General features: G+C 35.7%; 11 protein-coding genes, 2 long non-coding RNA genes, 1 other non-coding gene and 1 pseudogene across 19 annotated transcripts; 7 read left to right on the top strand and 8 right to left on the bottom strand.

The window, feature by feature from the left end:
• Positions 1–711: 711 nt before the first annotated feature.
• LOC121259659 (sugar transport protein 5) lies at positions 712–4,266 on the bottom strand. The gene is given in 6 exon segments (XM_041161324.1): positions 712–1,378; positions 1,467–1,903; positions 1,906–2,095; positions 2,264–2,583; positions 3,694–3,925; positions 4,120–4,266. Coding segments are annotated over 5 exon segments (1,509 nt in total). The 5' UTR covers positions 3,833–3,925; positions 4,120–4,266; the 3' UTR covers positions 712–955.
• A 9,484-nt stretch (positions 4,267–13,750) lies between these two features.
• LOC121260678 (serine/arginine-rich splicing factor SC35-like) lies at positions 13,751–31,346 on the top strand. Of its 3 annotated transcripts, XR_005939769.1 has the most exons (10): positions 13,756–13,927; positions 14,022–14,100; positions 14,214–14,293; positions 14,393–14,459; positions 14,835–14,906; positions 15,626–15,832; positions 29,903–30,055; positions 30,201–30,422; positions 30,645–30,789; positions 30,886–31,346. XR_005939769.1 is itself a non-coding variant. In XM_041162628.1 (8 exons), exons 1-8 carry the CDS (start codon positions 13,852–13,854, stop codon positions 30,217–30,219), a joined length of 774 nt encoding a protein of 257 aa, XP_041018562.1. In that variant the 5' UTR covers positions 13,751–13,851; the 3' UTR covers positions 30,220–30,513. The 3 variants fall into 3 exon arrangements, 2 of the variants coding, with proteins under 2 accessions (XP_041018562.1, XP_041018563.1); XM_041162628.1 differs by lacking the exons at positions 30,645–30,789; positions 30,886–31,346 and having other exon boundaries at positions 13,751–13,927; positions 29,882–30,055; positions 30,201–30,513; XM_041162629.1 differs by lacking the exons at positions 30,645–30,789; positions 30,886–31,346 and having other exon boundaries at positions 30,201–30,513.
• A 2,716-nt stretch (positions 31,347–34,062) lies between these two features.
• LOC121259746 lies at positions 34,063–37,728 on the top strand (annotated as a pseudogene).
• A 235-nt stretch (positions 37,729–37,963) lies between these two features.
• On the bottom strand, positions 37,964–43,581 carry LOC121259748 (putative pumilio homolog 7, chloroplastic). 2 transcript variants are annotated; one of them, XM_041161471.1, is made up of 6 exons: positions 41,695–43,581; positions 41,427–41,589; positions 39,898–40,061; positions 38,536–38,791; positions 38,291–38,411; positions 37,964–38,173 (listed from the first exon to the last, which is right to left on the bottom strand). In XM_041161471.1, the coding sequence occupies exons 1-5, from the start codon at positions 42,366–42,368 to the stop codon at positions 38,307–38,309; spliced, it is 1,362 nt and encodes a 453-aa protein (XP_041017405.1). In that variant the 5' UTR covers positions 42,369–43,581; the 3' UTR covers positions 37,964–38,173; positions 38,291–38,306. The 2 variants fall into 2 exon arrangements, with proteins under 2 accessions (XP_041017405.1, XP_041017404.1); XM_041161470.1 differs by having other exon boundaries at positions 37,964–38,411.
• A 1,267-nt stretch (positions 43,582–44,848) lies between these two features.
• On the bottom strand, positions 44,849–49,188 carry LOC121259749. Its single transcript, XM_041161472.1, has 5 exons — positions 48,832–49,188; positions 48,615–48,688; positions 46,341–46,470; positions 45,951–46,259; positions 44,849–45,453 (listed from the first exon to the last, which is right to left on the bottom strand). Exons 1-5 carry the CDS (start codon positions 48,946–48,948, stop codon positions 45,181–45,183), a joined length of 903 nt encoding a protein of 300 aa, XP_041017406.1. The 5' UTR covers positions 48,949–49,188; the 3' UTR covers positions 44,849–45,180.
• Positions 49,189–55,115: 5,927 nt separating this feature from the next.
• On the bottom strand, positions 55,116–55,188 carry TRNAK-CUU. The gene has a single exon. It is a non-coding gene; the product is annotated as a tRNA-Lys (tRNA).
• Positions 55,189–57,067: 1,879 nt separating this feature from the next.
• Positions 57,068–57,994, top strand: LOC121261718. The gene is made up of 3 exons (XR_005939948.1): positions 57,068–57,320; positions 57,526–57,775; positions 57,913–57,994. It is a non-coding gene; the product is annotated as an uncharacterized LOC121261718 (long non-coding RNA).
• A 1,235-nt stretch (positions 57,995–59,229) lies between these two features.
• LOC121261719 lies at positions 59,230–62,131 on the top strand. Its single transcript, XR_005939949.1, has 3 exons — positions 59,230–59,514; positions 60,393–60,635; positions 61,713–62,131. It is a non-coding gene; the product is annotated as an uncharacterized LOC121261719 (long non-coding RNA).
• A 2,820-nt stretch (positions 62,132–64,951) lies between these two features.
• Positions 64,952–69,034, top strand: LOC121261345 (uncharacterized methyltransferase At1g78140, chloroplastic). 2 transcript variants are annotated; one of them, XM_041163668.1, is made up of 8 exons: positions 64,952–65,174; positions 65,460–65,563; positions 65,682–65,822; positions 66,031–66,115; positions 66,673–66,866; positions 66,969–67,080; positions 68,230–68,337; positions 68,695–69,034. In XM_041163668.1, the coding sequence occupies exons 1-8, from the start codon at positions 64,995–64,997 to the stop codon at positions 68,833–68,835; spliced, it is 1,065 nt and encodes a 354-aa protein (XP_041019602.1). In that variant the 5' UTR covers positions 64,952–64,994; the 3' UTR covers positions 68,836–69,034. The 2 variants fall into 2 exon arrangements, with proteins under 2 accessions (XP_041019602.1, XP_041019603.1); XM_041163669.1 differs by lacking the exon at positions 68,230–68,337.
• A 789-nt stretch (positions 69,035–69,823) lies between these two features.
• LOC121260719 lies at positions 69,824–73,220 on the bottom strand. Its single transcript, XM_041162709.1, is given in 4 exon segments — positions 69,824–70,751; positions 71,361–71,574; positions 71,577–72,108; positions 72,853–73,220. Coding segments are annotated over 4 exon segments (1,560 nt in total). The 5' UTR covers positions 73,141–73,220; the 3' UTR covers positions 69,824–70,225.
• An 8,228-nt stretch (positions 73,221–81,448) lies between these two features.
• LOC121260904 lies at positions 81,449–83,784 on the bottom strand. The gene is made up of 2 exons (XM_041162980.1): positions 83,317–83,784; positions 81,449–83,185 (listed from the first exon to the last, which is right to left on the bottom strand). The coding sequence occupies exon 2, from the start codon at positions 83,069–83,071 to the stop codon at positions 81,848–81,850; it is 1,224 nt and encodes a 407-aa protein (XP_041018914.1). The 5' UTR covers positions 83,072–83,185; positions 83,317–83,784; the 3' UTR covers positions 81,449–81,847.
• An 8,284-nt stretch (positions 83,785–92,068) lies between these two features.
• LOC121259107 (inactive TPR repeat-containing thioredoxin TTL3-like) lies at positions 92,069–96,105 on the top strand. Its single transcript, XM_041160602.1, has 7 exons — positions 92,069–93,405; positions 93,515–93,710; positions 93,823–93,995; positions 94,722–95,055; positions 95,176–95,380; positions 95,497–95,597; positions 95,698–96,105. Exons 1-7 carry the CDS (start codon positions 92,405–92,407, stop codon positions 95,848–95,850), a joined length of 2,163 nt encoding a protein of 720 aa, XP_041016536.1. The 5' UTR covers positions 92,069–92,404; the 3' UTR covers positions 95,851–96,105.
• A 1,463-nt stretch (positions 96,106–97,568) lies between these two features.
• Positions 97,569–99,167, bottom strand: LOC121261656. The gene has a single exon (XM_041164121.1). The coding sequence runs from the start codon at positions 98,926–98,928 to the stop codon at positions 97,906–97,908; it is 1,023 nt and encodes a 340-aa protein (XP_041020055.1). The 5' UTR covers positions 98,929–99,167; the 3' UTR covers positions 97,569–97,905.
• A 4,254-nt stretch (positions 99,168–103,421) lies between these two features.
• Positions 103,422–105,330, top strand: LOC121259535. 2 transcript variants are annotated; one of them, XM_041161155.1, is made up of 2 exons: positions 103,422–104,709; positions 105,099–105,330. In XM_041161155.1, exon 1 carries the CDS (start codon positions 103,506–103,508, stop codon positions 104,673–104,675), a length of 1,170 nt encoding a protein of 389 aa, XP_041017089.1. In that variant the 5' UTR covers positions 103,422–103,505; the 3' UTR covers positions 104,676–104,709; positions 105,099–105,330. The 2 variants fall into 2 exon arrangements, with proteins under 2 accessions (XP_041017089.1, XP_041017088.1); XM_041161154.1 differs by lacking the exon at positions 105,099–105,330 and adding an exon at positions 104,913–105,046.
• Positions 105,331–116,092: 10,762 nt separating this feature from the next.
• On the bottom strand, positions 116,093–116,732 carry LOC121259539. The gene is made up of 2 exons (XM_041161166.1): positions 116,379–116,732; positions 116,093–116,284 (listed from the first exon to the last, which is right to left on the bottom strand). Exons 1-2 carry the CDS (start codon positions 116,523–116,525, stop codon positions 116,102–116,104), a joined length of 330 nt encoding a protein of 109 aa, XP_041017100.1. The 5' UTR covers positions 116,526–116,732; the 3' UTR covers positions 116,093–116,101.
• Between the last annotated feature and the right edge of the window lie 3,556 nt (positions 116,733–120,288).

Consider the following 120,288-nt stretch of genomic DNA (forward strand, 5'->3'; position numbering starts at 1 on the left):
TAAGCATCCCAGTTTAGTTTATAGGTGTTCAAAGGTGGTGGTTCCTAACTAACTGTTGTACTACTCCTTGGGCCTGTGGTATTGGCTTTATGGTCTTGCACTTATTGTACGTCCTGCAGGGTTTGTTGTGAAGACCTCACCACGTTGTTGGTATGTTTAAATTCTGCATTGAAAATGAACTCATTCATTCTCAGCCAAAATATTCTCCTAGCAACCACTGCCACTTCCTGCATCACTTCAAGATCCAATGTAATCTACATTGCCTCTATCAGCTCAAAAAATTATTGAGAGAAATGACTCTTTTGGATCCTCTTAGAACACTGTCCCCACACATCTTTTGCTGATTCACAGTTCCAAATTGCATGTACTAATGTTTCTTTTGCATTGGAGCATATAGGACACCTGGGATGCTCCACTATAAAATCTTTAATTTGAGCTATTGGAGTGCGAGAAATCAATATATACCATGCCTTGGGATTTATGCAAAAGCTTGATCAACAAAGGGAAGATTAATTACTCAGAATAGGGAGCCTAAAACCAAGAACCTAAAATTCATTCTAAACAAACAAATTAATCCAAAAAAAAAAGGGCAATCCAACTATTTATTATTTTTTTATGGAACTATTTATTCTTAATTTTACCATTTTTAATCATACAAACTAATATGACATATTTTAAATAATTCTTTTAAGTCAATCACTTAAATAAAAATCACCTAAAACACGACACATTAGCTGATTAGAAACGATAACATTAAAATGAACATTTATCTAAAAAAAGTACAAATAATCCACCATACATATTTTCTGAGGTTTTTTTTTTTTTTTTTTTTTGAAACACAGAATTGTATGTTGCCAAGCAACATTGGTGTATTCGTAAATGCCAAGCCAGGATTTCTGCACCCAGCAAAGAAGCAGCAGAGAGCCAAATTTTTAAATAGCATTTGCGGCGTGACTTAGGGCTGCCTCCGCACAAAGCGGCGCCAATACCAGTGCCGCTCCCACACTTCATACATGGAATCTAAATGTATTCCTTTTGTCTCCGGCAAGAAAAGTGCAACAAAAATAGTCATAGCCGCGATCCAGCCGGCATAAAACAGGAAAGTGCCATATTTGAAGTGGCATAGCATGGATAAAAATGTTTGAGATAGCACAAACGTGGTTCCGAAGTTCACAGCAACGCTAATGCTTTGGCCTGTGAGCCGGATTTTCATTGGAAATATTTCGCTCGGAATGAGCCAGCTCAGAGGGCCCCATGACCAACCAAAACCGGCAGCGTAGATGCACATTAGAACCAGTACCAATATAGCGTAGCCCTTTGAGATATGCTTCGTGCCAGAAACACCTGTTGTAGCTGCTAGCACAGCAGCCACGGCGACCTTTCACAAAATATGGACCACTTCAACGATACTATCTAGAAAGAAAAGGATAATCAGGTGAGACAAGTAAGGCGAATTTGACTCATACCTGGCACAAAAACATTTGAATCCCACCCACCGTGAACAGAAATCTTCGGCCATACCGATCAACGACGAACGTGGACACAAGGATTGAGCACAAGTTGACCACCCCGAGTATAATGGCTGCTATTAAGGCAGAGTCGTTACCAAAACCCACCGATTGGAAAAGAACTGGTGCATAGAACGCAATGATATTGATCCCAGTCACCTGCTGAAAAAATGGTATCGCAATCGACATTACAAGGTGTGGTCGGTATTGCCTGTCGAATATAGTTACAAATGGCTCCCTTTTAGCCGCTTTAGAAACTTCACTCGACTTGATGAGATCAGCCAGTTCAGCTTCCACGTCTGCATCAGTACCTCGAACTTTGACAAGGGATTGCTTAGCTTGCGTGAGCTTGCCTCGTTCCACGAGGCTGCTGGGCGTGTCTGTGATAATAAGTGCCCTACCGTCATAATAGCAGCAGGTACAATGGCAAGGCCGAGGGAGAGACGCCACCCCCAGCTGTGCTTGGCAGTGCCGTAGTTTATACAATTGGCTGCAACCACCCCAACACCGATAAAGAATTGGAAACCTGAGTTGAATGCACCTCGCCATTTGGGTGGTGCCACCTCCGAGAGGTACACCGGAGTTGCCTTTGTGGTGGCAACAGAAGAAATGACAAATTTGTGAAGACCATAGAAAAATGTAACAGAGAAGAAATGGCACCCCTCGCTAGCCCTCACATCGCTTACAATTGGGTTACAATTCTACAAGGTGCAAAACAACACAGAAAATTAGAAATAACTACATGCATTACTTACCTGGTTTGTGAAACCAACACCGAAACCGAGCAAGATACGGCCCAAGATAAGCATGGCAATATTAGCCGCCCCGCCATTGATGGCAGCACCTGTAAGGAAGGTGCAGCCACCAAGCACCATGGTATTTTTGCGGCCAATTGCTGCTGTGAGTCGGCTGGCTACAAGGGAGGATGCCAGCCCTGCTATGTAGAGTGAAGATGTGAATGATGTTAAAACCTGGCTATCAAACACGCAATATATGTTTGTCTTGGCTTCTGCTGCCTTTCTCAGTACTGATGGGAAGAATTTTCTCAAAAATGGTACCATTGTTGTTACGCCTCCTGAAAGTCAATTAATGCAAGTGGCAGGAAAATCGTTAGTTGTAGTTAAAACAAGAATCTAAGAGTGGGATCTATTATAAGCCTAATATCATGCAAGCACATTTTCACAATTTAGGCCAATCAAGTAACTAACAAAAGTATCCTTATATGCTTGCTGGTGTTCATAGATTTATATTGTCTGAGTTTTGAGATATCCATGGGATATGTTGTGTTTTAGGTATGTGTTCAAATTCATCCTGCAGAATTAGGCTCTTACATCAAGTACAAACTTTGATCCTTTCGATGTTTACGCAGACTGGTAAGATGGGTTATCGTTTTGTAGTGAAATTTCTCAAAAAAAGAAAAAAGAGAAAAGAAAGAGGACAAAAATAAAGAATAATGAAATATTTTAGTCTCGTTTGGTTATATAGTACATATGAGATGAGATGTTTTGTTGAAAGTTGAATAAAATATTGTTAAAATAGTATTTTTTAATAATATTTTTATTTTAAAATTTGAAAAATTTAAATTATTTATTATATTGTACGTGAGTTTGAAAAAATTATAATTATGAGATGAGATAAGATGATTTTGTACATTCAAATCAGATCGTCATCAACAGGACAAAAAATTGTGTCAAGTTAATAAAATCTGTTTCTAGAAACGTATTTAGGGCCATTTTGTAATGTATAATATCGTATACAATTAGCTGCTCGTATAATTTATTAATGTTATCTTTCAAAAAAGGGAAAGGAATGGAAGAGATGAATCGATACGAGAAAAAAAAAAACTTCTTTTGTCCGTACCAAGGTTGATCATTCCCCGGTAAGGAACATTAAATACTGTGGCTATGTCGGATTTTATTGGGAATTTCGTCATTTGCTGGATAAGAGAAGTAATTCCCCTGTTTTGGAAGCTGTCTAATATGCTTTCATAAATTCAGCTACGAATAGTAGCACTTCCCACTTCTTCTTTCTCTCTGTGTCGTGGTGATTTTAGGAGAAACCAGAGAGCTAAAAAGTCACATCTAAGCATATCCATTTTGGAACAGCCCTCGCACGCAACAGAAACAGAGCACCCACCACCATGCATAAAGCTTGAAACTAAACAGAAATCGTGATTCAAACGTACCTGAAATTCCGATGTCATATCCGAATATGAGGCCACCGGAAGCAGCAACGATGCATGTGATTACCACTGAAGCTGTTATCTTGCCTTGGAAGCCGGTACCCGTGCCGGGTCCGTCCACGGCGAAACCTCCCACGGCCATTTTGTCTCTTCTTTTCCTTCCTCCTCCTCTTGAAACCCAAATATATAGAACTTGAATCAAAAGAGAGAAGGAAGTGGAGGGTTGAGTCCGAGAAGTTTGGTTACCAAACTCACCTCAACTCATTTCAACTCATTATTATAATTTTTTTAAATTTCAATATAAAATATAATAAACAATTCAACTTTTTCAAATTTTATAATAATAATAATATTAAAAAATAATATTCTAATAATATTTTATTATCACAATTCAACTTAACTCAACTCACTTCAACATCCACACACACCCTCAAGTTCCCTTGTTGAAAGCAACAATTTATAGCCAATAAACTACTAGGGTTGCGTCCCCTTGCAATAGGTAAACATACAAAAAGCCTGTTTTCTTTCAGTTCCACTTCCACCCAAACGGGCATTTCGCCAAAACTTGGATAAAAAAATGCTAATATTTGTGGGCTACTTAGGCTGGTGACTTTGTTTGCTTATAAAATCAATCTCAACTCATCTCAATTTATTTTATTTTATTATTATAATTTTTTTAAATTCATACACAAAATATTATAAATAACTCAATTTTTTAAAATCTCAAAATAACTTTTCTAAATTTTTATATAAAATATAATAAATAATTTAACTTTTATTCTATTATTCACAAATCATCTCAATCCACCTCAACTTATTTCAAAATTCAAACCACTCGACAATAGAGGTAGAATCATATTTATTTTATTTTGAGTATTAAAAGTCTTTTGTATTATTTGTAATAAAAGTTGCACTATCCCTTCCCTGTCTGCAATTATTGATGAATAAATTATTCTCAAAAGATAGAAGTATTCTACCCCCATGACTAAACTAAGTAGAATCTCCAAGACATTGACCCAAGAACGCCGGATATGATGCACATTTGATGGAAGATAGGCAGCTAGCAGACTGTTAGTTGGTCACGAGGACAAAAGGTGTAACCCTTCCTCACCCTACCGGTTTTCAGGTGGTGAGATAAGGCTATTATCTACCAAATGCATGTTAGGAAGGAAGTTAAATGTCTCGGCATGATAGATGATAGTTGACAATCCTCTTTGATCGAATAGAAATATTATTATTTTTTATTTAAATAAATTAAAAATTTTAAAATCGGTCCAAAGGATTGTCTAATAGGCTATGGCCTGCATTGGGCAGGTGTAGTACAGGAGGTTAAGGGTGTAAATTGATCTGGTGTGGTTCGAGAGTGATGGATAAAAAATTTTGATCTATTATTTTTCCGGACTTGACTGGATTGGACCAAACATCCCTAAAGACCGAATCGGATTAGGAGCTATCGGTCCAGTCCGGTTCATTCGGTCTAATTATTTATTTATTTTTTTAAATAAATTGATAACAAAATTATTTAAAATACTAAATTAAAATTAAATAAATTATTAACGTGGATTATGTAATTAACTCAATAAAAAATTATCTTATATGATCAATGATAATAAATTAGATGAAAATTACATTCTTAACTTATATAATTACCATATAATTAGTTAATTGATATTATACATTAGTTAATTGATATAATATTAATTTGTTAATAACATATTCAAAATTTTATATTTTTAATGGTGATAGGTTATATGAAAATTACATAATTAATTATACAATTATTATATAAATAATATATATAAAATATATATTTTTAAAATTCGGTCAGTCCGGTCCGGTTCGGGGTGGGAAACCCCTGGATTGGGACATGACCGAAAATTCCTGATCCTCTATTTTAGGGATCGAGACCTATTGGTCTTGGTCCCAGGTAGGTCCGGTCCAGTCGGTTTCTCCGGTTCGGACCAACCAACTTTCACCCCTGCTGGAGGCCTCGATTTGAAATCTAAGTTAGTGGTTTGGATACTGAGTTGAAATCAGATGAGTTGAGATGAAAATTAAAGTTGAATAAAATATTATTATAATATTAATTTTTTAATATTATTATTTTAAAATTTGAAAACGTTGAATTATTTATTAAATTTTGTGTGTAAATTTAAGAAAGTTATAATAATAAAATGAGATTAAATGAAACAGCTCTTGTATCCAAACGGGACCTAAATTTATACTAATTTTCTTTTCTCTCTGACTTAAGAGAGGTTTAGATAATGAGTTGAGATGAAATGAAAATTGAAAGTTAAATCGAATATTGTTAGAATATTATTTTTTTTTAGATATAAAAAATGTTAAATTGTTTATTGTATTTTGTATAGAAGTTTTAACAAATTGTAATTATTAGAAGAAATAAAATAAGTTGAGAAGTTCTCTCAATCCAAACAATCCCCAAGGTGCAAGCTTGTCATCACGATGTTTTGAGCATACGAATCTCTGAATCTCATTCAACTAGAAGAATAAGGTAAGAACAATCATATTCACATCGCTCAAGCCACGAGCTAAGCAAAATGATAGAATCGTGGGGCGTTTTTATACATGATTTTCAGAAGCTAGCACACTCATATGAACAGTGTCTGTAAACAGTAAAATATATGGACCGCTCCTGATTGGCTGATTATATGGGCTCTGACGGCCAAATTGGCATGAACAGAGTGTCACTATTCATGCCCCCGTTTTTCTGACCAACACCAGTGACCTGATGAAGAATTGTATAGCCTTGGGATAAAAATTGCAGAAGAAGGCTAGCCAACTTTTTGGAAAGGGTGATGCTACCCCACGGGTCCACGAGGATTGTCACCATCCTGATCGAGAATTCTCATCATGTATATATGAGAAGAGTTCTTCTACGGATCAGCCCCTGTACACGGCTGATCCGTAGCACACCTTAGCTATCTTTTTTGTTTTTTTTTTTTTAAAGCAAAACGCATTGCATTGCATCACATTGTGGGTTTTATATTTATGTTCTGAAGCCGTTCGAATTTTGTTTCACATCCCACGCCCACCCTCCTCCCTCGCTAGGACCAGCGTCGGCTTCCTCTTCCCAGCGCCGCCCCGCGACGGCTTCTTTCTGTTCAGCGCCACCTCGATACGCTCCTCCGTCTACCACTCCTCGCGAGCTGATTGAACGGAGCAAACTAGGTTGCATCCCGCGAAGACGCCCCTCCTCCCTCACTAAGCAACCCGCGATGCCCTCCCTCTACCCAGCGACGTCGTCGATCTGTTCAGCCCCACCCGTCGAAGCTCATCCGATGCCCAGCGCCGCACCTCCCCGCGAGCTCATTTAACGGACCAAACCACCGATATTGCTCCGGTGGAGCTCTGTTTCGCTGCTGCCCATGCTCAGCTTCGTAGGTAAATGTTGTAACATTTTTCCTTTCATGCCATTATGTTCTTCTTGTGTACCGAGAGAGATGATTTTTGGGTGTTGTTAGATGGGTATTTCCGCTACAAGGAGAAAAAACATTGTTCTTTGAACCAGAATTCAGAGGCATGGAGAAAAAATAATGTTCTTCGATTTCTACTATTTTTGTCTTATCATGCTTCTACTTTCATCTTTGTGTGCTTCTACTTTAACTGCTTGAGCGAAAGCAAATGGTCTTGGTGAAAGTCATGTGTTTCACCATTGTTACAGTCTATAATTAAAAATGTGTTCATGAAGTGGAGGTAAATGCTGATAGGAAAATTATTTCTTATATAGGAATTGGTACAAGGATTTGATCAGGAGACTGCTGTTGTGGTAATGGCAAGATTGACTTCCCTGAAAATGATTATAGACTTATTATTATCATGTTTGTCACTTAGACATGATGGGCACCCTCCATTGAGTTAAGAATATATGAAGGATAAATATTATGGTGTACTAACTGAATTTCTCTTCATGGTAGCCCATATGGTTGTTGCTAGCATGTTTCTTTCTTTATTATTTTTTCTTAACTGCATCCATGTTAGTTTTGTCATGCTAAATTTACACAATTACAATCAGGTGGGAGCCACTCTAGATTCTATAGAGCAACTTGTTGAAGAACAGAGTCTGGACCCATTGTTTTTTAATAAGTAGGTATCTTTAATTTGTGATTAATGTGCATTCAAATATATGGTTGGTTGGAACTTAGAAAATATATATATATATGGTTGGTTGGCTGGTCATATTGCCAAGAACAGCTAGATTGATATTAGCATCCACCAATCAAGAGGCAAAACAGTCTTGGTTTTCCTCAACTTCTCCTCTAAAATCCAAATATATACACAAATACCCAAATCTAAGACAGTCATTGACATAATGAGAATGGAGAGGAGGAATGAGTTAACAACATTTTAGAGAAATAAGGACGTGGAAGCTTTTTCTTGTACCCTTCTAGCTCTTCCCAAATTTTGTTCACCTAGGAGGATCAAATCAGTGATAAGTAATAAATCGATGTAAATAAATAGCATCTTAACTGTTTGCACATTCTAGTTTCATATTAATAGCTTACTATATATTAAGTAGCAAAACTTGTTCCAAAGTGAATTGCAAACGATAACATATCAGAGTGCAGAGGAAATAAAGCACCCCCTTAAGTGCCCCTAACGTGCTGTTAAGTTTTCAAGAGTGAAATTGATGCTAGAGAAATATAGTGTGGTATGCAAATGGTGCTTAGCAATTTGCTGAGGATTTTTGTTCTTTGGTTTCTGAGCTTTGAACTCCAAGTCATCCTAAATGTGGTGTGGTGTGATGTGCAATGTTGCTGTTATTTAGTGTGTGAGTATAAGGCTTCAGAGTGACGTGTTAATCTTTTGCTACTACATTTGCCAGGATATGTTGTTGTGATTGCCACTCGCAGGAGAGTACGACCACCAAAGAAATGTTCTGCTGCTTAGAGGCCAGGCTCCCGCACACTAGCATCTGTTAAAAAATGCTATGTTAGAGGACATTGTGCATCCTGCTGAGATTGTTGGGAAACGCATCAGATACCAAATTGATGGTTCCAAAGTAATCAAGGTAAATGCAAATTTTGTTGAACATTGGATGATGACAACTAAAATCTGATGCATTTGCTGGTTTAACTTCATACCATTTTCGTAGTCATTGATGTCTGTTGGACTACACCTTTTGCATTTATTAACAATTTCTTAATTACTTATAAAAGAATATTCTCATTGTTTATTTCATGATTTCTTGTTTGAAGAAGTTGAATTCAATTCTTCGTCCAGTTTTCCTCTTCACATATCCATCTCCTTTCTCAATATGTTTTTTCTACTAACTTTTCACCATTCAAAGTCTACTACTTCAGTCTCATACTTATTCTTTCCAGGTTGCCAATTGATGTTTATAGCAAGAAGAAGGAACCAGAGACGGAGATCCTTTCCAATGATTCAAGGAACCAGATGGCCATTTTCTGATCTCATTATTTTCTAGGCACCTGCTCATCTCCTTTTGATTGCAACATAAAAGGCGAAACTAACTTCATAGAGTTGTCTAGTTTAGCAGTTTTTGTTAATACACTTTTCCATGCCATGTAAAAGGAAAAACAAAAGAGAAGAGATTGCTGTGATTCCTAGGTGGGTGTGATACAAGATGGTCTCTTGTAGGAGGTTTGGCTGATGAGAATGCAAAAATTGTAGATTGTTTTTACTTGTTTTTATCACAATTCTAATACACATTGCAAAATAAGCACTCTGTTTTGGTTTGTCAAAAGGGGTCTAGCTTTTTTATGCCCTTCCAAAATTTATACATTTTTTGTACAATTTTTATTTTTATATGGAAGCAAGTTTCTGTGCAATATTTATTCCAAGTTGAGTTGAGTTCTAAAATTTCATCATCGGTTCTAAAAGACACAAAAAGCCTGAAATAGTATCTGAAATGTTAGTTAAAGAAAGAAGATCATTTTCCTGTTTAAAGAAAAATTCCAATAGCAGTTGATCAGTGTCGATCAATTCCAATTTTTATTTCCTTCATTTATCTGTGTGTTCCCCGAACCAAGCGTTTGTTGCTTAGAAAGAAAAGCACAAATAGATGACATGGACTTCTCTGTGATGAGTACCTCGAGAAGCAAGTAGGCAGGTTATGGCACTTCTCTATTCCCAATCACAGAGATGACATGGACAGAGATAACAAATGGTAGTTTGCAATTTTCAAACCATTCATACAGCAGCAGTTAGAAAATTAAACAAAGAAATCACTATAATGCTTGATTAACTACATCATCACAAACAAATAAAGCATTGAAAGTTATCAACATGGGGACCTTTTCTCCGACCTATCAACATGGAGAAATTGCTTCTTCACCATGTAAAATCAAATACAGTAATCACACACATCTGGTCCATGATTAAACAAAGCAAAGAAATTAATCAATAAATGATTAATCTCACACATATCCATGATGAAAATAAATGATTCTACATGATGACGATCATGGGCAACTAATTTTCTCAGTAAAAGTAATTTTCGTGCCCTTTTTCCAAACAGAGTAAAGTATTAGTCCACTTGATTCTCAAATATTGCAATACCTTGTTCTGCATCAACAATCATTGGGAATTAAGAAAGGCACAAAAAAAGGAAGCCTTATGTCTGCACCCAGAAAAACTTAACAAAATAAAATAAAAAAGGGACTCCAAACTTGTTTTGTCTGCACTATAAATTTGTTTTTTCAAAAGCTTAGACCTAAACTATACCTCTTACAGCATTCGATGTGGAAGTATGGATCAAGTGCACTCTAAATACTAAGGTATCTTATGAGCAAGGTGTTTGTAAACTATGTGCTAATCTTTTTAATTTACTTTTGTAAACTTGGTCGTCTCATCTAAAACCAAATAAATTGAAAATTACAAACTAATATAACAAGTACTTCGAATGTGCTTTGAATAAAATACAACCATTTCAACCAACAAAAAAATGTAGGTGACTCGTGAGTTTTCAGGGCTTAAATGTTGGTCCCTGCATTTAAATGAGCACATTATGAGATTTCTAAAGAAATTAACAAATATATTTTTTTTATAAGTAAAAATTAACAAATATCTATCTCTGAAACCATAATTCCCTTAAATCTACACATTGCAGTATATCTCAAACCATCATCAAGAATTTTAAAGAGAGAGGGAAAATGATTGAATTAAATGGTGTGAGCAATCGTATTATTCCTTCAATCATATTATTCATCGTGTAGAACCGGTACATTGAAGGAATAAATGGTGGTACAAACCCTAGATTTTGAGATCGACTACAACATTCAATCCAGAAATCGACTACTTTTAGTAAATTAGGGGCAAAATTACAAATTTCTATTTATGAACAATAGATCTCATCATGAAGAAGATTATTCATGAAAATATATGAAAATACTTTTTCCTGTTTCCGCAGATCTCTGGACTTTGGTATGGTCTGGAGTGCCACTGTCCCGGGATTGGAACAAAAGGTTGCGGGACTGAAACAAAGGCTCACGGGACTAGAATGTGAGCAATCGCATCGGGGGGGGGGGGGGGGGGGGGGGGGGGGGGGGGGACTGAGGTGCTCACCAGTTAAGAAGATGAAGGGAGGGGGAAATCACAGAGAAATTAATGAAAACAAAGAAGGCGCCACCGTCACGGGACTGGAAGCTTCGCTGCTTGGGGACTTCGTCTTCCGTCGGGCTGAGGTCGAAGGTTCTTGGGGTTGGGGGTGCGGACTGGAAGCTTCGCATGCTTGGGAACTAATCTCGGGCTTCCGTCGGGATTGAGGTTGAAGACGAACTATGCTTTGCATCGAGGGGGTCGGGAACAGAGAGGGGTGGGGGAGAGGATGAGGGGGCTCAAAGAAAATCTCAAACGAGAGAGAAAGGAATGAGCCACAGGGAGGACCGGAGGAGGGAAAAAAAATTTCGGTGACACGTGTGTTTTTGGCTGATGCTGCACAGTGGGCTGATGCCAAGAGTTTTTTATATGAGAAACTCTACTTAAACCAGGCTGAGGAACCCTAGCGTAACCGAGCGCTCCTTTTGATAAATTTTTTTTATTTTTTTCGACCTTTCTCCTATTCGTTTCGTTCCCTCTCTCTCTATTAATTTTTTTCTACCATCTTCTTTCTCTCATTCTCCCTTTTGATTTCACTCATTCTCTCCTTCCCCCCAAGCACAGAGGTACCCTCTTTGTCTTCCCCAAGATTCTTACTCTCCCTCCCTTAGTTTGATCTCCCACCGAAGACGAAGACGACCCTCCCTCCCTTCCTCTGCTTCGAACCAGAGTCTGCCCCCTCCATCCCTTCCTCAGTTCTATGCATTCAAGTCGAAGTTATTTTTGAGGATTTTTCTGTAGCCAAACGATCCCAAATTTCTTTATCTGAAATATTTTGTTCGTGCAAAAAAATAATTGAAACCCTTGAAATGTTTAGATTGTTTTCTGAGTATGAACGAACCTAGAAGGAGAAGGAATAAAGAAATGAAAATGATCAAACTGTGATTCTGAGTTGGAAGACCCACTCGGTTTGCTCCAAAACAAGTTGGAAGTTGGAAGAAATGAAAAGTAACATTTAGCTCTATACACCATTTGCAGCAAGTTGTAAGACCCACTCGGTTTGCTCCAAAACAATTGCTACCAGGAGTAAATTTGTGAGCTTTAGTGGTAAAGAAATAATGGGTGCCACAGTGACAAGCACAGATCAATCTTTTGAAACCTTTAACGATTTGTGATTTTCAGTTGATTTGTAGCCTGTCTTCACAGTTTCCTTAGCTTCAGTCTGGTTGTATTTTTTTTTTTTTAAATATCGACTCACGCCACGTCAGCCGATGCCGTGAGGGTTTCCTACCGGCGGTTGTTTATAGAAGAACTGTATATATATATATATATATATTTTAGGAGAAACACTACTGTATCCACTCTTTTTATACTTTTATTTGACCGTTGGTTAAATTTTTATTTTTATTTTTAACTTAGTGATTAAGAAAATAATTTTAAATGTATTGGTATATTTTTTTAAAATGTATTTAAATATGTTAAAAAAATGTGAAAAAAAAAAAGAAAAAAAGAACTTTTTTGTCAAGATGGGGCGGCATAATAGCCGCACCCTTTTTTTAATGCTTTTTTCAAATATTTTTTAAACGTCTTATTTTTTTAAAAATATTATAAAATCATTAAAAAATAATTCTTTAACTATTAAATAAAAAAAATAATCAGTATGGATATTCTCGGCCGGACTATGATTTTCCTTTTAGGTCCCGTTTGGATTAAATAGTGATTTCAATTCATCTCATTTTATTATTATAACTTTTCTAAATTTTTATACAAAATATAATAAATAATTCAATTTTTTTAAATTTTAAAATAATAATAATAATATTATTAAAAAATAATATTCTAATAATAATTTATTCAATTTATTTAAAATTATTTTAATTCATCTTATTTCAACTATCAGGGGCGAAATTGATGTCTCCAAAGTCCAAACCATCACTGTGTAAGTATATCTATGAGCCATATTCTTGAGAGTTTCATTAATGGAAATGGGGCCCTCCAAAAGTAAGGTAATTGAGATCTTTCTCCAGGGGGTTCTTCTCCGAACATGCCTAAACAAGGGGAGGTTTGATAATGAGATGAATGGAAAGTTAAACAAAATATTATTAGAATATATTTTTTAATATTATTATTATTTTAAAATTTAAAAAAATTAAATTATTTATTATATTTTATGTAAAAATTTAAAAAAATTATAATAATTAAATAAGATAAGTTAATATGAATCGAAATGACTTTTGTATCTAAATCAGGCCTAAATATCATTTTCAATTTGTAAAACCTATTTTGCATAATTGTATTTTATGGGAAAATTGGGACTATTTTGCATTTAAAAACTTTAGCACCAATTTATATCATTATATAAAAGGGTGGGCACCGATGATGTGTCTAAGAAGTGTATTTCTTTTCATATTTTTTTAATACTCTTAAATATATATATTTTTTAAAAAATTATAATATTATTTAAAATATTTACTTAATTTAAAAAAATTAAAAAGAAAAAAGAAAGAACAGTCCTGATACATTGTGTGGGGAACGATAGCACCTTTTCCTATATAAAATTTTTCTGGGTATCAAATTCGAAACCCAAACGTAATCTTCGACTCTCGCATTTGGATTTGCAGTTGGCAGTTGCAGAGCTGCGAGATGTCGCACTTTGGGAGAGCAGGCCCTCCTGACATCAGAGATACCTTCTCCCTACTCGTCCTCAACATCACTTTCCGTATTTTACCCGTCTTCCTCCCCGATTTTCCTATCTTTCCCCTTCTCCTACCTCTCTCTCAATCCCTAATTCTCCTATTTTTCTCTTTTGCTAGGAACCACCGCTGATGATCTTTTTCCTCTCTTCGATAAGTACGGCAAGGTCGTCGACGTATTTATCCCCCGAGACCGAAGGTTCCTCTCTCTCTCTCTCTCTCTCTCTCTCTCTCTCTCTCTCTCTCTCTCAGAGCTTCTGCTTTCAATTTGGTAGTTCCTGCTTCCAATTTGGTGTTTCTGATTGGTTATAGGACCGGAGAATCGCGTGGTTTCGCATTTGTTCGGTACAAGTATGCGGACGAGGCACAGAAAGCGGTGGAGAAGCTCGATGGTTAGTTATTACTTCCGCAAACTCGACATCTAAAACTAAAAGCTTACCGTCAGCTAGTCTTATTCATTTTGTCATCTTTTTTTTTTTTTTTTTTTGCAGGAAAAATTGTCGATGGCAGAGAGATTATGGTCCAGTTTGCCAAGTACGGCCCAAATGCCGAGCGAATGTAAGTCGCTAACTGTGGGGTTCTGGTTTTTTCTTTTTAAAATCATTGTTCTGATGTTAATTGCTGCACTTTCAAGCTCAAACTATGGCGTACGCGTTCCTCTGGCACCTCCAAAACTTGTTTGATAGAAAAGGGTGTTTTGACTTGTGAGGTAGCAACGTTGATGGTTTTGGTCTTTTTGTATGATGAATCTTGAATATTTGGTTATGGAACCAAACGTTTACTGATTGGATGGTCTTTACAGTTACAGCTACCAGACAAGTAACATTCTGATTCAAAACAATATGTTTAGTGTTTGTTTTAGTTACATCGTATCATGTTTGTTTGTTTTTTTGCCGTCTAATCAATTTATTTACGTTGGATTTATATTTTCAGCCACAAGGGAAGGATAATAGAGACAACTTCAAAGACAAAAGGGAGGTCAAGAAGTCGTAGCCCTCGTCCTAGGTGCGGATCTTTCTCTGCAGAAGTGCTACTAAATTGGGTGCAAAACTGGATGTATTGTCCAGCATTTTAATTTCTGTGGAATTCATAGGATAATTTGTTTGCAAATGAATTCTCAGAGAGATGATGTTATCCTGATTTAATGTAGCTAGTCCGAGTTAGTGCACATTACCAGTTTTGAAAATCTGATGTGACTACTAACGCAAGACATGTTATATAAACTACTGATGCAAGGATCGTCTCTGTGTGTATGTGCTGTTGTTCTGCTATTTTCATTAATGAACGTACACTTCTTTCAATCTTCATCAAATGTAATATCAGGAGTTTGTGCTGGTTTGACACTTGTGCAGCTAATGATGCTCTTGGTAACTCATGCATGTGAAAATTGCAGAAGATTTTGTTGGGGGAGCGTGCCACCTCCGTTCCGCCTCTGGTTTTCATCGTTTTTCTTGTTTCAATGAGATGAACAGTGATATGCTCAGATTTACAAACTGAGCAACGCACTAAAAATGAAAAAACTCTTAACAATCACTCTGATACCACTGTATTCGTCTCATTGAGACAAGAAAAGCGGTGAAAACCAGAAGTGGCACGCTCCCCCAACAAGTGGTATCAGAGCTTCATGTTCCCTCTGCAGTTTTGGGAATGGATTCTCCAGGCTCCATTCTTGCAATTCAGTGCTTCATGTTCCCTCTGCAGTGACTGATTGAAAACCTTTTCAGGTATCGGGATGAAAACAGGGATAGGGATTATAGAAGGAGAAGTCTCAGCAGAAGTAGGGAGCGATATGATCGTGACAGGAACCGCGGGAGGGAAAGGGATCATCGTCGCCATAGCAGGAGCCGTAGTGCAAGTCCTGATCATCACAAAGATCTTGGGAAAGGCAGATATGAAGATGACCGGCGTAGTCGAAGCCGTTCCGATCATAGGTATTCAATCACTCATGTATTAGTGCTTTATATATATATATATATATATATATATATATAACAGCAGAAGATCAGAGAATTGCACAATAATTAAATTATGCAAGCACAAAATAAGTAGGCGGTTAGACCGTCCATATGCATGAATGTATATGCAAAGATAATTGTAATAAACATATAAGCTTTATTAAATTAACAAGCTTAAAGTAATTACAAGGCAGCAGTGGGTAGTGCAGATTTGCACTTACAAGTATTGGGGTAGATAGGGAGAGTCAAGAACAAGTTTGAGAGGATTAAGGGTTTCTCTCGAGTGAGTTCTAAAATGAGCTCTGCCCTTTCTCAGCAAATGAGGTTCTCCTTTTATAGCATAAGGAGTTCCTGTCACAATCATTAAAGTAAAACCCGTGGGTACACAGTGGGAACTGTTTAAGCACGGGGCACAGGGGTGTCATCATTCTGTCCTCCAGCTGTCTTTGTGGGCGGCTGCTTTGGGCATAAGACGACAAATTAGAATTCGGTCCACTCTGTGACGTCCAGCTGTCTCTAGGGGCGGCTGATTTTGGCGCAGAGTGTCAATTATCTTCAAAGAGGACTGTATTTGTCTTCTTTGAACTCAAGTAGTAGTCAATCATCTTCTAGCTTTGGGATGCCTTCCGAATCATGACCAAAAATATTACTGTATGAAGCCTCTGATGATGCTTCTGAGTTTTCTTCAGAATTATCACTTGTAGACTTCGACAGTTGTTGTTCCAGCAATTTCAATAAATCTTTTTTCCCGAGTCTGCTGAGGATATTATCTTTGACAGACTTAGAAGATTTCTTAGAGGATGAACTGGTAGCTTTTCCTCTTGATGAAACTGTTGGTGAATCAGGGGCCTGAATTACCAGGGGGTATTCAGGTATTACTATACCAGACGTAATTGCAGGGAATTCCTTTTTGTCCGCTAGATCAGGAGCGGCTTGGGGAAGTCCTTAATCATCTGGTCAATTACTTTTTCAGTATAACCATACCTATCCCACCATTTTGTGAAATAAGCACGATCCAGCAAATTGGCATTTCTCTCATAAGTCCATTTGAAGATCCACGGTAGTTTGTAGGTCTTACAAAATTGGAGCTCAGGAGGGAACATCTGATTATGCCGGTTTAGTTTTGTACCAGCAAATTTCTTATAGAATTCAAAAGCTCTGGCGAGCTGCTCAGGGAGATTCTCGGGAATTAGTCCGAATAGGTCCCACCATTGGAGAAACCAGTAGGGGAAAGTTCCTTTGAATCTTTTGTCAAAATTAAAGAACCATGAATGGCTCATATCAGGTACCTGAAAAAACATGAAGCGTCTCCAGGCAGTTATGTAATCAAAATAATTATAACTCAGTGCAGAGTCATGGAGTTTTTTGAGGGTAGATGGGTTTGTGGCCCATTCATCTTCTGTAATAACTCGCAGGATATAAGCACTGTGATAAATCAATTTGGTGGAGTCATTCTTATCATAAATGGGTTTAATGATAAGAGAGTTGGTGAGAATCAGGATACTGGAATAAAATTGAAGATTTTTGGAGGAATCCTCAGGTATCCAGTGGAAATTGGTTGGAAAATAGGAAGAGGCTATTTTGAATGGATCTGTGATATTAGAACGACAAGGTTCTATATGGAACAGATGGGTCAAAATTGGCTTCTTCATATACAAAGAATTTCCTTTTGGGAGGAAAAACTGTGGAGTAATTAAAGCAGGTCCTTTTGATGCAATTGCTTTCGCATATGGATCAAAAGGGGTAGAAACCGTAGACGCGAAGGTCGACGGTTGCACAATTGTACCAAGAGGTGTAAACCTATTGGTAATATCCAATGCCGTTGAAGGGGCACTGGGCACAGGAACAGTAGATGTCCTAGACTCATTCTTGATGAGTTTTATACTAGGTATTGGAGGTGGGGGGTTCACTCTCTGTTTTTCTTTTCCTTTCTTTTTGCTGACGCTCATGGTTGGGTGTCTGCAAGAATTCTCTGGTAAGAAAATCAGGGATAGAATTATCAGTGCCTTTGATGTATTCAATATCAAAATCAAAAACACTTAAAATACTTTGCCATCGTGCAAAAATATGTTTTGATGCAATGTTTTGAACATCTTGTTCTAAAACAAATTTAGCACTCATGCAATCAATACGAAGTAAAAACTTCTTATTTAATAAATCAGATTGAAATTTAGAAATACATAGTACTATGGATAATATTTCCTGTTTAATAGTACTATATTTTTCTTGTGCAGGGTTCCAGGTTCCAGAATGGAATCGAACAATTTGTTCAGATGAACCTGGTGAAACACATTGTTTCAGAATGCCACCATAACCAATGTTTGAGGCATCTGTTTCAACGATTTTGAATGAATCAGAAGTGGGGATACCAAGGCACGGTAAAGTTTTGACATGTGCTTTGATTTTCCTCACTATTTTAGTATGTATTTCTGTCCAAGGAGGAGGATTGGAAAGAAGTCTTTTGAACAAAGGACGACATTGTTTCCTCATATCCTTGTAGAAATCAGCAATGTAGTTAAGAGATCCTAAGAATCTCTGTAACTGGTTTTTGTCAAGAATGACATCAGGGAATTTATCAGCAAAATCAATGGCTCTTTGGATGGGCCTGATTTTACCTTCAGCAATATCATAACCAAGGAATCTGATCTTGGTTTGGAACAATTTGATCTTTTTCGCAGAAACGACAAGACCATTGAATCTAATGATGTCAAGAAACGAATTTAAATGTTTCCAATGTTCATCGATAGATTTTGAAAAAACAAGAACATCATCTATGTAGACGATGGTGAAAGTAGTGAACGAATTGAAGATATCGTTCATGATATGTTGGAACTCACTGGGGCATTTTTGAGACCGAATGGCATCACATTCCATTCGTAATGACCAAAGGGAGTAACAAAGGCTGTTTTGTACCTATCTGACTCAGCTACCTGGATTTGCCAAAAACCAGACTTGAGGTCAAATTTGGAAAACACTACAGCATCAGTCAACCTATGAATTAAGTCATTTTTGTTGGGAATAGGGTACCTAATCCACTGTAAGACTTTGTTCAAAGGTTTGTAATTAATGACTAGACGAGGGACACCTCTCTCTAGTTCGGCCTTTTTTCTGACATAAAAAGCTGGGCAAGACCATGGGGACTTACTCTCTCTAATTATGCCTTTTTTCATCAGATCACTAATCTCCAGTTTGCAAAACTCTAAAGTCTGACTATTCATTTGAATTGGTCTGGCTTTAGTGGGGATTGTGCGTTCATCAAAATTTTTGATATAGGGAAGAGAAACGATGTGTTTCTTCCTATGCCAAAAAACATTTGGTAAATCAGAACAAACATCGAAAACAAGACGCTTGTTAAAATCATCAATTTTTGAAATTAAAATTGGAGAAGATAAATGATCAGAAATCTTTTTGTATCTTATTTCCTGTTTGAGGAAATTCAGATGTTTTTGTTTTGCAAAAAGCAAAGATTTCAAACCTTTATCTTGATCAATCTCTTGACGAGATGCAAATTTAAATTTGACTTTTTGACCAAAAGGGTCGGTAGTGATACCGTATTTCTCAGTCAAAAAGGGGTATAAAGCCGAAATAAAAGGAATGCCTAAAATCACTTTGTCAGACATGTTTCTGACCAAAACAGAAGGGATTTTAAAACAAACATTATTTTGGCAAACATGAGCATTGTTAAGTTCAAAAGTAATTTTCATCTGAGATCCATTAGCAGAAAAAAGTCTCTCAGAAGATTTTTCAAAATATTTGCTGGGAATGAGTCCTTCCTGAATACAATTCAGGTCTGATCCGGAATCAATCATAGCAACAACAGAGAATTGAAAATCATGGGCAACAACAATAGTAACCCTTGAAAACCATTTTGGAGGAATGGTATGATGGATTAAACAAATCTGGTTATCAGCAGCTAACTCATGTTGGCTAGAACCAGAGTCGTTTGTTTGCTCATTATCAGAAGGGATGTCCTGATCAAGTTGTTTATCAATTTTGAACACTAAAAATTCTTGTTTTAAAATCTCATTTTCAGTCTTAAGGTTGTTAACCTCAGATCTGAGTTCAACGATTTCTTTTTTAACAAGATTTATTTCGTGTTGCAAATCATTTGTTGAAATATCCTTGGGTTTTTTCTTTTGAAATCTCTCCAAGGTTTCTTGAAAACTAATCCTGTGTTTTGAAGGTTCTGGTTCTTGACGACCCAGAAGCTTCTTTAGCTTAAGAAGATATTCTTCCTTGAGCTCAGGATTTGTAATTTGAGAAATTAAGGTTAGCAATAGATTTTCTTGTTCTTCAGATTTGGATAAGACATGGATTGTCTTCCCTTTCATCTGACAGCAAGTATCTTTACAATTGCAACCTATCTTAGGACCAGAAACTTCAAGAGTTTCAGGTTCTGAATGATATTCTGAATCACTAGAACTGAACTCGAGGGTATCAGATGATGAAGATGAGACTATTTCTAGGAGTCGAAATAGTTCTTCCTTATCATTGTTACCAATGTTTAACTGGTTAAGTTTCTTTTTCAGTTTTTTATCTGTTTTAGCCTTCTGGGGACATTTACTAGCAAAATGCCCTTTCTTGCCACAGATATAACATTTTCCTTCAGAAGATTCTTTCGAATTCTTTTTCTTAGAAAATGGCTTAGAAAATGGTTTTTTATAAGTTTTCTTATAAAATTCATCACGGGGTTTTCTCCTGGTGTCCCTGTGAGGTTTAGAAAACTTGTGTCTCCTTTTAGAGGGAGCTATAGCAGGAAGTCCAAATTGTTCACAAAATGTTCCCATTTCGTATTTGGCTTTCTTGCTATTTCTCATCTGCTCTCGGAGCATTCTTTGATCATTACACATACTAATACCAAGTTTCTTTATTACTGCGCATATATCACCATAGGTGTATGCATCGTAATTTAGAGACCCAGCAACAGTAAGTTCATCCTTCACTTTGTAAGCAAATAAGCGAGGTAAACCATCAATATATTTCTCCTTCCAGTAAGGCTTTTGACTGTCGTTACGAAGCATTACTTTTGAAATAAAAACATCTTGGTACCATCTATAATCAGACATCTGATGACATCTCAGATTATTTAACTGGTCGCTGATACGACTGGTTATATCAGATGGTGTGCCAATAAAATGCTTTAAAATTGTATAAATCAAAGTATTAACTCCATCAGCCTGAGCAGAACCAATGGATTCATCAAAAATAGGAAATCCTTCATCATTACACTTGACAGCGTTCTGAATGGATTCCTTAGCATCTCTGGTTAGGTGTTTATCCCACCAGTTTCTTAAAACGCCGGAAAAACCTTGTGTTAAAATCTTAACAATATCAGGTTGTCTGATATTATTATTAACATAAGCATTTGAAATCAGTGACATTTTACTCATGGTATTCATGATCTCTTGTTCAGAGAAACCATCAATATTCCACTCGTAAACTTTGTCAGCAGAGTAAGAAGATTGGCTTTGAAAAACTTTTTCTTCAAACTGTAAATCAGGGAGAGTAGGCCTGGAATACCAGTTCTTCGTCAGACTCATTGGTTGAGGTCCTTTTGAAGAAAATCTGGCGATTTCAGGTTTTAAATTAACATCTTGAAAATTGTTTTCAAGTGAATCAAGATCCTTTTCATCAGAGGAGTGTTCGTCAGAAGACTCGTCTGTGGATTCTATTAAAACTTCTTCTTCTATTTCTTTGTTAGACAAAGCACTAGTAGAAGGAAGTTCTTTCTTCAGATCTTTGAGCATTTGATCAATCTTATCTAAAGTCTGTGCCTGAGGTATTTTAAAATCAATTTTGGCTCGACTTTCAGGTAAGATAATCAAAGGTTTTTCAATTATTTTCTTTGGTTGATCTGTATTTGAAACCAAAGGAATAGGATCAGGTTTTTCAACCTTTTCTTCAATCCGATCCAACTGTTGTCCGATCGTATGAAGAGCAAGATTCACAAAGTTATTTTGAGAAATAACTTTTTTGGTTTCTTTGAGAATCTTGTCCTTCTCAGGATCTCTGGAAACAGTTTCCGAGATTTTGAAAGGTGAAGCAGATATCTCAACTCCCTTGTGGGTGATGAGAACAGTCTCCAAAGGTGGATGGCTTGACTGATGAGAACAATCTGGTATCTAATTGTTGTGAATTGCTTCTTCTTTGTTGAACTTATTTTGTTTTTTGACAACCCTGAGACGAAGTTTCTACTTCGGTTGGTTCAGGATCATCTTTCGACAAGTAGGTGAGGTACCCAGGTAAGTCCCGTGTTAAGCCTAGGTTGGCGTTGAGGGCAGTTAGTGGTGCAAACCCGAGGGCCGAGAGTGGTAAGTTCGCAGACCCCTGAGATGCGACGGTCGGTGTTGTCCTAGGACAAAATGAGTTGGATAAATAGATCCAATTCAACAATTAGTTCCAGGTCGGCTATGCCGCCTGACATAGTGAATGAGGAAGACTGTGCTTTCGAAGCAGTTGAGTCTTCTAAATTTGGGTCTTGGAAGATCCCAAGCCTTAATGTTGATAAACTGTATCGGACCAATTGGTTCGAGAAAACCTTGCACACACAACACTGCGTGCGTACTGTTGAACAAACCTATGCTATATCTAAATCCCAAGAAAAATGCTGTCTGTTCCCAAAAGAACAAATGGCTAAATTCTTTCAGGAAGGATTTAGGTATATCCATATTGGATCTGTCCAAATCGCCGCCAAACCTTTAACTAGGAGAGGTATCGATGCATCCGTTCTTTTCTGTCTAAGGGATGCCAGATTCAATCAATTTGAAACAAGTATTCTCGGAATGATCCAATCGTCATTGACGAACGGACCAGTCCATTTTAATTGTTTCCCTGATTTAACTCTTGCTATTGATGATGGTCATATTTCAAAATGTTTAACTTTAAATATTTTGACTTCTGGTTATGACATGCTGGAGGGTAGTAAACCCCTCACTTTGATTTACAGGATTTATTATCGTCTTTTAAAAACGAATTTAAATCCTCGTGCTATTGCAAAACCTATCCATGGGAAAACTCTCCTGATCCAGAGTTCGACCCCGGATGCGGAAGTTTCTGTTCCAAAAATGATTTTCTGGAAAGACATTGTTCTTCCCAAAGAATGGATTTTAGAGGATGAAGTTCCTCCTACTGCTATTCCACGAAATCCTGTTGATAGTTATCCAAGTAACATTCAACAGTATTTAGATGGAACTGTTAAAATTTGTTTTGATCAGAACAGATCTCCAGGGCTGAGAAGAAATTCTTATGCTGGATCTAGTTCTTCTTTTGAAGGGTCGGAAATTCCAGTAAGAAGAGACCAAAATCTCAAACAATTTCTGGAAGATTCTGTTAAAACTGCCCAACCTGTTAAACCTGTTTTAAAATTGAAAGGACTTTCTACGTCCTCTCAAGTTACTTCTGCTTTTTATTCGGCAAAGGATGTTGGTTCTTCTAAAGACCAGCCTATTCACAATGAAGCTGATAAAGAGGAGGAATCCTCTGAATCACCCACGGCTTCAGAAATGGTAGCTCCTGTTGCCCCCCAGGTTCATCACAGTCTAACTGTGTTGAATAAACCATTTGCGTTTGATCTTGTTTATCTTTTCGAAGAATACAAACTTTCAAAAAACAGTGCTAGGCGTAAAGCCTATCATGCAAAGTATTCAGAAAAAGAAAAACAACGTGTTAAACGGAAATGGAAAGAAGAAATGAATAAGCAACAACAGCATATTCTTTTCTTCGATTTTGTTGAAAATATTTATGTTTCAAACAACACTTTAAACGTTGTTAAAACTGATTTTGTCCAGGAAGAAGGCAAGATGGTAGTTCAGTCAAGCCATCCACCTTTGGAGACTGTTCTCATCACCCACAAGGGAGTTGAGATATCTGCTTCACCTTTCAAAATCTCGGAAACTGTTTCCAGAGATCCTGAGAAGGACAAGATTCTCAAAGAAACCAAAAAAGTTATTTCTCAAAATAACTTTGTGAATCTTGCTCTTCATACGATCGGACAACAGTTGGATCGGATTGAAGAAAAGGTTGAAAAACCTGATCCTATTCCTTTGGTTTCAAATACAGATCAACCAAAGAAAATAATTGAAAAACCTTTGATTATCTTACCTGAAAGTCGAGCCAAAATTGATTTTAAAATACCTCAGGCACAGACTTTAGATAAGATTGATCAAATGCTCAAAGATCTGAAGAAAGAACTTCCTTCTACTAGTGCTTTGTCTAACAAAGAAATAGAAGAAGAAGTTTTAATAGAATCCACAGACGAGTCTTCTGACGAACACTCCTCTGATGAAAAGGATCTTGATTCACTTGAAAACAATTTTCAAGATGTTAATTTAAAACCTGAAATCGCCAGATTTTCTTCAAAAGGACCTCAACCAATGAGTCTGACGAAGAACTGGTATTCCAGGCCTACTCCCCCTGATTTACAGTTTGAAGAAAAAGTTTTTCAAAGCCAATCTTCTTACTCTGCTGACAAAGTTTACGAGTGGAATATTGATGGTTTCTCTGAACAAGAGATCATGAATACCATGAGTAAAATGTCACTGATTTCAAATGCTTATGTTAATAATAATATCAGACAACCTGATATTGTTAAGATTTTAACACAAGGTTTTTCCGGCGTTTTAAGAAACTGGTGGGATAAACACCTAACCAGAAATGCTAAGGAATCCATTCAGAACGCTGTCAAGTGTAATGATGAAGGATTTCCTATTTTTGATGAATCCATTGGTTCTGCTCAGGCTGATGGAGTTAATACTTTGATTTATACAATTTTAAAGCATTTTATTGGCACACCATCTGATATAACCAGTCGTATCAGCGACCAGTTAAATAATCTGAGATGTCATCAGATGTCTGATTATAGATGGTACCAAGATGTTTTTATTTCAAAAGTAATGCTTCGTGACGACAGTCAAAAGCCTTACTGGAAGGAGAAATATATTGATGGTTTACCTCGCTTATTTGCTTACAAAGTGAAGGATGAACTTACTGTTGCTGGGTCTCTAAATTACGATGCATACACCTATGGTGATATATGCGCAGTAATAAAGAAACTTGGTATTAGTATGTGTAATGATCAAAGAATGCTCCGAGAGCAGATGAGAAATAGCAAGAAAGCCAAATACGAAATGGGAACATTTTGTGAACAATTTGGACTTCCTGCTATAGCTCCCTCTAAAAGGAGACACAAGTTTTCTAAACCTCACAGGGACACCAGGAGAAAACCCCGTGATGAATTTTATAAGAAAACTTATAAAAAACCATTTTCTAAGCCATTTTCTAAGAAAAAGAATTCGAAAGAATCTTCTGAAGGAAAATGTTATATCTGTGGCAAGAAAGGGCATTTTGCTAGTAAATGTCCCCAGAAGGCTAAAACAGATAAAAAACTGAAAAAGAAACTTAACCAGTTAAACATTGGTAACAATGATAAGGAAGAACTATTTCGACTCCTAGAAATAGTCTCATCTTCATCATCTGATACCCTCGAGTTCAGTTCTAGTGATTCAGAATATCATTCAGAACCTGAAACTCTTGAAGTTTCTGGTCCTAAGATAGGTTGCAATTGTAAAGATACTTGCTGTCAGATGAAAGGGAAGACAATCCATGTCTTATCCAAATCTGAAGAACAAGAAAATCTATTGCTAACCTTAATTTCTCAAATTACAAATCCTGAGCTCAAGGAAGAATATCTTCTTAAGCTAAAGAAGCTTCTGGGTCGTCAAGAACCAGAACCTTCAAAACACAGGATTAGTTTTCAAGAAACCTTGGAGAGATTTCAAAAGAAAAAACCCAAGGATATTTCAACAAATGATTTGCAACACGAAATAAATCTTGTTAAAAAAGAAATCGTTGAACTCAGATCTGAGGTTAACAACCTTAAGACTGAAAATGAGATTTTAAAACAAGAATTTTTAGTGTTCAAAATTGATAAACAACTTGATCAGGACATCCCTTCTGATAATGAGCAAACAAACGACTCTGGTTCTAGCCAACATGAGTTAGCTGCTGATAACCAGATTTGTTTAATCCATCATACCATTCCTCCAAAATGGTTTTCAAGGGTTACTATTGTTGTTGCCCATGATTTTCAATTCTCTGTTGTTGCTATGATTGATTCCGGATCAGACCTGAATTGTATTCAGGAAGGACTCATTCCCAGCAAATATTTTGAAAAATCTTCTGAGAGACTTTTTTCTGCTAATGGATCTCAGATGAAAATTACTTTTGAACTTAACAATGCTCATGTTTGCCAAAATAATGTTTGTTTTAAAATCCCTTCTGTTTTGGTCAGAAACATGTCTGACAAAGTGATTTTAGGCATTCCTTTTATTTCGGCTTTATACCCCTTTTTGACTGAGAAAGACGGTATCACTACCGACCCTTTTGGTCAAAAAGTCAAATTTAAATTTGCATCTCGTCAAGAGATTGATCAAGATAAAGGTTTGAAATCTTTGCTTTTTGCAAAACAAAAACATCTGAATTTCCTCAAACAGGAAATAAGATACAAAAAGATTTCTGATCATTTATCTTCTCCAATTTTAATTTCAAAAATTGATGATTTTAACAAGCGTCTTGTTTTCGATGTTTGTTCTGATTTACCAAATGCTTTTTGGCATAGGAAGAAACACATCGTTTCTCTTCCCTATATCAAAAATTTTGATGAACGCACAATCCCCACTAAAGCCAGACCAATTCAAATGAATAGTCAGACTTTAGAGTTTTGCAAACTGGAGATTAGTGATCTGATGAAAAAAGGCATAATTAGAGAGAGTAAGTCCCCATGGTCTTGCCCAGCTTTTTATGTCAGAAAAAAGGCCGAACTAGAGAGAGGTGTCCCTCGTCTAGTCATTAATTACAAACCTTTGAACAAAGTCTTACAGTGGATTAGGTACCCTATTCCCAACAAAAATGACTTAATTCATAGGTTGACTGATGCTGTAGTGTTTTCCAAATTTGACCTCAAGTCTGGTTTTTGGCAAATCCAGGTAGCTGAGTCAGATAGGTACAAAACAGCCTTTGTTACTCCCTTTGGTCATTACGAATGGAATGTGATGCCATTCGGTCTCAAAAATGCCCCCAGTGAGTTCCAACATATCATGAACGATATCTTCAATTCGTTCACTACTTTCACCATCGTCTACATAGATGATGTTCTTGTTTTTTCAAAATCTATCGATGAACATTGGAAACATTTAAATTCGTTTCTTGACATCATTAGATTCAATGGTCTTGTCGTTTCTGCGAAAAAGATCAAATTGTTCCAAACCAAGATCAGATTCCTTGGTTATGATATTGCTGAAGGTAAAATCAGGCCCATCCAAAGAGCCATTGATTTTGCTGATAAATTCCCTGATGTCATTCTTGACAAAAACCAGTTACAGAGATTCTTAGGATCTCTTAACTACATTGCTGATTTCTACAAGGATATGAGGAAACAATGTCGTCCTTTGTTCAAAAGACTTCTTTCCAATCCTCCTCCTTGGACAGAAATACATACTAAAATAGTGAGGAAAATCAAAGCACATGTCAAAACTTTACCGTGCCTTGGTATCCCCACTTCTGATTCATTCAAAATCGTTGAAACAGATGCCTCAAACATTGGTTATGGTGGCATTCTGAAACAATGTGTTTCACCAGGTTCATCTGAACAAATTGTTCGATTCCATTCTGGAACCTGGAACCCTGCACAAGAAAAATATAGTACTATTAAACAGGAAATATTATCCATAGTACTATGTATTTCTAAATTTCAATCTGATTTATTAAATAAGAAGTTTTTACTTCGTATTGATTGCATGAGTGCTAAATTTGTTTTAGAACAAGATGTTCAAAACATTGCATCAAAACATATTTTTGCACGATGGCAAAGTATTTTAAGTGTTTTTGATTTTGATATTGAATACATCAAAGGCACTGATAATTCTATCCCTGATTTTCTTACCAGAGAATTCTTGCAGACACCCAATCATGAGCGTCAGCAAAAAGAAAGGAAAAGAAAAACAGAGAGTGAACCCCCCACCTCCAATACCTAGTATAAAACTCATCAAGAATGAGTCTAGGACATCTACTGTTCCTGTGCCCAGTGCCCCTTCAACGGCATTGGATATTACCAATAGGTTTACACCTCTTGGTACAATTGTGCAACCGTCGACCTTCGCGTCTACGGTTTCTACCCCTTTTGATCCATATGCGAAAGCAATTGCATCAAAAGGACCTGCTTTAATTACTCCACAGTTTTTCCTCCCAAAAGGAAATTCTTTGTATATGAAGAAGCCAATTTTGACCCATCTGTTCCATATAGAACCTTGTCGTTCTAATATCACAGATCCATTCAAAATAGCCTCTTCCTATTTTCCAACCAATTTCCACTGGATACCTGAGGATTCCTCCAAAAATCTTCAATTTTATTCCAGTATCCTGATTCTCACCAACTCTCTTATCATTAAACCCATTTATGATAAGAATGACTCCACCAAATTGATTTATCACAGTGCTTATATCCTGCGAGTTATTACAGAAGATGAATGGGCCACAAACCCATCTACCCTCAAAAAATTCCATGACTCTGCACTGAGTTATAATTATTTTGATTACATAACTGCCTGGAGACGCTTCATGTTTTTTCAGGTACCTGATATGAGCCATTCATGGTTCTTTAATTTTGACAAAAGATTCAAAGGAACTTTCCCCTACTGGTTTCTCCAATGGTGGGACCTATTCGGACTAATTCCCGAGAATCTCCCTGAGCAGCTCGCCAGAGCTTTTGAATTCTATAAGAAATTTGCTGGTACAAAACTAAACCGGCATAATCAGATGTTCCCTCCTGAGCTCCAATTTTGTAAGACCTACAAACTACCGTGGATCTTCAAATGGACTTATGAGAGAAATGCCAATTTGCTGGATCGTGCTTATTTCACAAAATGGTGGGATAGGTATGGTTATACTGAAAAAGTAATTGACCAGATGATTAAGGACTTCCCCCAAGCCGCTCCTGATCTAGCGGACAAAAAGGAATTCCCTGCAATTACGTCTGGTATAGTAATACCTGAATACCCCCTGGTAATTCAGGCCCCTGATTCACCAACAGTTTCATCAAGAGGAAAAGCTACCAGTTCATCCTCTAAGAAATCTTCTAAGTCTGTCAAAGATAATATCCTCAGCAGACTCGGGAAAAAAGATTTATTGAAATTGCTGGAACAACAACTGTCGAAGTCTACAAGTGATAATTCTGAAGAAAACTCAGAAGCATCATCAGAGGCTTCATACAGTAATATTTTTGGTCATGATTCGGAAGGCATCCCAAAGCTAGAAGATGATTGACTACTACTTGAGTTCAAAGAAGACAAATACAGTCCTCTTTGAAGATAATTGACACTCTGCGCCAAAATCAGCCGCCCCTAGAGACAGCTGGACGTCACAGAGTGGACCGAATTCTAATTTGTCGTCTTATGCCCAAAGCAGCCGCCCACAAAGACAGCTGGAGGACAGAATGATGACACCCCTGTGCCCCGTGCTTAAACAGTTCCCACTGTGTACCCACGGGTTTTACTTTAATGATTGTAACAGGAACTCCTTATGCTATAAAAGGAGAACCTCATTTGCTGAGAGAGGGCAGAGCTCATTTTAGAACTCACTCGAGAGAAACCCTTAATCCTCTCAAACTTGTTCTTGACTCTCCCTATCTACCCCAATACTTGTAAGTGCAAATCTGCACTACCCACTGCTGCCTTGTAATTACTTTAAGCTTGTTAATTTAATAAAGCTTATATGTTTATTACAATTATCTTTGCATATACATTCATGCATATGGACGGTCTAACCGCCTACTTATTTTGTGCTTGCATAATTTAATTATTGTGCAATTCTCTGATCTTCTGCTGTTCTTCCTCCCCTTCCTTCTCTTCTTCTTCGGTCAGGCTCCGCCCTTTCCTTCTTCTCGCTGTCTTGGTAATATATATATATATATATATATATAAAAGAGTGTATTCTTGGCTTATTATCCGATGGTAAATGAGAATTTTGTTGAAGTGCTTCCCCGGCTCGGCGCAGTCCTCATCCTTGGGGGAGTCTATCTCCACGTAGGACACCTGGTGTTGACAGTCCTGATGCCCAGACCAGTAATGGAGCTCCTGTGCCAAAAACTGTTTCGCCACATACCCATGTTGATTCTCGAAGCCGAACTCCACAAGATCTGATGCTGATGTGAGTCTCTGCAATGCATTTCTGGGCTTATTTTTTGCACTGATCAAAAAATAAATCTGGGTTTTTTTCCCCTTTTAAGCTATAGGATTTTTTATTGGACTAACTTATTTGTGGCTTAACTGTTTGTGGTAATTATATTTTGTAGGAATGAAGGAGCAACATAAGATTTGGAGATATCTTTGGCTTGAAGCGTTATCTCTGCTTTGATCTTGGAAAGGACATGTTATGTTAAGCATGCTCGGATCAACACCCTGATTGCTAGGTTTTATTGCCATGGACCTTTTGGGAGGTTGAACATTAGCTTGTTGGATCCAATTCCTTCCTTGACTCATGTTTGATGGTAGTTAATGTATTCTGATACCTATAGGTTTGTACTGTTTCAAGTGTTCCAGAATACTTTTTGTTACTTTGTTTAAGAGTTTCTGCCAATGGGTCATTCCATATTTTTGGTTTCCTTAGATGTTGTTTTACTTCTTCTTCATTTTTCATCTGTTGCTTTCTTTCCTTCTCTGTGATCATTTTTTAATTTTTACATGAATCTACAATTCTGATCCTTTCTCATTGTGAATCACATATTGTCCTTATATAGTTGTGTACGGGAAGGGTGAATTTTGCTGTTTGCTGAGATGTGCTAGCTGTGGTGCTGATTTTGGTTCACAGATGGTGGATATCATGTTCATGCTGTTTGCAATCCACTGTCTCCTACCATTTTCTTTTTGATAATGTCATGAGTGGTAAGAGTTAAAACTCATTCTCTCTTTAATGTCCTACAGCCATGGGTTTGTGATTTGTAACCTGACCATACTTCTCAACTTTGCTGATATCCAAAGTTTTGGCCTACCAAGGAGTTTGAGTAGCTGTGGTTGCCTAAAGATGGATCCAATTCGTATGCATTTACATGTAGCTGGCTCAGGTTCATATGAATGCTCCTTGATTACACTTCTTGGTCTAAGTTTCAGGTAGCTCTTTGTGGCAATGCCTGCATTGATAGGAATGGGTCCGTGTTGGTGAATGGGAGCCTGTGGTGCAGTATTATTATAGTTAGATATTGTCATTAGGACATGTTCATAAATGTGAATGATTCTCTTTTCCCAATGCTTTGTATTTTTTTCCTAAATGGTTCTACTTCCTACAATAGCTCATAGGTGTTATGTTGATTGTAGTGTTATTATTAGCCAACCTCAAGTTGGTTTTTTTATTAAATTTGTTGTGTCTATCTTCCAATAACTTTATATTCTTGGTATACATTCATCGAAAGATGTGATATTATTGGATCACCATTTCATCGTCATCTATTAGTGAATGATCTATTTACATCAAATATGCACTAAAATTGGCGAAAATATTGTTGAGTGAACGGATCAAGGTACTGCAAATTTCTTTTCCTGTTTTTTGGTGTGCGCTTCCCCTCCCATGTACTTGCAATTTTTTGTGACCTGTTCTTTCAATGTAACGTGGACTTGAAACGCTGCTTTCATTGTGTTTTATTTCCATAAACGGTGATGGATGGCAATAGGGGTGGGTAGCGGGTGCGGGCCCTGTTGCCCCTTCTCCCGACCGCTCTGCCCCCGTGAGGCAGGGCGGATGAAGTGGAACCTCACCCCGTATATACCCCGCTCCGCTCCGTTTGTTATATATATATTAATTTTATATAATACGTATTATATAAATGAAATACTCACGTCATTTTGTGCTTGGGTTTTTTTTTTAATACCCCTGCCCATAATCAAAACGATGGCATTTTGATTACGGGTTAATACCCAGTCGAAGAGCCCCCCCTAGTTCTCTTCTTCTTTGGGATTCATCTTTTCCTGTCTCTCTCTCTGCGATTCTCGCCTCTCTATTCTCTCTAATTTGCCGTTTACTTCATCAATCACCATTGTCATCTCGAGTTGCTGTCGCAGTTGTAAATTTCCATCGTTGTCTCAACCTCAGCGCTTAGCGGATGTAAGTAAGGCTTAATAGCTCACTCCTGAATCTCTTCTTGAGTCGCCTCATATTTTTTTATTATTTGTGGATGGAGATTGGAGGATGGGATTAAAGGAGAATGTGATTGTGAATTGTAGAAGATTTGATTGTGCATGTGGTTTTGTAAATTGCTTGATTGTACTCGATGTGCTGTGAAATTGTGAATCATTGAAGGGGGCGGAACTCAGGAGAAAAATCCCAACCCCCGCCCATGCGGGGGCGGGGGGCAGGATAGGGGTGGCCCCGCCCCTACGAGGCGGGTAGCACCCCTAGATGGCAAGACTACTAAAAATTTGCGAACACATGAAATGGCAATTTTTTCCTTATTTTTGTTGGGACTGTTCAAATTCCTGTCCTAAATTGAGCCGAAAAGTAATTTTGACTGGTTTGCTCTGTTTGTTGAAGATGAAGAAGTTCTATCCTGACCGAGAGATATGGTTGGGGCCGAAGGATCCCAACCCATGTTAAGGTCGTTGCATTTCGGCCCTTTTAATTCCCAATCCTCTTCCGGCTCGACAGTCAGGATTCTGTTCGGTGTTGTTGATCCCACGGGTCGATTTCGATGTAGCTTTCCCTTCCAACTGCTATTGGATCAGAAGGTGCAATGCGTGATTTCCTATCGAATCGTCCCTAAATTTTGTTCAAACCTCGCGATTCTCGGACTAAAACCCTTGTTTTATGAAGCCACATAATCTACTATCTCATTTTATTATTCTTAAATGTAAATTAATTTATGAAGTCGCATCATCCGTCCAATTATGTTATTGTTAAATGAAAAGTAAATAATATATGTAATTAAGTTGAATTTATTATATGAGCAATAATACATCTAATATATCAATAGTTTTTATTTAAAATAAAATTACTGAAGAAAAAATAATATATCTAGTCAAGTTGCTTACTGTTTTAAAGGTAAGATAAATCTAAGAAAAAATGTAGAGCATAATTAATTTTATTGTGTGATGAAATTACAGAATAAAAATGGGTATGTAAAGATGTATCCCCAACTTTTTTCTTTATTTTCTACGGTAAATAGTATAAAATAAATCTAAAAGATTTTATACATCTTCAAAACATTTAAATGCTTTAAAGGTTTAAAAAATAATTATAAGAATAATAAAATGTTTTGTGATAGGATCCTTTTTCACTGCGGAATGTAGGTACCTATGGCAACGAAAGTTTGGTCACTATTGTGTTTTGGACTCTTTGCAACGAGTTTTGTGGTCTCTCCAATGGGTTTTAGTAATTGGGTATGCTATTGTTGTTGCATTTTTTAAAAAGAAAAGAAAACCATATTTCCAGAAAACCGCTACGAAGATTGAAAAAGTGTTCATCTAGTTTCTCCGTTCTCGTAATACACCATCTTAAATTCCATGCATGAATGATCTCATGTGTAATTTTATCGAGATAAATGAAAAAAATATTATTTTAAAAATAGGGATAAATGAAGAAAATATTATTTTAAAAATGATATTATTATAATTTAAAATTTTTTAAAATAGAATTATATATACTTGCATGAACAGTTTCTAAATAGGTACCGTATGTATGTGACTGATTTTCTCCCAATCGGACTCAGAAAGGAGAAGATTAGGACACAAGAAATGTCATTTTCAGATAATAAATCCCCGTAAGACTTTATGCAGATGGGTAGATGGAAAGATATGGATATGTGAAATTGAAAAATATTGTGAATTTCACGTATAAATATATTTTAAGTTGAAAAATATTGCAGATTCTACGTGTAAGAAAGTTTTTAGTTGAGATGAACTTAGTAATTTGAGAGTTGAGTGTTTGAATGTTAAACTCAACTTAAAATTAGATTAAATTCAATTAAACTTAACTGATTTTAGAAACCAAATGCAGCCTAACAGTCCAATAATAGTACCAACCTCTGAATTCGAGCAGGCCGGCCAAAGAAGCGAGTTGACCATTCGGTTCATGGTTTTTATAGTCGAAATACTCTTTCAAATTATTGTCACTCTGTCTCTGCTTATAATTAAAACTTACGGCATCAGAGTGAAGAAGAAGATCGCAATGGCAAAAGAGTAAAAAGATACTTGTCTACCCCAGTATTCTGTTTGACAAAAGGTGCGGAAAAAGCACTCAAAAAAAGAGTGCATTTTCTTTTCCTTGACTCCTCGTGATAACGATCGAACAAGACCATGAAAAATCAAAAGATGAGACTTTTCAAGCTTCATTGCTGCGAAGTTGTCATGGAAAATGTGCATATGTACGTAGGTGGTTATAAATAAGACCTCAACTGCCTGATACTCTACAAACAATCACCATGGGAGCATCGACCTTTGAGAAAGTATGCACCCTAGTCTCCTTTGTCTTGTTTGTTCAGTTGGTTTCGTCAACAAATGCTGCTTTTGCTTCTGCTTCTACTGAAGAAGCTGCTGCACTTCTAAAGTGGAAAAACAGTCTTCAAAATGACACCCACAATAACCTAACCACTTGGACTTCCATTCCCAATAGTCCACCCAATTCTTCTACCAATCCAAACCACAGTGCGAGCCCATGCACTTGGGTTGGTATTGCTTGCAACTCTGTTGGAAGTGTCATCAGAATAAACCTCACCAATTCTGGTTTGCAAGGTACGCTTCATGGGTTTTCTTTTTCTTCTTTGCCAAATGTTGCATATGTTGATCTCAGTATGAATAATCTCCTTGGCACGATTCCATCTCAAATTAGCTCCCTGTCCAAGCTCATTTATCTTGATTTGTCCATCAATCAGTTGTCAGGAAAAATCCCACCAGAAATTGGCCTCCTAACCAATCTACAAGTCCTTCACCTTTCTGAAAATCAGTTAAATGGCTCAATTCCCAGGGAAATAGGTCGCCTAGAGTCTCTAGCTGAGCTCCATCTTGGCGCAAACAGTTTAGACGGTTTCATTCCTAATTCTTTAAGTAACTTGAGCAACCTTGCTTCCATGCGTCTCTATGAAAATGAACTTTCCGGTTTCATTCCTCAAGAAATTGGAAATCTCTCTAATCTGGTTGAACTATTCGTTGATACAAACCACCTGAGGGGTCCAATTCCTTCAACTCTTGGAAACTTGAAAAAGCTAACCTACTTGTATATGTACAACAATTCCTTTTCTGGTCCTATCCCTTCAGAAGTTGGAGATTTAGAGTCCCTTGAGGTACTTGGCCTTTCTGGAAACCATCTTCACGGTTCAATTCCGGCATCATTAGGTGATCTGGGCAATCTTTCCCTTCTTCATCTCTACAGTAATAACCTTTCTGGCACCATTCCTAAAGAGATGGGAAATTTGAAGAATATCAATGATATGCAATTGAGCGAAAACCAACTCCATGGTTCTATTCCAACTTCATTTGCTAATTTGAGCAAATTGGAAATTTTATTTCTTCGTGACAACCAACTTTCTGGTCAAATTCCTAAAGGATTTGGAGATACCATGAGCTTACGTAATTTGCAGCTGGACACAAACCAATTTACTGGTTCTTTGCCCGAAAACATTTGTCGTGGTGGATCACTTCAAAACATTAGTGCAAGCAAGAACTATTTCACTGGCCGAGTCCCCAATAGCTTGAAAAATTGCACTAGCTTAATCAGAGTACGTTTGGAAAAAACCAACTCGTTGGAGATATATCCGACGATTTTGGTGTCTATCCAAACTTGGATTTCATAGATCTAAGCTACAATAGATTTTCTGGCAGAATCTCAAGTAATTGGGGACAATGTCAACAATTACAAGCCCTACGAATCAGTGGAAACAACATTAGTAATACTTTACCACCGGCGATTGGAAATGCGACACAGCTACATGAACTTGATCTTTCTTTGAATCATTTAGTTGGGGTGATTCCAAAAGAGCTTGGAAGGTTGAGTTCTCTAGAGAAATTGATGTTGAATGGGAATCAACTCTTTGGTACCATACCTTCAGAATTTGGATCATTGACTCGTCTTGAATATATTGACATGTCCGCTAACAAGCTGAGCAAGTCAATTCCAAATAATTATGGGAACTTCTTGAACTTGCACTACTTCAATTTAAGCCACAACAATTTTAGCGGGGCGCTTCCAATCCAACTTTTGAGCTTAGTTCAGATCTCCACATTAGATTTGAGTTTCAACTCTCTAGATGGAGAGATACCATCAGAAATTAGCAAAATGCAAAGCTTGGTGACTTTGAATCTCTCCCACAATGATCTTTCTGGTTTCATTCCAACCGCCTTCGAAAATATGCATGGCTTGTTACAAGTTGACATATCTCACAATGAGTTGCAGGGTCCCATTCCTGATTGCAAAGCGTTCCAAATTGCTCCTATAGAAGCATTGCAAGGGAACAAGGAGTTGTGCGGTAACATTACAGGATTGCAACCTTGCAATACTTCCATGATACACAAACATAGCTCCAAGAAAAACCAAAAACTCATTTTTTTGGTCACTTTCCCTATTCTTGGAGCACTTTTGGTTCTCCTTGTTTGCTTTCGAATTTTTTTCATTGTGCGAAGAAGAAACAAAGGTCCACAATCAGAAGAGGTCAACATGCATAAAGGACTTGTTTCAGTATCAACTTTCGATGGAGGAGCAATGTACCAAGATATCATAAAAGCAACCAACGATTTTGATGGGATATATTGCATTGGGAAGGGAGGATATGGAAGCGTCTATAAAGTAAAGTTGCCTTCTGGTGAGATCGTAGCTGTGAAAAAACTCCACACACCAAGGGATAGTGAGAACGGATTCCAAAAGGAGTTCTTGAATGAGATAAGAGCATTAACAGAAATACGACATCGAAATATCATTAAACTTCATGGTTTCTGTTCAAGTGCACGATATTCTTTTTTGGTTTATCAATACCTCGAAAGAGGTAGCTTGGCTGCAATCTTGGAGAAGGAAGATTCTGCCAAAGTACTGGACTGGAGCAAGAGATTAATCATTATTAAAGGAGTGGCTTATGCTTTGTCTTACTTGCACCATGATTGCTCACCACCAATTATTCATCGAGACATCTCGAGTGGCAACATTTTGTTGGATTCTCAATATGAAGCTCGTGTTTCGGACTTTGGCTCTGCTAAACTTTTGAAGCTAGACTCATCTAATTGGACTTCCCCTGCTGGCACATACGGATATGTAGCACCGGGTAATGTTATATTGTTGTTATCTTAAATTAAGATTATTAGAGAATAAGCAACCACCTGTGCTGATTTTTTTTCTTATATTTTCATGGCAGAGCTTGCTTATACAATGAAGGCAACAGAGAAATGTGATGTATATAGCTTCGGGGTGTTGGCATTAGAAGTCATACAGGGAAAGCATCCAGGTGATTTCATATCCGTACTACAATCTCCTTCAGATAAAGAAAACATACAGCTGATGGATGTGTTGGACCAGCGCCTTCCATCTCCAACACTTCAGGTGGAGGATGAACTAATTGTAGTTGTAAAGCTTGCAACCAACTGCTTAAATGTCCGTCCTCAATCTAGGCCAACCATGCATATGATTTCTAAAGTCTTATCAGCCCATACAGGGCATGCATTTCTAGGGCGGCCATCTATATAGGCAGTAACACAAGGAAAGTCATGGGTCGGAAGCATTTCGAGTATCGAGACTAATAAGGCTAAAATTGTGTTGATCTAGGATAATTAATGACTATGTTTTCTTTCTTTTCATCCTAAATATCTATCTGTAATATCATGATATGTGTCTTTGAAGTAAGGTTTCTAAACCCATTAAGGTTCCTCAATATGATCTGAATTAAAGAAACTTAGATATATGATATTTGTTATAAAGGGGTTTGGAGTTGCTATCACAAAAGGCTCCACATGATAAGATTTCTAATATATTTGTCTAATGTTCGCATTAAGCTTATTTATGTATATATATAAATTAGCAGTCATGCCATAAGACTTGCAGTCCCAAAGCCAGGAGATTTGATCAAATAAGCTTCTCAAAATCACAAAGAAATATAGCAATAAGAAATCCAGGCATGAGACCTAATTAGACAGCTGACCATTCCTCCGATCATATGAAATATCATACATCATAAATTACTAAATTTAGGTCAACAACAAGACAACAGAACAACATAGACACATCCTCGTGACGAGCCGGTACAAGCAAAACTTGATTTTTACACTTTTTAGACTCGTGGAGATTCCACACAAAGCCTACATTCTGGAGATCAGCAAAAAACAAAGGAAGGATAAGTAATATACTAGTGCCCTAGATAGATAAGAGAAGTCATTGTTATTTGAAATCTTGGTATTCATTAGAGAATGACAATAATCTTACCAAAGGCTAATACACATCACTTCTTCAAGAGTTTCCGTGAGAAAATCCTCTTGCAATATGGGCTGGTACTTAAAATTTTGTGAGCCTCCACTTCTTCGACCAGTGAAGCATGAAGAGGGCCCTTGAGTGAACCAAATTAAAGCGTATGAGGGAGGGAGGGAGAGAGAGAATTCCCCAGCACTAAAAAATCAATAATATGATGGATGTATAAAAGCAATTTTGAGTGGGAATCCTATTTCTCTTACCTTGGTAACTGATAAAGCACATTGAATGACATAGTTGGCAAAGCGGTCCTGCAATAACTGGTCAAAGTGAGACTCTGAGAGCAGCTCACGGATGATTCTTGGCCTATGTTCTTCAAAATGCGCAAGGCATTTTTCAACCACATGGCTACTGAACTTCTGCTTGGAGAGCTGTACGAAGTTCCCTTTGAACTGAGAAAACAATTTGGCACTTGGAGATGGGATCTTTAGCTCTATAATATACTGAACAACATAATTTCTGCATCTCGGAAAGAACAAATAATTTAGCCTTATTAGTTGAGAGAGAGAGAGAGAGAGAGAGAGGCTAAAGATAACAACAGGTAAACTGGAAAGGTAGAGAAAACAGATAGACAGCCAAAGCATATTACAAGTGTAAGGTTCTTATCAAAAGGATCTTGTGATACGAGCAAGGGCAGAATGAGCTAGTATCTAGTTCATAAAATACTTTTTAGAAAAGGGTGTTTTCAGCAATATAATTGTGATATCTCAACTAAATGTAGCCTCAAGTAAACCAACCCAGTTGCGCATACTCTTACCAAATGTCACATACCTTATGACGATGCTCAAGAGAAAATGTGGAAAGATAAGATCCCATAATATTGGGTGCAAAAGGAGAAGAACAAAGGGCAATAGAGAGCATGAATAGAGAGCATGAGCAACAAAAGGTTCGTGTTCCAAAAATATAACATTAGAACTTAATGCTCATATCCTAAAAGCTTACAAAAAAGGAACCCAGTTAGTTGGCATTATGGTTTAATTGAATTGAATAGTAGTAGATAAAAAATATGCAAATAATATGTATTTAGCTTGAATATAGTAAGAAGAATGCTATGCGATATATCATTTTTGCTCGAGTGTTGAATACATCTCCATATTAGCATACGGAGACACCATTTCAAGCTCCAAGGGTGTAGCACATAGGTCATAGTTTAGCCATTTCAGGGATATGCACCCTGTCAGTGCAGCACCCAACTTACGTAGCATTGAAGGATCATATGCTGATCAAACGTTCTGTGATTGTGAACAGGTATTAGAAATTTTAAATCATGTCACATCGGTGAAACGCTCCATCAATATGGTCTATAATGCAATAATTTTGTCACCTAATTTTTACAAGAGAAACATGTGAACAGCTCCATAATTACAGATCCAAGTTTAGACTTGCATCTCAAGGTGGAATGAAGAAAATTTTGGTGAGAAAATTTTTTTAATTCATCAAAACTGGCAATAAGAATCCACATGACAAATTTGTTTGTATGGATAATCATGTCAAGCTGCGGTTTACGGTCGGCAAACAAAGGAAAAAAAAAATTGATATGCTTCTGAATGTTTCCAAAGGATTACCCGTAGGGGTCTTGAGCAAGGAGAATCCCATTTCTAGAAACTTCACCAACCAACTTATCTCGATGTTCTGCAACTGAACGTGCAATGCAGCGTTGCAATACACAACATCCATGCCTATGAGTTGCCATGTCTACACAAAACTTCGTAGCAGCAACAAAGATAAACTGCAAAGGAAACAAGAACATGACAAGTTTACAATCTATTTTGAGAAACAAAACTGGCAGTCGGATATCAAAAATCACTTACCAAGATCTTAGGACAGCATATAATCTAACTAGGTAAATTTCTTTAATGATCATGAAATAGTATAGAACCACATTATAAGTTGAACTCCATTGTTCAAGTCATCATTTCTAGAGGAGGAATCGCAACAGAGGGAAAAGTGATTAAGATGAATCATGCCATGTTCTTTGTTGTGATAATTATCCTTTTCTACTTGTCAATTGTAGCTGCACTAAAGGGGAAACCAAACAGGCCCTCCTTTCCGTATAGATCTCCCATTGAAGGTGCAAAGCTTAAGAATTTAAGAACATGCATATGATAATATGTTGCCTGCATGAAACAGATCAGGGATAGGGATAATATATCATGTATGAGTTGATTACATAAGTAATTTCACCCCTTATAATGCCACCCTTTTTTATGATTTCAATAAAAACTAGAGTCTCAAAGACCTTGAAATTTTGATAATTTGCTTAACTTTCTTGTTCTTGAAGAAGTATCACCTTAGCCCCTACTATTGACACTCCTGTAGTAGACCAAGTATATAACAGCGCTTACTGGCATCTCTTCCCCTCCCAACCCGCCCACCCCAGCACAGAAAAAAAAAAAAAAAAAAAAAAAATTACAAGAAGAGAAGGATGGACATTATTATTACTAAAGCCTTCCAATTCATCATGTTATCAATGCAACAAAATCTGATTTCTTTAGTAAATCAAAACACTGAATTGGCATGCCCACTACACCCAAGAGCATCATCCCTAAGAGTCTGAGAGCACAAACTAAATACTTTTGTAAACCACTAACTGAAAACGATTTAGTAGGACTCGAAGGTGAAATTCTAATCTTCCATGAAAGAATAAAAAGAAAACGTTACGGAGTATGTGGCCTTCCTCTTATATGCACAACGTAGCATATATCAGAATGGTGAGGAAGGACACATGTAGCTTGAGCCAAGAAACGGGTATAAAGTTCTGTAGAGTTGAGTTGGCATCATTCCATTGAAATCCACAAGATTAAAAGAAGAAGAGAAAAGAAAAAGATTATATATCAGAACATGTCATTTTTAAGACTACGTTGCACGAAACTGCAGTCTACAGGAGAACGACCGATATGAAGTGCTATTGATTTAAAAAAAGAAAACAATTTTTCAGGACAGTTAGATTTGTACATAGCAATAAAAAAAATCTCATGAAGAACATCGAAGGTATAACACGAATCAAAAGAGCGTTAGGGAAAACATACATTCAATCTAAAGAGCCAAATCCCGACAGTCAAAATTAAAAGAAAAGTGACAAAAAAATCTATACCTTATTATCATCATTGCTAAAGCATTGCAAGCAACGTTGTATCACATGGTTGCCATTCGGATCCTTAACAAGAGTAAGAAAACCTGGTTCAAGTGCAGAGTTAACCAGCGAAATCTGCTTCTTAGCTCCGACCGTCTCTATCAACTTCTGTACCACACGTGTGCTGATACCACAGTACCAATTTCATTAAAAAACAACAGAAATTGTATAGAAAAATCGAAATTATACTGGGAAAACAGCAATAATAAATCATCGATGAAGTATTTACCCATGTGGATCTAGAGATATTCTGATGAGTTGTCCTGGTTGGTTGGTCACCATGAGCACGGTCTGCATTCTCTGTTCTTCGTTGCACACGTCCAGCAACTTCTGTACAAGATAATTCCCAAATGGGTCCGTAGTAAGCTCAACAAGGTGACCGATGATTTCCTTAAATATGATTTGCACGTCTTGACACGTTCCCTTATCAAACAGCCTTTGTAAGAAGCGACAACCATGTTGATCCTTTGCTAAGAAATATATATAACCCTGGATCTCAGCCAAAGAACTAAAGGGTCGTTGCAAGAATAATGGACAATCACTACTAGGACGCGGAGCATTTTCACAAATTTTCCCAAAATTATAGTAACTACCCCATTCAGAGTTTTTCCCTCGTTGGTTTGTTCCTGCCATCTCGTTGTAGCAATTATTCTCAAGACTCCTTGAAGCGTTGGGTTTACTGTTGATGGCATAATTCATACTGTTCCCTTTTATGATGAAACCATCCTCACAAGTAAAAGCATCGACGTCCCTTGCACCTCTCAGAGATATAGATTGAGGAACCACGTTATTTGGGATTGCTCGAGTCCTTTCATTGATCATGGGACGACTGCTTAAGGAATCATCCACATTCAAAGCCAGCTTGGGGTGGTGTATCGACCGAGGGGAACTCAGTGGTTCCATAAAACCCCCACTCCATTAGAATCCGTCTCACACCATGGAGTGCTAATAGAAGCATCATTAAGGTAAGGCCAAACTGTAGTTGGGTTCTGTCTTTGAACGCCTTCATAGTAACAGCCACTTCCAGTTCCACGTTCATTTCTTTTCTCCGGTAAAAAATTCATATGGTTTGTGTTAGAATTGGGGCCAGAACACAAAGCATTAAACGGATGATGAGCGAGATAAGACCCGATTGAATCACTCTCTCTATATCCACCCCGCAAACCAAGCAAATTCAACCTCCTATTATCGTTAAAACTCGCCGGAACTCCAAGACGAGAGGATTGAAAACCCTCCAAATCAAAAGCAACATTGCTAAAACCTTCACCATATTTTTCCGCATTCCATGGGATAGTTGCACCTAAATAAGGATGATCAAACCCAAACCCATCGGAATCCACCTCAAATCCCCTCATATTAGTACCATCCCTCTGTTCATCACTGATATGCATTCTCTGAAAAGTCTCAGACAACCCCATGTCATTCCCCGGCTTCCCATTAATGCTCGAGTAACGGGTACTGGATGTTTGATGCTTAGCCTCCTCAAATGAAATAGGATATGGCGAACCGTCTTCAGAGGAGCAAAACCCATTAGAGAAAGAACTCGAAGAAGACGACCCTGACCGCAGAGAAACTCTGCTAATAGGTGAACCATTCCCAAGCTGATGAAGGTGGTGACGATTATAATGATTAAGGTACCGAGCATTTGGATTGGGGATCTCACTCATCAACATTTCGAGCTCTCCATTCCTCTTCATGTTCTCCGTGACGTTCTTATCTTTCTCGGCCATTGTTTTGGACGTACTAATAAAGGACGGACGAACAAAAGAAACGAGGAAAGTTTATGTAAATCCCAGGAAATAAAGAGAACCAAAGGACTCAAAATCCCAAAAGCCGCATCAGGGACGGGTTCGTGAGAGACGCTAGAAGTTGATCCTATAAAAGGCAGTAAATTGCAATCGACTGCGAATGCGACGACTCGTTCGCGATATGATCGTTTTATTTATTTGAATCTCACATTCGATTCGATTCGGTACTGTGAAGGAATGAGACACGGAGGGGTTTTTGATTTTCTGTTTCTGATAGTTTGTTTGGGTGCGGAGTGTACGGTTCTGTCACTCTTAACGCTCACGCCATTAAAATGAACACTGAAGTGTGGAGAGGGCGTCGCACTCACTACAATGAAAAAGCAGAGAGGGAGAGTCAGACTCGGTAAATTTCTATTTTTTTTTTAATTAGTTTATTATATTTAAGCTTCATTTTGATTGGTTGGTTCTGTTATATGATTATCTTTCAGATCCTCGTAACTTCCATGGCTTTACTTCAGGGATTCTCAAATCTTCATATATATATATATATATATATATATATATATATATATAAATATATTTTCATATTTTAAATATTCTGTTACAAATCAAATAACTAAAAAATATATATATATATATTATTCCATTTACTAATTGGAGGATAATTCAATACTAATCTTAATTCAGATTTCGTTATATATTTTCTTGCTAATAATCTCTATTAATATTTAAATATTCGTTTTGTTGAGGATTAACTTAGTGGTCATGATAACTACGGCCTTAAACACAATCTAATTAGTTATCTCATGATAACACTTCAAACAAATTAAATAGTTGGCACACACATTCAAATTGAGACTTCAAACATATTCACAAACAATTTTCTGATTTTGTTTAGCACATAATTTCGCTACCAAGGGATTTGCTAAACAATGTGTAAATCATTTCATGAATTAGGACAAGATCCAGAGGATTAATGCCACGTGTCTCATGACCGGAGATATAAAACACACGACAGAAATCCAATGGGTCCAGCCAAGCCGAGTTTCATCAACCATGGGTTTAAAAAAAAATCAGTCATATTTTAACACAATTCTAAATAATAAACGAGTTTACTTCTTGATAGTGGTTTAGCAATAATAGGGGCTTTCGTAGGATAATGGGAATACCCAATTTTGGGTCCAAAAAGCATACTCTATTGGTTTTTAATGTATCCATTTGGGAGAGGAGATACTAAATGCTAATACCAAATGCTGATATTAAAGAAAAAAGAAAACCTGTTCTCTCGCTCTGCCACCTCAAAAGGGTTTTTGTCATTATCATTAATTTCTTTTTCTTTCTTTTTTTCCTGTTATGTTTTTGATTGGGATAAATAGAGAGTACAACTCACCACACTCTCCCACTCCCAGCCGACGGCTTCGACAGTTTCAACAGCTCGGCCTTTATGAGCGCACCTACTACAAGCGCCAGTCCGACACCTGTACTTTCACCGTTGCGCAATGACCCAAGGTTTTCTCCTTCTCCCCCTGCAAATGCTGCACAAATCTCTCTCTCTCTCCCCCCCCTTTCTCTGGGAAACAAACTGGACTGGGTGTACGGACCAAAACGCAAAGTTTAAACAAACGAGGAATAAAATAAAATAAATAATCCCGGAGAGCCGGCGTTCAAGCATCACATTCAAAGAAAAAGAACATATAAATAACTGAAATTTTTAACCCGGTAACAAACAGCCCAAGCACTTTCACTTAAGACAATAAGCAAAACGCACGAGAGATTATGAACATACAAACCCCCAATTAATTAGAGTACATAGTCCATAGTTCTGGTCGACTTGCTAAAAAAACCTATGACAACTCCCGAGACCCCAGAATGAAATGTCAAATAATATATAATAACACATCCCCCACTAGGACTAGGACAAAACCAAACACCCAAGTAATAAAACAAGCAATGTTAGACCTAACAAGTTAAACCAACGCAATGCTGCTCTCGCCACCTGGGGGCTTGCGTACACCACCTAGATAGTCTCTAGATTCTACCTTCCCGTCAGCAAAGATGTCGTTCCCACTTATCTCTCGCAATTTTGCTGTACTCAGTGGTTTCTCGGCGGATGATGGAGGTACATCGCCTTTGAATATGTCATTTCCCGAAAGCTCAGCAAATTTCTGGTTATATATTTTCTTGGCTGTCTTGACCAGAGGCTCCTCATTGGACATAATAGTGCTCTGACCTCCAGGAGGCTATGATTAAACCCGAATTAGGAACAGTTAGATACTTGGATTATGTAGACAATAAAGAACAGAACAAAAGACAAGCATACACAAAGAGCCTCAGCTTGAGGGTGAGAAAGAACGAGGGAAAAGAAAATTGTATATGGCAAGCTTCCTGTGTGATGTCCAATATCTATTTGGGCAACGCATATATTACAAAGTTATGATCCTATGAACTCATGATATGCTGTCTTAACCATCAGAAAAATACCACACTACCACAGACAATTTTGAAAAACCTATTTATTAACTTCCTAATGCATCAAACTTAACACCTGCTAAACTGCCAACTCCAGAGAAAAGGCTTTATTTAAAACTTATTCCAATCTTAATTGTTTCTATAAGCCAATATATGTGTATATCCATGAAATATACCTACATATTAGGAAATATACATACATGCGCACGCACACAAAGAGTAAGAGAGAGAGATCAGAAAACTTGTGCATCCAACAAATTTCACTCACATTAGAAACTTTGACCGATGTGCTGACATTATGAGAAGCAGGTTCCCCTATTTCTATGCTTCCTTTCAAGTCCAATATGCGAGCAGTTACTGGTCGAGGTAAAATTTCAGGAGGGGGTGCAAAGATGTCATGTCCAGAAAGCTCCTTGCACTTCGCATCAGAAAGCTGCTTCTTCAACTTTGCGTCCTCACTATCTAGGGTCCCACTCAGCTCGCGCTGCTTTGCAACCTCAGGCAAAGTTGTAGGCTTTTTTGGAGAAACACTCTCTTCATCACCAAATGAGATATGGCTAATTCCCGCGACCGCTTGCTGGCAAGTCCAACCAATAGTTAATATGGATACAGAGATCCTTATTTCCACAGATTTTTTCAAAAAGAAATTAAACTATACCTGGTACATGCGTATTCCTGTTCTGTTAGTTGGAGTAGGGTTGGCGCTCTCAGATTCTTCCTTATCCTTTTCTCCAATAAATATGCCACTACCGGTCATCTCCTTCATTTTATACCCTGAACAAGGCTTCCTGAAAATTGCAAGGTAAACTGTTTCAGAAAACCTTGGATAAATAGCGTAGACACCAAGAAGGTGCAGAATGATCATATTGGAAACTAGAGGTTTCCTTTTAGTGCATCATTTGATAGAAGACTTCATTACAGATCATCTTCCATTTGCATCAAACGTTGCAGCATCAGTAAAAAAACATTGGTACAGCACAACACGGCATAAAGCAGTGGCAAAAACTGAACTGGCACCAAAAATATGTTACGAGTATTCTGCCTCATTCTTTTGACGTTCCTTAAAATCTTACTTCTCTTTTACAAACATTGCAGTAATACTATGTTTAAGATGATGGCTATTCACCAAAAAAACCTATTTTAAAGGGAATGATGCCATTTAATTTGGCTCATCAGCTGTTTCATTAGCATGTTTCCATGGCAAGAGATGATGACTACAGTTTATTCTGATGGCGCAAACACTATAAGATGCCTTCAAATGTTAATACTATTCAAATTAATGGAACATTAAAGCATGTCATAAAAGTCATTTGTGTTTTGACAATAGTATTGCCATAATTAAGCAAAATCGCATTGTAACGCCCCAATAGAAGGCCCAAACCACATGACCTATACTCTAAAAGGACTAGTCAATAATACAATTAGAGCTCCATTGAAACCTTATAAAGAGCAAGAATTTTTCCTTCCTAAGCAATGTGAGATCTCATACATCACCTACCCTTATCATTATCATATGGGGTATCACAATTTACCCCCCTTAAATTCCCGACGTCCTTGTCGGGCCTGTCCGTCGTAGGTGGCATGACTCAAGTCCCATATTTCTAGTTGAGATTGGCTCTAATACAATTTGTAATGGATGGCTCAAACCACATAGCCTATATTCCAAAAGGACTAGTCAATGATACAATTAGATCCTCATTGGAACCTTATAAAGAGCAAGAACATCTCATTCTCAAGCAATGTAGGATCCCACACACCACCTACCCTTATCTTTATCATATGGGGTATCACACGCATGGTAGGGAACAGTGGCATGTATCAAGTGCTAAAGTTGTACAGGGCAAGATGCATCAAAATTTCTCGCGACAAGTTTGATGCACCCCCCCCCCCCCTTCTTCCCCAAAGAAAATAAAAGGAAGAAAAAATCTTTGGACTATCACATGTTTTGTTTCTTTTTTTTTTTTTTTTGATAATCAACGACTACACATGTTTTGCAAAGCATTGAGAATTCATTTCTTTTTTCATATATAAGTAAAGCATTTAAAACTAAAAGATGCAGTACATGAATTAACTCATAAATCCAGATATGGACTTTGCTTGGTAACATATTATTTATATATATATATGTATATAACACATCATTTAGCCATGTATTAGGATTTTGACAAAGAATTTAAAATTGCCGCCTGTACAGAACCTAAGCATCCGTCTCAAACTAACAAGAATAAGCAGCAACACCGAAGATTAGACCAAGATCACTCTTGATGGGAACAAAATGCGACCCAATTAATAGATGGACTGTACAGAGTAATCGGGCCCAACCATATTTATGTAAGGAATTCAGAATAATGTGGTCACGATTAAGATGTAAATCCAACCTTAGATCCGAACATTTGGGGTCCGAAAGATTATGTGTTTTAACTCGATACATTTAGAAAAATGTTGGGATACTTCAGAGATTTGAAATCATACGCAGCAATCTTCGGAGAGAGAAAAAATGATTTGAATTAGTTCGTTCAAATTCACCCAGTGAATACGTAGATCAATCACAGATCATCGAATTGATCGGCCTCCACGAATTAACTGAAGCTACGAAAAGAAGAAAATGTTTGTCTAAGAAAACCAAAACAAAAGCACCTGTAGCGGAAAACACAGAGTCAACCGTGAGTAAAAAATCTGAAACTGAGAACTCTGTGTAAAAGAGATGGAGAAAGGCGCGCAAACATAGTGAAAACCGTAAAAAATGCCGACGAAAAGCAGAGCAGAAACTAAAATCTATACGTTTTTTTTTTTAATCTGCTCTCTTATAATTTCACTCCATTGTGGCCCAAAGAAATGTATTCCAAAAAAGGGGAAACGAAACCTGAACCTAAAGCAGAAATGCAAGCACGACTTGCAAATTAGGAGAAGAATAAACAGAAGCAGATCTCACCGTTTGTTTAAGCTCTCGACCTCCTCATCCGTCACCTGACCTCCAAACACCACCTTACTGATCCCATCCGAAGGCTAAGACCATTTTCCAAATAAACAAATAAACTCAGCTTCTAAAATCAGTAACATAAGATATTACATATAAAAAAAAAAAAAAAAAATCAGTAACATAAGATTCCCGGAGCAGGAGAAAAGAAAGGAAACATGAGAATCGTTACCTGGTGAGAGCGCACGGCGGAGCCAACAGCCGGTGAATCGGTGTGAGGGTTCTCGGACCAAGTGAGCAGATCTGCGGTGGATGTGTGTGGCTTCCTCACCGGAGTGCTCCTCTCCATTCTTAGCTTCTTATCCCCTTCGTTCTTCTGCTTTCACCAACAGCAACAACCACTTGCCCGAATTAGAAAGTAATGCAAACCGAACAGTCACGGAGAGAGAGAGAGAGAGAGAGAGTTGGAAATAGGAGGAGGGAAGGTGGGGGGATTTGTCTTTCACTCTTTCTCCTCGTCCCCAAGACCCTCTAAAAAAAGCACTGTGCGCTCTCTCGCTCTTAGTTCAGGCAGAGAGATGGGGTCGCTGTGAAATGACGAAGTACCCCCCGATCTGGAACTTTCTCTGCTTTATTTTCTTTTTTCTTTTTTTTTTTTCTCTCCTTTTGCTTTGCTTTTACACCCTCTTTGCTTGCTTGCTTCCGTTACTACAGTATCTTTTCTAATGTAGTGGATTAGAAGGCAGTTTTTTTAATTTATAGGACTATGAGTAGTACCTACTCTTTCTTCTTCTTCCCCATAAATTAAATAAAATTGCAAATAAAAAAAAAGGTGCGGAGGGGTAGTATGTTATAACCGTCGTTTCTCTCTTTGAATTTGAATTTCGAACCGCGTCTCTAATGTTTTGTAGCCAGCAGCATGTGCACCGAATGTGCCGCCACGTGCCGGTCCTTTAGAGAGGATCTACTGCCTATTTTCCTTATAACTATGATGTCCCCCATTCACATGAGAATAGTATTGAAATTCAAATTTTAGTTGAAGCGAAATGACGCTCAAGCCCTCGAGAAATAAAGAGGAAAGTCGTCCTCGTGTACGCCACTCATCTATGTTAATAAGATGTGATGATGGTTTATCTTCTTGTTCTGGTAAGAATAATGATGGAATCTTTTTTTTTTCATTTTTTAAAAAATAAAATAAAATTTGAATCTCAATTTATCCAACATGGAAGTGTCAAAAACCAAGTTGCATAATTGCGTTGCATCCCGTCGTGACTATTACACATTCCCTCTTATATTTTCAAGCTGAAAGTCCAACGAATTGCTGCTCTCTTTGCCACGGCTTCTGCATCAAAGCAAATCGTCTTCAGCGGCACAGCACGTGAGCTCTGAGAAGACATATGTTTTATTTGTTTTAAGAGATGAGATGAGGTGATATTAAAATTATAATTAAATAAAATATTATTATAATATAAATTTTAGTATTATTTTTATTTTAAAATTTAAAAAAAAAAATTAAATTGTTTATTTTATTTTATATAAAAATTTTAAAAAATTATAATAATTATATGAAATGAAATTAGTTAAATTGAAAAAAAAATTGTAAAAACAAACAATACTGACATATACTTAATTCGTGGGGCATGTCAACCAAACAAATAAAAATAAAAATAAAAATAAAAGCTTCACGTGTTGCTTATGGGTATCGATCATTCATTACATTCTGCTCCTTTTATGCTTTGTTCACGTTTTATTTACGCTTATGCTTCAACTCATCTTTCTCAGCTTCCAGAAATATTCTTGCCCGGAAAAAGTTGGACATACTACAAAATCAGCACATCACAAATTATATACCATGATGCATCTAATATGACAACTTCTCTATCAATTCTCAATCTTGTCTATTCATATTTTAATATAATATAATTGTTAACACTTAAAAACAGCACAACAAGTCATAAGGAGATAGAGTCATTTCCAATCCGCTATAACATTTCAGGCCTCGATCGGTGTAGTGTGGAGCTCTCGACGATCGTCCAGTGCGATGTTCGTGCATACATCTATGACAGTTAATAGTAAATAAATATAGAGAAAATAAATAGACAATGACATACAGATTTACGTAATTTGACGTAAAGTCTACGTCTACGGGAGTTTGGGAAGATGATGATTCACTATAATATGCTTATTTAAAATCTATCATGGTCTCTCTTCCCCATTGTTTAATGGAGATATCGTCGTTGAAATCCTAGCTGAGAGTTTGAAAAAACCCAAGACATTTCAATCGAAGAAGAAGAAATCCCCTGGGAAGTGGTCTGATCTCTTTGCTTTATCATCTGCTCCTGCTTACTTTACATCTCATCTTCTCTTATTTACGTCACATCCTCACTTTTCTTCTTGACACATTTTTCTTTTCTCAGCGTTTGTCCCTACCCTCTCTCTTATTCTTTCCTTCTTTTTTCTTCTAGTGGAAGCTTTTAGATGGGCTGAGCTTGGTTATGTAGGTTTGAGATATTTTATCCCCTCTAATTATGAAATTTTTTTAAGCCAAACTTGAATTTGAATAGTTATATATACATATTGTTAACGTCTTCTTTCACACATCTTTGAGCTGGATTCTAGCAACTTGGGTATTCGGACTTTCACTTTCACACTTAAACAAACACGAAAAGTGGGAGGGGCCTTGGTGGTGGCCATGGAGTCTCCAATTCCAAAGTCGGTATATTTTCTTAGTGGTTTGTGCATAAGTTTAGAAGGATCAAATAGAGTTCTTTGTACCTGAGGATCGAATATTAGGTTTCGAGTGAGAACAACACGTCTCTGACTTTGAGGAACTTATTCCTTTTCCATTGTTTGTTTATCAAAATCTTTTAATGTAGCGTGACTTCTGGAGTAGCGTCATTAATGCCGCGTGGAGTTCGGGTAGTAGTGTCATTAATGCGGTATGACATCCTGACTCACTTTATCCTGCTAGCATTCTCTGTTAAGCCTCTTCATGCCTATTGTCAGGAGATTGAGGATTCTCCATATTTCCTGTCTACCTGTCTATGCAAGTTCTAGAAGGCATGGTGTCATCAGGATGCTGTCAGGGTGACGAGTCTCATTTGCCCCTACCATCCGCTTTCTTTGGGCGAGGGTTACTTCGGAGTGGTGTCAGGGCGGTGAGTCTCATCTGTCCTTACCGTCCGCTTTCTTTCTACTTGTGGCCCCTTATGGGCTTACTTTAATAGACCGATAAGGGGAAAACCACCTTACAGTTAAACAAATACGAATAGTGGGGGCCTTGGTGGTGGTCGGGCAGTCTTCATTGCCAAAGTCAGTATATCTTCTTATTAGTTTGTATGTAAGCTTAGAGGGATTAGAAATAGCTCTTAGTACATAGGGATCAACTTTTACATTAGGTTTCAGGTGAGAACAGTTTGTCCTGACTTCGAGGAACTTATGTTTATATTTGTCATAATCCTTTAACACAGCGTGACTTATAGGTGGTGTCATTAATATAGCGTGGAGTCCGGATAATAGTGTCATTAATGCTGCGTGGCTTCCTGACTCACTTTACTCTGAGGGCTTTCGCTACGAAGCATTTCCATGCTTTCTGTCAAGAAATCGAGGATTCTCTATATTTATTTCCCACCTTATCGGTGCAAGTTCCAGTGGGCAGGGTGTCATCGGGATGTGTCAGGATGGTAAGTCTCATCTACTCTACCGTTCACTTTCTTTGTGCGAGGATTACTTCGGGAGTAGATTTTGATCGTGAGCTGAGTATTTTATAGAGACCCACTAACTTATTTGGAGGAGGGTTGTAGGTCTCGATTGGGCTTGACCGGGCTCTACGACTTACTTAAAAACCCTCTTACACATATCATACCACCTTTTGATGAATAATTAATTTATAGTAGTGAAGTAGTTAACAATTTTATTTTATTTATGATCTTAAATTTTAATTTGGATACTTGACTGAAAAATGAAAGGAGGAAAAAAATAATGCGAGGGTGAATGATTGCCATTTTGTTACACGCATAGTTTACGATTATATCTATCATTATCTTTTTATAGATCAATTGACTATAATTTTGACATTCACTTTTTTTAAAAGTAATAATAAGAGCATTAGTATTGGTCTATATATATGCATATGTAAAGTCATATTTGCATAATATGATCCTAAAATTTTCCACATTAGCTTATGTATATCAAAATATTTAACTACTTATGAACAGTACTTATCTAAATTTAAATAATTACTATTCACACTACAAATCATATTTTAATTATTATTTCTCTCTCCTCCCATTCTCTCTCTCACAATCATTTCCTTTTCTTCCTCCTTCAACAACACAACAAACTTTCACTTGTACATTTATTTTATTATTATAATATATTATATATATTTTTTATTATTACATTTGTATTATTAATGTCAAATGTATGTAGTGGATGCTAATTTCAAAATATATATAAAAAAATTGATTTTAGCAAAAAATTAATAATAATAATATTTTATTATTATTTTGTCTCAAATATGCATAAGCTAATATAAAAATTTTATTTGAATGTCAAAATAGATATACAAAAAAGGTGATTTTATATATACATGGATCAATACTAATGCTCTAACTTATCTCTTTTTCATCATCAGCATATTAAGGCCCCATATCCGGGGTCCAGATATATGGTGGGTTTTAAGTATATAATAAAAAAAAGGACCGACCTTTAAATGTAAAAAGTTACTGATACGTGACACTCTGTAATGAAACATAACTTGAAACATACCCAACGAGGTTGCCAGAAGCTGTGACGTCAGTCTTTACTAGGTTTATATGATTTCTATATGTCATCTTCCCAATTAAATAATGCGCGTTAGTGACTAGTGTTACTATAATTCTATGGCTACCATCATGATCATTAGCTGCTAAGTCACGTACACTGACAAGTATCACAGCTCTCTTTATTTATTTTACTTTTCGGATAAAGTGTTCTTATATTTTATAAAGAAAAATTATATTTAAAATTTTAACGTGTAAAAGTTATGCATATTTAAAAAAAAAAAAATTAAATTTATATAAAAAAATTATTTTTTAACAATAAACCGCTCTTTTAAAAAAGAATGTCCGATACTTGCACACCATATAATTATATCTAGCATTACTCGTTTACAATACGATCACTATCTTTTATTTCTCTATTTCTCCTTAATAAGTTTGAATCATACCAAATTAATAAATTAAAACCAAAGATTTTGCTCGGTAACATCTTATGCACAACAGGAGCCTAAGGTGTTGCTGACATGGTAAATAGTCGACGTGATATTACAATGATGTTAAGCGGGTGTTACACTTTATGTTATATTTGAAATCTAACAGATCACCTGATTCAACAAAGAACTTGTAATTCTTTTATATCCAATACTTGTTAAAAATAATTATTGCTAAACTACAAGCATGCATGTTAGATATTCTTACTATTGATGGTCCAAAGAATGATTAGGGTCCTTTTATAAATCTAGTTAAATAACTTTATATCATTCGGACATGTATATAATATGTAAATCCTAAAGCACTCGATATTATGATCACATGATTTTGCACATAGCAATTACTATTATATAGTACATATTTCCATTTTTAATATTTATCTTTTTGAATCATAAAAATTATCAAAATCAATAATAAATAATGTTAAATACAATTTTAGAGTGTACAATCTTTGCGTATTTCTTTTTTAAAAGAGTGTAATCTATTTAAAAAAAAATGATTTTTAAAAGAGAGTGCGTGAAATTTGTACAGCTTAAGACTGTACATATCATTTCTCACCAATAATTACAGAACATCTATATGATCTTGTGAGAACAATAAAATGTCAATCAAAGATGTAGAGCAATTTTCGATATTAAATAGTGGGGACCTCAACAAAACACTCTTATCCGAACTTAAAAGAACAAAAAAAAAAAAAAAAAGTGTTATGGAATCAATTAATTGATCCCATTTTTTTCAGATTACATCGCCAATTATTACTCCCACCTATATAATTCAATGCCAATGAAGAAGAATGCATAAGTTGATGTCACGTGCTATTTAATTTCCCATAAATTCATGTTACTTAACATCTCCATCGCAGAAGGATATAACTGGAAATTTTCAGGGCTAATGTTATGATTAACAGATGGTCATTGTCAAGGAGTTGTTCCTAATCCATTTTCAAGCGAAACTATGAACATCAACATGGTTAATAGTCGAAGCCAAGAAAATGTTTTCGCGTCGATTAGAATAGTTTAATAACTAAAAATCAATTAATGTAATTAACCAACTAATGATTAATTTAATTGACGGGGGGGGGGGGGGGGACTTGAATTAACGCTGATACTGGGGCCAAGTGAATTCTGTCGGCAGGAGGTTGAGCCGTTGAAGACGACACAGTACCAACAACCAAGACCAAATCCTAGTACCTTTTTTTTGGATGTCGAGTGGATCCTCGATGCCTCGTCAAATGCACGCATGCAGAAGAAAAACATAAAAAAAGCGCCCACCGTGGGGCTCGAACCCACGACCACAAGGTTAAGAGCCTTGCGCTCTACCGGCTGAGCTAGACGGGCATCTGACAAAGAACGAAATTTGTTTATTAAATACCTTTCTTTATTTTTTTTTTTTTGGGTTTCAATCTTTTGCTCCATGGCATTTTGCTAATAACATTAGTATTAGATTATGCAAATATAAATGTAAAATCTGTATAATATGACATAATTTTACATTTAGTTATTCTATTAAAAATTTATTTACACATTGGATTATCTATCTATTAGTCAAAATAATAATAAAATATTATAAATTTAATAATCTATATTTTTTAATTTTTTTGTTCTATTTATTTATTTATTTTTAAATTAAGAGTTACATGGAAACATTAATTTTTTTGGTCTCCTGGACCACGGTCAGTTGATAACCCTAGGTTAGTTTCTGAGGTCGAGTCATGCTCTGTATTACCATTAAAGAAGCTTGGTTGACCTTCCATCTCAACTGCTTGGACCTGCTTGGTCTTCTATGTTGATCCATATTATTCTTTAAGAAGTATATCAAAACATCACTCGATAAGCAAACCAAGCCATCCAACATATGCCCAAGCACAATCTACGGAATACAGTGGTGATTAATAGTGCAGCACATTCATGCCTTGACACGAATGCCAACCCTGAATTTTAAGCAATATCAACTCTAGAAAACTAATGAAGTAATATAAAACATCGAGAGGAAGAAACAAACGGGAGAGAGCGGGAGTTTACCAAACAGAGAGAGAGAAATAAACATGAGAGAGGAAGAATCGGGAGAGAGAAATTATTTTTTATTCTATCTGGTCTAGCTACAATAAAATCTAAATATGACCCACAACACTTATTTATTGTAGCTAGAAATCATTTTTTCATTTGTATAATCCAATATAGTGTATTTTTTAACTCTATTATCCAAACTCTTTATTTTTTTTGGATTTGCATAATCCAATACCAATTCTTTGCTACTCTTGAGACGGACCATACTCGTCAATCTCTTGGGTGCTATATATTTACAGTACTATAGACATATTTACATTATCGTGAATGTTCTCTATTAATCCTGAATGTACGTACCTTCTCTAGGGTTAGGTTAGAATGGGTGATACGGTATTTTTTTTTTCTTATCTCAACATGTTATGTAAGCATTAATTTTATTATTTAACGTGACATATTGTGATAGGACGAGAACCCATGTATTCGTATTTTTGAAATATCTAATAATCACTCGTAACTAGTTCTTGAAAGTTGAACGTCAACACAACTATAGGAGCTAACATGTTCAGCATTAATGCCTGTTGTAAGTGAATGCGGCCTCTGCTCTGAGAAACAGAAAATGTAGTAGTGCGTAGGATACAATAAGCATATATTATCCACTAAGAATCAAATGCTAATGTCAACGCATACTAACACGCTATCTATCTCCTCTGTATTTATTCAAACGTTGGCAATAATTATGAAAACATAATAATACGCCGTCTCATTCGTATACTTGATAGATTAATAATTAATTTAATAAGAAGTATTTTCGACATTTTAGCCCATTAGTGCATCTTTGCCACATTGGGAAATTTGTCAATTTGGAGCATCCTATGTAACATTTTCTCTTTAGAATTTTGAGAATTTGAATTAATTGTCTCTCAACGTGATAAATAATGTTACATACAATCATAGATTGTGTAAGTGTCGAGTACTAGAGTCTAGCATTACAAAATTAATTTTTTTATATATATTTTATATTTATTTTTTTTTTTTAAAAATGAGTGCACGATACTTATATACTCTATAAATTAAGAATAGTACTACGGGTCATCATCTGTGCACCACACCCAAGGTGGCTACACTGTTTGTAATTTTTTTTTTAAGAATACCTGAAAATTAAAACATGTGTTTTCATCTTACTGTTTTCTTCTTCCCCAATTCATTCGAATTTGCCCCGCGCGAAAATTTCCTCCCTCGCTTGCGTCGCGACGGTGCCACCGCCACCAGCGACGCCGCCTCTCTGAGCGACCCTCCCTCTGCCCAAACCAAGATTGCGCAGTTTGAAAATGTAAGCGGAGACCGATTTATTCTCTGCCTTGTGAGGATGTAAGTACCACATAATTACTCTGCCCAGCAACGCCACCGTCGACCCTCCCATCCTCTCCCCGAGTCTCCTCGTGCGGCTTCCTCGCCCTCCCCGAGTAAGTTCTACTCTACATTCGGCCTTCTTCTTATGTTTGCTTCCCTTTATGTTTTCCTTGAAAAGAACATGAATTGAAAAGTTCAACTCAACTGGAAGATGCGATGTTGTTGTTTTAGTCGTACACAGATCATAAAACAGTTAATGGTTTTAGATTCATGATGGGGTTTTTCCTTTTCTTAGATTTTCACGGCCACTCAATATAGGATTTTCTTGGATTTTCACGGCAAACAGTTAATACCAATGATTTACACTAGTAAATCAGACAAGCTCAAGAAATGGTTCTCGCTAATTGATGCGGTAACGTTGTCACATAAGAGGGTTCTGCTACCTGTTAAAAAACTTTGCGAGTCTTCTCTTGTTAGCAGCAAGTTGCATAGGACACTGTATGGCTTTATTCTATTTGAAGTTTCATGGAACAATGTCCGAGGCATTAACTACTTGAATGAGCTTCAGGTAATATTTTTTGTACATGCTTCCTATTCTTTCTTCAGTTTATTTTGAATTTTTTTTGTGTCCTATGGTTTTCATGTCATGTCATCTCTGAAATTGTAAGATCAAGCAGCCAATCTGACCTACATGTTGTGAATCAGGGAAGACACTGCTTGCAAAAACAGTAGCTCGATTTGTGAATGTGCCCTTTGTCATCGCTGATGCAACAACTTTGACACACTTCAGTGAATTTTTAGCTTGATTGTTATCTATTACTACCGACTCAATTGCAAGCGAACTTCATTTTGGAAAGGTAAAATTCGGCTTACTCTAATATTACTTTAATGACTTTGTTTGGCTACATTCTTCTGGGATGTATTTGTTTATTTATGGTCATTACATTCAAGTGAAGGAGGCAAATAATGCTTTAATTGCCTTTTGTTTTAATATTGCAGGCATGTTATGTTGGAGAAGATGTTGAATCAATCTTGTACAAATTACTTGCAGTATGCTTCATGTTTTGCATCTTTAGATTACAAACTGAAATTTATTTGATCAATCATGGAAGCATATTGCTACCATGACCTATTCTTGGAGTTCTGAAAGCATCTCACGATCTTTGCAATGGTTTGATTGCTCTTCTTTTATTGTATTTTTTTGTATGACCTCTTTTTGCATGCTTTCATTTATGTAGGATGATCGATTTTTGTAACAAGATACTTGTCCATTTAATTTATCAAGAAGGGAGGTACTTGAAAAAAAAAATTATCAAGAAGAGGGGTTACTGAGGAGATATTGCCTCCTTTACTTGAGATGAAAATTTTACCACAGTACAGAGTGTGTATCCAATTTATATGACCCACTGATCTGAACGTTTGATCCAAAAAAACTCCACTATGCATTTTTTTGGGTCATGTTCAGTGGAGTTTTGTTTATATAGGAAGAACAGAAAATTGTAAGCAGGCTGGTTTAGTACTCAAAGAAAACTGTAAACAGAAAATTGACAAAGCTGGGACGACAATGAGATATACTCTATCAATTTTCTAAATTTTCGTCCTGCAAGATTATGTATTGCCATTAGATCTCTTTGTAAGTTATTTATTTGATTGCATTTGGTTTTACTGAAAACTCGCATCTTCACAAGTCCTTGAACTCATTTTGAACCGTTTAGTAATTTTTATCTACAAATCTCTTGCCGCTTAAGATCTTATCTGCCTTTGCTATTTTAGGTGCATCACTTTTCCAACTGTGGAATAAGATGGTGCTTTTAATTTCTGAGAAAAAGACAGTAAACAAAGACTCAAGGTGTGTACAGATCTCATATAAAAGTTCAAATCATATTTCAACCATTTTTATTGCTTTTACTGCATTTCAATGAAGTATAGGTTCTATTCTTCAGTAACTAATTCAATACAGACTTGTTTCGTTGATGCATGTTTCAACAATAAAATGTCATAGTTTGGAATAGATGCACCTACGCATTCTTGCTAACCTTTAATATAATCCTCCTGTATCTATCGTGTAATTTCAGGCCAAAAAAAGGAAATCTAATGCGCGGGATATCTTTTCTATAGTTGATTTTGAATGACTTTGTTTGGTGCCTTATTTTTCTTTTTTCTGGTTTACTTCTTTGTTCATCTTCAATTTGGTTTCTCTATCTTTATATACGGATGCTTTTTCAATTTGATTTTTGTCTCAAGTGGTTCAGATTTTTGCAAATTATTGTACATGATGGGTGATTTGCTTCCGAGTTTTCTCAAAACGTGAGTTTTTATTGTCAAATTAGAGAAATCTAAGGTGATTAGCTTACCTTTTAGGTAGTTTAAGATTCATGTGGAATATGGATGCAGAGTAAATGCGTTTCAATCACATAATATTAACTTTTGTTTTCCTTCTCTCTGCCTCTTTTGGTTAGAAGCCATACAACTTCAATTAGTAAATCATACTTGAATGAAACCAGCTCCTTTATGGCTTGTTTAAAGAACAATTATTTAGTTAATGGTGTTGTTTGCAGCAATAGAAAATTTTGGTTCCTGCAAGTAGATTCTGGAAAATATTTGAGTTGTTTAAAAAAATGCATGGCTGCCTAACCATATTCACATTAGTGGATTTTCTGCTTTCTATATATATATATATATATATATATATATATATATAGTCAGTTGAAATGAAATATTGGACGTGATATCTGCACTCCCCCTTTCTTATTTATTTTGAAACTATTTCTTTAAATTTTGTGGTCAATAAAAGTACCATATTTGCTAGTCTGGAAGTCATGAAATGCAATGTGGCTACCAGAAATTTGAAATTAGTGGGACATTTGGGTTAGTGAGGGTGCTTACAAACATTTTTATATAGAACTAATTCAAAAGCTTGAGTTAGTGGAGTTAGACCTTATAATATCATATCAAAAACTGAGTGATTGTGAGAATTTTGATAACTATTAAGCAAATAGGTATTTTTTTTTCTTTAAAAAAACTTTATTAGAAGCTACATATGATCTCTTGGGTCTGATTAAGTTTTCTTTAGCTAATCTGAGTTGATTTTACATATTCTAGTCTTGAGCTAGCTGGCTCATGGATATGTCATGGGTTTAACTCATGACGCCTTCCCTGATCCTCACTTTGATTGGATTGTGCAGTTGTGTCAAGAAGTGTTGCTGCAAGATGGGTAGAGGAAAGATTGAGATCAAGATGATCGAGAACGTACACTACCAATCGTCAAGTCACCTTCTGCAAGCGGAGAAATGAACTCTTGAAGAAAGCTTGTGCTGTTGCTTGCTTGGTATGCACCAAGGCTTATGCTGTTACTTGTGCTATTAGCTTGTGCTGTTACTTATGTTGTTGCTTGCTTGGTATGACACCAAGGCTTCTGAACTGTAACTGTTAGTAGCATTCTCTTTCAAGAATCGTGAGCCATGACTGGATACAAAACAGAGGTGGCTGTGATTGACCTTTTATAGTTTAAGATTATGTTTATAGTTTACATGGTTTGTTTAGCCCTTTATTTTCTCTAAAATTCTTTCAAACAAAATTCAGTATACTTCATAATTAGTTTTGGATTTATTTTGGCCAAATAGTTATGTTTGGTTGAGCTGAACTTTTCTCCAATAGTTCAGCTTCATCTGTTTATAGTCTAACAACAGCAAGTTGGCTTTCATTTTGTAACTTGGTGTCTTCGATCTCTAACAGGCTATCTCCGGGTTGCATGTAAAAGGAACAAAGCCTGAAAAGTTACAATATTTACGATGAGGAAACTAGAGATGCATCTGCTCACTCAAGTTTATTTGATATGGACTAGCATTCTTCAGCTGGAAATTCTTTTTATGAAGCAAATGAAAGGTTGCTATCATTTATGTTTTATGCCTTCTACTCAGCCACTTTTTTTTTTTTAAAATTATTAATAAACAATTAAAAAATTGTCATTTATCTTTGCCGATAGAGATATTGGATAAAACAAGTTAATTGGTTTTATTGCTATAATTTTAAAAATATATATTTAAAGTGCCCTTAAAATATATATATATATATATATATATATATATATATAATATATTGGAATGCACTGTTTCACTTGCAATGGATTGAAGCACAATAACAAAAAACAAAAAACAACTAGAGCAGTACCTAAAATCACACATTGATAGTCCTACAATATCAGAGTTCGATTGGGGTACTGGTGAGACCCCTAGGAGATCTACAAGAATCAGTGAAAAGGTAAACTCCATCATCAAATTTTGAGTAATGTAATTCCCATTTCATTATTTTTTCAAAAGGACCCACATAAAGTAAATAATGTTTATGGTTTGTATTATATTCTAACACGACATGTCAGTCTGATTGAGTTCTAAGGAAACCATTCTGTAATATTTCTTGCTTTATGCCAGGTTAATAATCATTGCACTAAATGTAATATTTTCTTAATTGTAAGGTTTATTTACATTGTCTTGTGATATTTTCAGGTGGTTTTGATGTGTTGTACAGTGGAGGAAAAGCTAGATTGGTGCTAAAAGTATGCACACTAGAGGAAACAAGAAAATGAGACTACTTAGATTAGAATCTTGGATTTTGGAATATTGGATTTTGTAATGAATATTATGAGACTACTTAGGCCGTAATGAGCTGCTTCGTAATGTTGTATCCAATTGGAATGAATATTATGACTCAATATTTTACTAGATGACTTAATCTAAGGATGGTTATTTGATGACAGTGTAAATGGTTTTGTGTTCAGTTGTGGATGGATTTTGTGTATATAATCATTGTGGAGACTGTGTATTATGAAGATGTATAGCTTGTGATTCCTTAGGAATTGGGAGTACATGTTGTTAAGCTTACCATACAAAACTTGTATATGAAATCAATCAAGCTTTCAATGTCAGTTCAATTGATTAGTTTTTGTGCATTTGTGAGTTTGGAAAAAAATCTATATAACTTGTGCAGATTTTGTTCGCTTATTATCCTCTGTATAATAGATTGGGAAAAAATCTATATAGAGGGTGTTCTGAGCACGTTCCACTTGTCATCCTGTGTGTATAATAGATTGAGAAAAAATGTGATGAAGAATGTTATAGATAAGCTCAAAAGTGACCAAAATAGATTAGAAAAAAAATCTATATAGCCCAGCAGATTCAAAAAAGTGACCAAAAACACTATATTTTTTATAGCCTCCACAGTACCTATCCCCATATACAACAAAATGCATGATCAAGTACTTAATTAGGCTTTGCCTAATTCAAGGGGGAGTACCATTACAGTTGATCCATACAAGAAAAATAAAGAAAATATCCACCTATTTACATGTGCCCTATAGTTTATCCGAACCAAGCAAAAACTATTATAATTAATACAATCCAGTACAAACATAATAATATTCGTGCATTTCTATTCTCGACCCTCCGCAAATTTTGTTTAACCTCAACCTTTTGAGCATTTGTCTCTTTCTCTCTTAGTTTATCTTCCATTTTTCGCAATATGTCCTCATCCCTCCTCTGAACTGTAGATCCATTATAACAAGCATACTGTGAGGCATCCAAGTATGTGAATCATTAACAAGTAGAAACAAACAAGTAGCTTAATCATTAACTGCTTAAGCTAGACATGATAGTTAAGCATGATTTCACAGGTTGTAGGAACAGCACATGATCACAGGTTCAAAGTGTGATAAAGACCATAAAATAGAAAGCCACCAACATTACGGTTTACAGATTTTAAGTACTGTAGAGTGTACTTAAACACTCTACAGTACGTTTAAGTACACTGAAACGAAATAGCACATAGTGAGCATCGTGGAATGTTCGAAATGTAATTATCCTAATGCATTGATGCTTCATACAAGCTCATGTTTTCACACTTGGATGCTTGCCACGATTATTTATAAAAATTAAATATCAGTCATGTATTAGTCATTTGAGCATAGCATCACAGAAATCAATTAATATACTAACAACAACCTAAACTCCAAAATTTTCCAAAAAGAAACGAATTGAAGTACAAAAAAGGGCTCTTGCAGGAAAAACTACCTTGAGTCTTTTTAAGACTAATGAAAAAAATGCACAATAATCATCTATTCAAGACAAGTTTGATGTTGACAAAATAATCTCATTCTCACCCCATCGGCATCATTCTGAGCAGGATGTGCCTTACTTGCAGCCAATTCTTCAGCCTATTTGATTGATATAAAAAAAAAATAGTAACCTTTATATAAACATGAAGGAAATTATCTCAAAATTCACCAATGCTAGCATGAGGAACTCATATGGTATAAAATTTTTCTTCTCTAAGGCATTAATTAAACACACGAATAGAAATATCATCCGCTTGTGAGGGACAAAAGTGGCAGATGTTAGAGCAGAAAACAGAATATTTTTACAAGTGTACCTTCCAAGCTCTATTTATCATTATTTGTTTAGCATTTTCTTCCCGGTACCTTGTAACTTTTTCTTCGAAAGCAGGGACATCAAATCCTTCAATCAAGTTAAATGCTGAAAGAATGGTTTTCCTTCTGTCAAAATATATACTCTTTAAGTATAGAATTTCAGGAATGAAAAAAGAGAAATGTATGCCATCAGAGGCAACATCGGAAACAACTACAGCCCTGGACCATTAGTTTCTACCAAATACATATGCCCTAATCCTAGAATCACAGATTATTTATGCCCAACCAGAGGAAAAAAAAAAAAAAAAAGATAAAAAAAAATCTCATATATGCCCAAACCCTAGAATCACAGATTATTTACCTTTCCACAAATCTGAGGGTTTGGCGTCGGTGGAGTGAGGGTGGCTTCGCGTCGGTGGACTGAGGGCTCACGTCGAATGACTTAGGGATCGAGAGTGCTTGCGGACTGATTTACTCGTGAGGGCTCGCGTTGTGGTGGGATGGGCTCTGATCGGTGGTTTGTTGCTTGGCTTAATTGCGCTGAGATCGAAGACGACGGAGGAGGTGCGAAATGATAAGACTCTCGAACAAGAATTAGGGCTGAGAGGAGAGACGACATGTGAGGGCTGCGAACGTGCGTGTAAGTGAACATGGTCCAGGTGCATTTAGTGATCCGGTCCACACGTCTGGTGTGTTATGGCTGCAGCCAACAGTAAGCTGATGTAATGATTTTTCCATAAACTAAAGGCTAATGCTAGGAGTCCGATATGGGCTCCCTTCTATTTGCCCGATTGACCTTTTTTTATTTTTATTTTTAGTTTTTTTATTTAGTGATTAAGAAAATATTATTTAATAAATATTATTAGTTTTTACTTAATGAAAAAAATATCATTTTTTAACACTTTTAAATATTTTAAAAAACATAAAAAAATTCACAATATTATTAAATAATATTTTCTTAATAAAAAACTAAAAAAAATAAAAAGCCCAATTGGGCAAAAAAAGGAGGAGTCCAAATCAGGTGCTAGCATTTTTCTAAATTAAATTATATTCTAGAAATTTTAATAAAATTTTAGATGATTAGTATTAATAGTTTAAGATAATTCATATTTAAATTCAAAGACAAAAACTAATATATAGTTGAAAATAACACTAAAATTATTAATGGATAGTATCTGATTGGTCCCCGACAAAACGAAAAAGCAGCTTTCTTTTTTTACAAAATATTAATATATTAAGTAAATAAAAACATAAAAAAATATGTTTTTTCTTTTCTTTTTAAATGTTGTTCGCTGCTCTTTCATCTTTGTAATGACATTCTAATTTTCACAGAACAAACGCATACAGAGAGAGAAAAGAGGGGATTATGGCGACACTTATCATGAGCAACCCATCGTTGGTGTTCCTCCCAAGTCGACTCCGTAACTCGAGGCATTGTTTCTTCGAATCCCGTGGTGCACGAATCTTTGATAAACTCGTTTTCGCTGTAAAAGCTCGAGCTTCTTCTTCTTCTTCAACCACCTTTGTCGAAACCAAGCCTCCAACTGTAAGCAATGCCTCTCCTTTTGCTTTTGCTTATCCGCTGTCTGTCGAAGTCTTAAATTAAATCCCACCCCCGTCCCCCAATTCAATACTATTTTTTCTCGCTTCTAGAAACGATGCCTCCGAACCCACGCACACTATTTCTGTTTGGTCGCCGAGAAAGTGGAAGACATGATTATTACAATTACTAGAAGTCGTACAAATCTATAACAAAAATTATCTATATGACCGTTAAGTTTTTAAAAACAACTGTTCCTGTATTGGTTCATTTATTTATTTTCGTGTTCAGGATCCTATTTTGGTTGAAAAGGAGGCTGGTACCAGAGAGAATATTTTAGCGTGTCCCATATGCTACGAGTTGTTAACGTCTATTGGTAATCCAGGCATATCTTTGTAAGTAATTCTATTTGCGGAATGGTTCTTGGTTACCTGTTTGAAAATTAATTGCAATGTTTCAACTCGTTTTGCTTCACTAGTTTATTTATATTTGCATTGGTTGAATTTTCCACAGAGAGTTTGCCACGGGGTCTACTTTGCAATGTAGAACGTGTAAGAAGTCTTACTCTGGCAACGGCACACATCTTGACCTGACGGTGGCTAGTGGGGCCAAGGACTATGGTGAATCAATGCCGGCTTCCACGGAGCTTTTCAGGTGGAAACATTGATTTATGGCTTCTATGGCATGGATAGAGCATGAACATAGATTCAAATGTTGTTGTCACTGCTGCTTTAGATGCTTTCGCGCAAAATCCGCATAACTGACTTGTAACACATTAGTCCGATTGTTATAGAGGAATCATATGCTAGTGTTGACTTCATTGATATCTCTTATCATGTGTATCGGTTATTGGATGGATCAGGTTTCCTTTGATATCGTTTCTATACGAGAGAGGGTGGCGTCAAAGCTTTTCCGTGTGGGGTGGTTTTCCAGGGCCAGAGAAAGAGGTGAATTGCTACCTTATCTATTTCTTAATTGCGTCTCTTGCAGAAACATTTACTAAGTACTTCTTTAGTGCATTTCAGTTATCTTTATGTAGTTGGTGGCATGTAAATCTTATACAATCACGAGAAGCGGCTTCAGCTTTGAGCAATGGCATTAAAAGGAACGTTCACAGATATTTAAGACATGAAGAGGTTATTGGACGTACTGTTGAAATTAAATCAATCCATCCTGCTTGGTTTGTATTTGAAGTTGAAATTCATAGAAAAAAACTGGAAGCCCTGAAGTTACAAGAGTAACTAATGTTTTTAAATGGAAGCAAGTATTGTCAAGATGCCCTTTACTGGATGTGTGAAGAAAACTAATAATTCAAGTTAATGCTTCCAAATACACAAGGACTCATTTGAAATGCTAGTAATTTAGAAGCGGTATTTATTTCATCATATTTGTCAAGTACTATTGAAGTGATGTAATATAGAGGCAGAAAGTAGTAGATGTTTTTTTGGCTAATGCATATGCTTAAGGTTGATAAGCTACTAATAGCATAGTGACCTGAGTGCAGTTTGAATTGATGAAGGATTTCTTGAAGCCAGTTTTAGGTGGAAATATTGTTGATGCTAGTTGTGGGAGTGGGTTATTTTCAAGACTATTTGCCAAGAGTGGATTGTTTTCTCTTGTCGTTGCTTTAGACTACTCAGAGAACATGTTGCGGCAATGCTATGAATTTGTTAACCAGGAGGAAAACTTTCCGAAAGGGTAAAGAGTTTGAACTTTCAAATTTAGATGCAAATCATAAGACGGGTTAATTTTCATAAGTCTATCTGAGTTTCCAATCTGATTGACTCTGTTGTCTATTAGGAGCTTAAGCTTGGTCAGAGCCGATATCTCTAGGCTTCCTTTTGTTTCAAGTTCTGTTGATGCTGTGCATGCCGGTGCTGCTCTACACTGTTGGCCTTCACCATCAGCAGCTGTGAGTATTTCTTCTATATATGGTGTTTGAAGGTGATTGTTCCTCTTGCATAGCATTCCTATAACTCATAAGACGACAACTGGCCTTTGAAGCCAAGTGGTACCTCCCCACCTTTAGGAAGGGAATGGTCTGAGGCTTAACTCATGGGGTGGTGATGATTTAGGTGGTGGGAGGGGAATAAAGGTATGTAAGCTCACATACCAACGTGGGTTTGAAAGGAAAATTCCAAGATGAGAAAAAAATTGAAAGATAGGCAGCAAAAACATAGAGTGCCTTAATGGTGCTTCACAGGACCAGAAAACCATTAACCCCTTGCCTTGTTTTTTCAGCTCAAAATCTGCTAATAGTTTTATTTTTATGTAGTTGAATCTCACTAGCGACTCATGGTCCACAGTTGCATTGCTTTGTTTCTGAGAAAACTTGGAGGATTTTGTCTTTACAAATTATGAAGGCAAAAATTTACTTGTCAGAAAGGAAAATTGAACACAAAAATTTATTCAACATATTATACCTTGAAAACTGGAAAAGATTGCAATGTAGATACTTTTTCATCTCTGTTCTTCACTGGGAAAAAACCGTGTCAACCAAATGAATCCTAATTGAACAAATGGAAGGAAACTCACTTTTATTTCTGTATTTTTCATCTCTTTTTGTGTGTAGTATTTTATTTTTATTTTTTGTTTCTGGAATTTTCTTGGCTACATCTCCTCACACATCTTTCTTGTGCATTTACTGTGTCAAAAACATTGACTGAAACATGAGAGCACTTGAACTTGTTAATAGGCAAACCTTAAGTAATTGCCACGCATTATGCAAGCCTAGGGAAATTGTCTTAGTTTTGATTCAGTATATTTTGCTAAGGGTAGAAAATCATGTCAGGTTTTGGTTTAGTCTATATCTGAAGATTCATCCACATTCCACATGCCCATCTCTTTAACCTCAAGGAATCCTATCTGATTTCCTAGGAACATAGGTTACAGATCTTGGAGAGCATGTCTTTTGACACCTTTTGTTTTGTAGCCGATGTTGGAGAGCATGTCTTTTGATGCCTTTTGTTTTGTAGCCCCTTGCTTCATCTAATACTACTATAACACCTCAGATCCCTACATTCCTTACTCCCACATAAGTTTGGTCGCTGGGGTTTTGTAGGTAGCTGAAATAAGTCGAGTTCTGCGACCTGGAGGAGTGTTTGTTGCTACCACCTACATACTTGACGGGCCTTATGCTTTTATTCCACTTCTGAGGACCCTACGCCAGGTATACTTCTTCAACTTTGAATATGTCATGCCTGTTGTCCTGAGATTTGATTCGAAATGCTCCTTTGGAGTGGATAGTATGCGAAAATTATTATGGTTAAATCAAAGGGACTGGATTCATTTTTATTTTCTGCAATATGGTTTCTTCCATTGTTGCCAGATATGGCCTTACCTGCGTGCTCAGTAGCAGCAATAAAAGACTTTCCCATCCTTCCATTACGAAAGTTATTATTTAAAAATTAAGGCTGGCTTTGAAATTTTTTCTAAAGAGCTTTATGAAGGGACTAAACTTTCAGTCATCATTATATCTGTGTCTTTGATTTGGTGCTGATGGTGGGCAATCTATTTCGAATTATAGAATATAAGTGAAATATCAGGCAGCTACATCTTCCTATCTGAACGGGAACTAGCAGATCTGTGCAGAGCATGTGGTCTGGTTGGATTTACATGTATAAGGAATGGACCTTTTGTGATGATCTCTGCTTCAAAACCCAGCTAAGAATTGGGCATGTGCTGATCTTCATCACGTCCTCTCAAATTATTTCTTTGTAAAGCCACATTTACATAAAATGCTGTTGCCAAAGTTCAGATATAATAATAGGTCTACCTAAGGTATCTTGTCTTGTTACTCCTGTAAATGAAATATTTTAAAAAGGTGCAACATATGGATAGAGCTTATAACTCGTGTTTAATTTTTATATGGTGATCGAAGGATGATCAAATAAAAAGTGTTCATTAGACTGTTCAACAATTCTATTTTGCTATTGTAACTGTATAAAGATATATCTTTTAACTACTTGGTCGGCTTCAAGGTGATGTGCAATCTAATTCTAACATTTCAAAACGAGAAATTATATTTGTAATTGTGTAGTGTGCAAGTCTCTTGTAATGTCTTTAAAAAAAGTGAGTAAATATAGGACAAAAAAAATATTTTAACAGTGGACTCTACTCTTTTTCAAAAAACATTCCACGACTATATCATTACTGTATCTGGCATTATTTGAGCATTGACATTGGACTCCTCAAATGAGTGTCATCTTTAAAATGTAATGAATTTATGTTTAAAATCACTATATTGAATTTAACATACACTAAAATCTTTAATTTTGAGTTACAATACATTTAAGTTTATTTCCAAATCTAAAGACTAACTGTTCATACTTTATAACTATTATTTTATTTATTTAAATGATTGTTTTCTAATTTTAAGTTACAATATATTTAAGTTGAGAAATAATAATTTAAGTATCAAATTAAATTATAAATTAACATATAATTAGTGTAATTATAAAATATAAAAAAATAAATTAAAAAAATATTATTAAAAAAATAATATTATATTATTATTTTAACTAATCTAATTGTTAATCCGGCATTCTAATATAGGGTTATGAAAGCTTTGAATTTAACGAACACATATTTTTCATAATTTAATAAAATCAATGTGAATGCATAAAAAGACGAGAGAGATCTGAGATCTCATACGCTGAATGACAGAACAGCAAAGAAGCTGTCCACTGACATCTTCTGCTACAAACTATACTCTGTTGTTGTTTGGTGTGTACAAAAGGGGGAATTATACAGAACCCAAAAATAAAATAAATTGACCTGTGAATATCATTCGTGTCAGCCTAGAATGAGGGTCTTTCACTAGTTCTGGTCAACGACCTTTCCTTCAGGGTGCACTTTGATTGGAGAATATCAGAACAATACTGTTACGTGGCTTTTTTTTGGTATTTATAGTATTCATGTGCGTGAATGGAACATGCATCTCTCATCAAAACGCTGAAAGAAGGTCACAAAAAAACGTTGAAATTCAGCCATGAGGCGAGCTTCTCCAATGGAGTGAAGCCTTTGGAAATTCCACCCGCTTCTGCTAGCTGGGATTTCTATTCACCTATATTGGAAAATGTCAACTGGTGGTGAAGCAATGTTTTGTCGTCGTCATCAAGATCAAAGCCATTCTCCTCTTCGTAATCCACATCAATAACAATTCTTTCCTGAACATATGGTTCTCTTGACTCCAAGAACCGAACTTGAGAAAATCTTCCACCCGTAGGCGAATTATCCAATTCTATTTGCTGCATCTCTGATTCTATCAGAACTTCCATCTTGGCACGTTCCCGGTCTCTTGGGTAGGTGCGATAGAGAAATGAATAGATAAGACAACACAACGCCATTGGAATTCCTATTGCTGTGTAGAGTGCCTTGGCCAATGATGCAGCATTCCTTCTATCTGTGGCAATCTCGTCGGATTTGCTGGATCCTGTGGGAACTGGCTTATAGCCATAAACATACTGAGCCAACATCCCAACTACAGGAGGAGCAAATGACGATAATATGGACTCAAAAGATCGGTCCAGAGCATAGACACTTGTTCGGGATTTCTCAGGAACTATCTCTGCAAAAATTGGACTGTATACCATCCAATCAAAATCAGCAGCTTATGAGTAAAGAAAACATCTTTATAATGAAATTCACAACTCACTAGGGTGATAACATTTTTTAAGTTTCATCCCTCCATGAAAATCTGATAAATATTGGCTTCTTTGTTTCATTTCTCACTCTCTACCTCTCACACACATTTTAATTTTTCCTTTTAGGCCTCGTTTGTTTTATTTCATAAATGAGATAGGATGAGATAAGTTGAGATAAAAGTTAAAAGTTGAATAAACTATTGTTAGAATATATTTTTTTAATATTATTTTTATTTAAAAATTTGAAAAAGTTGAATTGCTTATTATATTTTGTGTGGAAATTTAAAAAATTATAATGATGAGATGAGATGAAAAATTTTGTGCAAGTGAATGAGGCCTTAATCTAAACATTAGAAGAAAAATAATATAGTGGGCTTCCAAATAATAATTTTTTTCTTCGATGAGGAAATCCAGGGCTTTGCCTCAATAAATCCTCGGACACGTGCATATCATTTACATTATTGGCTTATTTACTCGTATAAACGCTGAACTTATGAGTTGATTCTAGCAGGTGAAAGGAAAAGGTCACGAGTTCAAAAGACTTTACTTGTTGGTAGCTGGAGCATTCCAGGATATGAAGAAGCCTACAATGAACAAGAGGAAACCATGGACTACTGTTGACGGATCATTGGGTAAACCCAGTAGAAGAATTGCTGTTAGAGGAATAGCTGATGCCGAGCTTATTTGTGCTAGAATTATCCTTCCAGAATTTGGAAGGCGAGTAGAAAGGGCATCTCCCATACCACCACCAAATAAGCCCCAAGGGAACTTGCAATCACAAACAGGGCCATGAGGAATGCAGTTTTCTCATGGGAGAAGCCAGTAAGCTCTAACCACATGGCTGAAAATGATAAAGCTGACCAAGGGAATGAACCAGTGACACCTTGTGCCACAATAATCTGGAAAGATGGAATATTGATAACTGACTTTGCTTCCAGAATCAGGTCCTTCACTTCTGAAAAAAAAGATTTACTTGGAACTGGATCTCTAACTTCTGTAACACTCTCTGAAAAGTGTGGATCATGAGCAAAAAGACTGACCAAAACACCTACTATAACACTGATTATCCCAACTAGGTGAAAGGAAATTCTCCAACCAGGGATTCCCATGAAGGTTATCGGAGCTATCAATACTGAAAAGAGTCCACCAATAATTGAACCAAGGTTGCCTGTTAGTTGAAGCCATCCAAAGGCCATACCACGGTTGCTATCATTAGTTGAGTCAGCCACAAGGGACTGGATTGCGGGTGCAACTAGTGCCAGGCCAATCCCGTTCAAACCTCTGGATATGGCCACCTGTTTAACAGATGAGAGATGCCTTTTAAAGTGGATACAATCAGTTGGCATGCAAAGCATGATAATACTTTACTTGTTTAGCTCAAAAACTATTTGCCAAGTACACTAAAAATTTTATTCTATTAATATAACCTTCAAACAATAATTGGAAAGTAGAGGTAGAATATGTTTAAACTTTGACGTGTGGTCTCATGAACCACACTTCCATGACCGAAAGTAGAGGAAAATGCCCCGCCCCCGCCCCCGCCCCCATCACCAACTCATCCACTATAGTGTTGCAACTACTTTAATTGCCAGTGAAATATCAAATTTTCAATCTGACAGGGTGTTACGATCCCACAAGAAAACCGGGTTACAGGGAAGAGTGCCTAAAGGCTTATAAACCACCACCCAATCTCATACTTAGTCATGGGATCGTAACACAGGGCCCAGACACTAGCATAGAATATGCCATTCGGGAAAGGAATATTTCAAATTCCTTTTCTTTACAAAATTTAACTAACGTTTTCTTCTCAAAAATTTATTTCCAGTATTTGATGAAACCCTAAAAAACTTTACATTATTTGATTGACCACCTCTCCCTCGACTTTTATTGCAAAAGAAAGTCCCCATATGATATATCACATTGCATCCCTCGCAAATAATTTTCTGACCATTACTTACAAGCTAATCTAATAATGGAAAATTAACAAAATAAGAAAGAGAAATGAGAAAAGAGGTAATATTGTGGTGTGTTTTAAATACCTGAGTGAAAGTGGAGGAGATGGCGACGAGGAAAGTAGCGGCGGCCCAGAGGAAGGCACCGAGGGCGATGACGTGGGCACGGTTGTGGCGGGTAGCCAGGTAGGCGGCGACTGGGTAGCAAGCGGACTGTACAATGGACCTGAAAAGAGTGAGGGAGCCGAGACCCGTGGGATCGGTGTGCAAAGCCGCACCCACCTCTCTGTACACACCCGGCAGCAAAGACTCGTCGGCCCTCTCCATGATCCCCGCCAGATTCACAAGAATCAAAGTCCACGTCTCCGCCTTCATCTCTTCCTCTCTTCCGGGTTAGCACTCACAAGTCACAACAACATTTTTGTTTCCTTCCACTGTTCCTATACCGAGTTTGGTGTTGTACTAGGACGGTTTCTACGGGTTTTTACGAGACGACTATGAGGAAGGAGTCAAGGTGGGGGCGCTTAGACAAGTGGCTTGGATTCAAAGGGGATGGGCCTTTTCCCAGCAAGCAAGGCCGCGCTTGGTACGTGCCGTGTGGATGGCGTAATGTGGTGGGCTTGACTTTGAATCGAAACTTCCAATATTTTGTTTATTCGTCGGCTCCGTCAAGGATGGATGGGTCCCTAATTGACTCTTGTAAATTTGCTTTTGTGCATTTATCATATTTGAAAATTTGTGGCAATCCATTGAATTCTTGTGTCTCATTTTTCGCTCCATCGTTTGCAGTTGTGGACCAAACTTCGATATATATATATATATATTTTATCATATCCTCTAGAGATTGTGAGGGGTAAATGATCTTTGTCTTCTCGAATGGACGATATCGTCTGTATACTTTGTGATGGAGTAAGCTGCTTATATCTCCTCGATTAGGGCATTATTATTTTATGCATTAAAACTTTCAATCCATTGTAGCTTGTAATTGAATTGGATTTTTTAATATAATATATTTAAATTTTTGGGGTTGACGTTAACTAAAAAAAAAAATGACCATGGAATTCTGAGGAAGGGTCTTAATGGGGCTTGGAGCCTTACTAGAGACCGCAACTTTGTGGCCTCAATCCTCTCAAACGGTTGACGAGTGCAACAAATCAGGAGATGGGTCACTCTTCGAAATTCAAAGACTAGGCTCAACTGAGAAGTATGGACCTGGGCTTGCAGAAGAGAGTCGAAGCCTAAAACTAAACGGGTTTGTGCTGTAATCACCACTAAAGCTGTTGAAGAACATGGGCCAAGCCCAATACTTGTTGGGTCGCAATGTCCATGGCCATATACTTGGCTAGATCCGCTAAACATATCATGTGTCCTGTGGTTTAAGGGTGGCCTACAAGTCACGACTAGTCTTTGTCTCATATTCCGTGATGTTAATTAGACATGTTTTGTTTTTTTAATACGGCCAGCCATTGGAGGAATTAGTTCTTTAATAAAGTTTAATTATTCGTACAAGGTTAGGTAAATGAGATTATAAATTCGAATCTTTATAAGTAGTTTAAAAACAGTGTAGTGATATTTTAACAGCAGAGAACAAAAAAAAAAGAAAAAGAGTCGTGCACGTGGAATAGTAGTTTACTTAATACAACGTTGTTTATGTCAAAAGTCAAGTTAGGCGGCTCAAGCGGGGAATAGTTTTGATCAGACTCTCAGATAATAGAGATCAAATTGGTAAGAGTTATCTTAAACGAGGAGTAAAAGGGCCAATAGAAAATCTTATGGCACGGCCCAAAAACAATGCATGCAATACAAACAAACTAGAGCTTCATTTGGATATATATTGCTAATTATAAACTTCTACCATTAATGTTCATCCCAAACAAATTGTACTAAATAAATATTAATATAAAAAAAAATATAGAAATGTTACTCTTCATCGATTGATATAATAAACTTTATATAATTTTGTAGGCCAAATATTAAAATCAAAAATCATTTAAAATACATTATAAGAAAAATAGATATTTATGATTTTTTTTGCGACAAAAATAATTATTTGCAATAAAAATATATTTATTTTATCTGAAAATAATCATTTCGTTGTAAATAATTAGTCGTAAATAAATAATTTTTTTATAGTGATATACACGTCAACATGTCCAGATCGAGAGAGATATTAATTTATAGAGCTAATTAAGATCTCCTTTCTAACCTCCCACCAAATCAGGTCTTGGCAGCTGGAGTGGTATGCATGGTCCGGGGGCATGCGGCCGTATGAATGTGTGAGGTTTTGCTTTTGATGTTGGAGGTTACGTGCTTTTTTATTTGTGAATGCGACCCCATCTTATCGAAAAATTCTACGTCATCTCTGCACTAATGAAACGACTCTACTTAATTTGGGCTCTATCGTTTGAAAAATCCTCTCCATATAATTAGTATATTTATTATTTTATACTCACTGCCAAACTATATATTGCCCATATTATTACTATGGTAATAATCATTTACTTTATGCTCCCTCCCAAGCATTGGTCACCGTTTATCAATTATCACCTACACAACTCCTACTTTCTTTATATAATTTATTATTATTACTTTTTTTTTTTTTTTTTAGCTGTCTTCGGGCCTACGTAATAGTCTCACTCATGATTCCGACAGCATCATCACTCCTTTCGTCCAATAATAAATCACGTAAATGCAATTATTATTGTAGTTATAAAACTAATAATATTGCAATCAAAATACAGTCAAATCGGACAACTTTAATAATAAGATGAGAATATTTTAAATGAAAATTAAAAATTAAATGAAATATTATTAAAATATTTTTTTAATATATTATTATTTTAAAATTTAAAAAAATTAAATTATTTATTATATTTTATATAAAAATTTTAAAAAATTATAATAATTAGATGAAAGCATTTCTATATATAAACAAGACCTAAAAAGAATAAAATCTAGATGGTATCCGTTCCTATTGGATTTATGACTTTTGTTAAACCAATTAGAGATATTTTTTTTTCATTTTCATTTTTAAAAATTAAGATATTATTAATTATAATAATAATAATAATAATAATAATAATAATAATATAAATATTATTATAGCCATCATACAGTACTCATGATCTCTTTGATGAGTATTGACGGAGAATCACCTCCTGATCATCTACTTGACGTGGACCCAACCACCATCTAACACCTAGCTAGCTACCCAGCCAACCAGCCAGCTTGCTGATCTCTTAACACGTGGTAGTCCTCTTATGTCGTCCACGTGGACTTTACCTCCTTATTTCTCGCTCTCTCGTTGGTCTTAAGTCGAGCCCGCTAAAGTTTACCTTTTTTTATATATTTAAATATTTTTAAAAAATAAAAAATATTTTAATATATTTAAAATCACTTCTTTAATTATTAATTAAAAAAAAAATTACCAAATAATCAAATAGAGCGATACAATAGAGAGGGCAAAGTATCCTTCTCTTTATCAAGTGAAGTGTAGCTCAATCTTATTGAGGTTTGTTTTAAATAATGATTTTTGATATAAAAGTTAAAAATTAAATAAAATATTATTTTTTAATATTATTATTGTTTTGAAATTTAAAAAAATCGAATTATTTATTATATTTTTTGTAAAATTTGTGAAAGTTATAATGATGAGATGAGATTAATTGATATCTCATTTTCAATCCAAACCAGCCTGATGTTGTATCACTTAATGAGAGATTTGGATAGTGAGTTAAGTTGAGTTGAGTTGATATAAGATGAAAGTTGAAATTTGAAGAAAATATTGTTAAAATATAATTTTTTAACATAATTTTTGTTTTAAGATTTGAAAAAATTGAATTATTTATTATATTTTATTTAAAAATTTGTAAAATTTGTAATGATTATATGAGATGAGAGTGTTTTAAAATTCTTTTTTAAGATTATTTACTAACATAAATATCAAAATATTTGGATGAAAAGGTGATCTTAGGGCCAAGGTTTCATCAGTATGACACATTATTTTTTCCTTATTAGTTTTTAATTTTAAGAGTATCTGTTATGACTTATTTTTCTCCGTTTTCATGTTTAGCTAATTGTAATTTCTTTTTTTTTTTTGTAAGAGTATCTATTATGACTTATTTTTCTGAAAGTTCATGTAACAGTTGAACTGAGTTTAAATCGTACTGAAATAAGCAATTTCCTTCTAACGTTTCGATTTAGAGATGGTTTCATTTTATCTTATCTCATCATTACAATTTTCTCAAATTTTCATACAAAATATAATAAATAATTTAATTTTTTAAAATTTTAAAATAATAATAATATTAAAAAATAATATTCTAACAACAATAACAACTGTGCATCCTATTAGAACACCTACAACAATTGTGGGGATCGGAAGCTGTACTGTTTACCCTTAATTCACTCGACGTGGGCGCAGAGCCCATAAAAGCAATAGTTTTTTCGGGCGGGTAGTTAATTTGAAGTTTAAATGTTAGAAATTTGTTACATCTTGTTTATTGGATTCTTTAGTTTTTCATAACAAGCTTTTACTTTCTGACCAAGAAAATTGTGAATGAATGGATGAATTGATCATATCAAATCATCATGAGGGTCGTATTTGAATTAAGTTGGATTAATATTTTATCTCTGTTGTATAACGTACGTACGTGTACATATGATCAAGACACAGATTTGAAAGATAAATAAACCTAACATGTGGTATTGGAACCACATATCCCATGCAATTAAATGATTTAATTCGAAGAGATCAACAATATAAAATATGAATATCTACCCCTTATCGTATCAATCTCTTTCCAAAACGTACAGACCAACTTCTCCTATAAAGGAAGGAGAATCAATCCGATCGAGTCCTCTCTCCATGGCGCCACATGGGAGCAATCTAGGCGATGGAAACGAGGATATATATATATAAAAGAGAGCGATTGAACTGTGCATTGATAGGCAAGCAATGGGCCCGGAAAAAACTTTTAAAAGATAGGTAAGCTAGCAACCAATTTCTAACTGTTTTGATAAATAAATCTTATGAATATAACCAAAAAATTCGGTCATAATTAATGAACATTTTCCAAGGAAGAGATTTTTATCCAAAGGGTAAGGAATAGAACCTACTTTGCTGGCTTTTACCCCCAAAAGAATGGAGGGGGAGGGAGGAGGGGCACTAGGCCAACCCCCTCAAATAAAAAAAGTAGTCTATTTTATTAGGTATGGGTCACTGATCTATGTGTTAACTAATTACGGGGCAAATTCTATATTCAGGTATAACTTATTAAGTTATCATCTATATATTAGTCAGTGCATGCCTGAACATAATAATTTGTGAGATCCATTATAATAATAAAAGATATAAGAATATTAATATTCTTTACCCTAAGAGTAGGTTTATATTTTAGAGATGAGATAAAATGATTTTAGATGAAAGATAAAAGATAAAAGTTGAACAAAATATTATTAGAATATTATTTTTTAATATTATTATTATTTTGAGATTTATAAAAGTTGAATTGAAATTTAAAAAAATTGAATTATTTATTATATTTTGTGTGAAAATTTAATAAAATTATAATGATTTGATGAGATGAGATGAAATATTTTTCAAAATTTGGGCATAGTTGACGTGGTAGGTAGATTTCTATATCAACGCCAGAATTATTTGATTTTAAAAAAATATTACAAAAAGAAGTTTACAAAATTACCTGCTTTGATATATTAAAATAAATTATAAAACTCTTTCTTAATATAAAAGATATATAATATATGGCTTTAAGTAATATTAACTTGTAAATCTATTTTTGTGAGATGTTATCGTCTTTTATTTATATAAAAAAAATTATATTTATTATTTTTATACCATACATCATATACATTTTTTTTTTCTTCTCAAATTATATATGGTGTATGAACGATGAGTAGAAAAATTCTATTAATTTAAGATGAATAAAAAGAATGTAATATGTGGTGTTTGAAATAATGAGCAGCACGCCTCTCCATATAAACCGCGGTGTTTATATTCTCTTTGGAAGCGCCGGCCGCTAGTGGTCTAACATAAATGCAGCAGCAGTCCAAAACCCGCGGTGTTTTTGGTTTCAAAAGACACAACTTTGCATGCGTCAGCTTGCACTATACTTTCATCATCGCTTACGAATGCCATATGATTTTTTTTTTTGAGAGGAAAAGCGATATGATTTAAAACGACGAAAATGTAAAAGGAAAATAATAGTACAAGTGGAGGGGAAAAAGGCAATCAACGGCTCATAAGTTGAAAGGATATATAATCGAATATGCAGAGTTATAAAGTAATATAAAACTGTCACCTACTTAATGACAGCCGAGCAAATATTATAGTTACAAATGATCATGATCATATATAAATCTCCCATTATTTTCTTCCCACTTTCAACCTCAGCTCAGCTATATACATATATATCATCTATATATAGAACCAAGTATTCATATTCTACGCATCCTTAATTATAACACCTTGGGGATATATATATGTATATATGTATATATGTATAGACAGAGAGAGAGAGAGAAGGAAAGATTTCTATATATATTCATATGAATATTAGTGCTTCCTTTGAGGGATCGGGGAGCGACCGATATTCGAGGACAAGGGCTTTCTTCTATATTTAGGCTGCGGTTGGCTCAAGATCATATATATATAAATATATATATATATATATACATATATATAGTTTGGAGATACGTGCAAAGGAAAGAGAGTACTTAGCTAGGGCAACATTTTCAGTGCAAGAATATTAAGTTTGTGGGAAGTGTTTCTGTTGTCCTGATATGAGGCGCCTCAGCCCCGGGGAGTCGGGACAAGCAAACGAGCAAGATAGATAGAGAGATGCAGAGAGATAAAATCCATCATTGCTAAAAACCAGATTATTCCCTGGCATGGGGCCAGCAGTACGATTCCAAAGATAATTCACATGTCACCACATCCTCTCAATGCGTCCTCATCTACCAAAATTCCATGGCCCAATAGTCTCTCCTCATCATCATCATCATAATATTTATTGGATATACTTAACATCTCTTTCCTCTTAATTATTAAGTTAATATAATTTTCCCTAATTCTCATGCTTAAATCTTCAATCTTTCGTGGGAAAAAATTGGGAAAGATTATCAACATAACTTCTCCGATCGACGTATCTCCTTGCGCGCAGCCTCCCTCTTTCTCGACCACCCAAACAATATTTCTAAAAGAAAGAAGAAAGAAAAAGATCAATCGATCATTGACTTCTGGGTTAATCTAGTAGCTTGATATTTTGTCAATTGTTATATTAGAAAATTACTCCGTACACTTAATGACATATATAAAACTAGCATCTCTTGAACTATGTTTGGTCTACCAATGCGTACGTAGCACCTATATTATAATTATATCGATCATACATTCACAGGATCGAAGAGATTCTATTTCTAATTGATCAATAGAGTACTAGTTTGCGTGTGGATGACAAGCTTATAAACATAATTTAGAGACTCCGTACGCAGATAATATATGATTTTATGCCCATTTATATAGTCTTTTTATTGTAGTTTTTTATACTCACTCCATATATATATATATATATATATATAGAGAGAGAGAGAGAGAGAGAGAGAGAGAGTAGGTATTAAGTTTCCTATTTATTAATCATTTTTATCCAAATAGTAAACGACGACCGTCATGTGCTGTGGTGCAAAATGCAGAAACACCTAGAAAACTGAGGTTTTTGTCTCAAGTTCAATACTAGTGAGATGTGTGTGTGTGTGTGTGTATACACGTGTGACATATCGATATTTATTTATTGTGTGATATCATGGGCAGTTTGTGATGGTCAAATATTTTAAATCACTAATGGAAAATGACCTTCAATTGCGAGAACAAGTTCAAAATAAGAATCCAGCCTCGATGCGTACGTCCTTTATAAACTAGCTCGGATCTAATTAAGTACTTTAAAGCCAATAAGAGGCGGCAGGCATGATCTCCTTCTTATGGGCATTCTCTAAATAATTAGAGAATTATAAAAGCATGAGCAATAACGTCATGCAATAACGTAACGAGAAGTACTAGACATACAACTCAGTACTCCAACCATGGAACTATATATCGACCCAGTATATAATTGACATTATATATGCAATGCAATAACGACATGAACATGAATGGGAAAAAGAAGCTCAAGTTTGTGAAGAAAGAAAAATCTGCACCCGAAAGCTAGGGTTGTGGCCGGCAAGATTCTTGTTCTATCTCAAATCAAAGAACATTAAAAACAAAAAACAAAAAAAATTACCACGAAGGGACATGGGCACAACACTCATATATATATATATATATATATAGATAACCCCGAACAATAAACTAGAGAGCCGTGCAAGAAAAACTCACGTTGGAGCACTCTTGATGATTAATTAGCAACTCCTTTCAGGCCAACATGATCAGATAGAGACATTTTGAGTGTATATATGACATAAAAATTTACAACATGAGGTCTTTTAATGCACGGCACCTCCCAAATCCCACTTATATTGATCACATGATCATCTCAATCCCTTCCAGCAGTGATCATTGCGGTTCTTAATTAGTCGCATATGATCATTTGTTGATAGCATAGCGAGCGAGCATCTATATATAGCATGCAGTAAAGCCAAGAAGAGTGGAAAAAACAAAACAGAGCGCCGATAAAGGAAATTAACCTCCAAGTTTTATATTCAACCTATTCGGAAGTCGAATCTAAATTAATAATACATAAAAAGAAAAAGAAATAATATATATCTTGACATCTACAGAAAATTGATATCAAATGATGCATGCCTCACTTCTTTGACCAAATTACTTATTCATGATTGTTTAAATAGAAAAAGAAAAGAGAAAAAACATTAAAAAGAAAAGATAACATGATGCCGCTATTAAACTACTGGCTATGGAGTGGTGGCTAATTCATCAGCTTTATATCACAAGATCATAAATTATTCAACACCATCAGTACTAGTTTCATTTATCGCAGCACCAAAACCCTATTCATATCGTACTTGAACAGTACTAGTACTGTGATTCGTGTAGTATTTTATAGATCCTAAATTAATCTGACGGACAAATCCACGAATCAAATGTACCTTCAGTCCCCCTCGTAGACACATTCACCAAAGCTTTCTCATGGTTGAAATCCGATGATGAAGATGTTGAGTAGTTCAACTTACAGCCACCAACACGCGCCGAATTACTTCCATAATTCCCATCCAAAGACCTAAAATGATGATCTTCGTTCCCATCGTTTGATCCAGCTTCATGATTTGGGAGCCCACTAAGGTTTACATTGACATGTCCATGGCTCATACCCAACTCCTCAATGGATGGTATTCCTACATGACTTCCAGGAGGCGGTGCACCAAATCCTGACACATTGAGTGAAGGGTGAATAGATGGCTGGGGGAGAGACTGGAATGTGAGAATTGGGTTTTGCACGTTCAGCATATTTCGAGTGTGTCTTGGAAAGCCTAGATTGGATGGGACTTGGGGGTATAAATTATTTAAGGTATTGATATTGGTAGCAATATCGCCCATGGTATTGTTAAACAATGAAGAAGGAGGAGAAGAAGACACAAATGGTGATGAGTGGACCTTTTGGGCAGAAGGACGTAAAGGGTGAAGAACTCCAGCCGGTTCCAAATTACCAGACCGCAAGGCCGAGCTATTGCCGAAGAGATCAAACCGGCGAAAGTAAGGTACTGATGAACCTGGAAAGGGTGGTGAGGGAATCCCAGTGAATTCTTGCACCATTGCCCTGAAATTCGAGGTGTCGGTGGAGAGAACAGTGGTGGGTGCTCTCCTTGTAGCTCTAGTTCGCTTCTTGGAGTTGCGGACTAGGTTGGGTTGTGCTGTAGCTCGTGCGCCATTGTCATGAACAGATCGTACTTGCATCGATGATGGGCTTGAACCCTGGTCAAGTCCACGAGTAGCTAAGATGGATTGGCTTGATGATGGGGGTGTCAGGTTTCCAAGGCCAGTGCAATTGGCTTCAGATCTGGGGCCTCTAGGTTGAACCGCTTCAAGATTATGTAGCATAGAATTGGGATGGGAGTTTGCTTGAGATTGAGAGAAAGCATGGATATAATTAGATGAAAGGTCCAACAAATTGGATTGGTGGTTTTGGTGTGGAGAAAAAATAACAGGCTGTGGGTTTGACATGGAACCATAGTGACTAGGAGGATTCATGAAGACCGGGGCTGACCCTGCCCGTGAATCATACTCTTGATCATCACCACCACTAGAAGATTGCATACTTCCACTACTACCAGAATCCATAACTAACTTGAAAATTAAAGACAGACAAGTAGGGTAGTAAATGGCAAAGAAAATCAATGTGATAGCTTACAAATAAAGAAACCTGGAAGGAGAAGGTGATTGATGTTGGGAAAGCTGCACAGAGAGAGAGAGAGAGAGAGAGAGAGAGAGAGAGAGAGAGAGAGAGATCAGAGAGCAAATTATGAGTGTACTGCAAAAGAATCGATGAAGTGAATGAAGAGAAACATCTTCTGAACCAGCTTTACATGAAAGCCCATATCTTTGAATCCCGGATCTGCAATGGAAGCAAATCTTTTCCTTGTCTTTCACATGCAGCAAAAGTTTCCATAAAAAGACGAGAGAATATGCGGGTAGATGTTAATTATGACGAACGAAGGTGAAGCTAGGGTGAAGGTATGGAGACATGCGATGATCCCTCAGTCTGTTCTGTGATTCTTCTCGCTTTCTTTGCCTGATGTTCTGAACTAGGGTTCCAGAGTAGGAAAGAGAGAGAAATGAAAGGAGATGAAAGGTTATTTAACCTTTCTGCTCAGAAAAAGAGGGCTCAACATAGGAAAGATCCTCTAGAGAGTGCAGGGTGGGGTCGCCATTTGAGTAGAGAGAAGATAGGTGCCGGTGGCTGGCAACGGGTCAAACTCAAAGTGTCTCTGTGTTTGAGTGAGAGAGATAGAGAGAGAGAGAGGGTCGGCTGATACATGTTAGGAGTGGGAAAGGAAGAAAAGGATGTGAGATTTAAAGGCAGTACCTAACAACAACAAAAGATGGAGAGAAGGAAAGAACCGTAAAAGAAGAATAGTATAAAGTTACAAGGTGGGCTAGCTTACGGCAAAATCGGGCCCAAATATGATGTAAACGAATCGTCCAGCACCACCTCCTCAACTCTTCTTACCACAAATTATCTTTGCACACCAAATTTAAATGGATAATGGATTGTAAAATAATTACATGGGTATTGTTATTCTAACTATTAATGGACATGAATAATCATATATACAATTTCAAAATGTATAACATAATTTTTATAAAAAAATAGACTATTATAAACAAACTAGAACGGCCTGGGCCCAAACGACTGATTTGTATGGCCGGCCTTATGATTGTTTTTTAAAAAGAAAACAGCTAGCCAACTTAGGTTGTATTTAGATGTTGAACTGAATTTAATATTTTATAAATAGTAATAAGTTAAGTAGTGAAAAAAGTTATGTAGGATATATTTAAACTGAGTTTAAAGTGTGTTTATATGTTAAAATGAGTTTAGTATTTTTTTTATAAAAAATTGAAAAAGGTTGTGCGTCTCATGTATAAAAATGTGTTAAATTGAAAAAAGTTGTGGGTTCTACTCGTAAGGAGGTTTTAAGTTAAGATGAGTTTAGTAATTTTAAAATTGAGTGTTTGGATGTTAGACTCAGCTTAAAATTAGACTGAACTCAACTGAGTTTTGCAACCAAACGTAGTCTTAATATTAATTTGTAGCACAAGAAGAGTGACAACTAGTAAAATGTAGCTAAAGTTTTTATTTTATGAGTAATGCTGGATACAGTTATAAGTTGTGTAAGCATCATACATTCTTTTCGAAAAGAATGAGGTGTACTATTAAAAAGTTATTTTTTCATGTGAATCCTATATTTACTCACTTTCTTTAAAAGAAACATGCGACATTTGCATATTTTATGACTATAAATATTATTTCTTATTTTATATACTATAATTTTTTTTAATTATTCTGTTTTTCTTTTTTCATTTTTCGAGAAAAATCATATGCAGAAAAATAAGGCTAGCATCTGCAGAAGCAGGCTGCTGGGGTAGTTGAAGATATGGATAGTGGATACGGAATCTGAAACAGCACAGAAACTTATCCCGAATTAGAAGCCAGCCCAAACACAAAGTCCATGTCCATGGGTGCTCATTAGAGCCCATCAGCATTAGATACAAAAATCATTTTTCTAGTGCTTCATTTGTTTTTTCTTTTAAATTTTTAGCCCCAGTGAACATTTGGGGCTTTTAGAAGGCCCAATGGGCTGGGCGGTATTTATGGGTATACGGAGTTTTGCATTCTGCTCTCTTAAGGTCTTGTTAATCATATATACCGTCTGGAGGTCTCTTCACTTACAAGGATCCGATCCCTCGATAATCTTTCTGAATACTTAATTGGTATTCAAAGCAGCAGATTTATCTTCTTAGCCATATGGATAATATCTGAAGTTAGTGTTTATTAAAGGTATCATCGTTTTCATTCCCACATGAATGGCGATCCATTAAAGAACGTTAAGGTACGTATTCGCTCAATCCCGTACGTGGGAAGGAAGAAATTAAGAGGTATAAATATATATATATATATATATATATATATATCTACTCTATTATAATAAGTGGCTATCTAATTGTGAATAGTAACTTTTGTTATTTTTCCGTTAAGTTCGTTAAGTCCTGTTTTACCAAAAGGCCCTTAAAACACTTAACCATTTGACGTATAGCTCATTTGTAGAATTTAATGAAGGATAATATTTTACCAAAAGGTCCTTAAGACCCTTGATCATTTAATGTGTAGCTCCCTTATAGAATTTTACCAAAAGACCCTTAATAGCCCCGCAGTTAAATACTTTGCTGAAGTTTAGATTTTTTTTAATCTTGATTTTTTGTTTTTCTTTAACCTTATATTTTCTTTTTTCAGACAAATAAACAACTGACTTTTTCACTTTTTTATTTATTTAAATCATTATATCAGGTGCACTCTGGGGCTAACGCACCCGAGGCCATTCCCTAGTATATATTATATATATATATATATATATATTAAGAAGAGGACGGTACCCTAATTTTATTGATAGCCTTCACTTTTGGCGGAGGAAAACCATGGTTACAACCAGATACCTGGGATTACAAAGAAGCATAAAGACCAAAACTCAAGTATCGAAAACCAAAAGATCAAACTACAAACTAAGAAAGCTAAAAAATTACAAACCAAATAGAAAGAACAACCCTAAGAAACCAACCTCTAAGAAGAGGAACAAATCACACATAAGAAAATAACAAAAAAGTGAGAAGTAAAGACCCAGTACCTCACTTTGATAATCTCAAATAGGAAAAACCAATTCTATTAATGGGAAGAAGGCCTCTTAAGAGGTGTTTATGTGTGTGTGTGGGTATATATATATATATATATATATATATATATATATATATATATTGTCCCAGCTCACAGATGGTGGTCAAAGAAAAACTTTTGCGAATCACAAATTAACTAGCGAATCAAAATCAACCCAAACAACTAGCTGTGGATAAAGCATATATAAATTTACCCATGGTGACCTCAAGGTGTTTGTTCTTAGTATTCTCCGACAAGTTAAATCAACTAGAAATGTGGAAGCACATGGACAGAACAGAGCTCCACCTGGTTCTCCTGCTTCATTATTCTGTTTTGAGTAGGACACAGCTTATATATATATATATATATATATATATATATATATATATATATATCACCCTGGCCTGGACTCTAGGATAATGAAGAGCCCGAGGCGATAAGACTGAGTTTTGCAACCTATGCTCCATGTGTCCATTATAATATGAGTGAAGATAATTGCATAAGTCTCTCACATGTAAGATGATGTTTGTTGCCTTAGGTAGGTTTGTTTGTCATGGTTAATTTTACGATGATCTTTGTTACCGATTTGAGGGAATTATTGGGAGGAGCTAGGATCAGTGATGGCAGGCGAATGTCCTGTTGAGGTTGATCCCGATGTGAATACCAACAACCAATACAAAAGACACAAAGCTTAGAACTGAAGCTTGGCAGGCCATGCAGCTTTCAAGGGGCCTTGGATCAAGTGAGCACCCAATTTTTTTTTTTTTTTTCCTTTACGTAAAATGCACGTGCGATCCTTTCCCGTGATACCTACTAATCGTCACTTTTCTTCCCCTCAAGCCTTGAGTCCCAAGCAGCCTTGCCCACACGGTTTCATGTGCCTCACTTTGCACAACATATACGTAATTGCTTGTACTTGCCCTCCTTTATTTGCGCCTTCTATCTCAAGCCTGCCCACATTTCCATGCACGTTCTTTGTGATCCTTTTTTTCCCCGATTCCAGCGTATATATGAAGCTCCTCCAAGAAAAATTTCAACGCGTTCTAGTATAATAATAACCATATAAGAGATCGATTTTCTCTTCTTTGTTGGCTAATTACGGAGATATTATTATCTTCCTTTCTTGGTTATTCTGCATTGGTGCTTATGACTGTACTGCTGATACAATATTGCTATCTAGAACAACTATATACCTAACGACAACAGATTATTTTTCCGATCCATCATGATTATGCTATATATCAATATAATTTTGTTCTTTTTTTGCCCTGCATGCACTGTCCACTGTGGATTGAATTGGGTTATCATTATATTAGATGCAAGAGAAGGTCTATAAACTTAAATATGCAAGTTTATTTTCTGGAGATAGAAGGATAAATTTGCAGTAAAATCGATTCATGAATGCAAATGAGTCCATGCCATGGTTAATATATATATAATATGAATGAAGATTAGAGAGTTGCGTGATATCAAAGCTTGTGAAGACACATAATAATCCTATTGCATAGAAGATCAGGACTGCTTGTGACTGAAACATGTCTCAGGTACTGGCTCTTGCTAATTCATGTGCTCAATATTCACGTGCATTTCTATATATATAGACAGTGCATTAATTAATACATGAGAAGGCATCTGTCATTTTGGTCAACGTACAATCACAATATAGGGGATGAGTTTCCTGCATCCATGCCACCTTAATTTATATGGGGCCTTTCTCTCCTAGACTTCGATCGTCTTATATGGGAAGTAAAATCTAATAAGAAATAATTTAGTAATCAAGTGATTATACAAAACAATTGAGAAACTGACTGGATGCAAAGAATTCATAGGAATTTTCCTTCTTTTTTCTTTTTTCTTTGTCCAAAGTATAGATGTGACAAGTTTGGTTTAGATACTTGACAACCTATTCTCTACATTTTCTGTGTGGACAAAAATTTCCAATTGAAGTAGAAATGGGTCTCCTTAATTTACTGCGTTATTATTCTGATCATTAGCCTAAATGGGAGGCCAGGAGGCTAGGCTTCTGAATAGCAAACAACTGACAATAGGAGGCCAGATCAGTCTCGTTTGGATTCGAAACTCACCTCAATTTATTTATCTCATCATTATAAATTTTTTAAATTTTCATATAAAATATAATAAATAATTCAATTTTTTCAAATCTCAAAATAATAATAATATTTTATTCTAACTTACTCACTATCCAAATTTTCTGATCTCGTTTAAATTCAGAAATGAGTTGAATAAAATATTATTAAAATATTATTTTTAATATTATTATTGTTTTAAAATTTTAAAAAATTAAATTATTTATAATATTTTATGTGAGATTTTAAAAAAATTATAATAATATGATAAGACGGAATAAGAGGAAACGAGGAGAAATAGTTTTTATTCCAATTCCACATAAATTAAAAGAAATCAATCTGCAACCGTCTTGTCCAATTTCCTAGAAAACAAAGGCCAACAGTGCAACACCCCTAATTTAAAGTTAGCAAAAAAAAAAAAAAAAAAAAAAAAAAAAAAAATCTCATATTAGATACCCTCTTTCTGCAAGTTGTAAACTTTGACTAATTTTTAGCTTTTAGCGAGGTCAGCATACATGATATATGATTCTCCTGGAGATTTGCCAGTTGCCACCAAGTTGTTCAGCCCGCCCTTTTTATCTTTGTCCTCGCAAGTTCGCAACCAAATTCTGGATGCATGCGATGTTGATAAAGTAAATACTGATACAATCTTAATAAATAAATTTTGCACATTCATTTTTAAAAAATATAAGGTTAATTATATATAAAAAAAATTAGTTTTTATATAAATTTTAGATTTATTAATTTTTTTAAAAAGAGCATGTAAAATTTATACATCTTAAAATTATAAATATCATTTTTTAATTATCTAATAACCTCTAACATTCAAAATAATGAAAAAGCACGTTGTCATATTATATTAAAAATAAAAAATAATTTAATGATTAAATCTAATCATTAAGTTATTTTTTATTTTTTTAGTAGCTTGCGATATATAGAAATTAAATAAGACCTTGTTTGGATTTAAAAAATTTTTCATCTCATCTCATCTAATTATTATAATTTTTTCAAATTACTAAATAAAATATAATAAAAAATTTAATTTTTTCAAATTTAAAAATAAAAATAATATTCTAACAATATTTTATTTAATTTTTAATTTTTATTTCATCTCATCTCATCTTATCTAAATTCACTATCTAAACCGTGTAGTATATATGTTATAGCCTGGAAGGCCAAACTAGCTCATGGAATGTGAGATACATGCAGCCGATCACCCAATCAGAGCATGCATGCTTCGTACCTTAAACCTGATAATTGAGTAAGATGAAATTTATGCAGGGTGCCATCTGGAGCTGGATATATAGTTTGAGAATTCAAGAGGTTGTGTGTTGGGGGTAACAGGCCGGCACCGACTAACAGTGAACCGGACGTGCATGTAGGCAGATCCATGGACAAATAGTCTACTAAACAGTTCGATCGAACATCTTTTGCGTCAGTGGTCCTAAAACCTTGTATTTATTGTACAGCATTCGCAGAACTATAATGCAAAGCACAATCCTACCGCACAAAACGACAACTAAAAAAACTGCTACCAACCCATAGACTTCCTACTTTAGTACTACCAGAACAAATGAAAGAACTGCTAACAACCCCCATATGTAAGAGAGTAGAAGAGGCGTGGGTAGGGGCCTGTTCAATTCCAAAGCCGACACTGTGGTCTTCAAAAATTCCAGTACCATGCAGCAGCTTCAATATCCATGCGAAAAAGCTGGCTTATATGTGCCGGTTTTGAGGTTAAGAAATATTGGTAGATAATTGTAAAATAATTTATGAATAATAATAAAATATTTTAAAAATATTTGAAAATATTTGTATTCTCAAACAAGTCTTATACCTACATAAAAAGCAATGTTTAGATCGATGCATATTGCGTAATCAATTGTTTTATCAATAATAATATATTACTAATTAAAATCATTATATATCGATGCTAATATTTTTAGGGGTCTCTTGTTACTAATTTCCAATGGGGAGGGCTCATGTTTAATTGGTGACTGCCGCGGTTGAGGGAAAACGAAAGGTGATGGGGAAGCAGGGGAAGAAACTGGTACATTATGGCATACAGCTGGTGGTCATTGTTCCATTGGGGTCCAAGTCAAACAGTTCTTTGGAGCACTGATTGGATTAGATAAAATTAAAATATATTTTTTATGAATGTAAGATGAATTTAAAAAAAAATGAATTTAAGAAAAAAAAAAGATGAATTTAACTTTTAATTATTCCATTCATATAAGTCTTCATATTGGAATAACTATTTTTTTATTGTATGACAATAAAATAATATAAAATGAATTTAATTTTAACTATTCACATCAGATAGTAAAATAATAATAAAAACAGAAGCAAATAAAACATACTTCACTAAGATATTCTCAAATAAAGATGACTAAGTATATTCATCCGAATAAGACCTCTTAACTTACTGGCTAGAAAAACTCTATCTTAAGTTCAATCCATATTCAAACCCCCAATTCTCTATTTTGCAATAAAATTTATCATCGTATTTTCTTTACGAAAAATATGACTCACACTATATTCCTAGCAATCAAGCTAAACTTGAAACTCATTCTAATAATACTCAAGATATCAATATTACACTCTTATTTTTTTTTTTATCTAATTAACAATAATTCGAGAATGTATCTCAATTTAAACCTGACGAAAACTCAGATGACCGCATCTCCTCGCACCTTTTAGCAAACTCTTCAATTCAGCAAAATTATTAGAAATAAAGTGATAAAAAAAGCAGCATACCTCTTAAAAGCGGTGTCTTACTGTTGCTAATAATAGCCTCGTAATCCGGAGTTTTCCGAATAATTATCTCTTCAAACCAGTAGGAAAAAGTTGTTTTCAACTTTCACAAAAAAGTGGTCATCAAGAGAGAAATTATCCTCTTGGGATACTGTTATGAGTTTTTGGTGTTTTGGGCGAAAAAGCTATTTTGCCTCTTTATTTTATCTATTTTATTTGACTGCTGGTTAAAATTTTATTATTTAATAATTAAAAAAATAGTGTATTAATATATTTTTTTATTTTTTTAAAATATTTAAATATATTAAAAAAATTAAAAAAAAAACTTCTTACACTCACTTCCAGCGGTCAAGTTGGGGCGGCAGAATAGCCGCCCCCGGTGGATAATTTAAATATTGCATGCCCGGAATTACCCATATACTTGGTAAAAACCAATCGTTATCGGCCATCATTCATCGTTTTCTTCTGGGTTTAGAAATTTCCGAGTTTTGGACACTATATCTACTATATGTAGTTTTCTTCCAACTTTTTCTCAGCAAATTTTCTTGTTTCAAATGCATGGCTCTGACAAATTTTTCTGAAAGAGACCGCCACCATCGTTTTCTATATTTTTGCAAAGCATTAACTCTTGTATGTATTCTGTAGGCAGGTCGGCTATGTCGAAAACAAATTCATAATCAATGACAAATGCATGCTTTTCTTCTTCAAGTAGACGATTTTCTTTTGAAAAGCGATTCGATAAAAGTAACATTACATATTGAGATGACTTGATTGGTACGTTAAATTGTAAAATTATTTGATATAATATGTTAAATTGTAAAGTAGATATAATGTATTATATGAAGTCATGCTAAATTTATTTTTATAGAATATTTTTATGGTTAAAGTATTTCTCCTTTGTTTAATCCAAATAATCTTGTATGTGGAAGTATTGGCATGCATTAACTTATTGAGTTAAATCTCAATTGAAGACACCATAAGGCTTGAGAGGCATCTTATTACTACTGATCACATAATATTCTAGTCTTTTACATATATCGCTCTTAGCTGTAAAACTTTCAATTTTTTATGTTACTCTTCCTTTAAAATCTTGAACCTCCCTTTCCCTCTCAAAAATCCCAAAGTTCTCAAGTTGGTTTCTTGGAAGCCACTCCATGAGGCTGTGAATTTATATATATACACGTTATTCAGACTCTGCCTTCCATATACCATCCTTCCCATACAAGACTTCTTTTGATTATCTTCTCTGTTTTATCATTCTTTCCGGATTTCATAGACTTCCTTTGTGACTATCCATTCTTCAATGATTCTTCTTTCACTCGTGTACATCCTTCATGTTAGATTAATGAATTTTACAGGATCTTGATTTCTGCTTGTGTTTACCAGTTTAGCCAATTCTAGAGCGCCATGGCAGAAATGGCAAAGCACAGGGTGAATGGTGACGTCGGTTGTGGTTTTATGGGAGGGATCTTCCAACGCCGGAGCTTCTGGCCGAGAAGAACTTCTGTGTATTCACTCCCGCCGAACAGTGGCAACGATATATTGAGGGTACCGAGTACTGATAGTTCCAAGAGGCAGAGAAGCAGCTCCGGCGAGTCTGCTCGCATAGCATCCAATTCACGCAACACTGCACCAAAAATCAATGAACAATCCTCGACGAACTGTGTCTCGGTCCATCCCAGGCCTTCAACTTCTCACAGAAGAGTTCAAGATCGAAGACTTTCCGATGCTGGAAGAAGTTCGACATCATCTTCCACTAGTTTAAGCCAGAGAAAGATGTCCAAATCCCCGGACTCGGGAGACGAAAGAAAGCCAACGAGAGAGTCCTCTGGCAGCTCCACGGAGATTACTAGGATGATCACAACTGATTCCCAGCAATTATGTGAAAGCAAAGCCCTCGTTCGAGCAACCTCAAGCAATGTAATGCTTTTAGGCCACGTGGGCAACTTGAGGCAACCAGGGCCTGGGAAGTTGCAAGGAAATAACAGTCCCAATGCCACTGTCAAGACCGAGGGTTACCTTTCTAGAAATCTTCAAGAGAGAAGCTCCATAACTAAGCCCAAAAATGGCGTCGGGAAAATCGGCTGCAATGCTATTATGGGCAACATTGTAAGGAAGAATAGTGATGAATTTAGACAGTTTGGAGGTGTGTTGAATAAATTCAATCCTGAGGCGTTCAAGGGCATGGGAAACGAGGCATATAAGCAGGGCAGATTTGAAGAGGCATTAGCTTTATATGATCGAGCAATCGCTCTCGATTCGAACAAGTCATCCTATCATTGCAACAGGAGTGCCGCTTTGATAGGTCTAGGCCGGATTGTGGAGGCCATCTTGGAATGCAAAGAAGCTATTCTAATCGAGCCTTCATATCACAGAGCTCATCATCGTCTGGCAAAACTATATCTCAGGTATTCAATGGCGATTAATTGAGGGCACCATTTTTACGAGTGTAAGTGTCAAAAATCCTGTAAAAGAATTCCTCAAATAAAAAAGAATTTAAATTTGTGCGTCATGCAGAGTTGGAGAAATAGAGAAAGCGATACATCACTACAAACATTCAGGCGCCTATGCTGACTTAGAAGACATAGCCCAAGCTGAGACTGTTCGAAAGCACCTCAGCAGGTGCACCGAGGCTGCCAAGTTAAAAGAGTGGAGTACTCTGCTAAACGACACCCGGTCTGCAATATCCTACGGTGCTGACTCAGCACCACAGGTTAGCTCTTCCTGGAGATCATCATTTCCCAAACTTTGATTAAATTTCTTGCTAATATAAATGCTATTAATCACCTTTGGTATTCTAATTTATGATTAAAATACGCACGAAGGTCTACGCCCTACAAGCAGAGGCATTGCTGAGCCTTTGTAGACATGAAGAGGCCCAGGCTACCTCACAGAAAGGACCGAACTTCAAGACTGATTTTTGTATAAAATTATTTGGGCCCTCGTACAGTGCTTACATCATGATGATTGAGGCACGGGTTTTGTTGGCAGCTGGCAGGTTAGTTGGAGTAAATTGCACTGAGAAATTGGTTCTAATGGAATCTTTATTAATGTTGCTAGATACATCTTTTTCTTTCTCTTTTTCTTTACCTTTTCTCCTGAGCATATTAAATTAACTGTGCAATTAGTGCGAGAAATCTGCCCGCCTTTGAAGGGTTGAACTTGTGCTTTTAACCCCATCTTTTCTTTACAGTTGTACGTCTTAATTACCCAGTAAAGAATACGCAAAGAAAATCATATCAACATTGCCTTTAGATTGGGAATATTTATAAGTCTTATATGTTTCCCAGGAAATATTTGACACGTGGCACAACCTAATTTAAAATTACCAAAGCAAGATTGAGGCGTTTGACCCATGACTTGGATTTGGATTTACTTACTTAGGCCACGTTTAGATTTAAAAAGTGTTACATTTCATCTCATTTTATCATTATAATTTTTTAAAATTTTTACACAAAATATATAATATATAATTAAACTTTTTCAAATTCTAAAACAAAAATAATATTCTAATAATATTTTTTTAACTTTTATTTTTTATTTAAAATCATCTAATCTCATCTCATCTTTAAATCCAAACAAGCTGAATTCGAATTCAAGTTTACACAACCTAATTGGCTGAACCTCAACTCAGTCAAAATTGCACGAGCACAAAACGCATAATCTAAACAAAACAGAATCAATCTGTATTAATCTAAATTAATGTAAGTTTATATATTGACAGGTTTGACGATGCTGTGGCAGCATCTCAACATGCAGCTAGACTTGATCCAAGCAACAAGGAGATGAATGACGTGGTAAAGAGAGTTAGAGCAGTGGCATCAGCTCGATTGAGTGGTAACCTGCTCTTCAGATCATCAAAATTCTCCGAAGCATGTCTCGTATACAGTGAAGGACTAGAAAATGATCCATATAACTCGATTCTGCTATGTAACCGAGCAGCCTGTCGATCCAAGCTAGGTCAATATGAGAAAGCCGTTGAAGATTGCACATCAGCTCTTAACGTGTGGCCTTCTTACATAAAGGCCAGGCTACGAAGGGCAGATTGCAATGCCAAGGTGACTTATTCTCCCTCATATATAAGAAGAGTTCATGCTGTTTTGCCAGTCATGCTTGCTTGCAGGACCAATACTTACTAGCTAGAGCTTGCTGTGATCTTTTCTTGTTTGTGAAATTAGTTGGAAAGATGGGAAGTTTCTGTTCAAGACTACGAGATGTTGATAAGAGAGACTCCTGGGAATGAGGAGGTGGGCAAGGCCCTGTTCGAGGCACAGGTTCAGCTTAAGAAGCGACGAGGTGAAGACATTAAAGACCTAAAATTTGGTTCAAATTTGATTTTCATCGACAGTAATGAACGATTCAGACACTTCATAACCTCACCCGGTAAAGCATCCGGTCTTGTTTATTTTCCAGTACGTCCATTAATTAGCTAGCTTTATTTGGTTTTGAAGATATAAGGGTTGTAGACCATAAAAATAGACCTGCCATATAAATGACAGGGATGTCCGTGGTGCTGTTTTGCAAGAAAACGAACCACAAGCAAGTGTTGCGTGTACTGGAGCAAGTTTGCAAGAAATTCCCATCTATCCATTTCCTCAAGGTTTGTACATCAAGTAGCCCAACTCCTCTTTTCCCTTTTTTATTTTTTTCTTCTTAATTTCTGATTTTCAACTCAATTATGCGTTTGTTGATAAATCCAGGTTGAGATCGAAGACCATCCCTACTTAGCAAAATTAGAGAGTGTGGTCTCCATTCCGGCTTTTAGAATATATAAGAATGGAGCAAAGGTGAAAGAGGTTCCAGGCAATGACCGTGAAATGTTAGAAACTTCAGTCAAATTGTACAGCAGTTGAAGATATATAATTTTGTGGACAGGCATGAAACATAGCATTTTACAATCAACGAAGGAAGGAAAGCCGAGACCCCATCGTGTTGAAATAAATTGGCTTAATTGAAAAGGCTCTATTACTTTGCCGGCATTGCACACAAAGTAAAATTAGGGAATCGGCTCGGGGATAAACTAAGGTGAATGGAGGAGAAACTTTAAGAGCGTTCTTTGAATTTCAATTATTTTTATCTTCTCGTTTTTGAATGTGTATGCAGCCCTACCCATAGCAAATGAGATTTTCTTTGGTTAATTAAATTTCTATTCACGTGTGAAAATAAATATTGCTAGTAATTAGTGGTTTGATGGAGCTTGGCAATTATTATATTCCTAGCGTATGCATAAAGATCAATTATTGAAATTTTTTCTCATTAGTCATTATTCACTATCTTACATTCCATATCCTGTAAAAAAACACTTTACGTACATCCTATGAAAAAAAAAAAGCTGTAGGTGTGGAATATAAAAGTAATTGATATATAGCATTCTAAATTATTATGTGGGGCAGGTGCTATTCTCATCCAATTACATAATATTACTTCCTTAAAGGTTAATATTTACGTATGTAAAACTCCGCCATCCATACTTTCAAATTATCTAGTAACTTTCTCAACATGAAGATGAACGGAGTATCATCCCTATAATAATCTTGGACGATTATTTTATTTTGTTCCAAACTTTGAGATTTAAATAAACATAATTCTGTTTATAAAAAAAAAAAAAAAAACATAATTTCTTTATTTCCATACTATGAGTGATGTCCGGCTTCAATTAGAGGATTAGTTAGACTTGACATATGAAATGTTCCTTATATTCGTGTTTGTTCATAATGATTCTTGTAATTCTTTCATTGGTTGGCTTTGTTTTTATTAGGAAAAATAAGTGTATTGCTAGGTTGATTTTTTTATTTATTTGTAAGTCTCCAACATTGACGAATTGTGTATATGACATTCCTTAGTCATAAGTAAGGACCCTTAAATAAACTTGGACCGGATCACTCTTGGAGATGTAATCACTCTTTAAAAAAAAAAAAGTAAAGTAGTCGATCATAATGTCTATGTTCGCAGCTGTGGGCTTGGAGGCCGACATTCAGAACAATTTGCTTCTAGGTAAGACCTTTATTAGGCTCGAATGGGCTTGAAAGGACGGGTTCAACGTTTCTGGGCTTAAAGGCCAATATTATGAACCATTAGGTAAGACCTATGACCTATGTTGGGCTCGAAATGACGGGTTCAACATTGTTACCGGACGCCAATTAGAAACATAAATAACAAAATTTTACGACTCTGTCTTTCATTTCTATTTTTTTCAAAGTTTTAAGAATGGTAAAGATTGATTTGGATAGTAAAAAGAGATGAGATGAGATAATTTTAAATAAATTGAATAAAATATTATTATAATATTATTTTTTAATATTATTATTATTTTAAGATTTGAAAAGTTGAATTGTTTATTATATTTTGTATATATGAGAAAGTTATAATTATGAGATTAGATGAAATGAGATGGGTTGAGAGTTTTTCTGTATTCAAACGTATCTAAGTTATATACTCAAAAAAAAAAAAAAACCCTAATTTATGCACTTCACAGTGAAGCTAACAAAATTAATCAACTCTGAGACTAGAAAAAGCACTACACCTTGAAGATTTATATGTTTCAAAAAAAAAAAAATAAAAAGCTTGAAGATTTATAATAAAAATATTCTTACTCTGCAAAGAGAATTTAAACACAAAGTGACAGAGAATGTACAGGGAAGCAAAATCTTCTCTGGGAAAGAGGAAAGAAAAAGCTGTACAAATCTGATACAAGTTTCATATATCACAGCAGGAATAAAGACAACAAAGGTTACTGCAAATGGGTACTGGTTGGATTTTCCAGTTCCCCCACACATGATCTCAAAGGAACAGGGAAAAAAAAAAAAAACGGAAAAACAACCCACACAAAAATTAATATTGAGCAGGATAGAATAATAAAGCTTGGGAAAGAACTATAGCTAAAATAGATGATTAAGTCACCAAGATTATCATCTTTTCCAACTTCGACTCCTTGAAAATGGATCTCTCATTCCACCCCCAACCCATGTCTCCTTTGCAATATCGGACGAAATTTTGTAGAAATCGGTATCGTATTTCATCACAACCATGTTCTCTTTCTTCGTTCTCTTCTCTTCCTCCATTAAACACTTTAAACTCTTTGCTTTTCTTACTTCTTTTCCAGTAACTTCTTCATCTTCATCTTCCTCCCCCTCCTCCCCCTCCTCCCCCTCATCTTCTTTCTCTACCAACCAGCCTTTTGCTGGAGCAGATCTACAGCGCATAAGCAACAGAGCATTTGGCGGAGGAGCAGCAGATGCAGCAATAGATTCTTCATCATATGTCCTCTTTGTCTCTCTTTTCTCTTGTTTGCACAACTTATTGTTTTGATTTTCCTGTAAAACCATGAACCATTTCGAGAAGGCAGTTCTCGAAGTCTCATTGCCATCACTTCTCTCAGTGCCCAAGTGATTGTCTTGACATTCTCCAATCTCTTCTTCATCATCTTCATCCTCCGTAGTGATATCTGACTCAGGAAAGCTCCCAAAGCACCGAAAATCAAATCTTATGCTTCGCAAACACGTCAAGAATTGCATAATATCTTTCTTTAACCCAAGAGCTTCAACCCAACCGGGTCGCTTTTTATGTTTTCTATTGTTGTGAATTCTTTCAATTTCTTCCATTACTGATTGCCAGCTTTTGCATGAACTTGTCTTGGGCCTGACCTTGATCTGCCCGGCACAGGTGACTTTCGGGGAAGTAGGTTCGGAAATTTCCGAGCCCATTGGCTTTGTTTTGGCCCATAGCAGAGGACTAGCTTGGCCACCACCTCTGGTGCTCGCTTTCTTAAGGTGATGGTGGTGGTGATGATGGTGGCTGTGGTGGCGCTTGTTCGGCTCTGAATGTCTTGCTGGGCTGCATATTGGCTTGGGCATTAGGGTTAGATGGGCACGAGAAGGAAAACATACTAAAAGATCTGCTGAAGGAGCTGCTTTGGCTTCTCTCCCCTTCATGGCAACTCCTTTCTTCTTTCCCTTCTTTCTTTCTTCTTCTTCTTTCTTTTCTGTCCCTAGCTGTCTCTTTCTTTTGTTAGACCTTCAGCTTGATGAACAGCATATGGTTTTTGGGTATTTTTGTATCGAGGGTGAATGGCTTTTAAAAGATAGGAGGGACAGAGGAAGAGAGGCTGACAGCTTTCTTTTGCTTTTGCCTTTATGTTATGTGTTTCTCTTTACCATCTGTTTGTTCATTTTTCTAGCACTCCTTTTCGCTCTCCTTTAAAATGGGGTCACAGGAGGGCTAGCTTTCTTAGCCTATACTTTCTTCTGTAATGCTTGCTAAAACATATTAAAAAAATATATAAAGAAAGGAGTAAGGGGAAAGTTCAGCCACGAGCCTTGTTTCATAATCCAATCATACTCTCAACTTGGGAGCCCATGCCAGTGATGCTCATGCCCTATACCTGGTACCCACATGTAATATGTACACCTGCAGGCTGCAACTACCGATCGAACCGCCCTCGTATGGAACCCACATATTTCATATTATTAGCGAAATAATAGAAATCCTATCACAAAAGTATAATCAGAGAAAATAAGAGTAAGATTTAGAATGAATGGTAGTTTGTCTGATCTAATTGGTAAGTTGGTATAAGATGGGTAAAAGTTGGAGACTATTTTTTAAATGTAGATACGAATACAAGGACATAAAAGGCACACCGAAAGTCCTGAAAGGGGAAAACTCGTAACTAAAGTGTAAGGATGCCATAATGAAGGGGGGGAGTAATGCACTCGAGAGCACGGGAGATATGGCCCCCCCAAGACCTCCACTACACGTTGCTTTAGGATTAAACTTCTTTGCTTTTGTTTGGGACCTTCCACGAGGGAAGAGTCATTGGGTACTCCCCACTCTCTTCTCTATGATTTATAATCGTCATTATCATGATGGATTGTGTTTGTGTAAGAGATTGCGAGTGATATTGCTTTCTGAGGATCACCTATAATATATATATATATATATACCCATAACTCTAATAAACTGATCTCTAGTCTCATATCTTTTAGATCCAATCTGCCACACCCTTCAACACCAATGCGCATTGGTACTACTGATACATTTAAGTTCGTGTGCCATGCACCAGAGTTTCCATCTTCTGATCATGCCAAAATATGGATATGAAGGTAGTAAAAGTGAATAACTTCATTAAAACCGCAAAAATTGCCAACAACAACATTCTTTACTCTTGTGGCTACCAACCACAACTCTATTTACAAATAATACTATATATAATCTTACAATATACATTTCGTGTATTCTCTTTGAAAAAATTGAGATCTAGAAAAATAATTTTTTATGTGAGTTTCAAATATATCTATTTTTTTAATAAAATACATAGAACTTACACACTTTAAATATTATTTCTCTCTACTTAATTGGCTATGCTTAAGTCATCGTTTTTAACTGTTACTCCTTAAGTTCAGGAAGAAATATGGACATGGACCATTAATCTATTGTTTATTTATTTATTTATTTTGTTCCATATATTTTATCGAATGTAATGTAATTTATATGCATATTAAGGTAGTGGTGCGTGCGACCAATCACGTATTATTGAGACACGTAGGGTGGGGGAGAAGCTGCCAATGAGTTTTAAATAGAAGTGTTACAGTCTATGAAGGTGAGTAGATGACATCAAAGACAAAGGATTCCATTCTATGATTTCTATTCCTAGTCTTTTCATTATTTAGGTTCATAGGACCATTTTGTCAAAGGGCAGTGAATCTGCCATTTCACTCGATGGCTCTTTAACAAAAGTAGCTAAAATTAACAGGGCCTGGCCTAAATTAATTTGAATTTCAAGCAAGCTTCTTTGTAATCGGAAAGTTTTTCATCTCGTACTATTATTATAATTTTTTTAAATTTTTATATAAAATATAATAATTAATTAATTTTTTAAAATCTCAATTCAATTTTTTTAAATCTTAAAATAATAATAATATTAAAAAATAATATTCTAACAATATTTTTTAACTTTTATCTTTTATCTAAAATCATATCATTTCATCTCTAAATCCAAATCAGCTCTTAAGTATAAAAATAAGATGATGGGAATCAGTTTGCAAATATGGCCAAAAGCAATACACTGAAGAAATTATTATAATTCAGAAAAAAAAATTAAAAAATAAAATAAAATAACCGAAACTTCGCCTAACCGTTGCATAAAGCTGATGATGTCTTGGAATCGTTGAAGAAATTAATAGGAAAAAGTACTAACTAAAGGAAATAACGTGTTTCAATTATCCTAACGTATAAACATCGCCAATCCCAGTTTTACCCATTTTGCATTGATCATCCACAATTAAAGAAAACAATATTCCTTGTTCATTCCCATCCTCGACTTTGGACTAAATATATATACATATATGAGAAGCTAATGATGAAAAGATTGATAACAAGGATGACCCTTTCATTATGCATTAGTGTTAACATATGATTTCGAGAAGTAGATGCTAAATGTCCCATCATTTTTCATTTTAAATCCTAGTTATAGTACGGCTTCTTAAGATCATGTTTTTTATGAATTAAGATACTGCATGCCTATATAATTTAATGATGATAATAATTCTTATTTTGTCTGCAGAAAGATTTTCTCCTGTGGTGTTGTGGTTCGAAAGCAACAACTACTAGACTATATTACAAGTAGAATTCTTCTATTCAACCCTCCTATACTATACATCTATTAAGAGAACAAAATAAGAGCAGTTACGTGGAGTAAGATTGCTTAATATATAGAATTTTTCGTAAAAGTAATATCAAATCAAAATTTTAATTTTATTATTATTTTGATTTAATTTTCATAAACTCACTATGTGCAGTTTGGATAGTGAATTGAGATAAGATGAAATGAGTTTAGATAAAAATCAAAAATTGAATAAAATGTTGTTAGACCATTATTTTTTTAATAATATTATTATTTTGATATTTGAAAAAGTTAAATTGTTTACTATATTTTGTATAGAAATTTAGAAAAATTGTAATGATAAGATAAGATGAAATACTTCTAATATCCAAACAAGGTCTAAGGTGGGGCTTGGATAGTAAGTTAAGATGAGTTGAGATGCAGATTTGTAAATAGTAGTGAAATTGTTGAGTTGAAATGAGTTGAGATAAGATGGTTTTATGTGTGTTTAGATTAGAACTGAGATGAGATGGTTTTAACTTTTCAATTTGAGAGTTGTGGATCCCACCAATAATTACATAGTATTTGTAATAGTTTAAGTATTATTTTTAAATAAAATTTAATGGATAATTGGTAAATAATAAAATATATAACCAAAAAGTTTTAACCAGTGTAAGGCACGGGGGGTGGGTGGATTCCAAATTACTCAGTATCAACCAAACTGAAAAAGCTGTATTCCAGTTGAAAAGCAAAAGGAAGACAGACGTTAATTTGTCTTTCGTGAAAACAGGTGAAACGCTAAATGTTAGCGTTCGGCTACGAAAATCATCTTTCCATACGAATAGAATTGAGATAAAACTTTATATCAAAATCCAACCGTCTCATCTTTCTCCCTTTTCCGTATTCTTTTATTTTATAGGTTGTTTTATCGACAAATACAGTCAATAGCTCGTAGGATAGAATCATAATCGGAGGTGAAACTATTAAAAAGGAAATTAAACCAGGCAACTGCCTTATACTTTTCTTGGTAATTGGGGAAGTTTCCAAATTCTTCCTCGGCTTTTACGAAACTTCCTTGTCTTTCTAAGCACTTCACAAGCAGTAATGCTCTTTCACTGTTGGTTGCGCTTCATCTCTGAGTATCGACCAGGAAAAATATTTGAGTGAATTGAAGTAATTAAGAAACCAAAATGATTGATTTTTATAAAGGACAATGTTAGGCTGCATCCTAAATATGCACACTAGCGTAAATGAGTTTTTTTGTTTTTGTTTTCTATTTTCTTTATGTATTTTTTAAACATCTTTAACTATTAAGAAAAAATTAAAAAAAATATAAATTCATTAATAGTCACTTTCTTAACTATTAAAAAAATAAATAAAAAATATAAATAAATACATTTGGTGATCATATTTAAAAGTCATAGTATCATTTCCTTTTTATAAATTTTTACACCAACATATACGTGAAAATGCACACATACGAATTCAGAAATTAGATGTAGATATTTAAGCCCAATTCAGTGAGCTAAAGAAAGGAAAAGTCAAGTTCGGCCCGGTAACATAGGCCCGTTAATTTTGGTCCTTTGTTCCAGCGTATTCATGGGATGGGGCGAAGCCTTGTGGAGCCGGATTTTGAATCGATAACATGTTGATTGAGGCCCAGCCCATCTCAACAACAACTCGAGTTAAGGACACAGCTCTGAAAATGGCGCTGCAGTGTCGGCTCCAAAACCCTAATGCCAACGAAGTGGTTCGTCTTAGCATGGAGGGAACAGCTTATCGGGGGTCGCATTGCTGTAAATGTAAGAGGTAAGTTTGGATTGTTCGGTTCTAAATACTACAATTTTACTATCAGATGCCTATGATTTCTTCTTCAACACTCCCTTCACTAAAGAATTGATAGGAGTAGAGATGAGACTAATAAGAATCTGCAAAAGCCTTGTCTCACTCTCTCTAGAAAACCCTCTGCCGCATCTCCACGAAACCCCAACTCTCTCCTGCTTAATCTCTGTGTTATATTTCTCCTCCTCTAAACCCAAGAAATCAACATCCACTGTAACAGTCCTGGACTACTTGATCAATCAGCACCAATTCTCGCCTGAAGCTGCTCTGAAAGCTTCATCATCCTTTACTTACCTGAGAAATCCAGAAAAGGCGGATTCCGTTCTTTCGTTCTTCAAGGAGAGCGGTTTCTCCCAGACCCATATCGAGCAAGTGGTTAAGAGAATGCCCAAGGTTCTCTCTGCCAAACTTGCCGTTACCATCAAACCCATTATCAAAATTTTCCAGGACTCGGGCTTTGCACGCGACGACATTGCGGAGATTGTATGCGGTGACCCGTGGATTCTTACTCGCAGTGCCGGTAATCAGATTGGACCCTCAATTTTGGTGTTGAAGAGTATTCTGGATTCCAATGAAGACATCGTTAGGGTCTTAAAGTCTTCAGGGTGGTTTTTGAATCATGATTTGAATAAGACTATGATGCCCAATATTGAATTTCTGAAGCGTTGTGAAATTAGTTCTTCGCAGATCGTTACATATTTGTTTAATTTCCCGAGGCTTTTTCTGCTGAAGCCGGAGAGCATTCAGGCTTTCGTTAAAAAGGTTGATGGAATGGGGTTTGATAGAAAGTCTAAGATGTTTCTTTGTGCCATTCGGACAGTCAGTTCAATGTCAGAAGAGAATTGGGAGCTCAAGTTGGAACTTTTCCGAAGTTTGGGGTTTTCGGAAAAAGATATTCTTGATGTGTTTAGGAGGAAGCCTCAGGTTTTTGCTATATCCGAGAGGAAAATTAAGGAGGTAACTGGGCTCCTGTTTAGCGCTCCGAAGGTAGATATCTCGTATTTTGTTGACCATCCAGAATTGCTTATTAGCAGCGTTGAACGCAGGTTAAAACCCCGTCTACGAGTTTTGGAGATTCTGGAAAAGAAAAATGTGCTTAATAGGAAACCTTGTTTAACTACTGTCTGCCGAATGCCCGAGCAGAAGTTCTTAAACAAATTTGTACTTCCTTATTCAAAAGAACTCGCAGAGGTAAATGAGGCTTGTGGGGGTTCATATACAATTGGATGCGTACAATGATAAGCATCTTCAGGAGGGCGCTATTCAAATCAATGTATGATCTTTGATGTCTTGGCTAATTCATTTATTAATGCTTATAATTGGCATGCATGGCGAGTTCAGTTTTGGAAGAGCCATAACTAAAATTTAGAATCATTTTTTGTTGATTCGGTAAACAACAAAGTTTAGAATGATGATGTGTAATTAGGTATCCTCTATAAGGAGATAACTTCCATATTCTCTTTTGGTCAATTTCAGTTATAAATAGATGCATAATTTTCTGCAATTTCTTCAATATGGGCCCTATGTTCAAACAGAGCTATCGCTGCATGAGGAGGGCGTCTATATAGTTGGTTACTTTAAACGTTATTTCATTTTATTCTGTCTGCGTCTGTCTCTATGATTTTTATATAAAAAATTTTCACCAAATGAAAGGTACTGCAGGATGCAAAATTTTCTTATTTATATGATGCCATATGTAAGGTGCGGAAGATTCATTATTCATGCGACCCCTCTAGCGAGCATTGAACTGAAGCACAGGGTGTATACACATTTAGAAAATTCAATTATCATTTGCTGTATGAATAGATGCTGGTGAGCAGTTTTGAGAGGTTGTGGCTTTATTATGAGCAAACACACAACTCAAGAATTAAGAAAATACACTAGTCTTGAAGTTTCAATTTGGGCACTTTCATGATGAAGATCGATTTTCAATTGTTTGATATTTAGTGTTTTTTTCTTGTAGGATTATAGAGGATTACAACGCAGCAACTAGGCGAACTGTCCTTGTACTGAATGAGATCTCCTCTAACTAGGGATGATTATTTTTGGAAATTACTCTCGTTCTACTGTCCTGATATACTTCTATGTTTCTATTCAAAGGTGATCCATCTTCCGTACAAGTTCGTGTGCCATGCACCAGAGCTTCCATCTTCTGATCATGCCAAAATATGGATATGAAGGTAGTAAAAGTGAATAACTTGGTTAAAACCGCAAAAATTGTCAACAACAATATTCTTTACCATTGTTACTCCTTGACTTCACGAAGAAATGTGGACAATTGGACATGGACCATTAATCTATTGATTGTTATTTATTTATTTTGTTCCATAAATTTTATCGACTGTAATGTAATTTGGTATATGCATGTTAAGGTAGTGGTGCGTGCGACCAATCTCGTATTATTGAGACACGTAGGGTGGGGGAGAAGCTGCCAATGAGTCGACAAGTTCAGTTTTAAATTGAAGTGTTACAGTCTATGAAGATGAGTAGATGACATCAAAGACAAAGGATTCCATTCTATGATTTCTATTCCTAGTCTTTTCATTATTTAGGTTCATAGGACCATTTTGTCAAAGAGCAGTGAATCTCCCATTTCACTCAATGGCTCTTATTATTATAATTTTTTTAAATTTTTATATAAAATATAATAAATATTTTAATTTTTTTAAATCTCAAAATAATAATAATAATAAAAATAATATTTTATTCAACTAATTTAAAACAATTTCATTTTAACTCACTATCTAAACGGCAACTAAAGGATCCAATATTCTTTGTTAATTGCCTTCCTCGCTTTTGGACTTTAGAGCACTCCCAATGGCTCTTGTAAAATATATTTTTTTTTAAAATATAAAGAAATATGGCTAAAAGTCTATTTCATTGGATTATTTATTCTATTTCTATTTTACATTTAGCTACAATAAATCTTCTATATGTAGAGGTAACTATTCATTTATCTAAATAATTTTTTATTATTTCTCTCTCACTTCAACCTCTTTTCTTTTTATCTTATTTTCATTTTAACCATTTTATCACTTTTGCACAGGTCCTACTTTATTATCTTTCATCTACTCTCTAGCAGTCCCTTCGACTTTTATGCATGTAGAAATTTTGATATTGTTGATAATAAAGGCAAGTATTTTTTTTTATCGTTTTACTCTTCTTTTTAAGTAATTTAAAATATTATATTATACATAAAGAAACATTGCAAATATCAAAATATATGATGTATAGAGAAATATTTGAAATATATGTTGTGTAGAGAATAAAATATTTGAAATAAAAAAAAAGATTAAAAAATATAATATTTAAATGATATAAAGAAAAAATAAATAAGTTGATGTATGATATATTGTAAAAGTTAATATATAAAATAAAAAAAAATGAGCTTTAGTAATGTATTATAAAATATAGGATAAATAAGTGAATGAGAGTACTATATATATATATATTTATATGTATATATATTATGAGAAGCTAATGATAAAAAGATTGATAACAAGGATGACCCTTTCATTATGCAGCACATTGTTAACATATGATTTCGAAAACTAGATGCTAAATGTCCCATCATTTTTCATTTTAAATTTTAGTTATAGTACGGCTTCTTAAGATCATGTTTTTTTATGAATTAAGATACTGCATGCCTATATAATTTACAATACTTCTATATGCAACTGCTAGTGCAAAACCGGCTGACACGTCAGTTGATAATTATTTTTTATTTTTTTTAAAAAAGGGAAAAACAAATGAAATGTGCAAAAAGGGAGGGAAACGGAACAAAAGAAGCCAGAAGCCCCTTGCTCGAGTTGAACCCCCCAGAGACCCATCCTCGAAAGGATTCCATCTGTCGTCATCGTCGTCGTGGACTGAAGAACCAGTTGTTACGGTCGCCGTCTGTCACATCTTCCGGATCTGAGCTGGCGTCGCCGTGGGTCTGCTTGTTAGGGACCTCGGTCAAGTCCCTAAACACTAAGTCCTTCACGCCAATGGTGGTCTTGTGATGACCGAATCATTGTTCCTCTCTTGCTTGGTTTTCGAGCAATGATGGTCAAGATGACCACTTGGGTATGGTGAGATTATGTGTTTAGGCTAGGATGGGTGTATAGAGTGGGGGAATGGTCAAGGAATGGAATGAGGTACAATGAATGGGGCGCACGACACTAGAGTGGGCTAGGGTTGGCACCACTTGGAAGATGAGGTTTAGGGTTTGGAAGGTATGTGATGGACGGCTAGGGTTTGGATGTAGTATTGGAAGGTAGGTATGGTATGTGGTAGGCTAGGGTTGGCCGAACAAGGCTAGGGAGAGATTTTAGGAAGTTGTTCCTAAAATCTAGGAATTCAATTTGGAAAGTGGTTGGTCGAGTATGGTGAAGTGTTTGTGTCAACTAAGGTTCCTAAATTATAGGAACACTAGTTTGGTAAGTGAAGTGGGCGGCTAGGTCAAGTCCCAATAAGGTAAGTAGTAGCCGAATAGGACTTTGCACCAAGGGGAAAAGTGTGTTTCGGCTAGGCTAGGGTTTGATGAAGCAAATCAAATATGGAAAGTTGACAAACAATGTGTTGGTCGACTTTTATGGATTGAAAGAGCAACTTATGAAGAACATCAAGAATAAAATGAAGAACACTCAAGAACACAAGCAAATACTTATGAACTTGAATGAACAAAAGCATAAACAATAATAATTCAAGACTTATTTACGAATTGTACAAGAATTGAATAAACCTCATATATTGATAAACTCAACTTGGATTCATAAATTGTACCAAGTTGCAAATAACAAGATAGATGAATCACACTTATTCAAAGAATTGCAAATTGTGATTCTCTCTTTGGGATTCACGAATTTCACTCAAAAAGCCCAAGTGCAATGGCACCGGTTTGTGATCTCCCAAACAATAGTCTTCCCTCTAGGAGTTTTGCCAAAAAATTCTAAAGTAAATGAAAGATGTCGTATTTATAAGCAATACAAATTGGAAACCCCCAAGAGGTCCCTTGAAAATAAATAATTAAATCAAATTAAATAAATAAAATAAATAACATGATAGTGGTCATGGACCAAGGCTAGCCTTGGCATGCATGGCCCATGATGGGCTAAGTTGGTGCATGGTGGTCTTCGGGCTGGTCCATGGTCAGGTGGTGCACGGCATGGCCCAGGCTGGTGGCCTAGGCGCTGAGTCTGCAGGGCATGGGCTGGAGCCATGGGCTGGATGGCATGCCTGGTGGGCATGCCACTAGCCTGCTCTGCAAGGCACGAGCTGAGCTGTGCGCTGGATAGCATGCTGTGAGGTATGCCACTAATCTCGCTGGAGTGCGACAGGGCTGGGCAGGTGCACACTCGCTGGGTGGACTGACAGTGCCACGCAAGGGCCACGCGGCGCGCTGGGGCCTGCATTGCTGCGCGCATGCGCGCACGGTCCAGAGTTGCGTGCATGGCTACGCACATGAGCGTGCGGCGCATGCCTGCGCCTTGCTGCGTGCATGGGAGCGCGATGCATGGCTGCACGCGCAGGCAGACCCTCACTAGCCTCGCTAGCCCACATGCTGGGCGTCCCGTGTGTGCTAGCGCGCGAGCCAAGGCATGCATGCATGTTGGGCGCCCTGTGCGCGTCACCCCATGAGCCAAGGCATGGTTGTGGGCTAGCCAAGGTGTTTGTTCCCACCATGACTAAGGCATGTGCGGCATCTCTAGAGGCAACTCGACGTGGAGGTCTAACACTGCTCTTGATTTCGTCGTCTGTTTCTTCCACTGCATAACGACAGAGTATTTGTTTCTCTTGTTTTAGAGTTGATTTTCTGTTGTTCCTCACACATTCTCAATGAAATATATAGAAGAATTGTTATTACAGCAAATCAACAGCCTTCGATTTTATGGATTCGATCTTGCAAAGCTAACGTTAATATCTACTAATGAGCATTGCTATTTGTTCAGCGAAATATATAGAAGAATTGAGGCGAGTTCAGAACTTGGTAGTTTTTCACTTCTTTTATTTGATCTAAGTTTTTGCTATTTATCTATAAATAAAGGATTCTTTAGAAAATACTGAGAAATAGGGGAAATTCGACAAGATACTGAGAATCTCTTTATATTTTCATTCCATTTAATACTCATTCTTAAGTTTCCTAGAGTCCTCTATTATTCTGGTCTTTTCAAAAACCATACTTTGCACCTCAAAATTAACCATGGAACTCATTCTACCATGTCATGGCATTGTTATCTTTTCATTTATGGGCAGAAACATTGTTCTACTGGATTGAAGTTCTTTCCTTGTGATTAAATAACATCATATTCCTTATTGAACCTTATAATTATAAGTCATGGTTACGTGGATGCCCTTTCCCTAAAAGTCAATAATGTGCATATTCACTTTATAAATACCATTTCTCAATCTGCTGAATGGTGATTCTCTAGTTTATCTTGGGTGATTGAATTGGGAGGTCTGATTTCAAATGAATACGGATCATCACGATACGATTGACCAGTTATGCTTCCTATATCTGCCATCGGCATAGATATCCTACAAATTGGGCTAGTGCAAAATCTTAATCAGCAATAAACTCTTATGATCACTACCTGCAATAGCAGAAAAGCGTTTTATTTCCCAGAAAAGGTATTTCGATTATTAAGATAACAGCTATAGGAGAGGACAATATATGCAATCTTTACAGTTTGTGTTCTTTTCTTTTTAATAAATTCTTGGCAAACAATTGGCATGTAAATGAATAGAGCATGAAAAACTTTATAGTGTAGACAACAAGATTTCCTTATTTTTGTGCATTTTATAGCTTATATCACATTTCACTAACTTGAAAATACAGGTCACATTAACATTTGACCGTGGGTATGTCTTGGTAGGAAAAATACTTAACTACACCAATTTGATAAAATTATTTTCATTTTCAAAGAAGAGGAGAGTAAATATGATAATCTTATAATAAGCAATTTTCAAAAAGAAAATAAAAGAAGGAAAAGAAAAAGAAAAATCCAAACTGAAAAGAACTTAAAAAAGAGCATAAAAACTTCAACATTTTCAATCTAGAATCATAATATAAAGTATTATAGATATCAAGATTCTAGAATCATAACATTTTCAATTTAGAATCATTTCAAATAAAGTATATAGATAGTAAACTTTGCATCGCCACATGTTCATGAATGAAATAAATATTAAACATTTTATTTGAAATGAGATCTATTGTACCAGTTCATAGATTTTAATGTGGTTGGAGTTATACAATATTGCTATTGACAAGATGCATTGGTCTCTCTCTTAGCATGGAAAAAAAGAAAAGAACATCAATCTACATTAAGACCATCTAGCTCAAATCCTCCATCCGCGGTATGTTATTTTATTTGCAATATATCAATAATATTATATTCGAGATTAGTTGATATTTATTTTCTCAACACATCAATAATTTATCCAAACACATTTTAGGACATATCATCAACTTCTCCAAACATCCCAATGCACGGTTATTATGGACCCCCATTCGCAGTATGTTATTTTATTTAATATATCAATAACATTAGATTCGAGATTAGTTGACATTTATTTTCTCAACACATCAATAATTTATCCAATAACATTTCAGAACATATCATCAACTTCTCAAAACATCCCAATGCACGGTTACTATGGATCTATGTCTGCGAGGTCACTAGGTTTTCTCCTATTTTCCGCTGTCAACCAATATCCAAGCAACCTACAAGTGGTGATTTTATATTTTCCGTTTAATTTTAATAAGTTGATTTTTTTGAAGAGTTCAATTGCAGTTGGTTTTTTTTAAGAGTTTAATTGTATTTTTTTTTTCCTTTTTGCCAGAATGCTAGTTACACATTTCAATATGGCATGGAAGGCCAGTTGTCTCTTAGCAATACCTCCGTTACAAGCAGATTTCTTGGTACGGAGGATAATAGACTTGATGTTAGGGAAACTGAATCGCCAGCTACATCTTCTAGAGTTGAAGAAATTCATTCTGATAGAACAGATGCAGAAGAAATCGAGGATGGCAGTGCCGGAACATATGAGAAAGTGCAAATGGATGGTGATGATGAGCCAGTTTTTGGGATGTAGTTTAATTCTTTAAAAGATTTAATGAGTTATTATAAGGAATATGATAAGAAACGTGGATTTGGGATGATGACAAAAAGGAGTGAGAGGGGAGAGGATCAGATTGTTAGATATGTTACCCTTGCCTGTGCTCGTGGACGGAAGGTCCGGAATATGATTTTGAATGTCACCAACCCACGTCCGACAGGAAAGACGGAATGTAAGAAAAAAATTAATGCCTTAAAAGTTGTTGATGGAAAGTTTCGGCTGACTACAGTTCACAATATCCACAACCATGACCTTAATCCAAAGAAATCTCGCTTCTTTCGATGTAATAGAGAAGTAAGTGAATTCGTTAAAAAAGTCCTAGATACGAATGATTTGGCCGGCATCCGAATGAATAAGAGTTTCGGGTCTCTTGTTGTTGGCGCGGGTGGTTTTGAGAACCTCCCGTTTTTGGAAAAGGATTGTCGTAACTACATTGACAAGGCATGACATCTACGATTGGGCGCAGGTGGTGCTGGAGCCATTCGAGACTACTTTTTACGGATGCAATATAAAAATCCGGCGTTCTTTGCACTAATGGATTTGGATGATGACGGGAGGTTAAAAAATGTATTCTGGGAAGACCCCCGTAGTAGAGCAGCCTACCAATATTTCAGAGATGTTGTAACATTCGACACCACATACTTGATGAACCGATATGGGATGCCCTTGCGCCATTTGTTGGTGTAAACCACCATGGGCAGTCAATTTTGTTAGGAGCTGGCTTGATTTCCTCTGAGGATACTGAGACCTTCGTGTGGTTATTCCAAACATGGTTGCAGTGTATGGATAGTTTAGCGCCGAAGGCTATTATCATTGACTAAGACAGAGCCATGAAAAATGCAATTGCAATTGTTTTCCCAGAAAATTGACATAAATTTTGCCTTTGGCATATCCTGAAGAAAGTCCCTGAAAAGCTTGGCTGTTATGGTTCTTACAAAACTGGAATGAAAACTGCACTGATGAAATGTGTATATGATACCCAAACGCCGGATGAGTTTGAAAAATGTTGGGATCAGTTGATTAGCACGTACAACTTGCATGAGAATGTTTGGTTGTAGAGTTTATACACTGAGCATGAGTATTGGGTACCGACATTCTTGAAGAATTTTTTTTGGACTGGAATGAGTACAACGCAATGGAGCGAGAGCATGAATGCATTTTTTATGGTTATGTTCATGCTAAGACAAATTTGAAGGAGTTTGTCGATCAATATGATAATGCCTTGAAAAAGAAGATTGAGAACAAAAATTGCGCGGACTTCCAGTCATTTAACGTCACAATTCCCTGCATCTCTAGATCTCCAATTGAAAAGAGATATCAAGATTTATATACAAATACTAAATTCAGGGAAGTTCAACAGCAACTTACCAGCATTATCGACTTGGACCCAGTTTTACTTAAGGCGGATGCTACAGTCAAGACCTATCTGGTAGAGGATGAAGTTCGTGTCGAATATTTTACTAAACTGGTTACACATTCAGTTGATTTTAGTGAGAACGATGCAGTTACCAAGTGTACTTGTGGTTTATTTGAAATGAGGGGGATAGTGTGCCAGCACATCTTCGCCGTCTTCAAATGTAACGGGATTAAAACAATACCAGATAGGTACATTTTTTATCGATGGAGAAAGAACATTAAAAGAAGATATACGTTAATCCACAACAGCTATGACGTAGGGGCTTAACGGGAAGATGCTAATAGATATTCAAGTCTATTGAATATCTGTTATAAGATGATTACTTGTGCGGTGAGTTCGAAAAAGCATACTGAGGATGCAACGACTAAGTTAAATGCAATTATTGACCTGTAAGAAGTGAACCAAGAACCTCCATTGATGACTGAGAAGTGTTTAAATGTTGATGGCACAAATGCTAAGGACACAACTACAATTGGTAGTTCAACAAAAGTACTCAGTCCACGTGTTGTGCGAGAAAAAGGCAAACCCCTATCTCTAAGGAGAGCATCCAGAATGGAGAGAGACGTGCGGAAAGTTAAGGAGAAGACGAAGAAAGCGTAGGGAAAGGAAAAACGCAAACAGGTGCAGATTTGTAATATTATATTGTTTATTTAAATTTTCATATAAATGCTATTTGACAAATTGGTTACTATTTTATTAGCGAGATTGAGAAGATACACCAATCGTGAACATTTGCAAGAGGTTATTTGGCCCTTCCGATTTGGACGCATCCAATGTTGGACACGTGCAAGTAATATAATAAGTATATATTTAGATTTGAGTTATGAATTATTGCTATGTTTTTTGCATGTATTTATCATCAAGCTATTCCAGAAAGCATACCAGTTGTTGACATTAGTGGAACCCAGCCCCAAGAAACAGTACTTCAAAGTCAAGAAAGCGTAAGTGGATCCAAACTGTAACGGTATTTTAATGACATTAGTCGACGATATATTAATATGAATTAATATTTTTTATAGATGCAATTTGGGTTTGATGGATCACAACCGCTGCATGAGTTTTTTTTTTTTTTTTTATGGATCACAACCACGACAATGATATGATTATCGTGGTTATGTTTTCATAATATTATTCTTCTTAATCTTTTTCCTTTATGTATTCAAGTTGAGTCATTTTTCATAATATTATTATCGTTGTTGCTGTTTTCACAACCACTGCACGTTGAAATGTTCATGCAGTGCAACTGATAACTAAATATGGTGTTGTCAAAATCTTGAAAAATATCATAAATTTGATTGACTTTGGTGTTGGCCTGGTTCAACACCTAATGCAAAGCCAATGTTTCTACTCTAGCCTGAAACCTGACAATGTGGTCAATTCTTTTTTGTTTATATAAAATGAATTGAAAGGTATCATTTGATCTTTTTATTTTGATATGCTAGAATCTTGTGATAGAAAAACTTATCAAAAAAAGTAAAGAATCTTTTTTTATTGGTATATGTATCTACAACTCTTTTAACTGCATCCTGTTCTTTTTCATATTAGTGATGAGCTTTCTTTTTTTTCATTTTTGCTAGTTAGTTGTCCTATTAGATCATTTTTTTCATGAAAGTCTGAAACAAGCCACTGAACTAGTTTAAAAAACTTGGCCAACCCAGGAAGACGAGTGAGGTCAGAACTTTTTAGTTAATGAAAAGGAATGAAAATGGCAATGTCAAAATAATAAATGGAGCATTTTGACATAAATTTCTAGAATTTTTATGGTGAGTAGCTCATTGGATATTTTCCTGCGTTTTGTTTTGCCCTCTGTTGCTGGTAAATTCGAAATTGTTTGGTTTAAGTTTAAATCACTCTGCATAATACTAGTTTCATTTTCTGTGATGAGAAAGCAAAATTTGTTTATGATGAGAAATGTAAATTTGTTGGAAGAAAAAAGAGTAGTACTGAATGAGGGAGTTGGAGGTGGTTGAGCTAAGGCAATATATAGCCATGCTTTAGCTGTTTTTGTCTGTATGTAGGTGAGTTTACTTGCATTGCATTTATAACATTGGTTGACTAGTTATATGTGATGAGCAATTAATGAGTCTATTTCTTCCATTTTGGATATACAACCGGTTGTATATAGAATAATTGAAATATTTATCATCACTTGGAAGGACAGTTTGATTTGGCTTTCGCCTGACATGAATTATGGAAACTGATGCTATCATTTTGTGAGTTACAAGCAGTTTTGAGTACTTGTATTTCCAAAGTCTCATACAGTTGAGAGTTACAAGTAGTTTTGAGGATCAAAATATGTATCAACACGTTCAAGAATTATGGCTTTGTATATGACTAATATTATGATGTATATAGTTTAGGATTTCATACACTTCTTCTCTGTTATGTGCTATTCATGAATGTAAGTTGGTGAAAAAATTAATGTACAAGTTTTTGAAAACAACCTCTAATTTTACATAGGTGAGGCTTCGTAGTGCTGTTAGGTTCCAATTGTATCCATAAACTAGGCTTTTTTTGTTACTAATTCTAGAGTGCTTGGTGTCATGTGACTCTGATTCATGCAGATCAAGATCGAGTATATTATATATATATATATATATATAGTTATAAAGCTCTGGAGATCAGTCTCACTTTATTATTGTTTCTGATCACTCTTTCTTCTTGTTTTACTTTTCATTTTCATGTGCCGTTAACTAAGTAAAGTAACTTCAAATTCCGTGCATATTGAGAGATGTTTTGGGACAAATATAGTTTAACGTGCATATTGATCTTCATGCGGGTGGCGTCCCATGCGCAATAATTGATGGGAAAACTTCGATCTATTTCTATATGAGAATTAATATATATATCTACCCTACTTCCTCTAAATTGGAAATGTATATATTAGGAACGGAACCACTCCATGAGCTATGTACAAAAGTAAGTTTGAAGTCCCATTTTTACACAAGTAAGTTTCACAAATAATTTACAAAACAAAATCACAAGCACACACTTCCCATTTTTTGACAATAACATATAAGCAAAACAGAACCAAAACCCAAATAGATGGTTACTTAAACCAGCCAAAATGAACCTCTACAATTAATTATCCAAACCAAGCAAAAACTATTACAAAAATGACAACTCAATACAAACACAATAACTTTCACTTTTCTTTTTTTAGATTTTTCGCCATCTCTCTCACTTTCTCTTCCCTTTTGCGAATGGCATACTCGCGCTTTAAGACATCATCCCAAGTCTTCCAAGCCTTATTCTCTCTTAATAAAATGTTCTCCTCTAGCAACTGAAGTATATCCGCCCATATGAAGAATTCACAACTCGCATCTCCCTGCACACAGTATGAACTCTCAATTAACATGATAAAGTACATCCCGCAACCAGCAAATTGATATGCGAATTTGACAAATATAAAGTTGCATTACTGTATTATACTTTCGGCAGACAAAGAATCTCCTTCCAGGATTTTTCTTAGTGTAGGATGTCTTTAGTGGTGTTTTCAAACCACACCAACAAATTGATGATTCCATGACAAAATCATTAACTAAAGATGATGATTGGGATGATGCCATGCGTGATTATGAAAAACAAACAACTTGATGATCCCTTGTATGAGTCTAACCATGAAGGTAAAAATTGATAAGCAAACTGATGTCTTAAGAATGCTACGTGGTCTTAAGAATGCAAACTAGATAAAACAGTGGAAACAAAAGCTGAGATCTCATCCATACAAATACTGCCAGGTTTAAAAAAATGCAAAAAAAGAAAAAAAAAAAAAAAAAAAAACTAAAAAACAAAACTAACAAGAAACCAAAAAACTATTCCTATTCCCTTCTCTGTAATCGAAATATACGTTGAAACACTCTAAATAAACTAGTAACACATTCAACAAATAGGACTACTTAATCAATTAAACCAATTGTAAAAAACTAATTTTTATTAAACCTGTACACTGTTACCCAAAGAAAGGGTGAAGGGGAAGAGCAGGGAAAAGAAAATTTATTACTTTTGGGAAAATTTTTATTAAACTTAATCCAGTTTATTGCTTTAAAGATTTTTTTTCCTTTCGGTTTGGTGGGAGGGGACAGTAAAAAATGTGGAATATAAAACAAATACCATGTCTCATTATCTTGACTTAGTACAATGGGCTTTTTACAGTATCAAGTAATGCAAAGGAATGTAGGCACAGTCTTCACATGCTAAGTTCTATCCTTTATTTAGTGAAAAAAAAAAAGTACAGTAGGGTACTGGTACTGAGAAGCTATAGTTGAATAAAGTCCCAACCTTCACCTTACATGAAGGGGCAGCTCGCAAGAATAGACACCCGACACTTGAAGGCTCAAATATTAAACATTGCATGTAATGTTAATGTTTATGCATCATTTGCTGCTTGAAAAAATAATATGCTTAAATTTTTCTGCCATACAATATACATTCTACCTATGTTATGGGTGAATATGCCAGATGTATCGACATTTATGCAACTCAACTACATTGAAATAATTGATATTACCATTGTTAAAAATCCCTCTATTCTTTTTGGGGCAAGGTGAATCATAAAAGCGGAGATCATATATTTCAACTTGCATCTGGAATAGGAAAACAACTTTTGGAAAAATAACTAAAATAAAAGAGACTCTCTAAGGGAATGGATCTACAATTTTTTTTTTCTTTGGAAAAGAAAAACAGGATGTGGTTGACTTGAAATGGATATATCCATTCAGTATATTTGCCAAATTTTCAAGGATCATGGCTATATCAATAACAAATTGACATATAGCTAAAATAGTGAAAGGTGAAGCATAAACTTTCCATTCAATAAATGATGTTCACAGTCGTGTACTTGGTAGGAACAAATCCATAGTTGACAAACGAACTAAAACAAATGTGGAAACCATAAATATGCATACAAATTATACTCACTCAAATCTATATATATTCATGTACATGTATACATACGAGCAAACATACAGACATATGATGTTGTCTGCTATTGCCTAGGGGCTAGAACAATTAATAGTATATGCCAACCTTGAACCATTGCCTAATCGTAAGCTTCCTACAATATCCAATTATGCCTTGCACAACCAAACCTAACCCAAATTATGCAAATTCCTCTGTCTTCAATTTCCTCTTGAGAAAGAGGCTGCCCAACAATTTATTCAAAATTCTTTTATTTCTCATTCAAGATTCGATCATAATGACTGAAACTTGCAAGAAATAAATAACCTAACATTTAACATATATGAAAGTCACCACTTAGATGCTTCATCTAACGCGCACACACACACACACACACACACACACATCTATGTATGAATGCATGTATTCACATATGCGTGCATGGAAGCATGGAGCAGCTTAAATCAAATTCTCAATGGCAATTCAAAGAATTTCAATGGTGCATACAATGATATCTATTTAAAAGAATGAAAAAGAAAACTGCAAGTCATACCATTTTAACTCATAAAGCATTTGCTCAGGACTTAGGTTACAGTATATAATGATAAATTAGAAAACATCATTCCGAACAAATTATTCTATTTTCTATCATCTTCCTAAGATTACTTGCCTCTCGAACACTATGAGATTAATATTTGCAACAGAGAGAATAAAATATAGAAATAAAACCACATGGAAGTCTTGAGCACAGAGTGAAAATTTAAGGAACGCAAAAACTGATAGAATTTAATTGAGGCAATCAACTAGGTCAACTTTTTTTTAGGAAATGCATGTTTCAAAGTAAAAAATGTTGATAAATATAGTGGAAAATTTCTTCAACTCACCAACTTTGCTAAAATTCTCCTCCAAAGCCTTCGATCTGGACCGGTAGTCGTCAACTTGCTTCTCTGCACAGCTTAAGGCGTCAAAGAAATCCGATTTAACCTACATTAATGAGAGCATAATCACCACAAGAGCAAATTCCATCCTGGAAGTCATGGAACCGATTAATATGCTTTACAATAATATCTCGATCCATTAAAATTTTCTAATAATTAAATAAAATATCCATGTTGTAAGAAATTGATTTTTCTTTTATCGGTGAACTCTACAATTCCAATACACATCCTTCAGAATCCATTGCTCATCAAATAGAAATTCAGTCCACTACTAATTTTTCTTTTGATTCTTCACAGGGATTTAAAGTGAAGTTCTTAATCGGAGCTCAAAAATAGAAAATAAAATATAACAATCAGAGAACTAACCTGATTTTGAAACTCTGCCCGATTAATGATTATGCCAAATTTTTCGAGGTTAGAGTTAGAGTTTCGGGTTAGGGTTAGGGTTAGAGTTTCGGGTTAGGGTTAGGGTTAGGGTTAGGGCTAGGGCTAGGGCTAGGGCTTCACATTTCAAGTTAGGGTTAGGGCTTCACATTTCAAATATGGTGTTTGAAGAGGACAGGGCTTCGTGTTTGAAGACGACAGGGCTTCGTGGTTCGGTGAAGACAACAAAACTCCATGGTTTGGTGAAGATGAGAGGGCTTCGGGGAAGACAACAGGGCTACGCGGTTCGGTGAAGACGACAAGGCTCCGTGGTTTGTGGTTCTGTGGAAAAGACGAAGTGGTTCTTCATGGGTTCGAGGGTTTGTGGTCGGCTTCGTGTGGGAAGACGATGGGAATCAATGGGGAAATCGAGTGGGAGAAATTTCATTTTTGTTGTGAAAATGAAATATGAGGGAAACGGGTATGAGTTTCGCTACTAGATTTCAAAACGGACACGACGGCGTTTTCTAACGTGCCACGTAGGATACGGTTTCGCACCGGTTCCCCAAACTGGTTGCGAGCAGAATTATTGTATAATTTAATGAGGATAATAATTCTTATTTTGTCTACAAATAGATTTTCTCATGTGGTGTTGTGGTTCGAAAGCCACAACTACAAGACTATATGACAAGTAGAATTCTACTATTCAACCCTCTCATACTATACATCTATTGAGAGAAAAAAATAAAATAAAAAAAAGCAGTTATGTGGAGTAAGATTGCTTAATAGAATTTTTCTTAAAAGTATATCAAATCAAAAATTTAATTTTATTATTATTTTGATTTGATTTTCATAAATTTACTATGTGCAGTTTGGATAATAAATTGAGATGAGATGAGTTTAAATAAAAATTAAAAATTAAATAAAATGTTGTTAGACTATTATTTTTTTAATATTATTATTATTTTGATATTTGAAAAAGTTAAATTGTTTATTATATTTTGTGTAGAAATTTAAAAAAATTATAATGATAAAATAAGATGAAACACTTCTAATACCCAAACGAGGTCTAAGGTGGGACTTGGATAATAAGTTGAGATGATTTGTAAATAGTAGTGAAATTATTAAATTG

Source organism: Juglans microcarpa x Juglans regia, chromosome 4D, assembly GCF_004785595.1.
Source record: "Juglans microcarpa x Juglans regia isolate MS1-56 chromosome 4D, Jm3101_v1.0, whole genome shotgun sequence".
Lineage (NCBI taxonomy): Eukaryota > Viridiplantae > Streptophyta > Magnoliopsida > Fagales > Juglandaceae > Juglans > Juglans microcarpa x Juglans regia.

What these genes read in the sequence shown, in the direction of transcription:
- LOC121259107 (XM_041160602.1), top strand. Translation starts at nt 92,405, where the DNA reads ATGGCAGAAATGGCAAAGCACAGGGTGAATGGTGACGTCGGTTGTGGT. An exon ending in CTGGCAAAACTATATCTCAG is followed by an intron (nt 93,406 to 93,514) that starts GTATTCAATGGC and finishes TGCGTCATGCAG; the next exon opens with AGTTGGAGAAATAGAGAAAG. An exon ending in ACACTTCATAACCTCACCCG is followed by an intron (nt 95,381 to 95,496) that starts GTAAAGCATCCG and finishes TATAAATGACAG; the next exon opens with GGATGTCCGTGGTGCTGTTT.
- LOC121261345 (XM_041163668.1), top strand. Translation starts at nt 64,995, where the DNA reads ATGGCGACACTTATCATGAGCAACCCATCGTTGGTGTTCCTCCCAAGT. An exon ending in GCTTCCACGGAGCTTTTCAG is followed by an intron (nt 65,823 to 66,030) that starts GTGGAAACATTG and finishes TGGATGGATCAG; the next exon opens with GTTTCCTTTGATATCGTTTC. An exon ending in TTCCAGGGCCAGAGAAAGAG is followed by an intron (nt 66,116 to 66,672) that starts GTGAATTGCTAC and finishes ACCTGAGTGCAG; the next exon opens with TTTGAATTGATGAAGGATTT.
- LOC121259539 (XM_041161166.1), bottom strand. Translation starts at nt 116,525, where the DNA reads ATGGCATCATCCCAATCATCATCTTTAGTTAATGATTTTGTCATGGAA. An exon ending in TCTGCCGAAAGTATAATACA is followed by an intron (nt 116,285 to 116,378) that starts GTAATGCAACTT and finishes TACTGTGTGCAG; the next exon opens with GGAGATGCGAGTTGTGAATT.
- LOC121260678 (XM_041162628.1), top strand. Translation starts at nt 13,852, where the DNA reads ATGTCGCACTTTGGGAGAGCAGGCCCTCCTGACATCAGAGATACCTTC. An exon ending in TTTATCCCCCGAGACCGAAG is followed by an intron (nt 14,101 to 14,213) that starts GTTCCTCTCTCT and finishes GATTGGTTATAG; the next exon opens with GACCGGAGAATCGCGTGGTT. An exon ending in AGCGGTGGAGAAGCTCGATG is followed by an intron (nt 14,294 to 14,392) that starts GTTAGTTATTAC and finishes TTTTTTTTGCAG; the next exon opens with GAAAAATTGTCGATGGCAGA.
- LOC121261656 (XM_041164121.1), bottom strand. Translation starts at nt 98,928, where the DNA reads ATGAAGGGGAGAGAAGCCAAAGCAGCTCCTTCAGCAGATCTTTTAGTA.
- LOC121259535 (XM_041161155.1), top strand. Translation starts at nt 103,506, where the DNA reads ATGAGACTAATAAGAATCTGCAAAAGCCTTGTCTCACTCTCTCTAGAA.
- LOC121259748 (XM_041161471.1), bottom strand. Translation starts at nt 42,368, where the DNA reads ATGGAACCACTGAGTTCCCCTCGGTCGATACACCACCCCAAGCTGGCT. An exon ending in TTAGCAATGATGATAATAAG is followed by an intron (nt 40,062 to 41,426) that starts GTATAGATTTTT and finishes TTTCCTTTGCAG; the next exon opens with TTTATCTTTGTTGCTGCTAC. An exon ending in GTGCTTTATCAGTTACCAAG is followed by an intron (nt 38,412 to 38,535) that starts GTAAGAGAAATA and finishes GGTTCACTCAAG; the next exon opens with GGCCCTCTTCATGCTTCACT.
- LOC121259749 (XM_041161472.1), bottom strand. Translation starts at nt 48,948, where the DNA reads ATGGAGAGGAGCACTCCGGTGAGGAAGCCACACACATCCACCGCAGAT. An exon ending in CAGGAATACGCATGTACCAG is followed by an intron (nt 46,260 to 46,340) that starts GTATAGTTTAAT and finishes TGGACTTGCCAG; the next exon opens with CAAGCGGTCGCGGGAATTAG. An exon ending in CATCGGTCAAAGTTTCTAAT is followed by an intron (nt 45,454 to 45,950) that starts GTGAGTGAAATT and finishes GTTTAATCATAG; the next exon opens with CCTCCTGGAGGTCAGAGCAC.
- LOC121260904 (XM_041162980.1), bottom strand. Translation starts at nt 83,071, where the DNA reads ATGGATTCTGGTAGTAGTGGAAGTATGCAATCTTCTAGTGGTGGTGAT.